Raw genomic sequence first — 108564 nt, 5'->3', positions numbered from 1 at the left:
TACACTTGCAAACACATAGCCGAAATTCCTAGTAACCTTAAGGGCGATTCTAGTTGGTCTAACTTGAGGCGGATCCGGATGTACTGTGGACTATCTACGGAGGGACGACATTTGGAGTCCTAAAGACTTGTTCTTGTTCGGTTCGGGCGCAGCTAGGGAAGGCACGCTACAACATGTATGCATCAATTCTATGCTAAATGATTATGTGTAAATAATATGCTTTCCTAGCTTTATGGTTTTTCCGCATGATTTATGAACTGTCATATGTATCATAACCTAACAGTGGTATCACGAGCCTCTTATTATTTTCATAATCTAAATTGCATAAACATGGTTAAATATTACAAATTTGCAAGAAATAAAAGGGGTGATTAATTTTCGTAATTGTTAATTAATTGCAAATTGCGTTTATTTAATTATACGTACGCAGTTTTTCGGCAGTTTCTTCGTTACTCATCCAAATCGAGTGATTTTTGTGTCAATTCCGCATGTAAAAGGCATTCTAAAATTTTGACAAAACTAGTATTTTTCGGCCGAACCCAGAATTCTCAAATTCGAAGCTTAACTATGACTTTTCGGAGGTTTTAGTTTTTCGAATGCAAAATTTCGTAAATTTAAGATGTTAAATTAAATATTTGCGATTCTTGTTGATAAATCTTGAATTTTTGATTGACCTACTGTATATGTTTAACAAGTTTGAATGCCTAGCCTTGTTAATTATGCAATCTAATTTGTAATTATGATTAATTTATTGAAAATTGGAATAATTTAGAATTAATTTGATTTTCATAATTAGTTATAATTTAATTAAATACCTATGATTAAAAACCACCATAAAAATTGTAAATTTATGTTAAATTTTAAATTTTTATGACCTAGACTTGAATCCATGTTAATCGGAAATCAATTAAATAATAAATTTTCGATTTTTCGCCCTAAAATTATGAAATTAATATTATTTATTAATTTGTCATTAATTTTGAATATAAAATTTTAATTTTTATGCGATTCGCTCATATAACTTGCACGCACAAAGCAATGGACGCTACGTGTTACCCTTAAGGGGTGTTGTATAGTGCGGGCATGCGACGACGAGTAAGGGAGCTCGTCGCCCATGCGGTACGAATGCAGCGAGCAAGGGCATGGTGCACGAGCACAAGGTAGCAACCCTGCCTTATGTCGTGGGCTGTGAGCAATGGGCGCATGGGCAAGGGCGAGAGCAAGGCACGAGTAGTCGCGTGTGGGCAGCAAGCGTGCTGCGCCACAGCGCGCACTGCCTCGCGCAAGCGTGCGGAGCCTCGCGCGCAGCGAGCGCAAGTGCTTGTTGCGACGTGCGACGAGAGCTGCGCCCAGCGATGGCGTGCAGCGTGCTTGTTGCGACGTGCGACGAGCGCTGCGCCCAGCGATGGCGTGCAGCGTGCTTGTTGCGACGTGCGACGAGCGCTGCGCCCAGCGATGGTCAGCAGCATGCTTGTTGCGACGAGCGCTGGCGCGCACCTTGCGATGGGGAGCAGCAGCGATGCGACGCAGCGCATGGGCTGCGCGCACATGGCCAGCGATGGCTGTGTGCGTGTGGCCCATGGGCGTGCGTTGCGTGGGGTTGTTGCGTTGCGATTAGATCGTTTTGAAATTGTAATTTGAAATTTTCAGTTTACGTATTTTAAAATTAATAATTTAAATTATTCTCTTGGATTTTAATTTTGAATATTGTAATTATAATAAATTTATTTATTCTAATTATTTTACTAAAATTAAAATCATGAATTAATTTAAATACGACTGAAATTAAATTAAATTTATGGATTCAATTATAAATTTATATGAGCTTTAAATTTTAATTAAATTTGTATGTTTCCGGTTAGACTAGAAATACATTTTTATGTTTAAAATTAGTAAAGCATATGAATTTATTGGTTTAAGTGGGAGCCCTTTTAGTCATATACTCTTGATTAGGTCTACAAATCCTTAAGGTTAAAACAACTTGATTAGAATTAATAAGGACTGAATAATTTGTAGATTATTGGTGCCCTTGATTAAGTGCTGCAAATGTTTATGTGATGCATAATGTGTTTTACTAACCAGCTATGTGGGCCATTCATGATAATGAATGGGTGAATGGTATATATTGTATATGTACTGTTTTGCAGGTTATGAAGTGACTAGTATGGCCCAAATAGGATAGAAAATATGGTCTGCGTACCATTAATTTGAATGTAATTGGTCTAAAGTACCAAAGTTGTTTTTCAATTCAAATATGGTCTGCGTACCATCAAATAGTTGTAATTATTTTTAATTATAGCTTATTCTATTTGAAGAAAATGGTGCCTCCCACGGAGATTTTCAAGACGGACTTTGAAGTTAAAGCTTCAAGATGAAGTCGGGCCATACTAGATCACATTTATCTTATGCATGTTTTAAGTTATTTATTGCTTTTAAATATGTCTTAAAATGCATGAGATCAAAGCTTGATTATGTTGCATGATTAAGGATTTTAGTTCACTTAAAATCTAACCAACATAATAAGAGCCTTAAGTTCCAAACTTAAAAAATTGAGTTAAAAGGTGCCATACCAAAATATACACTTGCTTGGATATCCTTTACATCAATCTAGTAATAGTTTTCGCTCAGCGAGGTGTTACTTATTGGTCCTAAAGGGGCAAGGTACACAAATAATTGTGAGTACATGTTAGTTTTGGTGAAACTCAACGATATAAGTAAGGAGTCCTTTTATGTCGTGGCAAAATCGATAGGTTTACCTAATAAGTTCTTAGACGTACCTATCAACCAAGAATAGTTTCTAGACTATTAGCAAAAGGCTTTTGCTTACCTAAGATGTTTTAGGATTAAGTCGACAAACTGTGCTTAGTTCTTCAATGATTTTAGGATCTTGGAATCATTTTATTCACACCTGCCGGAACACATAACTTGAATAAAATGCTTAATGAACATTGAATTATGCATGTATGCTAGAATTTAAGTTTATTAAGAGAAACTGTGAATGGTTATTTATTTGTTTATTCTTTTCAATTGTAGTTTTAACTATGGCAAACAACAATCAAAACATCATCATGGGTTCTGAGCTTATGGTCAAGCTGGACCTGTTAAATTTTCTTGAATGGGAAGCTAAGCTAGTTGAAATAGTCAGACTCAATGGACTTGAGTATGTACTATCACATCCCATGCCAAGCTACTATGCCAGAGACATGACCCTTGAGAGATTTTACGCCTGGGATGCGGATCTCAAAAAGGTTATGAGTCTCATGCTGAACAATATCCCTGATGATTGGGCTAGAAGGATTGTAGCCTATGAACCTTTTACGCTCATCAAGAATCTGAGGGATATCTGTCGTGGAAGCACGGAGGACAGGGACCTGAACGTCCATGAATTGATTGAATCAATGTCTGATCTAAAGGTTAGTTCTCCCAACAGGTGTTATAGGATGGAAGTCCAAGAAACACATGTTCAGCTCCTTCGCACTAAACAGAGGGTAGGCGTCCCACTGAGGTTCCATGTGGATCTTATGCGTTCATACTTTGATCGCCTAAGTCTACTAGGAACACCAATAAGCGAAAGGATGGCAGTCTCTATCTTGCTCAATTCACTACACAGTGGGTTTGGTCGCTTCAAGAAACTATACCTAAGTGAACCAAGAGAAGAAACAGTTGCAGAATTTGTTCACCTTGTCAGAAAGGCTGAAATAATACTGGACTGTGAAGCCAAAGATTTACTCAAGGCTAGAAGGAGACTGTTCAAGAAAAGTGGAAAGTCCAAGGGCAATGCTAAATCAAAGCAGGACAAGTCCACATCAAGCTGTCTTTATTGTGATGGAATAGGCCATTACAAAAGAGAATGTCCAAAGCTAAAGGAAGATCAGAAGAACGGAACAGTCGTTCCATCTTCAGGTATTTTCGTTATAGACTGTATACTTGCTAATTCAACTTCTTGGGTATTAGATACAGGTTGTGGCTCACACTTATGTTCCAATCCACAGGGACTAAGAAGAAGTAGAAAGTTAAGCAAGGGAGAAGTCGACCTACGAGTGGGAAATGGAGCACGGATTGCTGCATTAGCTGTAGGAACTTATTATTTGTCGTTGCCCTCCGGGCTAGTTTTGGAACTGGAAGAATGTTTCCATGTTCCAAGTCTTACTAAAAACATCATTTCAGTTTCTTGCTTAGATGCTAAGGGATTTTCCTTTTTAATAAAAGACAATAGTTGTTCGTTTTATTTTAAAGAGATGTTTTATGGATCTGCTAGATTAGTCAATGGACTTTATTTATTAGATCACGACAAACAAGTTTATAACATAAATACCAAAAAGGCCAAAAAGGATGATTCAGATCTCACCTATCTGTGGCATTGTCGATTAGGCCATATAAACTTGAAACGCTTAGAAAGACTTCAAAAGGAAGGAATTCTAGAACCATTTGACTTAGAGGATTATGGTAAATGCAAATCATGTTTACTTGGCAAAATGACAAAGCAACCTTTCTCTAAAGTTGGAGAAAGAGCAAATGAACTATTGGGTTTAATCCATACAGATGTATGTGGACCAATGAGTACAAATGCTAGAGGTGGTTTCAGCTACTTTATCACTTTCACTGATGACTTCAGTAGATATGGTTATGTCTACCTAATGAAGCATAAGTCTGAATCCTTTGACAAATTCAAGGAATTTCAGAGTGAAGTAGAGAATCAATTAGGCAAGAAGATCAAGGCACTGCGGTCTGATAGAGGCGGTGAATATCTGAGCTATGAATTTGATGACCATCTGAAAGAATGTGGAATTCTATCAGAATTGACTCCTCCTGGAACACCACAATGGAACGGTGTGTCGGAACGGAGGAACAGAACCTTGCTAGACATGGTCAGGTCAATGATGGGTCAGGCCGAACTTCCATTAGAATTTTGGGGACATGCACTAAATACAGTTGCACTCACTATAAATAGAGCTCCGTCTAAAGCTGTCGAAAAGACTCCATATGAGTTATGGTTTGGAAAGCCTCCAAAAGTGTCTTTTCTTAAGATTTGGGGATGTGAAGTATACGTCAAACGATTAATTTCAGACAAACTTCATCCAAAATCTGACAAATGTATCCTTGTGGGCTATCCAAAGGAAACAAAGGGGTATTACTTCTACAATACATCTGAGAACAAGGTGTTTGTTGCTCGAGATGGTGTCTTTTTGGAGAAAGATCACATTTCCAAAATGACAAGTGGGAGAAAAGTAGACCTCGAAGAAATTCGAGTCGAACAACAAACTCTAGAGAATGCTCAAGATGACATTCAGGATGAAACTCAGAGATCTTTAGAAGAATCTGGTGAGAATCATGGTCAATCTAGAAATGTTACCCCGCGTAGATCGCAAAGATATAGATCTCAACCGGAAAGGTACTTAGGTATTTTGACGAACGAGAGCTATGACGTTCTATTACTTGAAAGTGATGAACCTGCGACTTACAAACAAGCTATGACGAGCCCTAGCTCCAAGCAATGGAAAGAAGCCATGCAATCTGAATTAGACTCCATGTCTGAAAACCAAGTATGGGATTTGGTCGATTTGCCGGATGGCTACCAAGCCATTGGAAGCAAATGGGTTTTCAAACTGAAAAAGGACAAGGATGGGAAACTTGAAGTTTTCAAAGCTAGATTGGTTGCAAAAGGTTACAGGCAAGTCCACGACGTGGATTACGATGAAACTTTTTCACCAGTTGCAATGCTAAAGTCTATTCGGATAATGTTAGCAATCGCTGCATATTACGATTACGAAATATGGCAGATGGATGTCAAAACTGCTTTCTTAAACGACGTTTTAACAGAAACTGTGTTTATGACACAGCCTGAAGGTTTTGAGGATCCAAAGAATGCTAAAAAGGTATGCAAGCTAAAGAAATCAATCTATGGATTGAAGCAGGCATCCAGGAGCTGGAATATACGTTTTGATGAAGCAGTCAGTGATTTTGGTTTCATCAAGAACGCAGACGAATCTTGTGTATACAAGAAGGTTAGTGGGAGCAAAATTGCTTTCCTAGTATTATATGTCGACGACATATTACTTATCGGAAATGACATTCCTATGTTGAACTCTGTCAAGACTTGGCTTGGGAAATGTTTTTCGATGAAGGATCTAGGAGAAGCACAGTACATATTGGGCATCAAGATTTACAGAGATAGATCTAAAAAGATGATAGGACTTAGTCAAAGCACTTATATCAATAAGGTGCTTGATAGGTTCAAGATGGCAGACTCCAAGCGAGGCTACCTACCCATGTCTCATGGAATAACTCTAAGCAAGACTCAGTGCCCAAAAAAACTTGATGAGCGTAGACGAATGAGTGGGATTCCATATGCATCATTGATTGATTCAATAATGTATGCTATGATATGTACACGCCCGGATGTTGCGTACGCACTCAGTACTACGAGAAGATACCAGTCAGATCCAGGAGAGGCGCATTGGACGGCTGCCAAGAATATTCTGAAGTACCTGAAAAGGCACAAAGATGACTTCCTGGTCTATGGTGGAGATGATGAATTAATTGTTAAAGGCTATACGGACGCAAGTTTCCAAACCGACAAAGATGATTTCAGATCACAGTCTGGGTTTGTCTTCTGCCTCAACAGAGGTGCAGTAAGCTGGAAAAGTGCTAAGCAAAGCACCATTGCGGATTCTACAACTGAAGCGGAGTACATTGCTTCACATGAAGCAGCAAAGGAAGCTATATGTAATCCCCCGTAAATTTATAAATTTTATTAAATAAATTTTAACATATATTATTTATATTTAAATAGAATTTATGAATTTTAGTAATAAATATATAATTAACGTATATTTATTTTATTTATTTTATTTACGTTTTAAATATTTCAACGAATTAGAAAATTAAAAGTAATTTTAGAATTTTACGTTGAAAAGAATTCGAATTATGAAAACGCGTCCGATTGAATTTGGATAAACAATCCTAACTATTTTTGGATTCAAACAACATCAATTCCAATCCTAGCCCAAGTTTGCAAAGCCCAATAAAGAAACCCAAACAAAATTACCCATACCTCTACTCTCCTTCAATTCACGTAAAAGCAAAAACAAGAGAAGTCAAACCCTCCTTCCCTCCTATTCTTTTACGTGAACCAACCAAAACCCTCAAACCTTGCTTCTCTCCTTGCAGCCGCCGCACAGCCACCGCCGGACCGACAACCACCGCGCCGCCGGTCTGCATCCCTGCTGTCACGCCGGTTAACGTAGCTCTTCCTCCCTTCCGTTATTCCATTTTCTCGGCCAACGTTCCTCTTCCTTCTTGCTTCCTGCGCATTCAACCACCGCCATGACCAGCGCGCACAACCACCAACGTTTGTCACCTACGCCCAGCCACGCACCACCGTGTGCGACTCTGCCGCCAGCCCTCTTCCGTCGGGTATCTCCTCCTCTTCTCTCTTTCGTTTATTTTTCTCTTTCTTTCATCTTGCTCACTCGTGCTCTGTTTATTGCGGCAACAACCACCGCTCGCCAGCCGCAGCCACCACTTCACCCAGCCGCGTCGACCCATCAACCACCACTGTCACGCGCCACCTTGTGTCTGCCGGCAGCCCTTATCTATTCTTCTTTTGGTTAATTTCTTAAACCCTAAGCTTATTTAATGTTTTAATTATGTTTTATTAATTTAATTTATGTTTTCTTGAATTAAATTTATAGTTTATGATTTATTTATGAATTTCAAATTTATATGTTGCATAGTTAAATTATTAATTTTCAGATTATATAATTTGATTGAAATAAGAATTTTAATTATTAAAACATGAATTTTTAAGGTTTTAATAGTTTTGAAATCATGGTAGGATGATTATAAGTTATTAAAGATATTGTTTTTTTGATTTCAAACATGTTAATTATGTTTTGGAGCAGTTTGAAAGTAGTTATATTGCTGGAAATTTAAAGTATGATGATTCGAAGAGTTTTCAACGAATTTCAATAACTAATATAATAATTATGATGCTAGGAAACCAAATATTCAAGTTTCGATATTGGGAAATGTTCTAATTATGTTTAGGAGGGGTTTGAAGCTCCCTAATGTTGCTGAAAATTCAATATGAATTGATATGAGTCTATATTGGTTGTTGTTAGGTGGAGAATTCTCCGTAGGCGACTTTTGAATTATTAAAGTGGTCTCGCATTTTGTTTACACAAGGTACGTACATACCTGTGTGCTTGGAATGTGTGCTAATTGTTGAAACCATGTTGAATCTTGTTGTTGAACTTGGTTATGTTGATATTATTGTTGAACTTGGTGATGTTGATATTATGGACGAACTGGGTTATATTGAATGTGCATGTTTAATACTGTTGGACAAACTTATTGAACTTATTTTGCACTATAAAAACTGTAACATGTTAGTATGGATGTTTGATACAAACATGTTGGTTGGGAACACTAGATTATTCTATATGATTGGGTTGGATCAATTGGTTGTTGTTCCCTTTCTATCTTTTCACTACTTTATAAGGGCGGAGGACCTTGTTTAGTAAGTTGAAACTTTATGCCCATATACAGGGTTGCTCATGGTTAAAGGAAAGGTTGGTTAAGTTGGAATGAGTCTTGATTGATGCTTTTATGATCACTTACTTAATTCCAAGATAAAAACAGTTGTGAACAAATGTGAATTGTCTGTCTTATGTAATGGTTGAGTCATAACGGAATCTCAATTTGTAAATCATGTAAAGTGAAACTGAATAGCAATAGCTTTAGACTGTGCACGTCTGAAGTGACGGACAAACAGGAGTTGGGGTTCATGGTGGTAGCCCATGGCCTTTAATTCGGACCGGATTGATCACCGTGTCCTATTTTTATTTAAACGTTCCTCGATATCGCAGGTCACTGAGGTTACGGAGTCGCGCCCGTACCTCGTCTTCCTTAGTGAAGACTTCTGGATGGTCAACTCGGTCCATTGTCTATTTCAACTAAAATAATATTATGGTTATCAAGCCTAGCTTAGTCTAGTCAAGTATAGTCGTCAAATTATTATGTTTTGTCTGTCCTTACTTATATTTATTAGTATCATGTTAGGGTTGTTGGTTTGATAGTATCATGCTAGGATTGTTGTTGTTTTAGTATGTAGTACTCAGCTTTGCTGATTACGTGCTTTGTTTGTGTGTGTTGATCATGGCTATGCCTTATTGATCCTGTGATGACCCATCTTTGGTGAGCAGTCTCTAAGGATCAATAAGCGTTGCCCATCTACAGGTTTGAAGATGATGCATCATTGGGATCGGGATTAGAGAGCTTGTAGTTCTATTTGTTTAATTAAGTGATTTAATTTGTTAACTTGGATTTGAAATTTGTCGTACTATTCGTATTTCCTTAATTCAGTTAATTGGTTTGGACCTAATATGTAATAGATTATTTATGAACCTAAAAGTTAGTTTTATGTTTTCCGCTGCAAAATTCTGAATAAGCCGTAACGTTTTCACACGGGCGATAATGCCTTGATAATTCTCTACGTTTTATATTAAAATGTTGTTTTAGAAAAGAGAGAATTGTCGGGGTGTTACAAAGTGGTATCTAGAAGCTAAGGTTTTACTTTAATAAATTTTTAGGCGCCTAACTATCTAGTTATTTAAAATAAATTTCTTAAAAATCGAGATTCTACGTATTATAGTGTTCAAAAATTGGTACTTTTTTTTGGGGGGGGCAGATCTCCTTTTATCTCGTTTGAAAGTATATAATATTTCTTATTTAAGTTCGAAATCAAATTATTTATTCGAATTAAATTGACTTTCGAAATTTTTATTCTTTTTCTTATTAATTATTATTCAAAAAAAGGAGTACAATTTTTTTTTTAGAAGTTCAATTTTTTTTAAATTGTTTCAAGAGTTAGAATTCGTTATTTAAAAAAAAAAAAAAAAAAAATATATATATATATAAATCTTCTTCGAATTAATAACTTTATTTTCGAATTTATTCGCTACGCATTTCCTTAATTTATTTTACTTTATTTATTTTATATTTTTATTCTATGTTATAATTTTATTATATTATCGTCCTTTTAATTTGTTATTTAAACTATTTCAATGCTTTAGTTTATGAGAGATGGGTAGTATAAGAAGGGCATATAAGATAGAATTATATGTGCATTAGTAGCTAGTCAATGCTAGCATAAGAAATTGATTGTTATGTACGTGCGTATGCTAATTGTTTAATGTTACATTTAAATGTGCATAAAGAATTGTTTGCTTTCACCAAACTTATTGCATTATTGAACTTTGTTTATGATTTGGCTGGAAAATCGTTAGTGAGACCTTGAATTGTTTATTTCAGGAATAAAATGTTTCTTTCCAAGTATACCAACATAGGATCCTTCGAGAAACTTGATATAGAAACCCCTGATATTTACGTGAAGAAAATTGTGTTTGGATGTGAATATTATGCTAAAGTTCAAGGGCAACCTATCTTAATGAGAAAGGATATCATAGCAGCCACTATCATTAATTGTTTACCTAACCAAAAATGCCATACCTAGAACTCAAATATAGGTTTAAAGACATGCATTCTGATGATGGAACACCAAAGTTGATTAAGTATGGGACTAGGGATGGTAGGTAGAGATATGACGTAGAGATCCTGACCACCATTATTGAGGTCGTAGAAAATGGGTTCAAGGAGGGTAGAAACTCATGGAGTCATGCTTGGGATGCAGTTATAGATGAACCTATTAGAGTTGTAAATATCTAGAGGGAAATGATGTAACCGTGGAGAATGAGAATGTAGTGGTTGAGGCAAATAACCCTAACCCAGTGGCCCATGAGCCTACCATTGAGATTCCTAGTGAGTCGGATGTGGAACCTAAAGGTGATGGTGAGGTGGCAAGTGAGTCTCATCAAGATAAAGACATGAAAGAAGACTCATACTCGGAAGAAGAATTCGACGAATATTGAAGATCTAGATCTTACTCCACAAGTTTCCAAGGAAAGAATAGGTAGGCAAGATGCCTTAAACATTTGAAGTTGTAATAGTTAGTTAGTTCTTTTATGTTTTAAAGAATAAGTGGCATATCAGCAACGGTTTAAAGTTAAAGCAATAAGAGTTTGAGTTATTCTTTATTCTCTTCAAGGATATAATAAGCCTTTATAGAGTTAGCAATAGAAGTTAAAGTATTCATTTCCAGTTTGAGAGTTTCGTTATTCAACAACAATAGTTTATGTTTGTGTCGTAGAACCTTTATGTTAATTTGAGGACAAGTGCGTTATTATGGTTTAGAAATTGTTATTAACATTCTTTTGAGGAATAGAGTTAGATTATTGATAATCCAAATGATCAAAAGTTTATTTTGGGCACGCGAATGGGAATATTATTACTTATTTGTTGTGATTGAACTTCCATTCATTGGTTTTCAAATTGTATGTCCTTGATAGGGATATTTTCTTGAATGAGTGACGATGATTGCTCTATTATTGGTGTACATTCTTGAATAAGTGTTTGTTGATGCGATCTCTATGATCAAATCTAAATTTCTTTCGTAGAGGGGACATATGAGTTATGTATCGTAGAGTAATTAATTTTAGGTCGCACACTAGAATGTCAAGCAATAGTGAGTTAGTTGCTACTATTCGCCTTTTGGCGGGAAGACTGGCTGAAGAGAGAACTGAACGTCCTGATTCTACTGGGGACATGTTTGAGAGACTAACCAAAGTTAAGCCACCATACTTTAAGAAGCAAACTGATCTTACTTTTTAGAGAACTAGGTTAGAGAGTTCGAGAAACTGTTTGGGGATTTGAATTGTCTTGAGAACATGAGAGTGGGTCAAGTTGTACTGTACTTGGAAGATGAAGCTGATTTATGGTGGAGAGAAAATGGGGTTAGACTTAGCGCTGTTGAGAGATTCAATTGGGATTCGTTTTTTACTGCCTTAAGGGAAAATTTTACCCTACCTTTTATGAGAAAGCAAAAGGCACAAGAATTCATAAACCTTAGGATGGAATTGACTAAGTTTGTACAAGTCTAAGATAGACGTACTGTGAAATTCAGAAAGTAAATGTAAGGAACCATATTGGAAGATTGACCTCGTATAGATGTTTTGGGTAGTCCAAGAACCTTTGGTTATTTCTGTAATGCGAGTGAGGAAATTGATGAATAGGGAGTACGAACTATTTTCTGTAGTGTGTCAGAGGTGATTAAAGAAGTTAGTGACAATCGAGGATGTTGCCATTGTGAGTGGATTCATTGATGTGTTTTCGAGTGAAATTACAAGTATGTTACCTATTAGAGCTTTTGAGTTCACTATAGACTTAGATCCTGAAACGACACCTATATCCAAGGCACCTTATAGCATGACACCTCCTTAAATGAGCGAATTAAGACACAATTGCAAGAGTTGTTTGTTAAGGAGAAAGATAAGAGTATGGAATCATGCATCGATTTTAGGGAGCTAAACACCATCAAGAACGAGTATCCTTTGCCAAGGATAGATGACATATTTGATCAATTGAATTGGGCGAGTGTGTTCTCAAAGTCTGATTTGTGTTGAAGTACCACCAATTGAGGATAGATGATAGGGGCCTAGACCTCATTAGGACTCGTTATTGTCATTATGGGTTTAAAGTAATGTCTTTTGGGTTAACCAATGCACCTGCCATAAATATGAAATTGATGAATGAGATTTCCCACGAATTCCGAATTAAGTTCGTTATTATATCACTGATGGTATCCTGATTTATTCAAAGAATGCAAAAAGGGCATAACGAAATCTTGATGATTATTTGGAGACGCTTAGAAAGAATCTAGTTTTATTAAATGAAGTATACAAATCTTGAAGTTATGTGTGTATAAGTGACACCGACGGAAAAGTGAAAGATTAAATTGATTGAAAACTACGTTACGTAAGGGAATAAATTTAAGAGAAGATTTGAGTGGTCCAGGATCGTTTGAAATCAATTGTTGTCTTGAAAAGAGGAATGTATGAATTGGTGAAAGTGCTAAGAGTTAAGCTCAAGAGTTATACATCCAGGAAAGGCGTAATGAGGTTCAGTAGAAAAGGAAAGTGGAGCAGAAGGAGTGTCTGTAGATCCTGCTAAGGTTCAAGCTGTGAGTGAGTGACCTACTCCAAAGAACGTGTCTAATGTTTGAAGTTTCCTAGGCCTATTTGACTATTATAGGAGGTTTCCGAGAAATTTTCGAAGATAGCAAGACCAATGACCAATCTGATGAAAAAGGAATCAATGCTTGAGTAAAGGGAGAAATTTGTGAAAACTTTCCAGATTGTAAAAGAGCATTTGACCCCCGCACTCGTTGTCACGTCAGTTGAAACCTTACGAGGCTAATTAACCTACTCATGAACTAAAGCTAGCTGTTATTGTGTTATATGCGAATATTCGGAGACATTACCTTTATAGGGCAACATGTAAGATCCTTACCGAGCACAAAAGTCTGAAATTTTGGCAATAAGGTCCAGTTGAAGCTTGGGGACAACATTGAAATGAGTATTTCTTTCCACCCTGCAACCGATAGACAGACTGAGATTACTATGAAATATATGTTGAGATTTTGTGTTAATTGACTTTAAGGGTAATTGGGAAGACCAACTAGAGTGATTGAATTCCTTGCACCAATAGTTACCATGCGAGCATTACGATGTCACATGTTGAGGCATTGTGAGGGAAAAGTGTAGAAGTCCATTGCTAGAATGATTTGAGTGAAAATATTGTATTGAGGACATAATTCATTGAGAAAGAAATACCCAAAGTTACTCCGTGAGATGAGTTACGAGGGCGTAACTCGTTTTCTTTAAGAGGAGTAGAATGCGATATAAATTCGCGCTTTTTACCTAATTTTATGGTGTTTTCATGCATTTTTATGCTTATTTTAGCAAATTATACATGTTGGTTCAAAGTAAATAGATTCTCCGCATAAGAAAAACGTGTTCATGAGTAACACAAGCAACTTTTAAGTTGGCAAAATGTACATGAGGGGCACAAGTACCTCTCCAGTAAGAAAGTTAAAATCTTTTGGGAAAATGTGGGAACTTTCGTGTCAAGTTTCGGGACGAAACTTCTTTTAAGAGGGGTAGATTGTAATCCCCCGTAAATTTATAAATTTTATTAAATAAATTTTAACATATATTATTTATATTTAAATAGAATTTATGAATTTTAGTAATAAATATATAATTAACGTATATTTATTTTATTTATTTTATTTACGTTTTAAATATTTCAACGAATTAGAAAATTAAAAGTAATTTTAGAATTTTACGTTGAAAAGAATTCGAATTATGAAAACGCGTCCGATTGAATTTGGATAAACAATCCTAACTATTTTTGGATTCAAACAACATCAATTCCAATCCTAGCCCAAGTTTGCAAAGCCCAATAAAGAAACCCAAACAAAATTACCCATACCTCTACTCTCCTTCAATTCACGTAAAAGCAAAAACAAGAGAAGTCAAACCCTCCTTCCCTCCTATTCTTTTACGTGAACCAACCAAAACCCTCAAACCTTGCTTCTCTCCTTGCAGCCGCCGCACAGCCACCGCCGGACCGACAACCACCGCGCCGCCGGTCTGCATCCCTGCTGTCACGCCGGTTAACGTAGCTCTTCCTCCCTTCCGTTATTCCATTTTCTCGGCCAACGTTCCTCTTCCTTCTTGCTTCCTGCGCATTCAACCACCGCCATGACCAGCGCGCACAACCACCAACGTTTGTCACCTACGCCCAGCCACGCACCACCGTGTGCGACTCTGCCGCCAGCCCTCTTCCGTCGGGTATCTCCTCCTCTTCTCTCTTTCGTTTATTTTTCTCTTTCTTTCATCTTGCTCACTCGTGCTCTGTTTATTGCGGCAACAACCACCGCTCGCCAGCCGCAGCCACCACTTCACCCAGCCGCGTCGACCCATCAACCACCACTGTCACGCGCCACCTTGTGTCTGCCGGCAGCCCTTATCTATTCTTCTTTTGGTTAATTTCTTAAACCCTAAGCTTATTTAATGTTTTAATTATGTTTTATTAATTTAATTTATGTTTTCTTGAATTAAATTTATAGTTTATGATTTATTTATGAATTTCAAATTTATATGTTGCATAGTTAAATTATTAATTTTCAGATTATATAATTTGATTGAAATAAGAATTTTAATTATTAAAACATGAATTTTTAAGGTTTTAATAGTTTTGAAATCATGGTAGGATGATTATAAGTTATTAAAGATATTGTTTTTTTGATTTCAAACATGTTAATTATGTTTTGGAGCAGTTTGAAAGTAGTTATATTGCTGGAAATTTAAAGTATGATGATTCGAAGAGTTTTCAACGAATTTCAATAACTAATATAATAATTATGATGCTAGGAAACCAAATATTCAAGTTTCGATATTGGGAAATGTTCTAATTATGTTTAGGAGGGGTTTGAAGCTCCCTAATGTTGCTGAAAATTCAATATGAATTGATATGAGTCTATATTGGTTGTTGTTAGGTGGAGAATTCTCCGTAGGCGACTTTTGAATTATTAAAGTGGTCTCGCATTTTGTTTACACAAGGTACGTACATACCTGTGTGCTTGGAATGTGTGCTAATTGTTGAAACCATGTTGAATCTTGTTGTTGAACTTGGTTATGTTGATATTATTGTTGAACTTGGTGATGTTGATATTATGGACGAACTGGGTTATATTGAATGTGCATGTTTAATACTGTTGGACAAACTTATTGAACTTATTTTGCACTATAAAAACTGTAACATGTTAGTATGGATGTTTGATACAAACATGTTGGTTGGGAACACTAGATTATTCTATATGATTGGGTTGGATCAATTGGTTGTTGTTCCCTTTCTATCTTTTCACTACTTTATAAGGGCGGAGGACCTTGTTTAGTAAGTTGAAACTTTATGCCCATATACAGGGTTGCTCATGGTTAAAGGAAAGGTTGGTTAAGTTGGAATGAGTCTTGATTGATGCTTTTATGATCACTTACTTAATTCCAAGATAAAAACAGTTGTGAACAAATGTGAATTGTCTGTCTTATGTAATGGTTGAGTCATAACGGAATCTCAATTTGTAAATCATGTAAAGTGAAACTGAATAGCAATAGCTTTAGACTGTGCACGTCTGAAGTGACGGACAAACAGGAGTTGGGGTTCATGGTGGTAGCCCATGGCCTTTAATTCGGACCGGATTGATCACCGTGTCCTATTTTTATTTAAACGTTCCTCGATATCGCAGGTCACTGAGGTTACGGAGTCGCGCCCGTACCTCGTCTTCCTTAGTGAAGACTTCTGGATGGTCAACTCGGTCCATTGTCTATTTCAACTAAAATAATATTATGGTTATCAAGCCTAGCTTAGTCTAGTCAAGTATAGTCGTCAAATTATTATGTTTTGTCTGTCCTTACTTATATTTATTAGTATCATGTTAGGGTTGTTGGTTTGATAGTATCATGCTAGGATTGTTGTTGTTTTAGTATGTAGTACTCAGCTTTGCTGATTACGTGCTTTGTTTGTGTGTGTTGATCATGGCTATGCCTTATTGATCCTGTGATGACCCATCTTTGGTGAGCAGTCTCTAAGGATCAATAAGCGTTGCCCATCTACAGGTTTGAAGATGATGCATCATTGGGATCGGGATTAGAGAGCTTGTAGTTCTATTTGTTTAATTAAGTGATTTAATTTGTTAACTTGGATTTGAAATTTGTCGTACTATTCGTATTTCCTTAATTCAGTTAATTGGTTTGGACCTAATATGTAATAGATTATTTATGAACCTAAAAGTTAGTTTTATGTTTTCCGCTGCAAAATTCTGAATAAGCCGTAACGTTTTCACACGGGCGATAATGCCTTGATAATTCTCTACGTTTTATATTAAAATGTTGTTTTAGAAAAGAGAGAATTGTCGGGGTGTTACACTATATGGCTAAGGAAGTTCATAGGTGAACTTGGTGTAGTCCCCTCCATTAAAGGACCAATAGCCCTGTATTGTGATAATAACGGAGCTATTGCACAGGCAAAGGAGCCTAGACACCACCAGAGAGTCAAGCATGTACTTCGTAGATTTCACCTTCTACGAGAGTTCGTTGAAAGAAAAGAAGTCGAGATAAGCAAGATTGGAACTGATGACAACATATTAGATCCATTGATTAAACCTCTGCCACAGGCGAAGCACAACTCGCACACTGCAGCTATGGGAATCAAGCATATTGGAGAATGGCTTTGATATCCTTGTTTAATGTTTTAAAGTTTTAGAGTTTAAATCTTTGTAAAACATTATTGGTTAATCATTCACAATAAATGAAGAGAATTCATTTTTCCATTTAAATTGTGGTTTATTAAATGATGAGTCCCTTCAATTTGACGATATATTCAAGATAGACTGTCAGGACCAGTCCTGTGACTAAGAAATGTCTATCAAGTGAACTTGAATGTCAAAGGTTGAAAATGGTCCCTAGTCGGAGTTTTCTATAAAATTGGACGCATAGAAAACGTTAGACGACTAGAATGCAAGATGACTAGTAGTTCTGTTTCTTGAACTATGTGGACATGGCAATGTCATAATCATTTGTATAGATACTTACTTTGGGAAGACTAGTATCGGACAAGACCTATGAAACTTTACTGTAAGAGATGAAAATCTGTCATAAGTAAATTTCATTAAAAAAATTATTAGACACTAAATCCTCAATACCTGAGTGATTTGAGATTACTTGTTTGAGAACTGGCTGCTTTGACTTTGACCAACCGTCGCACCGTAAAAGGAGGCTATAAAGGCAACGCTCAGGTAATCACCTATCAAACGAAGTTTAATCTCAAGATCGCAAGATTGGGATTGTCCTCCCATAAATCGGGATGAGATGCTTAAAAGTTGTACAAGGCCACTCGGAGAGCTAGAAACTGTGAAATGCATGGTCGTGCTCGGATGAATCATAGGCTATGATTATCTATTTATTTGATCAGTTGAACTCTGAAACCGAGAAACACCTCTGGACATAATAAGGATGACAACTCTTACCTTATGTTCAAGAGCAAGCATCGAGCGACAAAGGAATTAGGAAATGCACACTTGTCCCTAAGGACAAGTGGGAGACTGAAGGAAATAATGCCCTTGGTCCAAGTATGCATTCTATGTTAAAGTCTAATAAGTGCGGTTCAGTATTAATTAACAAGTTAATAATTCAGTGAGATCAAGTGAGCTGAATGCCTAGCTAGAGGCCGCTTCAGTTCAAGTGGAATTAATGATATTAATCCACAGTTCAAGTGGAGGGTCACACAAATAGTATGTAAACGGATCAAGTATTTAATGGCATTAAATACTCTATCTATGGATATTCGAAATCGACGGATCTTGGTTTCAGTGGGAGCTGAGATCGTCACAAGCAAGAAATGAATACTCCGGAAACGATGATATTGCCGGAAACGGAAATATGGATCGTATCGGAAATATAAATATTATCCAATTCGTAGATGTTGCCGTGGAAACGGAAACATGGTACGTATCGGAAAATATTATCGGAAATGGAAATATTGCCGGAATCGGAAATATTGTCGGAAACGGAAATATTGTCAGAATCGGAAATATTATCGGAATCGGAAAATAATTCCGGAAACGGAAATATTAAATATTTGTTCGAAACGGAAATTAATTCCGGAATCGGAAATATTAAATATTGTTCGTATCGGAAATGAATTCCGGAACCGGGAATTTAATCGGAAGCGTATCGGACGAATAAGCATCGGACGAGGCCTGCCGGACGAGGGCCCAGCACGAAGCCAGGCCATCGCCCAACAAGCCAAGCGCGCCACACGAACAGCCAAGGCCACGCCAGACCCAGCGCAAGGCCAGGCCCAGCAGGCCATGGCAGCGCGCGCAGCGAGCGCAGCAATGGGCTGCGAGCTGTGCTGCTGCTCGCGTGGGCTTGCGGCTCGCGTGGGCCGAGCGGCCGTGTAGGCTGTGCGCGGGCATGGCCTGCACGCTCGTGGGTCATGCTCGTGTAGAGTTTGTGTTCACATACGAAACCTAAATTGTATAGGATTTGTTTGATGATTAAATTCCTAATCCTAAAAGGATAAAATTAATTAGTTAGAGTCCTACTAGGATTCTAGTTTAACTAATTAGTATCCTAATAGGATTCCAGTTCCTTTTCCATACCTCTATAAATAAGGGCCTAGGGTCATTATTTGCAGGCACGAAAGTATTCAAAGGGTAAGTTTTTGAAAGAAAAAGCAGCCATACACTTGCAAACACATAGCCGAAATTCCTAGTAACCTTAAGGGCGATTCTAGTTGGTCTAACTTGAGGCGGATCCGGACGTACTGTGGACTATCTACGGAGGGACGACATTTGGAGTCCTAAAGACTTGTTCTTGTTCGGTTCGGGCGCAGCTAGGGAAGGCACGCTACAACATGTATGCATCAATTCTATGCTAAATGATTATGTGTAAATAATATGCTTTCCTGGCTTTATGGTTTTTCCGCATGATATATGAACTGTCATATGTATCATAACCTAACATCATGAACATAACACCTGGATCCATCTACTGCCTGTCCGACCTCATCAACGCCTTCTACCAGCAATTCACCAGTAGTCGCCAGTTGGAGAAACAGACAAGTGACCTCTATCGGTTGGTCCAAGGACCTACCGAGTCGGTACGCGATTATTTTAACCGTTTTAATTGTGAGAAAATTAGTATAAAAAACTGTGATGTCAGGACAGCCATCGAAGCATTCAAGAGAGGTCTCATCCCCAACTCGGAGCTGTACAGAGAAATAACCAAATATCCCTGTGCAACCTTCGAGGAGGTCAGATCAAGAGCCACTGCCCAGATGCGGATTGAAGACGACGAGATTACACGAATGGCTTCTCAGCGACCAGCAGGGGCAGCAGAGACAGGAGGTCGTACACCCCAAGGAACAACAACTGGAGACACCAGCCGTACAACCGCCAGAACCAGGTACAAAATGTCAATCAATATGATGATAATAACAATGTTTACAGGAATGAACGGGTCGTTTATCCCCCCATCTCCGAGTATGGATTCAACGTCGACATCGGAGGCGTGGTGAACGCCCTTCAAAGTGTAGGTGGTACCGTCAGATGGCCTAAGAAGAGCGATAGACCAGATTCCATGAAGGACATGAGCAAGTAGTGCGACTTCCACCGCGACAACGGCCACACAACCGAGGAATACATCTCCCTCAAAAAGGAGGTAGCATATCTGTTAAAAAGGGGACACCTGAAGGAACTGCTGAGCGACAAAGGGAAGGAGACGTACAACAAAGACAGCAACACCCAACCCAGCCCAGCACCAGGCGGCGACCGACCGGCCCCGCCCATGTTCGAAAAAGTGGTAAATGTTATCTCTGGTGGTTCAGATATCTGTGGACTAACTTCTTCTGCAACTAAAAAAATCAACAGGGGCGAATCTGAAGCCGTCAAAGAGGGGAAGACCGAAGACGAAATGGCACTCGAAAAATCATTAGCAGCAATGTCAATCACCTTCGACGACTCAGATTCAACCAACGCACAACAGGAACATCACGACGGGCTAGTCATATCGCTCCCAATAGGCAACGCTCTAATCAAAAGGATATTGATCGACAACGGTAATTCAGCAAACGTACTGTTCTTAGAGGCTCTACAGGAAATGGGACTTGAAGAAAAGAATATAGTCAGAAGGTCGACGGTCTTAGTAGGTTTCAGTGGAGAATCGCTGCGGACAATAGGGGAGATATCGCTGCCCACGTACGCAGAAGGTGTTAATGTGATGACCAAGTTCAACGTCGTCGACTGCCCATCAGCATACAACGTCATCCTAGGACGACCTTGGATCCACAAAATGAAAGCAGTGTCATCAACATACCACCAGTCAATCAAGTTTCCAACCAAATGGGGGGTCATGGAAGTCAAAGGACAACAAAGAGAAGCGAAGAAATGCTACGAAACAGCGCTGAAACCATCAAAGTCATCTATCTAGCAATTACAGTCAGGGTCGACGGTAGACGAGCCCGACGACCAGCAGATCGACGAGGTAATATTATACCAGACAAAGCCATACCGAGTCGTAAAGATTGGAGCGTCGCTACCTGACAACATCAAAAGTCAGATAGTGTCATTCCTAAGAGAAAATTCGGACTGCTTCGCCTGGTTGCACGAAGATATGACAGGAATCAGCCCGGACGTCATCACCCACAAACTCAATGTCGACCCCAACTTTAAGCCAGTGAAACAGAAACGACGAAAGTTTGCACCTGAAAGGAATAAAATTATAGACGAAGAAGTTCAAAAACTGATAGATTCCGGGAAAGTCAGGGAAGTCAAGTATCCAGATTGGTTAGCGAATGTCGTCGTCGTCAGCAAGAAAAACGGAAAACGAAGAGTTTGCATCGACTTCACAGACATCAACAAAGCATGCCCCAAAGATCCGTTCCCCCTGCCGTACATCGACGCCTTGGTCGACGCCACAGCCGGACACGAGCTACTCACATTCATGGATGCCTATTCAGGATATAACCAGATCCTTATGCACCCAGACGACCAGGAGAAAACATCTTTTGTAACAGATAGAGGAATCTATTGTTATAAAGCCATGCCTTTTGGTCTTAAAAATGCAGGTGCGACGTACCAACGATTGGTCAACAAGATGTTCAAAGACCAACTTGGAGACATAATGGAGGTCTACATCGACGATATGCTAGTAAAATCAAAGAAGGCGGACGACCACGTGGAACACCTACGACAATCCTTCGACATATTGAGGAAATACGGTATGAAGCTCAACCCAACTAAATGTTCTTTCGGAGTGTCCGCAGGAAAATTCTTAGGTTACATCGTCACCCAACGAGGAATCGAGGCCAGCCCCGACCAGGTGCGCACAATCATCAACATCCAATCCCCCAGGAATATAAAAGAGGTATAACGCTTGACAGGGAGAGTGGCGGCACTAAACCGTTTCATTTCGCGGTCGTCGGATAAGTGTCGTTTATTCTACGACGTCTTGCGCAAAAACAAGGGTTTTAACTGGTCCGACGACCACGAAACAGCTTTGCAAAACCTCAAAAAATATATGATGTCACCACCCCTCCTGTCCAAGCCCAAAGAAGGCGAAGTCCTACAACTCTATCTAGCCGTTAACTCGACAGCAGTCAGCGCGGTCCTAGCTCGCGAAGACGACACACAACAGCTGCCTATTTACTACATCAGTAAGTCACTGCTAGAAGCAGAAACCAGGTATTCCTCCCTCGAAAAACTCGTTTTAGCACTCGTTACTGCAGCTAAAAAGCTAAGGCATTATTTTGAAACCCACCAAATAGTGGTGATGGCTAATTATCCAATCAAGTCTGTGATGCGTAGACCAGAACTAACAGGTCGAATGGAGAAATGGACAATGGCGCTAGGAAGCTTCGACATCAAATACCAACCGAGGACGACCGTAAAGTCGCAGGCCCTAGCAGATTTTGTGGCAGACTTTAGCCCCAACTTGGAGAAGACAGCAGACGACGAAGTCAAACTCATCAACAACGTAGAAGAAGTATGGACACTCTTCGTCGACGGCTCATCTAACTTTCGTGGTGCAGGTCTAGGCGTCGTACTAAAATCGCCACAAGGGGACATGATAGCACAGGCCATATGCTGCGACTTCAAGGCGACATACAACGAAGCAGAATACGAAGCGCTAATTGTTGGACTGACGTTAGCTGAAGAATTAGGGGCAAGCGGACTCAACATCTTCAGCGACTCACAACTAATCGTCAACCAAATTAACGGCGACTACGAGGCTAAAGACCTAAAAATGACCTTATACCTCGAGAAAGCAAAAAAGCTAACCTCCAGATTTAAACCCTTCTCCATTAAACAAGTGCCACGAGACTTAAACACACAAGCCGACGCCCTTGCCAACCTAGGATCCGCACTCAGAAAATCATCGTTCTCGACCATACCTCTGGTACACCTACTGTCGCCCGCTATTGAAAAAGACATACCACAAGACGCCAGCCTCGTCCTATCAACCACAAATGCGGATAGCTGGACCAAACCCATTCTCGACTACCTAGCACACGAAACCTTACCCGACGACAAGCTCGAAGCCAGGAAGATACTTTTCAAAGCATCACGATATGTTATTTTGCAGGGCATACTATTTAAAAGGTCAGCGAACGGTATGTTGATGCGATGCGCAGAAAAAAAACAGAATGGGAAGGATTACTAAAGCAATACCACGAAGGAGAATGTGGCGGACACGAAGGAGGACAAAGCTTGTCAACCAGGATCAAGAGAAACGGATACTATTGGCCAGAAATGCTCAACGACGCGATGAGGTACATAGCTAAGTGCGACAAATGTCAACGACACGCAGGTATGACACATAAACCATCCGAATTCTTACATCCTACTTTAACCCCGTGGCCTTTCATGAAATGGGGAATGGATATAGTCGGTAAGCTACCCGTCGCCCCAGGACAGAAGGTCTTCATGCTAGCTCTAACGGATTATTTTTAAGTGGATAGAGGCAGGCGCGTTCCAACAAGTAAGAGACAAAGAGGTGTGTTCGTTTATATGGACTAACATTATATGCAGATTCGGAGTGCCATCAGAAATCATATGCGACAACGGATCACAATTCATCAGCGACAAGACCAGAGCTTTCTGCAAGACATGGAACATCGAACTAAAGACGTCGACGCCAAGATATCCCCAAGCAAACGGACAGGCGGAATCCAGCAACAAAACAATCATCTCATCGCTGAAAAAGCGACTGGACGACAAGAAGGGGCGATGGGCAGAAGAACTGCCATCCATCCTATGGGCCAATAGGACGACGCCTAGGACGGCGACGGGAGAGACTCCCTTCTCACTCGTTTACGGGTGCGAAGAAGTACTACCCCCCGAAGTGACACTGCCCAGTGCACGATATGGACTCATGACTCCGGAGCAGAACAACGTGGAGCTTAGTGAAAATCTCGACAACACAGAAGACTTCAGAGAAGCAGCGTTGATAAGGATGGCGTCGCAGCAACAGATCGTGGCAAAATGCTTCAACAAAAACGTCAAAGTGAAAGTGTTCAAGGAAGGCGACTGGGTGCTGCGCAAGGTATTCCAAAATACAAAGGAACTAAACGCAGGTAAGCTCGCACCAGCTTGGGAAGGACCGTACTTGATCCACAAAATCGTCGGAAAGGGGGCATACAGACTCGCCACCAAAGACGGCAAGTCGATCCCCCGAAGCTGGAACGCTACACATCTTAAACACTATCACTTTTAAACATTCGTCGTAGCCAATTTTATCAGTTGTCGTACCATCGTTTTTACCTTTGTAATTTCTTTTTATCGCTTTATTTTTTCATTCGGAACCATTACTGACTTAGGCATCGGAGGGCCGTTGGCATCCCCAACGGCCAATCCTCCTAGCAACCCATGTTTCCTTTTGCAGAAAGGTGACACCCAACGAATATCAACTAGAATCGACGACGTACGACGGAAAGCAAATCCCAAGTAACAAACGATGAACAAACGACACAGGTACTGTTTTACATACATATAGTTCTACCATCTTCAATATCTGTTTTTCGTAAAACACACGCTGCACGACACACGACAAAAACTGCGAAATACAAATGCAAAAGTCACAAGGAACGCACAAGTGAAAAAGGAACACACTTATATAACAGACTGCAAACTGCGCGACCCCTGGGGCCACGGCCTCCAAAATACAAACACACAAATTATCCAAACACTTCGTCGCCGCCACCGACGACGAGTAAAAACATCCGCAGTACGAATACAAACACACAAATTATCCAAGGCACCTCGTCGTCGCCATCGACGACGAGTAAAGAAATTCACAAACAAGACACAAAAACCAACTGAAAAATATTCAAACTACAAACTATTACATCCCTTCTTCTTGGGTAGAAGCCTGAATCTCCGCCTGAATCTCTTGCCTTTGCTCCTGGCCTGGGGGCACGACGACGCCAGTCACGTCCGACGTCTCCGCCAAAGACACCTCCTGAGCAGCAACGACAAGTGCGTCTCCCTCGTGCCACCCCTCTAAAGGTTCCCCCCCTGCTCCAACATAGGAGCGTCCTCGACCAGAGGAGTGACGTCGGTGTCAATCGCGACTGTCGCGGCAGTATCCGCCTCCACCTCGTCCACGTCCACCACCGGAACCGATAACTCCGCCATGGTACCACCGTTAGCCAGAAAGTCATCCACCTCCTTCTGACACGGCCAAATACTGGTCTCTCAATCATGCAAGAGTACATCATTTGCGCCCTTGTCCTCCATATAGCCAAAGCCTCGACATCCTTAGCCTCTTCCTGCAAAGCTTCATATAAACTCCGCAGCCCCTCCATCTCTTCCGAAGTCGAGACCAACTCCTCCTTCACCTTCTTCAACTCATTGGCCGCATCAGAAAGTTGCTCGTCCTTGGTCTTCAGCTGCTCGTTCTTTGTTTTAACCACTGCAGTCAGGTCGACCACTTTCTTCTCAGCAACCATCCATTTAGCCTCCCACGACGCAGCCGCCTTCTTCGTCGCCGCCAACTGCTTTCCAGCGTTGGTCAATTCGTTGCACAGTAGCGAACACTGCCTACGCACAGCCAACGCGGCCTGAGACGCTTGCGCACAACGCACACCCAAAACAAATTCAACACAATGAACATTTCACACACGACAAGAGAAAATAACATAATACTCACCCGCAAGCTAAGGTCAGCAGCGTCCGACGCGACAGGAAGAGGATCCACCTCGTGGTATCGTTGATATGTCGTGGGCAGAATCAAACGATCAGCGTAGGGCCAAATAACGGTCGCCTCACCGTCGCCCAAGAAGTTTGGGGGCAAGGAAATAACCGTGTCCTCGACAGCGCTCTTCTCGGCCGGACACTTCTTGGCCGACCCGACAGACACACCACCAACAACAACAGCGACAGGCGACGGCGCCTTGAACGGTTTGGAGGCGATGACGAAGCAATAGGATGGAAACCTTCACCACCTATGACAACGGGCGTATCAGGTGACGCCCCTATCTTAGAATGGCGAAAGATGACAGACACGGCCCGACTGCCAGACGCAGCAGACGAACCCTGCCCACCAGCGGCAGCCGTCGACCTCAGACGCTTCCTCGCCCTCTCCATCACTTCACTCTGCGACATCCGCGACACTGGCCTACTTGACAACGTGTGCTCTTCAAAAACAAAAACATAACACCATAAAACACAAACCCCCAAACACGTAACCAAAAAGACAAAAACAAAAAATAACACACAAACCTGAAGTGTCAGCCATATCTTCTTCTTCCTCAGCAGACGACGAATTTGCTACCACCTCCTCAGCCAAATCCAATCTCTTGCGACGACGAACCAAGGGAGCTACCTCCTCTTCTACCTCCTCCTCTGCACCTTCGACGTCGTCAAGACCAGCCTCCTCCTGACCGTCTAGGAAACCACCGTCGCGACTAAAAGATCTAGCCTCGACAGGATAACTTAAAAACTTCCGGTACTTGTCGATCGAGTCAGCGTTCAACTCAGTCAGCGACGATGCCTTGACAACTGAAAAACAAAACCAAGTAAGGCAACGTTCAGTAAAATAACGAGAAACAAAAACAAAAAAACCACCTTTACCTTCCATCGTCCACCCTTCAACCAAAAACTGCCCTTTATCCCCCAAAGAATCCTTGCTCACATAGACAAAACGACTTTGCCAACCCCTGTCGTTCACAGCTAAGCCAACGCCTAAATTCTTCTTCCCCTTCTTCGTGACTAATGTATATCTACAACACTCCTTCAGCGCCAGGTCGTAAGAAAACATCAAGTCAGACAAGTCAAAGGGCACTTGCCAATCTGCGGTAACTCCTTGCACCACCGCGAACACCCGCCAGATCTGGGGCATCAACTGACCCGGACTCAAATGAAAAAGTTCAATGAAGGACCTAGCTAACGGAGTGAAAGGAAATTTAAAACCAATCGTGAACGGATACTCGTACATGACGACGTACCCCTCCGGACAGTCAAGATCTTCTTCATCTGAAGCTGGAATCCTCACTTCCGCCGACGGCGGCAAACCAGCAAGCTCGACAAACGCCGCCGGATCCAGCACGGTAGAGTATATCGGATTAAGGGACTTAACCCGAACAGATCCCGACTCCCCCTTCCCTTTAACTACAATGGATTTAGATCTAACCATCTTACTTATGAAATTCTACAGGAAAATCGAAAGAAACAAGTGAACTTTACCTGAATTCGGACGAACTCAGTGCGAAAATCGAATTCTTCTTTCTCCTTTTCTCTCTCTTGTTTTCAAATCTGGAAACTTTTCGAAAACTTTGTGTGAGAAACTTTATTGCATGTCGTAGATTAGTATTTATTGCTCTGGTATTTCGAACGGTTTTTGTCCCACGAACTAAACAGTTATAGACGGTTTATTTTTCAAAATTGAAATTGTTTCTTTTGCTCTGAATGGCTCCGCAAAATCACAATTGGGGGCAAACTGTTATCCCTCTTTTTGGACTGACGACTTAACCGCTCTGACGTTTGATCATGTCGTGTCAACTAGGTTTGATCGTGTCGCAGGTCGAGGTCGAGTCAAGAGGACATGTCAGACGCGACATCGGACAACGAAGGATAAGCGACAGCAGATAGGCGACATAGGACCAACGACGTCGATAATTGGGACAAACAAGGAATAGGGCAAGAGCCAGGCCCAAAGCCCAAGATCCACAGCGCCGTCATAAGGGAAGAAAAGGTCCAAGAGATAATGAGAAGATCACGGAAGTGGTTGAAAGGAGGAGAAGATCATGGACAACGGATAACCCCTATCTTTTAGGGATTCTCCCAACCAACTAAGTGAGCAGACTAGCGTATAAAAGAAGAAGACGGTGACAAGCAAAGGACACGTTAACTCAAGCACTCATACTCTCAAGCTATTAAGTATTCATATTACTTTTGTATTTTCTCTTTAATTTCGTTACATTGATCTTTAGAAAAATACACAAACAATCAGATAGGATACTTAGTGGATTGATAGCCTCATAGCTATCCGCGGGTTTTTACCTTATTCCTGGGTTTTCCGCGTCAACACTTCTCTGTGTCGTGTCTCTCTTGTCTCTCTTTATTTGATTCTTGCTTAGTTAGTGTCGACCCGAGCCAAAGGTCGCCCCTAGACGAAATTTGGCATAAACAACTTGTATGTAGTAGAATAAATGAGTCACTCATCTATTAGTAATAGTGTTATGAAAATGTTGGTGTCCTTATATATTCTACAAAACTTTCCAACATATGTACATTCACCAATGTGGGACTCCAAGTCACAAAATATTTTTAGACTATAAAAAAAGTCGAGCTTGTTCACGAGCTTTCGAGCCGAGCCAAGGATAGCTCGTGCTTGGCTCGTTAAGATCTCGAGCCGAACTCGAACTCGAGTCGAGCCCACTCGAGTCGAGCTTTGACCGAGCTTTGTCGAGCCGAATATCGAGTAGTTCACGTGTAGGCTCAGCTCATTAACACCCCTAGGTTCATGTATGAGTGGAATAAGAGAGACTTAATTATATGCTAGCAGGAAACCCTCTTCCCTGGACTTATCTCTATCTTAGTATAGATTACTCGGTTTGTGAAATTCGTGACAAGTTGTGGAAACCCCAAACCAGCGATTGTTTATTTGAGTAAAGTTTTCTAGCGAATGTGTGTTACGTTTGTAGTTAATATAGAAAACACTTGATCCCCTTCCTTAAAAACAAAAACAAAACGCTTGATCACCGAGCATTCGACTCCTTAATTACCCCTTGTCAACCATATTTATTGTAGTGTCATAAGATTGAGTCAAGTGACCTTGTACATTTATCACTTGTGTGTCACTCTAGGTATTGCAACATACTTGGGGCGCATCACCATGCTCATGGTACTACCGATTTTACATAGAAAATTGATCTAAAATTATTTCAAACCAAATAACTCCTTCATATCCTAGATATTACCACTTAAAGATGTAAATTGACAGCTGTGTGAATTCCAATGGATTGTCTATAGACTATAGTGAACTAGAGGAAGTGTAACATAAATAAATAAAGAAATTATGAAGACAAAAAAAGTACGTTAGTTAGATATGGTAAAAATTAAGGGTGACTAAAAAGTTCGGGTACTCTAAATCGGAATCGAAACTTGTTATGAACCTGCAATTTTGGAGCCGAAACCTGTTGTTCAGGTTTCGGTTCTCAAGTTTTCGGAACGGGTGCCCTATTGGGTACCACATATACACCAGTTCTAATATGGAGTATTCAAAATCATGAACCAAGACCAAATAAAAATTCTTCATATGCCAAATATATAAAATAATTAAAGCTCAATTTTGGACATATAAATATAAAATTTCAATTTAAGCCCAACTATTAAACAATCAAGCAAACCATAAAATACATTTCTTTTTTAATAAATTAGCAATAAATTATTCAAATTTATAAAATAACAAGGTATCATTAACGAGAACCTGTTGCAACAAATTCTGATTCCGTTCTGAGTTTCAAGAATTTATTATAACACTTAGGCCCTGTTTAGTTCACCTTATTTTAGGACCTTATTACTTATTTCAGATTTAATCAGATCAGATCATATCAGATTATTATTATTATTATTATTATTATTTATTATTATTATTATTATTATTATTATTATTATTATTATTATTGGTATATATTTATGTCATTGTTATTATTACTATTATTTTATTACAATTATCGCTTTAATAAAAAAGAATGTTGTTGTTGGTGCAATTAAAATCTATTATTTAAAGGATAAAAAAACATTAACAAAACATTCAAAGTCATCATGTCCAAATTAAAACCATTAAGTCCATATCAAAAACGATATGATCAGATCATATCCATATCAGAACTGAGTTTTACAGATCAGAACCATTATATATCCAGACCAGAACCGGTAAGATCAGATAATATCTAGATCATGTTCAGATCTGCAAAGATCTTTTCTAGATCATAACCGATCCTTACAAATCATGTCTGATCCTTATAGAACCAATATGTTCAAATCATAACCGATTCGTACAGATCATGTCCAAATCAGAATCGATATGTCCAGATTAAAACTGATCTAGATATCGACTCTCTACATATTATGTTCAGATCATATCTGCAAAGATCATGTCCATACAAGAATTGATTTGTATAGAGCATGTCCATATTAGTTTTGGTCTGTAAAGATCATGACTAGATCAGAACTGATATGTATAAATCATGTCCAGATTAGAACAGATCTGTAAAAATTATGTCCAGATCAGAATTGATTTGTATAGATCATGTCCAGATTAGAATTGATATATCCAGATCAAAACTGATCTATTCAGATCAGAACCCATAAGTGTAGATCAGAACCCATATATCCAGATCGATCTATCTAAATCTATATTGATTTGTCAAGATCATATCCATGTCAAAACCCATATGTCTAGATCATGTCCCGTATGTCCAGATCATGTCTAAATTGGAATCAGATCATGTCCAAATCATGTCCAAATCTGTACTGTCATGTCCATATCATAACCGATTTGCCCAGGTCATGTCCAGATCAGAACCAAATTTGTACATATCATCCCCAAATCAGAACCGATCTTTACAGATCATATCCAGATCAGAACTGATATGTCCAGATCATAACCGATCTATCTAAATCATATTCAGGTCTATCTAATACAAGGAATAGTTAAATCATAAGCAAAAGTCAAATAAATAATAAAAATATTATAAATTTGTGTAACATTTATTTTATATGTAAGTTATTTAATATTAATAAATGTAGATATTTGTTTAAACTTAATTATGAAAAATCAGATCAAATCAGATCAAACCAGATCAGATCAGAAGAAATAAGTTCATATCAGATCAGACCAAAAAAATAAGTTCAACTTATATCAGATCAGATAGACCAGATCAGATCAGAGCGATGATCACAACGTGAAACGAAAAATCAAGCTAGAGAAATAAGGTGAATTAAACGGAAACTTAACAAGTAATGGTTTCAGTTTCTAAAAATATAATAGGTACCCTTATGCTTACCCTTAATAAAATCAAACATTATGGCCAACTCAGCACATGAGCTATTCAAAGTGAAAATAAAGTGAAAAGAACAAAACCGAGTTTTTATTTTAAAAAAAAACATAGGGAGAGACTACCTGCCGGCGGGCGAACCCTCCCCTCCCCTCCGCCCAAACACAACCCTAGCCTGTCCCCATCTTTCTCTCTCCCTCTCTTTCTCTTTCACCCTCCATAGCCGTGGTCTTTCAATGACCACGTTGCCAGAGGAGTCCGAACCCCTCTTTTTCTTCACCAACAATTCCCACTTCCCCCTTTATTGATCAATCAAAACTTCGAAGCTTCTTTCATGGCTGACATTTTGTGGGTTCATTCATCTTCAACCGATGACTAAAATGGTAAAGCTCTTCCAAACCCCATCTCCATTTCATCTTCTTAAGATTTATTCTTTGTTGGGTTCTTTTCATTTCAATAGATTCTCATCAAAATCTGGTCTTTCCTCCCTCAAATCTTCTCTTTCTTCATTGCAAATTTCCAATGATACTTTAGTTTCTAGAGTTTGTGAGATTTTATCCGACCATCAATGGAGACGGAGCTCCGAATTGTTTCGGTTGAGCCCCAATTTAACGCCCCATCTTATGGAACGAATTATCCGTACCCACATGGATGTTGGATCACTTTTGCAGTTCTTTTACTGGGTTTCTAAGAGACCCTCTTATGAACATGATTTTAATTGTTATTTTTCTATGTTAGATAGACTTATTGTGGATCATCGTTGCCACGACGATGCCCAGCATTTGATTGTTACGAGTGTTAGAGTTTGTAAGAATGGGGAAGAATTGAAATGGGTTATGGAATTTTTGGTTGATATTAGAAGAAGAGGTTTCAAGATTAGTATGTATAGTTACAATACCTTATTGATTGCATTGGGTAAGTTCGACATGGTCGGAGCTGCCTATAATGTGTATACCGAGATGCTGTCTAGTGGGATTAGCCCTAGTGTTTTCACATTGAATACTTTGATCAATATGTTCTGTAAGAAGGGGAAGGTTGAGAAGGGCGAGCTATTTTTAAGTAAGATTTATCAGTATGGAATGTGTCCTGATGTTTTTACATATACATCTTTGATTCTTGGGCATTGTAGAAACCGTGATGTAGGCAAGGCATTTGGGGTGTTCAATTGGATGTTGAAGAAGGGTTGTCAACCAGACTCGGTTACCTATAATACTCTCATCAATGGGCTCTGTGATGATGGCAAGTTGGATGAGGGTTTGAGGTTACTTGGGGAAATGGTTGAGAAAGGAATTGCACCTACAGTTAATACTTTCACCGTTCCAATTGTCAAACTTTGTGAGTATGGTCAGGTTGAGAAAGCTTCCAGACTTGTGGGGGCCATGTCGAAAAGAGGCTGTCATCCTAATGTTCATACGTACACAGCCCTTATTAGTGGGTTGTCTCGTACAGGGAGTCTGGATGTTGCTATTGGATTATACAACAAAATGATGAAAGATGGTGTTGCTCCAAATACTGCTACATGTAATGCTTTGATCCAGGAATTGTGTGAGGGGGGACGGATTGAACAAGCTTTGAGGATTTTTGGCTGGATGGAAGTCCGTAGGTGTTATCCAAGTACTACTACCTGTAACACATTGATCCGTGAATTGTGTGAGGACGGAAGGATTGAACAAGCTGTGAGGATTTTTGACTGGATGGAAGCCCATGGCTGCCTACGAAATTCTCGTACCTACAATGAAATGATAAGTGGGCTATGTTTAAGAGGTACTTTGCAAGAAGCTATGGTGCTTTTTGGTGATATGACTAGGGATGGTCCTTCACCTACTGTGGAAACATACAATATTCTGATTTATGGTTACATAATGCAAAAGAATCTTGACAATGCTGTGAGATTGTTTGATTTGATGAGGGAGAGTGGATGTGGCCCTGATGAATACACTTACAATGAAATGATACTTGGGTTCTGCAAAGGAGGAAAGTTGGAGCTAGCATCTTCTCTGTTCCATGAAATGTATGGACGAGGTTTGCGTCCAAATGAATATACCTTCACCATTCTCATTGATGGTCATTGCAAGGCAGGAAACATTGATGGAGCACAAGAATTACTTGGTAAGATGGAGGAGTTTGGTTGTTCTCCTACAACTGAGACCTTTAATGCCATTATAAGTGGATTAGCAAAAGACAATAGATTTGCAGATGCAGAGAATATGTGCAGCAGGTTGTCTGAGTATGGATTGTTGCCTAATGTTGTCACCTACACATCACTGTTGGATGGTCTTTGTCAACATGGTGGGACAAATCTTGCATTCAAGGTGATTCATGAGATGGAAAAGAATAACTGCCAACCAAATTTGCGTACTTACAGTGTACTCATATATAGGTTGTGTCAAGAAGGAAAAGTTGATTGTGCAGAAGGTTTGTTTGAAGAAATGCAAAAGAAAGGGATATCCCCTGATGTGGTGGCATTTACCTCTCTTATTGATGGTTTTGTAATGATTGATAGGCTAGAACGTGCCTTTTGCCTTCTCCGCAAGATGTTAAGCTTGAGCTGCCAACCTAATTTTCGCACTTTCTGTGTGCTGCTCAAAGGTTTGCAGAAAGAATGTCAGTTGATCATGAACAAGGCTGCAGTCCAGAATGATGTCTCCTATGGATTCCCTTCTGATGCTAAGGACATTGGATCTGATTTGGTCAGCCAACTATTAGTCAGACTTTCAGAAATTGACGGTGAACCCACAGTTAGTACATACAGTACTCTAATCAGTGGTTTATACAGAGAAGGAAAATACGACGTGGCAGAACAATTGGTAAAAAACATGCAAGAGAAACAATTGCCTCTGAACAATGACATCTTTAATTTGCTATTGCTAATTTATTGTAGAAGCTCAAGAGTGGAACCTGCTCTGGGTATCTTGAAATCATTGTCAAGTAGTGAGTTTGAACCCCCATTATCTACTTATGGATTGCTTATGTCTATGTTGTGCAAGTTGAATCAGGAGGATGAAGCTGTGTCTCTGTTTAAGAACATTCTTGAGAAAAAATGGAACACTGATGAGGTTGTTTGGAGTGTGTTGGTTAATGGATTATTGAAGGAAGGACAAGTGGGTCCATGTGTAAAGCTCCTTCAAGTCCTTCAGTCCAGTAAACAGACCGTCAGCCGATACACTATCAAGTTTTTGGCTGAAGAAATATCAAAAGTGGATGGGTCTTTTGAAACTAATCTACTTGTTGACGAACTGTTAGGCACTAGGAATAGTTTTCCTGGTTGAGATTTTGCATTTCAGTGAGCTTTGGCTTGTGATTAATGAAATGGCTTGTGTTGGTGTTTCTGCAAGTGATTTTGATGGAATGGGAACATTTCGCCTAAGTTTCACCTTTGCAGCTCCATTATCCGGAGGAGGTGAGCCTATTAAGTACTAACTTCTAGATCTGCTTAGTCTTGTGTGTATTTTTGTGGCAGTATTCTTTTTGTCTTCCATTTGAACTATTTTTGGTTGATTTTGCTGATAAATTTTTGAAACTGATTCTATAACTATTCGATTTAAATGGCAGGACCTGGATTTTCTGTCAGAGATTGGTCACTCGTGGCCATTGGCATTTGCAGCCAGAGGCCCATGATTAATTCCAGTTGCATCTTTCTCCATATGATCATATGTGGTTGGTTCGAGGGAATAATTCTCCTTTCGCAATTTTCTTTCGAAGGCATGTCTCTTACCCCTGTTGATGGTGGAGACTGAAGTGCAATTAGTAGAGCTGGCTTTGAGGGCGTCTCTTTTGAGCCTGGAATTCAGAGAAGCTGCCTATAACATGGTGAATTGGTGCTTCACTGCAGGTGGCTAAATCATCAAGACTGGGGCTCTGTGAGGTAAGATCTCCACCTGAAATATCAGTTTCCTGAAACCCTTCAAGACTTACTCAAACATATAGATTGTCAGCTAGGAAAGGAGAGAGAGGGGAAAATCCTCAAGTCTTGTACAGTCTTCAACTGAAGTTTGTTCATGTGATTGTCTACTAATGGATTTAATATGACATTTAGTAAGAAGAATGATGCCAAGTTTCTGACTTTTGGATTATCTAGCAGGAGATATTAATGCCAATGCATTTGTAATTGCAAAGAATCTTTATACTATAAAATACAAGAGAAAGGAACAGTAGGATGAACAGAAAACAAAAAGTACAATTTATCGAATTTATGTCAAATGTGTTTCCCAAATATATTCCCCTTGTATCAGTTATGTACTACATGGTTCTCGAAATGCTTCTTGACTAAATTAATTAGATTAGTCACACTTGAGATTGTTAACATGACATTTCAAATATATCAGCTAATATGTTTGATGATATTTGTTTTTCTAGTTTCTACAAGTGCTAGTTTTGACTCCGTCCTTCTCAAGGTTTTTAAAACCTTTTCTCTCTACTTTTTAATACTCCGTATTATTTACACGCACATACACATGCATGCACTCAATCTTGATGGTAGAGAAATTTTTATCTCTTACTTCGTATATCCCAAGCTCAAGGAACTAAAATGAATTACTGATGACGATGATGTCTTGCCATTTTGGATATTACATATTGGTATATACGGAGTACAATGTCAAGTGCTATGTTTTGATGAAGTTAGAAGTTAACATTTTCCTTTAACACATACTCATGCTAGTAATTCACTAGAAAATAGGGGATGTTTCCCCAGTTCCACAAATATAAAAATATACATTGAATATATCTTAGCTGCATTTTCATGTATGGGTGGGAGTTGGTGGTCACTAGCTATGAAGTATGAACTGTCTTAAGGCTCTAAGACTTCTATGAAATTTCTTTTGACACTACTCTTGGATGCATATGAGGTTATAGATCAGTGGAAATCCTGAAATGGAATATGGACTATGGATGTGGAGCTATGACACCTGAGATGAGTGTTCAAGTAAAGCTCGTTACTGAATACTGACAGATGATCAATGTGCCTGCAATCGTTATGAAAAGGATATAGCAGTTGAGGAAGGTTTTTATGGGCCTGCAGGAGTAATTGTTGATAGGAGGATTAGCTAGTTATGGGGTGGGGGGGGGGGGGGGGTGTGGCCTTGGAGGGGTTTCTTTACTTGCTTGCCGAAATTGCAGCTGTGAAACCTGTTGTTTAAGACATATTTCACCGTTTGTCTTTTCATTTGAACTATTTTTGGCACTGGTTTGAAGGAGTGGATAATGATTTCAGAAGTTTGTGCTGGCAAACTAATTTCAGTGGCTCACTTGTGTTCTCCGATGTCATTTGATGTCAGTATCTCTTATCCTCGTCTCATACTTGCTGTCACCTGTAACACCTTAACTATTAGTGATCCTATCAGCTATTGCCTGTGGCTGTGGATTTATTTTGTCACTAGTAACTGTGTAACGTTGTTGGATACTTGAGTGAGATGTTTATGTGTTACCGTCTCAGTTTGCTTTAAATTCTGCATGTCCTTGGAGGAGTCCTGATTATATTTAGTAGTCAAGATAGTTTGTCCTTTGCCTTTTCCTGGATGCATGATTAATTAAATAAATATATGCAAGAAATAGTGATTTTTGGTGCTACCTTTGTTGCAGGCTCGAGCAAATTACTAGGATGGGGCAATGACATTTATAAAAAAACCTTGAGCAAGTGTACAGAAACAGGATTTGTGACGTGACACTGAGTTGTCCCTTTTTGTTGTATACGTAACCAGATAAGTATTATCAGACTACATTTTGTTTTAGGTGAACCCATTCATTGATCTAGTTTGATTCATATTCTTTTTAACATAAAGCAATAAAAATAGAGTATCTGATATTGCTGACAGAGCTTTTTGTATTCAGTTTTACTTTGCACTGTCAGAATTACTACCGAGAATTACAGTTGTCTCAATTCCATCTTGAACTGCAAGAACATTGCCGAAAAGAGTGATGATTTCATGCTGACAAAGAGTGTCAATATATCTACGTGTTAAGATAGCAACATTTGATTGCTTACATTCTAAAGGATCACGTTTCATGTAAGGTCATCAATCGAGGACCATGTTATGTGTGTAATTTTTCATGGAACAATCTTATGTAAATGACCTTGGTAATGGATCTCCAGTACTAAGCAAATGTGTTTCTTCATACGTTTTGAAAGACATTGAAGAAATATTGGTACTGGAAATGCATTGTCCTGTATTTTATATGTAGGTATTTGATGTAAAAATCATGCACATTTACTTGGTGAATTTATGACTTGTATCAAAGGAGACATCAATATTGTAACGTGTGATTCAATTGTGTTTCATTCATATGCAGCCTCTTAACATTATCAAAGGAGGCCACGATCCATGCCTCTAATGTTATACTATGAAGATATTATTAACTCAAACTAAACCTCTGGGTTTCCTTTCTATGTCCGGAATAGGCAAATGAGCAGGAAGCAGAAAGAATGATAATGATTCACCCATGGACAAAATGTTCACTTGATTAATATTTGATGCTATGGTACATTACCGAAAAGAAAGAGAAGACCGTGGTGCTGCCGCTTGGATGGCCGTCTTATAACGATGCTACCTCCATCACAGTTTGAAGAGAATCAACCCTTAGTTTTAATCTGGCTAAATGAGTTTATTTAGATAGCACATGCCAAACATGGTATTGGTTCATGACACCAAAATGTATCATCATTTTTGTACATTTCCAACAAAGAATCAACCATAGTCAACACATATTTTGCAAACGCCAGAGTAACATCAAACCACGTAATGTAAATTAAGTTTGAAACCTATCTAAATCAGCCAATTCTCATCTCAGCCGGACTCCTACCCGAGTACCCCACACCGAAAAAGGACATTCTTAGTTTGCAGATTTTGATCGCTCTTGGTGCCAGTTTCTCATATTGCTCTTCCATAGTATCAAAGTGAAAAACAGTTTGGCAGACCTTGAAATTTTCCAATTATAGCTCTTCAGATGCAATTCTCATGGCCATGTTCTTCAATCTCCATGCACCCTTATGCCGTGGATAAAGTACTACACAAAAACAAAACGTGCTGTAAAAGAAATCTTTTAATGTAAAAAAATTATCATGATCTTGATCTTGACAGTGGTTTGTTCAAGTGAAGGATGTAACTCCACCTGAAAGATGGGGAGCAATGTCACTGGCTAAATATTTCCACAATCTAATAAGCCATCTTGTTATTTCTATATGTCAAATTGTCAATAGGAACCAGAGAAAGCTCAAATGGCACCCAACAAGCATTCCAGATGAAACACCAGCAATCAGTCCCCGGGATCCCAGATGCTTCATTCCCTGTGAAGTGAGGGCACGCAACTGGGCCATGGGCACAGGTGTATCTGTTTGCAAAGTTAACATCTTTAACAGATAATATAAATTTATCATATGAAAAGAAAGTTAACAGCAATTCAAGATTAGTGCAGTAAGTGTAATATGACCTAAGAGTGGAATACATACCCCGACATCATCTATAGAATATGTACTTGAGTTCCACAAGCAGTAAGCCAGCTGCCAGTAGCATTGATCTTCGAGGGAGGGATGAGCACATGAAAAGGTCTCATATTACCTTAGACATATTTATTATGTGCAATAGCATCAATATCTGCCGGATTAACTTCCACGAGGGTTTCACCCTTTTCCCAAGTCATTAATCTGAGAATGGAGTAAATATCTCTGCCTGTATGTTGTTGCAGCTGTTCTCCTGTAAAGCTGTATACATGATTTTTTATCTCGATCCAACTACATCCAACAACATTCTTCACTACTTTCCTATTCATGGCTTTCTTCACCCGAACTGCATCCTCCCATTGGCCCCTCATCTCATAGACACGACCCATTACCACGTAAGGTAGAGATAACTGCGGCTCCAACTCCATCAGTCTCACTGCTACTTTCGCAGCAAGCCTCACATCTCCATGAAATGTGCATGCCTGAAGTAAAGATTCCCAAATCGTCGAACTTGGTTCATAAGGCAGCATTTCAGTAATTTCCATTGCTTCATAGAGCCTACCACCTTGACACAAGAGTTCTACAAGGCAAGCATAATGCTCATAGCAGGGTCTAACACCATAATATTCCTCCATTTTCGAAAATATAACAATTCCTTCATCAACAAAACCTCCATAGCTACAAGATCGTAGAACTCCTGTTAGTGATATTTGATCTGGCAGTGGACCTTTTCTATGTAGTTCTTTAAAAGTGTCTACAGCATTAAGTAATTTCCCATTCAGAGTCAAACCCATAATCATGGTATTCCAAGATATCAGATCTGGCGAGGTCATGCTTGCAAAAATTCTTATTGCATAATCGATTAACCCAAGTGTTGCATACATTTGAATAAGTGAGCTACAAACAATACAATCAATATCAAAACCTGTCTTAACCACCAAAGAATGAATTTGAGTTCCTTGCACCACCACTTGCATCCCACAAATGGAGGCCAGAATACTGCTAAGGGTAAATTCTGTAGGCCTAATATCTTTCCTCAGCATTAGTATGAGCAGTTGAATAGCACTCTCACCAATGTCATGAGACATATAGCTTGAAATCATAGCATTGCAAACTGCAGAATCGAGTCTTCCAAGTTCTTTGAAGAGCTGAATTGAATGCTCCAATCTGTTGCATTTCGAGAAGAGGTCAATAATGGCACTCGAGATAATGGAATTGCAAAGAAAGCCAACCTTGATACAGAAGGCAAAAACTTGCTTACCCTTTTCCAGGTTTTTCAAATTCGTACAGCAAGTGATAACTGCAGAACATGTGAACTCATCGGGTAAATACCCAAAGTATCTCATCGAAGAAACCTGATCAAGTCCTAATTCACCAAACCCAGCTTTACAAAATCCAATGATCAATGAATTCCAAGAGATCAAGTCCAAATATTCCATACTCATAAACACACCAACGGCATAGCCAATTAGACCCACCTTACCATACATATGGATTAAAGAATTCCCTAGAACCACGTTCGACCTGATTAAACCACTCCTAATCATCTGACCATGAAGCTCCTTGCCCAAGAGGACATCATCAAACACCAAAGACACAACAATTGAGTAAGTATACCCACTTGGCTTCACTCCCACATACAACATTTCCCGGAATCTCTCCCACACACAATCACTACGTTCACACGAGGCGTACCACGAAATCATAGAATTCCAACTAACAACATCTCGTTCAGGCATCTTTTGAAACAAAACTTGACCCATATCCCCGCGTCCACAATTCAACAACCCTTTCAAGCAAACATTCCATGATATAGTATTCTTAATTTTTATGTCATCAAATGCTTTAAGAATGTCATCAACGGACCCACTCCGAGTATAAAGTTCAAGGCAACGATTACCAAAAAATGTGTGAGAATTAAACCCAACTTTTATCAATTGCCCATGTACTATTTTGGTGTAATTCACAGACTTCTTCAGTGAGAGGCAATATTCAATTAAGCTAGAGTAAAAAGTCAGTGTTCTGGGAATGCAAAGTATTTGCTTTACCAAAGGGTACATACAAAACCCCTCTCTTCAATTCGATTAAAGACCCCCCAAATCTTAACAAATTTGAAATCGGAAAAAGAAAATGAGGGATTTACCTAGGACATAGAAAGAGACAGAGCGAGCTAGTGACTATGGAATTCGATTTCTGGAAAACTTTGATCTTCAAATCATCAGAGACGCCTTCTTTGCCGTTGTGTTTGCTGAGGAGTGGGGAAGAAGATACAGAGGATACAGTGATTTTTTTTTTTTTCCTTTTTTTTTTGGCAATATTAGGGGAGAGTTTTCGAGTGGGATATGGAAAATTGAAAATAGGAGGGTTTGCAATAAATTTTTTTGTTTGCAAATGAGCCATAATCGCAATTTGGATTATACACCCGGATGCACAGTGCTCATCGTGCACCCTGTTGAACATTTATTGAAAATCTAATGAACATGGAGAATGATTTCAATGTACATGTACTAGTGAAATATTTAAACTATATGTTCTATGGATTTGAACTATATGTTCATTAGCTATATGTTCTTTGGGTATGAATAATATGTTCTTTGTATTTGAACTATATGTTCATTTAAAAACGGGGTGCACAATGAGCATTGTGCACCCGGGTGCATAAACCATAATGGCGGGGATGAGAAATAGATCACAGTATCATCTGGAATTAGGAGGAAAACTCTAACCAACTGAGTTATCTCCCACTCTCAGCCACAAGAGCAATATGCAAATGAGAAAGAAAATTTTGATTCACAAGTAATTCGTATGATTTTAGATGTGGACCCAACATAATTTGAGATGAATATCACCTGTCGGTAGTGACAAAAAAAATTAAGTTAGGTAGTTGTTTAATTGTTTTATCCAAACAAGTAAACACTTATTTAGTAGTTGTACACATTAATTGTTATGGGTATTTCCTGATCGGGATATTCCATAAACTTCACCATCTTAAGTGTATTTGATATTTTTAAGGTTCGACAAGTTGGGCATGGGGCAGTGTGGTCTCAATACTTATACGAGAGGTGATTGATGACGACGACTTGCGGTGTGTTTATATATAACTTTTTTGTTGGTGATGAAATTGGTGACGTTCGGGTTGAGGTGGTGGCGAAGAGGTGGGTGGTCAAAATGGTGGTCGAGGAGGTAGGTAAGGAAGGGGATAGGCAAAAGGTCGATATCATTATTATACCATTAGGTTGACCGCGAGTAATATATGACAATTTTTAGCAATCGATTGTAGCGAGTAATATAGGACAATCTTTAGCAACTGATTGTAGCAAGTAATATAGGGAGGTGCAATAGGTACATTCTTTAGCAACCAATTGTAGTGAGTAATATAAAGCAGACGTTCTTAGTGGCGGTTTGGTTCGCTTAGGTAGTAACTTTCCACAGGAGTTTCATTTTATGGAAAGTTAATTCCCTTGTTAACTTCTTGTGAAATAGCTTGATGATTTTTGGTCGAATTTTGACATTTGTACTTTACGGGAATTGACATTAATTGTAACTTACCAAGAAAAGGACATGTAAACCACTTCCATGTCCCATGGAAATTTCAACTTCTCATATAACCATTTCATGTTAGACAAACACCTTGTCATATATTCCGTATACTATTCGTATGACGTGCGAAGTCACACTTGCTCCTCTATTTACTTACAACCAACACAACCCCAAAGACTAGGAATCGATCTTTATGAAATGACTAAAGTACCCACCTATGCTCTACTAGGCTACATCGATTTCATGAGTTTGGAGAAATGAAAACCGATAAACAACAACCATCACAAATTCTTTTTTACAAGTGGTGTACAATAAATTGTTAGGTTATGATACATATGACAAAAACATAAATCATGCGGAAAACCTTAATGCCAGGAAACATATTATTTACACATAATCATTCAGCATAATTCAGATGCATACACTTTGTAGCGTGCCCTCCCTAGCTGCGCCCGAACCGAACAAGAACAAGTCTTTAGGACTCCAAGTGTCGTCCCTCCGTAGATAGTCCACAGCACGTCCGGATCCGCCTTAAGGTTGACCAACTAGAATCGCCCTTAAGGTTCTAAGAATTTCGGCTAATATGGGTTGCAAGTGTTTGGCTGATTTTGTTCCAAAATTTTACCTTTGAATACTTCAATTGTGTGTGTAAATATGTGACCCTAGGCACCTATTTATAGAGTTTATGGAAAGGAATTATAATCCTATTAGAATACAAATTTATTTAATTATAATCCTACTAGGACTCTAATTAAATAAACTTTATCTATTAGGATTAGATTTAATCATATGACGAATCTCGGTAGCCTTCGGATTTCGAGTAACAACACGAGTGGCACAATGCACCGCACGCAGGCCTTACGGCCCACGCACAGCGCAAGGCCCACTCGTCGCTGCCCCTTGCTCCGCATGCGCGCCCAAGGCTTCGGCTGGGCCTGGCTTTTGCGCTGGGCCTGGTCGAGGCTTGGCGTGTGTTTGTGCTTTGGCTTGCTGGGCGATGGCCCGGCTTCGTGCTGGGCCTTCGTCTGGCAGGCCTCCTCCGATGCTAATTCGTACGATACGCTTCCGATTAAATTCTCGATTCCGGAATTCATTTCCGATACGAACAATATTTAACATTTCCGATTCCGGAATAAATTTCTGTTTCGAACAAATATTTAATATTTCCGTTTCCGGAAAATTTCCGTTTCGAACAAATATTTAATATTTCCGTTTCCGGAATTATTTTCCGACTTCGATAATATTTCCGATTCTGACAATATTTCCGTTTCCGGCAATATTTCCGATTCCGGAAATATTTCCATTTCCAATAATATTTTCCGATACGTACCATGTTTCCGTTTCCGGCAACATCTACGACTTGGATAATATTTATATTTCCGATACGATCCATATTTCCGTTTCCGGCAATATCATCTTTTCCGGAGTATTCATTTGCTTGCTTTTGACGATCTCATCTCCCACTGAAACCAAGATCCGTCGATTCCGAATATCCATAGATGGAGTATTTAATGCCATTAAATACTTGATCCGTTTACGTACTATTTGTGTGACCCTACGGGTTCATTCAAGAGTAAGCTGTGGATTAATATCATTAATTCCACTTGAACTGAAGCGGCCTCTAGCTAGGCATTCATCTCACTTGATCTCACTGAATTTATTAACTTGTTAATTAATACTGAACCGCATTTATTAGACTTAACATTAAATGCATACTTGGACCAAGGGCATTATTTCCTTCATAAATATTGTAAATCGAAGTAAAAATTAACTCAAAATGCTTACAAGTTACCCTTATATATATAGTAAAAGTTATCTATTTTTTTAGTGATAGTTTTTTTTTAAAAAAAAAATATCTCTTAAAAATCACTAATAATGTAAAAAATTAATCAATTAGCGCTTTAAAATGTTTATCTATCAACATTATTTTAATAACATAAAAGTTCATCAAAACATATTAAAAGTTATAAAAATTAGGTAAAAGTTACACAAACAGGATAAAAGTTTTTTTAAAGGTAAAATTAATTCATTAATAAGATAGTCATACGACATCTACAAATGAAATCAAAACTAACAAATACAGAACAATTTGGATCAAATGAAATTCTAATCCGGCAAAACCACGATCGTTGTGGATGAGATCTGACAATGATGGATACTCTCTTTTACATCGTTGTTTGATACAACCTTCAACGAGTGAGTCTTTCAATCTGCTGTAGTTTTGAGATTGAATTAAATTCGATTCAATTGATTGTAGACGTAGAACCGACATCTGTTGTAACACCATACAAATCTTTATCAATAAATAATTTTTTTTATGAAATTAAACCATACCCTCATACTCTCACAAGAAGAGAGATAAAAACTCAATAAATCGGTAGATAAAACTCAATAAGGAGAATGAAGTTCTTATTCTAAACATGAGATCAAAAACTAAAAACAAAAAAAAAGGCTTAACATTAACTTAATGGTTGGAGCCTTGGAGGTAGCACCTACAAAATTAGGAATTTAAAGGAGGAAAAGAGAGAAGAGAGAGAAAAAAAAAAAAAAAGGAGCTAAAGTCTTATAAACAAGATAAATGTTATCCTGCTCCTCCTCTTTTTTCTCTCCCTTTTCTCTCTTCCTCTTTTAAAACCCTAATTTTCTAGGGGCTACCACCAACCATTAGGTTGATGGTAAGCCCTATTTTTCTTGTTTTTCATAGCTTTTGATTTCATATTCGGAATAAAAACTCCATTCTCTCCCTATTTGAGAGCTTTTTTACCCATTTATTGGGTTATCTGTACCCATTTATTAGGTTTTATCTCTCTCCCTATGAGAGTTTGGGGCCATGAAGATTTGTGCGGGGTTACAACATATGTCATTCTCACGTCTACAATCAATTGAATCATATTTAATTCAATACCAAAACTACAACAGATCACAGACCCCCTCGTTGAAGGCTGTATCAAACAGCGATGTGAAAGAGGGTCGTATGACTATTTTATCAATGAACTAATTTTTACAAACTTTTGTATAAGGCGGTCTTACAGGAAAGACCGCATTGATGGCACATGAAATGCCACGTAGTCGTGCTGACGTCAACAATTATATACCCACTTTATTTTCAGATTTCAAACCCTAATTCATTTTTATCTCTCTCCTAAACTCTGCCCCCCCCCCCCCCCTCTCTCTCTCTCCTAACCCTCTGTGTTAGAATCCAACCTTCCTTTACTTGTATTTCTCCTTTCTATTGCTTTCTAGGATCTTTCTAATAGTTTTCTAGGCTTTAGGAAGAATTATTATGTTACTGTAATTCCAGTGTTCACTGGACAGATTTAGCTAATTCAAAATAAACCTCTATGAGGGGTATGAACCAATACCTCTCATCAGAAGTTGCCTTTGCTTAATTCATGTGTTGTTGCTAGCCTTTATAGATATTGTGTTGTCGCATGCTTTTAAGATTTCCAAGACCCATCAAAATCCCTTGCAAAACAGATACACTCTCGTCGTCGGTCCCGCTTGTGCCTGCTGTGCGCACACAAGCGCCCCGATCGACCCTCGACTCTCGCTCTTGTCGCCAATAGGCAAGAGTGCCCATTCTAAAGCAGACGTCCGCTCGTGCCCCAAGCCTTGAGATTCACTTTCCGCACAAGGCTTGCGCCCTTGCCGCCCCATAGGCAAGAGCGCGCCGCACGGATCCGGTGTCAAAACACTCGGACCGTGACAGTTGGTATCAGAGCCAAGGTTCAAACCTAGGCATCGAGAGACCCAAGCAAGCAATTTGAGATGGAAACGATCGAAGAAAGACTAGCCTGGCTAGAAGGCAAGTCTGAGAGCTGGACCCGACTCGAGGAAATTGTGATTGGCCAAGCCAAAGAGATAGAAAGACTCGAGGGTGCGGTCGATGAGCTCATGCAAGAGAAAGAAGCGCTTCAGGAATAACTCAACTTTGTCCAGAAGCAAGCTGAAGATGCCCAAGACAAATGCGCGACACTGATGCGCGCTGCAAGGACTGACTCGAATGGAGGTGGTGCGATGAAGATCAAACCTCCAAAGCCTCGAGACTATAGTGGGGCTAGAGACTCAAAGGAAGTTGATAACTTCCTCTTCGACATGGAGCAGTATTTCAGAATTTGTCAACTGAGTGACAATCTAAAGGTGGATACCGCGACCATGCACTTGTCGGATGATGCGAAGCTGTGGTGGCGCACCAAGCACGCCGACATCGAAGAAGGGAAAGTAAAGATAGACACCTGGGAAGAGTTCAAGAAGGAACTCAAAGATCAATTCTATCCCGAGAACACCGAGTTTGTTGCAAGAATGAAGCTACAGGAGATCCGCCACAAGGGCTCCATACGCGACTATGTGAAGGAATACTCGGCCTGCATGTTGGACATCCGAGACATGAATGAGAAAGATCGGTTGTTCAACTTTGTTCACGGGCTGCAAGAATGGGCGCAGCGTGAAGTATTGAGGGCGAAAGTGGACACGCTTTCAGCCGCTATGACTGCTGCAGAGCGATTGATGGACTACTCCGCGGGAAGGGGTCATCGCTCGGAAGAAGGAACAAGGGGGACGCCTACAAGCTCGGAGGGCCCGACTCCAAGCTCACCCAAGAGTGCGAGAAGTGACTCAAGGGTGTCGTCCAGCTCAGTCGGGGGATTCAAGAAAGGAAATGGGGGAGGAGATTCACAGAAATCCTGGTCATCACCTTCCGTATCAACAAAGGAATCCAAGATCAGCACGCCCTCGGGAAACATCAGTAGACTCAACTGTTTGCTATGTCGAGGCCCACACAAATGGTGGGAGTGCAAACACAAAGGGGAGATCGACACCCTACAGAGGAAGTTGTCGGCCATGTCCGTGGAGGGAACCCCAAAAAAGACAGAAGAAGAAGCATGCCATGAGGACGAAGAACCCCGCAGAATGAGTTCCGTCTACATGATGTATGCAATGGGGAAAGAGGGCCCGAAGACAAGAGAGGAACCCACAAACATGATGTACGTGGACCTCGTGGTAAATGGGAGGAATGCTCGAGCCATGGTAGACACCGGCGCCTCTCACAACTTTGTGACCGAAGCAGAAGCCCGAAGATTGGGGTTAGTGCTCAAGAAAGGAGGCGGTAGCATGAAATCCGTCAACTCTAAAGCCAAGCCGATCCTCGGTGTGGCAGAACAGGTGGAAGCAAAGTTGGGAGACTGGGAAGGAAAAATGAACTTCACTGCCGTCAACATGGACGACTTCAACCTTGTGCTTGGATTGGAGTTCCTCCGCACCAGCAAAGCAGTTGTAATGCCTCACTTGAATTCTTTGCTTGTAGCAGGTGGACAAACTTGTCTAGTTCGAAGTACAGGTACTCCCACAAAGACAAAAGAGAAGGGCCGATTCCTTTCGGCAATGCGAGTGATGGAGCCACTCAGAAAGGCGACATCTCAGATACCCCCTCGCATCAGAAACAAGAGACAAGATGTAAGCTCAAGCCAAGCCGCTCCGAGCCAGAAACCAAAAACAAGGAAGACTTGGATTCACAAGGCTCACCAGCCTATCAAGACACAACAAGATTCAAGAAGACTCCAACAACCGCCATCGACCAACGGCGCAGAGAAGACTACAGAGTTTAGAATATGAGCTTTTTCTTTCATCTTTTGTAACTCTTGTAAGTCGACGAGGGCGTCGACAGCTTAAGTGGGGGAGGATGTTAGAATCCAACCTTCCTTTACTTGTATTTCTCCTTTCTATTGCTTTCTAGGATCTTTCTAATAGTTTTCTAGGCTTTAGGAAGAATTATTATGTTACTGTAATTCCAGTGTTCACTGGGCAGATTTAGCTAATTCAAAATAAACCTCTATGAGGGGTATGAACCAATACCTCTCATCAGAAGTTGCCTTTGCTTAATTCATGTGTTGTTGCTAGCCTTTATAGATATTGTGTTGTCGCATGCTTTTAAGCTTTCCAAGACCCATCAAAATCCCTTGCAAAACAGATACACTCTCGTCGTCGGTCCCGCTTGTGCCTGTTGTGCGCACACAAGCGCCCCGATCGACCCTCGACTCTCGCTCTTGTCGCCAATAGGCAAGAGTGCCCATTCTAAAGCAGACGTCCGCTCGTGCCCCAAGCCTTGAGATTCACTTTCCGCACAAGGCTTGCGCCCTTGCCGCCCCATAGGCAAGAGCGCGCCGCACGGATCCGGTGTCAAAACACTCGGACCGTGACACTCTGCCTCTCTCTCCTCTCCGATCTCTTCTCCTCCGCCGGCGTAGGTTCGAGAACAACCGACGGTGTTACCTAATCTCAAATTAGGTAATTATTCCATCTCTCTCCTCCCTCCTTCAATTCGTTTAGGTTTTTGAATTTTCAATTGTTTTAGGTTTTTGAATTTTCAATTGTTTTAGGTTTTTGATTTTTCAATTCTTATGAAGAATCGGAGGTTTCAGTGATGGGGGAGGGAGAATCAGAGTTATAGACGAGGCGGAGGAGGATATCGGCGGTGGAAGCATTGTTGAAGTATTTTTATGGCTGCCGCGGGAAGTTAGGGTTCAGGCGAGAGGTTAGGTTTCCGAAGACGAATTTCGGTGGCCGGCGAGCAGCGACAGAAGGAGAAGAGCTGCGAAGGAAGGAGCACAGGTGGCGAGGAAAAAGCAAGATCGGCGGTGGAGATTGAGAGCCGCCGATCTGTTGAGTGCTTGTTGGAGGCGAGGCGGAGGCGAGAGGAGACTGATTTTCGCTGCCGCGAAAAGTTAGGCTTGACGACGGTGGTGGTGGTCGTTGTCGGTGGTGGTGGCCGTTGTCACTCCTCTACTCTGCTGGTGCCGTTATCGGTGGTGGTGGCCCGTTGTGTTTCACAGCCGCGAGGAGAGGAAGCGATGGCTGTTGCTGGGTGCAAAAATAGCAAAGAAATACAATTTAATTTCCAAATTTGTATTGTAAATGTAAATAATTTTATTCATTTATATTAGTTAGGGTTAGATTGGTTTTAGTTGTGAATAATTTCATTTTAGTTACATTTTTGGTATATCTAGTTAAGAGTATTTTCGTTTTAGTTTAAAATAATTTCGTACTAGTTTGAAATAATTAGTTCGGAATTTTGATGTTTTAGTTAAGATTTTTTAAGTTTTAGTTACGATTTTCTTGGTTTTATTTAAGGTTCTTTGAGTTTTAGTTACGTACTTTTTAGTTTCAATTCAGGGCTTTAGTTATAATTTTATGGGGTTTAGTTACGATTTTAGGGGTTTTAGTATAGATTTTTAACTAATAAGTTAAGCAATGTTACAAATTAAAGCAATATAACCTTTAGTTAAGCAATATAACCAATTAGTTAAGCACGAGAACCAATTAGTGAAGCATGGTAATCAATTAGTGAAGCGTCGGAACCAGTTAGTTATGCACTGGAACTAATTAGTTAACCATCGAAATCAATTAGTTAAGTCTAAAAATCAATTAGTTATGCAACGAAACCAATTGTTTAAGCGCTGAACCAATTAGTTAAGCATAGGAACTCATTAGTTAAGATTTTATGAGTTTTAGTTAATAATAAGTTTGTTTAAAAATAATAACTATTCAACTCATAAGTTTAACTACTTGTCTTTATATCTTAACTATTTTGTTATTCAAGTAGTTATGATTTTATGACTTTTAGTTATGTTTTACACTAGTTAGTTAGTACTAAAAAAATAAATTAAAAGATATAATTTTCGAAGAAAAAAGATGTCGAAAATAAATCTTAAGCGTTATATTGAATTAGTTAAGTTTAAAGTCGAATTAGTTAAGCCAGAAGTCCAATTAGTTAAGCTAAAAGGCCAATTAGTTAAGGCCGGAAAAAAAATTTGGAAAAAAATTTTGAAAAAAAAAAGTTGAAAAAAAATTTTTGATAAAAAAAATGTTGAAAAAAAAATGTTGAAAACGATGACGTCAGCATGACGTCAGCGCGCTCCACATGGCTGCCAACAAGGCTGCCAACAAATCTGCCAACAAGGCGGTCTTTTCTGCGAGGCGGTCTCACACAAAAAGTTTCTCACTAATTTTTACCTTTAAAAAAGAAAAAGATAAATATTATCCTAATATACTTAATAAATATATATTGTACAGCCAGTGCACCTTCCTACCATTTTCAAGACCATTTTTCATTTCCACAGTCCACAGTCCACAGCCCACAGCCCATCTCCAGAAGCTTCGACAAAGTCTTGAACCCTACTAAAACCCTTCTAACATTTTCATTTCTACTCCCTTTCTCACATCATCAAAACATCTTTTCCAACCATCGGAAAATATTTGAAATCGTTGATTCTCCACTGAACAACATGCACAGGATTTCACGGCGCTCAGTCTCTGCGATTCTGCGCAACGGTGGTTTCCGCCACCGGAATGCGGTCGCCGCTTCTTCTCTCTCCTCAACTTCTCCCTTAAACCTAAACATTTCTGTAAGTTTTCTGCAATTTTCGCCTCCTTTTTCTTTCCAGGTTATCTATAACTAGTGATTATTGCTTATTTTATTTGTATGATTGATTGATTGTGTAATTATGTGATTATCTACTACTGAATTGTAAAATTTGTAGTTTATGATTATGAAATTTGGCAAATAAAATCAACATTTATTCCTCAAATGTTCGACATTAGTGAACTAATAACCTGTAGACAACAAAGAAAGGTATGATTTGCCGATATACTTTTTGTGAGTATTGAATTTCTGATTAGTGAGTTGGTCGGTCTGTGGATGTTTTTCAGTGTCATTGTACTTTTTGAGAAATGGATTTGTTATTACTGTGTTGTATACTACTTCCTCCGTTCGTTTCACTCAATGTTTTCACTTTCACGCATGCCTTTGATCCCCTTTAAGCAAAAATCATAAAAACTTGTTATTTTCAAAATACACATCGGGACGAATCTAATAAGATTCCACATGACTACGTTTATCTTGCATATATATCACCAACAATAGTCAAAGTGAAATATGTGACTAGTGTAAAATGTCCAAACATTGCCAGTATTAAGAAACCTAGGAATTATATGATTTGTTGATATGAGTTACAATGTAAATAGGATGAATTTTTACCACTGGATTTGTTATTACTGTGTTGTATACTATATGATTTTCTGATATGAGTTACATTATAAATAGGAGGGTGAGGCAAAATCGGAGTGTAGACAATACTCATCGTTGAGTTCGAGTAACTTCCGTGCTCCTGGCTTGCATTTAAGTCAAGTAGGTCGTCGCTATGAGTCCACGGCTGCGGCTGCTGACTCAACTGATGGTGGTTCTCCTGTTGAGAAGTATGAGTATCAGGCAGAGGTTAGCAGACTCATGGATCTTATTGTAAACAGCCTCTACAGTAACCAGGAGGTTTTCTTGAGAGAGCTAGTCAGGTGATTATCTTGATATATTTATGCCTTATGAAAATCTTCGTTGTCATTATATTGCTTGACTGTACATCAGTTTCTGTAATGGTTTGGGGATATGCAAAATATGCAAATTTGTTACTCACTTCGTAGATAGATACGTGTAATCAATTGCGGGTGTAATGTTTTTTTTCTTTTTTGAAGGTAATTGCTTGTGTAATAGAATTTACTTAATCTCGGAGGATTTGTGTTTTTCTCTGTTTTGTTTATATCTAAAGACATTTGTATTTTTTTGTTCTTCAGCAATGCAAGTGATGCTCTAGACAAGCTTCGGTTTCTTAGTGTTACCCAACCAGAGCTTTCGAAGGACTCAGCTGAGCTTGATATTCGCGTCCAAGCTGACAAAGATAATGGGATTATCACAATAACGTATGGTTAACTGTCCGAGATTCATTATTTGGAAATGCATTCTCCAACTGGTTTCTCGCTTATCTTTGTTTTCTTGCTTTTCTCAGTGATACTGGGATTGGTATGACACGTGAGGAACTTGTAGATTGTCTTGGAACTATTGCACAAAGTGGAACAGCTAAGTTTCTTAAGGCATTGAAGGTTAGGATTTGTGCCAAGTTATATTGTTCACACACTAGTTTTCACTCTTTAGAGTTATATATAGTATATTTACTCAAACTTACTTGTTTGGCAGGATAGCAAAGAAGCTGGAGACAACAATCTCATCGGTCAATTTGGTGTTGGGTTTTATTCGGCATTTTTAGTGTCTGATAAGGTGGAATACTATTACCTACAGAAAAACGCTTATTATTATCTTTTATGATTCCAAAAACTATTTATACAATATATATTCATGCATGAAGGTGGCTGTTGCAACAAAGAGTCCTAAGTCTGACAAACAGTATGTGTGGGAGGGGGAAGCTAATGCCAGCACCTATACAATTAGAGAGGAGACAGATCCGGAAAGGCTGTTGCCTAGAGGAACCCGCATAACACTTCATCTGAAGGTGAACAGTGGGTTTATTACTGAAGTTCTGTGTTAGTTTCTGCAATTCCTTCTCACTGATAGCTATACTTTTGCTGTTTGATCATTAATGACAGGGTGATGCCAAACAATTTGCACATCCAGAGAGAGTCCAGAAACTTCTTAAAAATTACTCGCAATTTGTTTCGTTTCCGATATACACATGGGAGGAGAAGGGATTTACAAAGGAGGTATGGATATTCCATTTTTAAGCCCACTGTTATTTAAAATCGTTATTACGTGCGTCCCATCCTGACTGTGTACTTGTAGGGTTTTTTTTACTTGTAGGATACCTTATGAACAAGCTTTGAAATTTTGCAGGTTGAGGTGGAGGAAGATCCTGCTGAAGCTAAAAAGGATGATGAAGAAGTGCAAACTAAGGTAATTTTCTTGGGTCGTTTGTGCTCATGAGTTTATCATGTGAGCTACCTGTTTTATCCCCCTTTTCTGGTGATGGTCATCATTTAACACTTTTCTTATACGATGCTTTCCTAGGAAAAGAAAACCAAAAAGGTGATTGAGAAGTACTGGGATTGGGAGCGCATAAATGAGACTAAACCACTATGGGTGAGCATTTGATGATCATTATGGCTTGTTTATAATACTAAAAGTTCTTGTCTATAGGCTGCTCAACTATTTAATTTATAAACACAGCTCCGGAATCCGAAGGAAGTTGCAACGGAGGAGTACAATGAGTTTTACCGAAATACCTTCAATGAGTATTTAGATCCTCTAGCATCAACACACTTCACAACAGAGGTATGCTTTGGGAAGCCAATGAGCTACAAATGTAGTTATTCTATGTTTGTTGTTTGTTATTTTTGTTTTACCTTGTAGGTCTTGAACTTATTCAGTGTTGATAGCTCTTCTATGGTGTCTCAAATTTTCTGTTGGTTGCAGGGTGAGATCGAATTCAGATCTGTCTTGTATGTTCCAACGATGCCGCCTAACGGACAAGACGATTTAATGAATTCTAAGACCAAAAATATAAGGCTTTATGTTAAACGGGTCTTCATTTCAGATGACTTTGATGGTGAATTGGTGAGCATCATGCTAGAATATGTCAAGTTTGTGTAGTTTTCCTTGTGATAAGTTGCATAAGTGTTGTTCTGTTCTTGTTGCCTCATGACAGTTCCCTCGATATATGGGCTTTATAAGAGGCGTTGTGGATTCGAGTGACCTTCCCCTCAATGTTTCTCGAGAGATTCTTCAAGAGAGCCGAATAGTAAGTGTTTCTAACAATCACAATTTTTTTTTGACTATTTTTTGCTGTTATTCCAGATTTTGATTGTTACCTTTTTTCTCACACATGTGCTCATTGAAGGTGAGAATGATGAGAAAAAGATTGCTTAAGAAGGCCTTTGACATGATCCGTGGCATATCAATGAGTGAGAACAAAGATGTAAGTAAATACTGTTGTGTTAATCCTGCTTTTTCAAGTAATTGTCTCTTATACTGGTCTGTGTACTAATTGTATATTTAACATACAATGATGTAATTTTGTTAACCGGCACTACAGTTTTCCAATCATATCTTGCCTTTCTATTTTTTGAATAATTGAAGCCTCCTCTTTGTTGCTTTGTTTAGGATTATGAGAAGTTCTGGGAGACCTATGGAAAACACCTAAAATTAGGTTGCATTGAAGATGTGGATAATCACAAACATATTGCACCACTGCTACGGTTCTTCTCTTCTCAAAGTGACGAGGAGATGATAAGCCTGGATGAATACGTCGAAAACATGAAACCTGACCAGAAGGATATCTACTTCATCGCTTCTGACAGTGTAACACATGCAAAAAATACACCATTCATTGAGAAGCTTTTGGAAAAAGATCTTGAAGTAGGAATCTTTTCATTTTGCTACTTTTTTTCCCTTTTTAGTGGTTGCTATTTGTTTTGGATGGCATGATTTATTTCAATGTAACACTGCTTGTTTATTCACAGGTGCTCTTCTTAGTTGATCCCATTGATGAGGTTGCCATTCAGAATCTAAAGGCTTACAAGGAGAAGAAATTTGTGGACATTAGCAAGGAAGGCTTAGACTTGGGTAAGTGCATGTGGCATTCTCTTTTCATCCAGTTTCAGTTTTCTACTGTTGCCAAGAGTAGGACTTTAGGTATTAAGGGAAGTGGAAACTCTTTATGGCTTGATATCAGCCGTGTAGACCACCCCTGCTTTTGCCTGATTTTTTCAAAGAGAGAAGGGTGATAATCTGATAGATTGATAGTCATGCCAAACCAGTTGAACTCTAACCAGGAGTTATTTGGATAAAACATTAGAAATTCATAATTTACTGTTTGATGTTGCAGGAGCGGAAAATGAGAATGAAACAGAGGTGAAACAAGAATTTGGAAAAACTTGTGACTGGATAAAAAGACGATTGGGTGATAAAGTTGCTAGCGTCCAAGTTTCTAATCGTTTGAGCTCTTCACCATGTGTTCTTGCAACTGGGCAATTTGGTTTTTCAGCTAATATGGAGAGGTTGGTTTTCTTTTCCCCCCTTCTTTTGGGGGGTGGGGAGTGGGGTTTTACATCTGTTTCACTGTTACCTGGTTCGCTAGTATGAGATTGGGTACGGGTTCGCAATTCGCTACCTAATTTGCTAAATTAGACCAAAAGTTTACCATTTTGATGTTATAATTCGCTTTTTCGGTTCGCGGTTCGTGGGCTGATTGGAGGATTAGGTAACACTGATCTGTTTACATATTCCTCCAACATAGGGCATGCCTCATTTGTTTAGCTATTCATTTTATGTCTATTACCAGTTCTTTTCTTGGAAGATGAACAATGATATTGTTTTTGCAGGCTGATGAAGGCACGGCAGAGTAGTAGTGGTACTTTGGACTTCATGAAAGGCAGAAGAGTGCTTGAGATTAATCCTGATCATCTTGTTATCAAAAGTTTGCATGTACGTAATTTTAGTGACTAGTTAAATGATCTGATTGTATGCAGTATGTATCAGTGTTTAACATTGGTTATTCCTTTCTTTCTTGTTATACAGGCTGCTTACAAGAGTGGTGCCGAGAGTGAAGAAATTTTTAGAGCAGTTGACCTATTATATGATGCTGCACTGCTCTCCAGCGGTTACACTGTAAGTGTTTCTTGTAATCTTGCTTGGATACATGTTTATGTATTTTTTCGGGCAATTTTCGGGTTTGTGGCTTTCTAAGCATCTTAAGTAAAGAGCACAATTTAATGAAAATCTGAAGTCTGTTTACCAGACAACCAGCTCTCATCCGGTTTGGAGCATCTAAATTGAAAAAAACACAATTAAGAACCATGGCATATTGATACTAAAAGACCTCTCTATGGCTGTATATTAGATTTAGGGTTTTTCAATTGAGGTGTAGATAAGGTGTGCTGTTGCGAGTGTGAACTTTAACAAGTGTAGCAGGCAATCAGGCATGTTAGTTATTTTGGAAATTTAATTACAAAACATTACTTCTATCTAAAGTTCTCTTAAAAATTGTGACTACTGCAATTTAAAAGAATGCGGCTATTTCAATTTATATATAAAAGAATGTGGTCATTATTTCCAAATAGAGGAAATGAAATATGTGTAGCTGTTTCTGCGTTAAGTTGCCTCCCCGCGAGGACTGATTAGTTTCATCATGTTATCTTGTATTGTAAATTTATACACTTACAGTTTAATTCAGCTTGTTGAGACTATGCATGTATTTGTGCAGCCTGACAACCCTGCAGAGTTTAGTGGAAAGATATATGAGATGATGGCCACGTCTCTATCAGACAAATTGGCGACACTTGATGCACAACAACCACTTGACCAACAGCCACTGAATCCTGAGATAGTTGAAGCTGAGATAGTCGAGCCAGTTGAAGCTGGTAATCAGAAATGAAGAGGACCGTGCACTGCATATTGTGGTACTCGGATTCAAATGGGGCTTTCAGTAACTATATAATTGATTCAGAGATTTTGTCAGCACTGTGTTTTGGAAGTTCACTATGATGAAGCTATGCTTGTGAATTTGCGTCTGCGTAGTGTGTAGGTGATAGTTGAAAGTTTCCGAGTGTTGTGCGCATATGGCTGACATATAATATCTCCTCATCATAGACATTGAACTGGTTTCCGTCATCATAGATCTAATTGTTTGGGAGTTTCTACCTTGTGTCCCTTTTCATCAAAAAGATATATGCATCTCATTTTACTACCGTTATGAATTTTGGTATATATGAATTTTGGTTAATAATGGCTTGGATACCATTATGAGTCAATCCAACAAATGGTCGCTAGAAACATTATATTTTTGAGATATACTCCCTTCGTTTTGAAATAATGGGAACAATTTACGCTTGTTAATGTAAATGTTTGAATATTAATATCTCTAAATTTGTATTCGTAAAAGTTATAAAAAGTTATATTTTGAAAGTGCATATCGAGACGAATCAAACAAGATCACACACGGCTATATTTTTCCTTATCCATATATCACAATGCTAGTCACATTGAAATTTGAGAATAGTGTCAAAAGTCTTAGAGTTGTATTTGACAAGTCTTCAAGTGAAAGTGTTCCTATTATTTCGAAAAGGGGTAGTATAACTATAAAAGTAACATTTGATAACAATATTGCAAGTAATTTGGCTATCGTTATGTGAGGTCAATCACTCTTAGAGTTGTAGGATTGACTAGACCTCAATTGATTTCAAATGACTAAGATTTCCTTACGTACGAATCACACAAAATGTCTAAAGTCGCTGTGTGAATAGTTTAAAAAGTAAAAACAAATGGTGCGATATTTTCGAAACGAAGGAAGTATAAACATTTTAAATAGTTAAATAATTAATCTTATATCATTAGTGTTGTGGGATCTTTTACGGTGCTGACGTGGCACGCGCTCCTCGGAGGTATCAAGTATGACCTGGCACGAACTTCTGGCAGCCTGCAAAACAAGAATATTCCCGTAGGAATATTCCCTTCGATGCTTAAGTAAGTATAAGCTAGAGAGATAAGTAATTGGTAGAGAGAAGGCAGAGCAAAGATAGGTTTGTTGTTGATGGGCAAGAATTGAATGCCCTTTTACCTTGGGATCTGAGCTATTTATAGTGTTAGGGTTTCTTGGGGACTGCACCCTCAACCCTAGCTGTGGGATGCGTGCCCCTTGGGGATTTAGGACACGTGGCCTTCGGCCTGCAATGATGGACCTTCCATATTTGGACTGGCTTTCAAAGAGAATGGGCTTTGCCAAATGGTGCTCTGTCTTTATTCTGGTGGGTACCAGGATTTTGGGCCTTCTTTCTAGGACTGAGCCCATCTGACCAGCATGAGTCGTAGGCTGCCTCTTTGGGCTTTGTGGGAGATATATTCAAGCCCACATCATTTGCCCCTCATGAGGAGTGAAAACAGACGTTAGTTTTCACTGCTCTTGGAGTATCCAACGAGGTGATGACGTGTGTCAGGGGTAATCATTTCTTACCCCTCTATAAATAAGTGGCCAATTTGAGTGATTTTCCCCCTCATTTCCAGTGATCATTTGAGAGCAATAGGAGAAGGCGATTTCCGGCGTCTTACATCCACCGAAATCCACCGTAGCACCGCCACGATCTTCAAAGTCGTGTTCTTGCAGTTCTTCATCCAAGTTCTTTCACAAACTCTCTTTTGATTTATCAGGTAAATGCTTTCTTTGGAAAAATGTGTTTGTTGATTTTGATTCCTCCGAATTCTCTTCTTAGTCATGCATGGGTCTCGTCAAACTGAGGGCGTCATCTTGTCCCTTTGACGTCTTCTTTTTCAAGTTTGTCCCTGCTCTGAGACAAGTCTTGGCTTGTTGCAGGATTTAATGGCGCGAATAGAAGACGAGGAGCAGTTCGAAGGAGAATCCTCTTCTCCTATAGAGGACGTCCCTGAAAGCACCGATGCTGCGCCGGCTAGTACGTCAGGTGGGGAGGAAGGTCACCTTCATCCCAACGCCATCTTCCCACTTCAGACGTGGCTGAACTTCCTCACCCTCGAGGGGAAGGCCTATGGGGAGTCTCTGAATTTAGGTTCGGAGTACAAATTTCGTATGCCGGCTGGCATGGACTGCACCAGCTTTGGACTGGTGAAAGGAGAGTTCGCCGTTTACGGCTCGTTTTTGAAGCTGGGTATGAGATTCCCCCCTCACCCCTTTGTGGTGGAGTTGCTGGACGGCTTTAATATTGGCCTGAACCAAATGTCCCCGAACTCCTGGGCGGGTGTGTTTGGCTATATTGCTCGCTGCGAACTTGCAGGCATCACCCCTTCTCTTCCGGCGTTCCTAAGAATCGCCTCTATGTCCCAAGTTTCGAGAGCCGCCGCGGGCTGGCTGATTCTTACATACAAGAGGGCCTACAGGACGGTGATGGGGAAGGCGTCTAAGTGGCATCACTGGAGGAAGAAGTGGGTGGTTATCAAAACCACCAATCTGGAGATGTGTGAGAGGATGAGACGCTGGAACGTCAAGCCCAACTTGGTTGGGAAAGGCGCTTCTTTACCTCCTGTCTCCGCCGAGCTCTGGGAACGGATCTCGTCGCTGTTCAAGGTCAAGCCGCTCGTCATCAAGGACAAGACGGCCTACATACCCGAGGGGTGGTTGCCTCATCTGGATCAATTGAGCAATCCCATTTTCCTCTCGGCTGTAGGCTTGTGTCCGTATATGCCGAGAGGTAATGTATCTATACTTCCAACTCTTCATTGTTTAATCAAAACCGCACTAATGTCTTTATTTATTTATTTTATTTTTTTAGACGAGGCCATGGGTAAGCTGGACGATGCCTCCAAAGGCCAAGTGGATAAGCCGTCTTGGTTGGCGAAGGTACGCGACGCCAGTACCTTCAAAGCTTGAAAGCGTCAGCAGGCAGCCGAGCAAGCCATTTCTGAGCAAATGGCTCCCCCTCCTGCTGAGGAGAAGGTATTGATCAAATCTTCCGATGTGATTCTCTTTGTTGTTTACAACTTATGTTTTCATTTCTTCAGAAGACGAGGAAGGCGACCACGGACGTGGCTCCTACTTCTAAACGCAGGGCTGGCGGCACAGGAAAACCCGTCTTCAAGTCAGCGACGTCGAAGGCTTCTAAGGGGTTTGTCGTCCCCAAGGCTGCATCTGCTTCTCCTAGCTTGGAGAAAACTGGAGGGACAGCTGATCCTCTTGCGGGGATTCCTGAAGTCGTCCGCCGCAACATCCCTCTAAGGACGGCGAAGAGAGCTAGGAATTTTGGGGGTAAGTTTTACTCCAACATCGTAACCACCTGCCGTTCCTCGTCTAGCAGTTCTCTAGTTTCCCCCAGGGATTCTAAGGCCATTGTTTTTCCCATAGAAATTCCCGATCCTCAGAAAGACATAGATGCTGAATTGGATCAGATCCCTTCTTCAGGCGGGTTCAATTCTCATGACCGTAGGAAGATAATTGTTAGGTTATGATACATATGACAATTCATAAATCATGCGGAAAAAACCATAAAGCCAGGAAAGTATATTATTTACACATAATCATTTAGCATAGTTTAGATGCATACACTTTGTTGCGTGCCCTCCCTATCTGCGCCCGAACCGAACAAGAACAAGTCTTTAGGACTCCAAGTGTCGTCCCTCCGTAGATAGTCCACAGCACGTCCGGATCCGCCTTAAGATTGACCAACTAGAATCGCCCTTAAGGTACTACTTATTTTCGGCTAAATGGGCAAGAGTTATGGCTGATTTTTCTGCTTAAAAATCCTAGTTTTGAATACTTGAAAACTTGTGTATAAATAATGACCCTAGGCCCTTATTTATAGAGGTATGGAAAAGGAATTGTAATTAGAACTTTATTAGGACTCTAAATAACAAAGCAAATCTAATAAGATTAGGATTTTAATCTTCGCACGAATCCTAATAGAATTAGGATTTCCCGCACACGCATCGTACAAGCCGTGCACCTGCGCAGGCCTTGCGGCCCACGACAAGCGCACAGCCCATGTGCGGTGCTGCGTGCGCGCGCGCCCTTGGCTGGGCCTGGCCTTGCGCTGGGCCTGGTCGAGGCGTGCGTTGCTGCGTGCGGCTCGCTGGGCGATGGCCTGGTTTCGTGCTGGGCCTTCGTCTAGCGGGCCTCGTCCGATGCTAATTCGTACGATACGCTTCCGATTAAATTCCCGATTCCGGAATTCATTTCCGATACGAACAACATTTAATATTTCCGATTCCGAAATTAATTTCCGTTTCGAACAAATATTTAATATTTCCGTTTCCGGAATTATTTTCCGATTCCGATAATATTTCCGATTCTGACAATATTTCCGTTTCCGGCAATATTTCCGATTCCGGCAATATTTCCATTTCCGATAATATTTTCCGATAAGTACCATGTTTCCGTTTCCGGCAACATCTACGACTTGGATAATATCTATATTTCCGATACGATCCATATTTCCGTTTCCGGCAATATCATCGTTTCCGGAGTATTCATTTCTTGCCTGTGACGATCTCAGCTCCCACTGAAACCAAGATCCGTCGATTCCGAATATCCATAGATGGAGTATTTAATGCCATTAAATACTTGATCCGTTTACGTACTATTTGTGTGACCCTACGGGTTCAGTCAAGAGTAAGCTGTGGATTAATATCATTAATTCCACTTGAACTGAAGCGGCCTCTAGCCAGGCATTCAGCTCACTTGATCTCACTGAATTATTAACTTGTTAATTAATACTGAACCGCATTTATTAGACTTAACATAGAATGCATACTTGGACCAAGGGCATTATTTCCTTCAATAATGACGCTGATGCGCAATGCCATTCCTCCCCAATATGCTGAAACTCTTCCTGAGGCGGCCGAGAATATGCTTGCCGCCATGCAGTCCTCGGCGCTGGACGTAAGTTTCGTTGTACCTTTATTTTTAAATACTCGTTTCTTTTTGTTTGACTTTTACTATTTTTGCGCAGATGTTCATTCTGCTGGACTCGCTGAAAAAGTGGCGCACTGCTTTGGTGCATACAGAAGCTCGTCACCGTCTTCTGGCCAGTCAGTGTGGTGACCAGCATTTTGCTGCACTGGAGAAGCTTCGCTTCGACAGGCGGGAACAGATTGACGCTGTGACTACCGCCCTGGCCTCCCAAAATGCTGAGAACACAGCTCGTCTCCTGCATATTGATCAGAAATTTTCTGAAATGGAGGATCTTTCCAAGAAGATCAAGGAGAAAGAGGCTGAGTTTTCTCGTCTGGAGACTCAGTTTAAAGAGTTGGAGGTTCAGCTGGAGGCGGCTAGCAAGGATGTCGCTTCGTCACAGAGCGTTCTCGACCAGTCGGCCATGCTAGGTGAGAAATCGATCTGAAGGGGTATGGAGCTTGCATGGAATGCTGAATTTGCAAGTGAACGTCCCTTCAGCTGGTTTGAGAAGTTTCTCACCTATCAGATTGAGGTGGAGAAGGCTCAAAAGGAAGGACGCACCCCTCCTGAGTTCGTGCCCAGCGAGGATGAGGAATGAGTTCCTACGCGTCTTTGTTTTTATTAATGTTCTTTTGACACCATGCTTGGTGGCTTTGTGCATAATTCTTGTAATTATGACTAATTTTTTGGGAATGACATGATGCCCTTTTGAACGTCTTATTGCTTTTTATGATTACGTCCGACGCCCTCAATTTGAGACGTCAGATGTCTGCCCTGGTCTTTTTCCCAAGGTCTTTTGCTACTTTATATAGCTGTGTTAGGAATGTGTAACCCCTGTGTTCTAGGTGATCAGCCTAGTGAGGGTGCTAATCTGGGCCACTTCTTAGGCCTTTAAACGACTAGTCTTTTGGGAGAGCATTAGTTTGCATTTCTCCGAGAGATTTGATAACATTCTTTTCATAAGGATTTCCCAGCAAGACCGGCTTGCAGTGAATTTTTCATTTAATGTTCAAAACATGCTACATGGTGCGTCTAGGCTCTAGACGTCTTTACAATGCATATAATCTAGATAAGTGTCAATCTAGAAAAAGTACTTCTTTAGGTTATCCGCATTCCATGTACGCAAAATCGGACGTCCCTCCATATCTTGGATCCGGTACGTTCCGTCTCGAACCTCCTCGTAAATCTCATACGGACCTTCCCAAGTAGGGGTGAGTTTCCCTTGTTCATTGGCGCGTCTGACGGCTTCCATTTTCCTAAGTACAAAATCTCCAACTTTAAGTATTCTTCTAGAAACCCTTTTATTGTACTCCCTCGTCATTCGGAGTTTGTATAGCTGCTGTCGTAGAGCCGCATTCCCTCTGGTTTCTGGTAAGAAATCAAAGGCCGCCTTCATCATTTCCCAATTGGCATCTTCATTAAACAACATGACGCGCATGGTGGGTTCGCACATTTCAATGGGTAGGACGGCTTCAGCCCCATAAGCTAACAAGAATGGTGTTTCTCCTGTTGAATTTTTTGCCGTGGTCCGTATAGACCATAAAACATTGGGTAACTCGTCGGCCCATAAACCCTTTGCCTCATCAAGCTTCTTCTTCATCCCTTCAGAGATAATCTTGTTGAATGCCTCTACTTGTCCGTTAGCTTGGGGGCGTCCTACTGATGCAAAACATGCTGTGATACCATGGTCGGCCAACCAATCTTCTAATTTGGGCGTCTTGAATTGTGGCCCATTGTCGAAGACGATAGACGGAGGCACGCCAAATCTTGTGATTATGTTTTTCCAGATGAATGCTCTCACATCCTGTGCTTTAGTGTTCTTTATAGCCTCAGCTTCTACCCATTTAGTGAAGTAGTCGACGGCTACTATTACGTAACGCAGTCCTCCTGGTGCCGTCGTATAGGGGCCTAATAAGTCCATCCCCCATTTGGCAAAAGGTATAGGGCTGGTGATTGGCGTCAGTTTCTGTGCTGGTCGTCGAATTAGGTGAGCAAATCGTTGGCATTTATCACAACGCTTGACCATATTGAGGGCGTCTTCTTTGAGAGTGGGCCAATAGTATCCGGTTCTTAAAGTTTTTTCGGCCAGGGCCCTCCCTCCTATGTGGGAGCTGCATAATCCCTGATGAAGATCTTCCAGTACCTCTTGCCCCTTCTCGGGGGTTACGCAGCGGAGAAGAGGCCGTGAGAAGGCTTTTTTGTATAGTGTTCCATTCCATATCTCAAACCATGTGCATTTCTTTTGTAATCTTTCTGCCTGCTTGGGGTCATCAGGGAGTACTCCATTCATTTTGAAGTTGACAATGTCATCCATCCAGGTGGTTGTTCGGTCCAAGATGTCTGTTCTCGAGGCGTCAATGCTTTTGGACTGTTTTACCTCCCAGAATACATGACGTGGCGTGTCGCAGGATGCTGAGCTTGCCAGTTTAGATAAAGCGTCTGCCTTGTTATTTTCAGACCGGGGTATGTGTTTTACTTCAAAGTTAGACAGCTGTTGAGCTTCTTGGCGGACTTTTTCCAAATATCTTATCATGGCCTCGTCCTTGGCCTCATACTCTCCTTTGACCTGACTGACAATTAACTGCGAGTCAGACAAAACCAGGACGTCTGTTGCCCCTGCGGCTCTGCTCATCTGAATTCCACATATCAGGGCTTCGTATTCAGCCTCGTTGTTTGACGCCTGAAAGTTAAACCGCATTGCATATTCATAGATATCTCCTTCTGGTGATTCACAGATAATGCCGGCTCCTGACCCGTTCTGAGTGGCAGAGCCGTCCACATGTACTATCCACTGGGTTTTTTCATTCTTCAAATAGGGTGGCTTGGTCAGTTCCGCGATGAAGTCAGCAAATGCCTGTCCCTTTATTGCCTTCCTCGGTTCATACGAGATATCAAATGCGTGAAGCTCAATTGCCCAATTGAGCATTCTTCCGGACGCTTCAAGGTTGGTGAAAGGTCGCTTAAGCGGTTGATCCGTGTATACTACCAATCGATGAGCCAGGAAATATGGACGAAGCTTCTTACTAGCCAAGAACAGAGCAAAGCCAAACTTTTCGACTGTTGGATATTTGAGTTCAGCATTCTGCAGCATGTGACTGACAAAGTACACAGGTAGTTGCGTTCCATCCCTCTCTGTAAGCAAGACGGCGCTTAGCGCGTATTCTGAGATGGCAAGGTACAGATACAAAACTTCCCCCAAGAGAGGGCTGACCAGTCGTGGCAAAGTATGCAGATGTTCTTTTAGGCGGAGGAAGGCAGCCTCAGCTTGCGACGTCCACTCAAACTGGGTGCCCTTTTTGATGGTACTGAAAAAGTAGTGACACTTATCTCCAGCTCTAGATAAGAATCGTCCCAAGGCGGCGAGACACCTAGTGAGGCGTTGCACGTCTTTGAGCGTCCTTGGCGACGTCATATTAATGACCGCTTGCACTTTGTCTGGATTTGCTTCAATGCCCCTTTCGTCAATCAGGAAGCCAAGGAACTTGCCAGATGATACCCCAAATATGAACTTCTTGGGATTGAGTCTCATCTGGTATGTCCTGATGGTTTCAAAGGTTTCTCTCAAGTCGTCAAGGTGATCCTTCTTCTGCTTGCTTTTTACAATCATGTCGTCAATATAGGCTTCTATATTCCTCCCCAGCTGCTTTACGAAAACTGTGTTTACCAACCGTTGAAAGGTAGCAGGGGCATTTTTTAAACCGAACGACATTACTTTATAGCAGTACAATCCTTGTTCCGTGACGAAAGACGTCTTCTCCTGATCTTCGGGCCATAATGGAATCTGGTGGAATCCGGAGTAGGCGTCCATGAAGCTCATCATGGCATGTCCGGCGGTGGAGTCGACGAGTCGGTCTATCTTTGGCAGTGGGAAGCTGTCTTTAGGACATGCTTTATTGAGATCAGTGTAATCAACACACATTCTCCACGTCCCATTGGGCTTGGGTACCAGGACTACGTTAGCTACCCAGTCTGGGTACTGGCACAGGCGTATGAAGCCTGCATCCATTAGTTTCTTAACCTCGGCAGCGGCGGCCAAATTTCTTGCTTCTCCATGACTCCTCTTCTTTTGTCGTACGGGCTTCACAGCACTGTCCACATTCAACTTATGCACGGCCACCGCCGGGTCTATACCGGGCATCTCCTCTACCGTGAAGGCAAATATCTCCTTGTATTCTTGGAGTAGTTGCACTAATGCTGCTGACATGGGGTCGTCAGGGTGGATCCCAATGGGGACTGTTCGAGACGGGTCCGCTAAGTCCAGAATTATATCATAAAGTGCTCCCACCGGCTCAGGTCGTCTTTCTGCATTGTGCTCTGTCGGTATTTCCCGGGTTTTACGGCGGCTTGCTGAAGGTTTAGCTTGCTCCTTTCCCTTTGGAGAAGCTCCCCAGGCCGTTGGCTCCAATGTCGATAAGTAACAATCCCTGACCAACTGTTGATTTCCATAGAGAGATCCAACGCGTCCGTTGCTTCCAACAAATTTTACCAACAGTAAATGAGGGACGATCACAGCTTTTAGGTCGTTGAGTGTTGGACGGCCAAGTATGATGTTGAATGTGGTGAGGTTTGCCATTATTATAAACCTGATGACGACTTCTTTGATTACTGGGGGAATTCCAACAGAAGCCGGAAGTAAAATGGAGCCAAGTGGACGAACGATGCTCCCTCCGAATCCTACCAAGGGCCCGTAAACTTTTTCTATGTCTTCTGGATTGTGCCTTAATTTTCGCAGGCATTGCAGACTGATTATGTCGGACGATCTCCCCGTATCCACCAGTACTCTCTTTACCTTAAGATTAGCCACCTTAACCTCTATAACCAGAGGATCATCATCATAAGCTTCTATAGTCGTCTTCGGAAATTTCTACAGAGGGTAGGTTCTTCTACGCTAGGCGAAGATGAGGTGGACCTTTTTGCCGTCCCTCCTTACATGGTTCTCCTGCAGCTATTCCTCCTGATATTACCATAACTCTTTCGTTTGAATACTTAGAGGTGGGGCTCACTTCTTTATGTGCGTCCTCTAGATGGACGTACTGGCGAAGGTGTCCTTCAGCCACGCGATCAGTTAATATCTTCCTCAATATCCGAGAACTTTGGGTGTCATGCCCTTCGTCGTTGTGGAAGGCACAGAAAGGTACTTGTGGGCAGGAGGTGGACAATCGTCGGGGGGACGGTTCTATTCCCAGACTCGGTCCTTCAGCAAGGAGGATCTCGTCAAGAGCCGTGTCGCAACCTAAAGGGACCTCTAGAGGACGTCCTCCTTCGCCCCCTTTTTTCTTCGGAGCCACAACCATTCTTCCTTCGGACGACGCTCTCATGCTGTCTTCTAGGAGCCTCTAGAGAGTAACGGTCCTCATTTTTCTTCTGTAAAATTCGTCTCGTCCTTCTTCCTGGACGAACCTCCTTGACATGCCGACTCGCTTCCTCCAGGGTGCGTCTCTTCATAGGTGAGTCAGGATCTTCTGACAGAAACTCTACCATCCTACCATTATCGCGCTTAAGATTGACTTCGTGAGGACCATCCAGCAAGGGTTGAATAGAAATGACGGCAGCAGGCTGGCTAGCTGCCGTGTCACAATGAGTGTTGGACCCATCCTTAAACACTCCTTTTCTGGCTGGGAGTTCTGATTTACCCTTGGTTTTCCGCAGTCAGTTTGAAGTTCAGCCATGACACTGACGGCGCCAAATGTTGTGGGATCTTTTACGGTGCTGACGTGGCACGCGCTCCTCGGAGGTATTAAGTATGACCTGGCACGAACTTCTGGCAACCTGCAAAACAAGAATATTCCCGTAGGAATATTCCCTCCGATGCTTAAGTAAGTATAAGCTAGAGAGATAAGTAATTGGTAGAGAGAAGGCAGAGCAAAGATAGGTTTGTTGTTGATGGGCAAGAATTGAATGCCCTTTTACCTTGGGATCTGAGCTATTTATAGTGCTAGGGTTTCTTGGGGACTGCACCCTCAACCCTAGCCGTGGGATGCGTGCCCCTTGGGGATTTAGGACACGTGGCCTTCGGCCTGCAATGATGGACCTTCCATATTTGGACTGGCTTTCAAAGAGAATGGGCTTTGCCAAATGGGGCTCTGTCTTTATTCTGGTGGGGTACCAGGATTTTGGGCCTTCTTTCTAGGTCTGAGCCCATCTGACCAGCATGAGTCGTAGGCTGCCTCTTTGGGCTTTGTGGGAGATATATTCAAGCCCACATCATTTAGTAAATTTGAAAAATTTAAGATGTATAAAATTAAATTTTTAACTCTTTAAAATGTTTATATATTAATTTTTTTTATAATATAAAAGTTGATGAAAACATATTAAAAATTACAAAATTAACGTTACAAAACATATTAAAAGTTACAAAACATATTCCACTTTAACATATATATAAAAGTAATGTATAATCATTTTGAGTTAACATTTACCACGTTTAAATAAGAATTTGCGTTTAATTTTTATGTTTTGAGATATGAAAGTTGTAATTATTATGGAAAAGAAATAATATGGCAAAAAGTTTGTCAAAAAAATAAATAAAATTGATTTAATATATATTTTTGGAAATTAGGCACTGAAGAATTAAAATAAATAAATCACTTACTAAATTTTACTTCCTTTTTCATTATTCAAAATAGTTGCAAAACTTTGCTTTTTGCACTATTTACGTAATTTATTTTGTTTATTTTTGTTGATTTATGCTTTAGGAAAAACTTGTTCATTTTGTGAGATTAGTCATAATGTACATTTGTTAACATCAACTTTATAATTTGTTCTTATCGATAATTAAAGATACTAATTGTTTAAGTTATGCATAGATAAGCTTGAGAAACAAAGTTTTGCAACAAAAAAAGAAACGAATAAAATATTATCTTAGTTTATGCATGATTATCTTATATTTTCTCCATTTATTTAACTTTGCACTATTTACATTGGGCACAAATGTTAAAAAAAATTGTAAAACAAAAATTACTCATATGATAACAAATAAAAAAGAGAGAAAATATTACTTCCTCCATTTTTTTATAATTGCACCATCTTGGTTTTAGCACTATTCACATGTTCTTATATAGTTATTTTTTGTGATGTATATGTAAGAAAAAATATATTCATGTGGGATCTTGTTAGATTTGTCTCGAAATATACTTTTAAATTATCAAATTTTTATAATTTTTTAAAATTTATAATGAGAGATATTAGTGGTTAAAATAGAGCATTGGCAAGCGTGAAATCCCAGATGGTGCAATTAAAAAAAATGGAGGAAGTATGAAAGTGTTGTTTATGAATCCTGAGGTAAATGCTGCCAAACAAAAAAAGAATCCTGAGGTAAGTAGGCAACTGGACAACTGGTCAAAGCAGTGGAAAGAAAGAGAGAGAAAGAGAGAGAGTCTTAAAAATTCAACACGCTTACTTTCATAGCAACCGGCAACGGATACTTTTACAGTTTTTACTCACTCCTTAGACTTTCGTCTTTTTTGTCAATGGTTAGCTAGCTTCGCATTCTTTTTCTTCCCTAAAACCGAAAATCTGTCATTCCTAGGGTTTTTATCTCTCCTGGTAACTCTCTATTTCTCTTTCTCCTGCTCTAAATCTGCTGATTTTTTTTAATTAATTGAACAAATTTCCAGAAATTATCTACGGAGTACTTTTGTTTGCTGTTCTTCTCTTTGGATTTTCGATCTGGTGAACTAGTTATGCGTACCAGATTACTAGAACTTTTACTGTTTCTTTTTTTGCTCGAATTCATCTTCGATTCGTAGAAATGTAAGGAGAAACAAATTTGACCTAAATGTTATTTTTTCCTGGAAGTTTTGTTGTTCTTGATTTAGGTAGCTTTCGGATTGATTTCGTTTAATTGATACTCAATTGATCAATTTTTATTTTGTTGTAATTGAGAGAATCATTTGATTTTGAATATTAGCACCACTATTTAAGATTAATCATGCTTATGTCTGCTGATGAATTGGTAATAATTTGATTTAGACTTGCTTTGATGAATAAATGTGATTGATTTTTCAACTGAATACAGGATTACTTCTTGTTCTGGGTGTGTTTTATAAGAATAGATGCTGGCTGAACATCGGATGAGCTCGATTTGAGGGGGATAACTCTCGGTGGTACTCGTTTTTAGACTTTAAGTAGCATTTGTATCTGTTTCATTTCTTGTCATGGATTCTAGATTGGTACAGAATCAGGCGCGGGAATCGCCAACTGAGAGTGCCAGTTCACGTGATACGTCACCTACTGCTGATGGAATCGTGACGAAGAAGCGGGATAATGAGAGGAATGATAACGATTGTTTTGAGCAATCAGTAGTTAGGAGGATCTTTACAGGAGATAAAATTACCCTCCGTACCATAGCTGAGGAAAGAATCGATGTCATCTCTGAGAAAATGCAAATTCTTCCAGATGAACACTTTGAAGAGCTGAAGAATGGCCTGCGTGTTGTTCTTGAAGGGAATGGCGGCTCACAACAGCGGGAAGAATTCTTGGGCTTGCAGAAGCTTGTTCAAAGTAGGTCAGACTTGACCCCTAAGACATTGCTACGAGCTCACCGTGTGCAACTTGAAGTACTTGTTGCTATGAAGATGGGAATCCAGGCTTTCTTACATCCTAATGTCTGCCTTTCTCAAACTTCTCTCATTGAGATTTTTGCCTATAAGAGGTGCAGAAATATTGCGTGCCAAAATCAGCTCCCTGTAGATGACTGTACCTGTGATGTGTGCACAAATAAAAGTGGTTTCTGTAATGTATGCATGTGTGTGATATGTACCAAGTTCGACTTTGAAGTGAATACTTGCCGATGGATTGGCTGTGACTTATGTTCACACTGGACTCATACAGATTGTGCAATTCGTGATGGATTAATTTGTATGGGTACTTCTGCTAGGGTTGGGACTGGACAGGCTGAGATGTTGTTTAGGTGTAGGGCTTGCAACAGGACCTCCGAACTTTTGGGTTGGGTTAAAGATGTGTTCCAGCACTGCGCGCCCACTTGGAGCAGGACAGCTCTTATGACGGAACTTGACATAGTTGGCCGTATTTTCCGTGGAAGTGAAGATGTTAAAGGTAGGAAATTGTTCTGGAAGTGTGAGGAACTTATAGAAAAGATGAAGGGTGGACTAGCTGAGGGAACAGCTAGCAGAGCGATCCTGATGTTCTTCCAAGGTACCAATTCTAAATTGATTCCCATGAGATCTTATCCTCTATTTGAAATTTGAATATGCATGATTGCAAGTTTTGAATCTGCAATAATATTCTGTGATTGAATGCGTGTTAAATCGGACTGGAAAAGGTTTTTGATTGATTTATTCTCAAGGGAATGATAATGCTGCATTATAAGCCTATAATATCCTTTTCTTGCTTTTTCACAATGATCTGCGCCATGCTAAAAAATGATGATTCTCTTCACAAGTCGCTAACAAAAACTAAAGAACATAATCAATGACCAAATCAATTGAACTATTTGTCCCCTGTTTCAAGAGCTCGAGACGGACCCATTGAGAAATGCAGGAATAGGAGAAGGTGGAAGACTGTTAGCACCACAGGAGGCCTGTAAACAAATTGCAGAAGTTGTACAGGAAGCTATAAGGAAAATGGAAATGGTGGCTGATGAAAAGCTGAGGATGTTGAAGAAAGCCCGGCTGGGTCTTGAGACTTGTGACCGTGAGCTTGAAGACAAAGCAAGGGAAGCGTCAGAGCTGAAGCTTGAGAGGCAGAGAAGGAAGCAGCAGATAGATGAGCTTGAAAGCATAGTGAAACTTAAACAGGCAGAAGCAGATATGTTCCAGCTTAAGGCTGATGAGACTAGACGAGAAGCTGAGATGCTCCAGAAAATCGCTCTTGCTAAATCAGAGAAATCAGAAGAAGACTATCGCACTAGATACCTTAAACTTAAGCTGAGTGAAGCAGAAGCGGAAAAGAAACACCTGTTCCAGAAAATGAAGGCTCAAGAGACCTCTCGTTCTCTGCATGGAAATGATACTAATGACTCTTCACAGATGTTTGCTAATGCGCTAAAAAATGTGTACAATGTTTCTTCCAGTGCTGATTGCCAGACTAATGAGAGGAACTCTGGAAGAAAAAATTCGTGAAAGATGATATTGTATCATATCTTTTGAATGGTAGGGAAAAGATGTCGTTTCTAGGACTTATCAAGGTGCAAATGCAGGTACTGGTTCATTCACTTCATTCCTTAAGTTTTTGCTATTTAATTGGCAGTTGTATTGAAGTAGGAAAAGCCGAATGTACGAGGTCTTGTTTGTAGTCGGTTCCTGTGTTTCTTTTCGGCATGAAATGTATTTGCTGGCTGTAATTGACAAACTGGTTTAGTATATATATATATATGAGCATAATTTATATATTATTGATGATGCTGCTGTAATAATACGTGCACTTCCTACAAGTATGTGTAGACACAGAGAGCTATTCCATGATAATACGGAGACTATGGCTGTACTCTAGAGGCCGATGCTTGAAATTTTGTTTAGATCAAATTATACGAAGAATGTTACGCTTGACTTTGTGGATGTTCAAGTTAATTTTTTTACGCATAGCACACCCGGTTCACTGGAGCTTAGCATCCGACCCGTGTCGCACACCTTGCTTATGGTGGGTGAGTCTCCCAACAAGAGTTTCTGCATGTTCAAGTTAATTAGTCATTTGTTTGTGCATTTTCTCCATTGACCTACTTTGTCCTAACATCCGTCCATCCCGAGTAACCACTTTTTATATGATGTCTTTATTTGGACTTGTAATTAACTTGAAAAGATCTAGTATAAGTTAACACCTAACAACGTGTCAAAATCAAAAGATAAAGAGTAGAAAAAGAAACATACGGATTAAACTCTCTAGTCATCAGTCATCTAATACGAAGTATAATGGTAACCATCGTCAACCTACCGCTGTTTATAATATGATTCAGATCTTCTAAGTAGCACGTCACTTAATACACACATTAGCTGTTCATTTTTGTTCTTGGCCTGTTAAGCATAAAACTAAAGAGATTAAATGTATGATTAGAAGCAATAAAACATGAGATTTTTAATAGGATTAGTAAGTGGCAAAGTAATCATGCAAACATTTTAATTAATCATTAGTGTGTGGCCCAGGCGTTGCTCCGAGTGTTTTTATTTTTATTTTTCTGTGTGATAAAAGAGATTATATATATATGAGATCGAAATTCAGGTTTCATCCAGTAAAAAAAATCCCCCTGAATTGTTAAAGTTTTGAGGATGAGGGTAAGATACCTAAAACATGGGATCGAATCTCCTTGACATCATTTGCCCTATATAGCTCTCGATTGCCCTTCGTCCACTTTAAATTGGCTTGAGGGAAATTCATTGAATTCACTCTACATTTGGTTACTGATACAAGAGTACCAGTACGGAGTATTAGAATTCTGGTTTTTGACAATTAGGAAGAAGATTGATAAAGGAAAATTTTCAATTTTTTTATTACACTATTATTATTTAATATATTGCAATTATAACTTAAGGATACAAAATCTTTTAGAATAGGATGTGTATAGTTGACTACGATTTGTTGATTGTTGTAATTTCCTTGCACTATCTATATAATATACTAAAAGAGAGGAAATCAATGTGGTGATGACAAATGTCACTCATTGATTGACCTCTCTTTTAATTTTAAAAAAAAATAGTCTAAATTTATTTTGTCTTATTAAGAAATAACCAGAGAAGATATTTTTGATTTCCATTATAAAACTTAAAGATTATGTTGATAATAGATATCCTAAAATATTACGTACGTAGTAAAATTGCAAACTTCCAAGAATTCTATTTTTAAAGATTCATATATTATGTTAAATATTCTCTCCTAAACCTAAAAAGTTGATTATATGTTATTTAATTAAAAAAAATCCATGTCATTATATTATTTTGACTTAGTTAAGAATATTATGCAAAATATATGGACATATATTTATGTAAGTAATCAGAGGCTTAGCTAATTAATGCACGAATGTTTCGATTATCTACGCTATTATATAATAAATTATGGCAAATTAACATGCAAAGATGAAAATGCTAATATGTTTCTTGATTATTAAGGCATGAAATTGGAAATTATATAATTTATATACTCCTTGTATATATATTATCATGAATGTCACAATCAAAGAGTTTTTATATCGGCGGACAATTTTTTTATTAATGTCGTTTATCATATATTATAAGATAAATGAATTGTCTCCAGTATAATTAATATAAGTCATACAGGTACATGGTGCAACATTCGAAGTATGTCATAGTCATATATACATAGTAGCTTTTCGGTATAGTATTCGTATATGGCGAATTATGATTAAAGTTAATCATCTAGAATAGACCATCTAAGTATGCATATTCAGAAAGGCATTTATACGCGTAAATTTGCAATCACGTCATACATTGCTAATAATTAATATTTTTTTTATATTATCTAAGTGTGTAATTAATATCAAACTATATAAAAAGTAAAATATGTTCTAAAATGATAATTCAAATTGCCGTAAATAATCATGATCATCTTAAAGTATTTGAACGACTATTTTCTAAAATATGCCTAGCTTGCCCATATAACTATCTAAAGATATTTGAATTACTAAATATTACTTAGCTGTATATGACTATCTACATCATTTAACAAAATTACCAAATATGACCTCTATTCTATAAGGGAAGATGGGATGATTTGGTGTCCGTGTAAAAAGATTAAAATGAACTCATTAAGTAATACATATCACATTCAATAAAATATTCATTTCAAACAAAATCATATTGTTAAGAAAGTAATTATTTATTTAAGGAATAGACTTAAATTAAGAAAAGTAAATAAGCTGAGTTAAAAATTTAGAAAAATAGGAAAGTAAGGAAATTATCAATAAATACAACTTATGTTAAAATTTTCTAAAAAAATAAGATTAAAATTAATGTTGAGATTCCTCTGAAACTAAAAGAAAAATTAGTCAAAATTGTGCAACTACTAAAAAACATTGATAGTATTATTATAAAATTATTATATTATTAATATGCTTGCAACAACATAAATATTTTAAATATGTTAATGCAAAGGATTGCCATATAACTTGTATATAAAATTTCGTGCAAATTTAACATTTTGGTATGTAAACTGTGCATCACACTTTATGATTGGGCGAGTTTGGTTTTAGGTTGGGATGACGAAGAAGATAGACATAGATGCATGATTGACTAATATTCACTAATAAATAGAGATTTGGTATTGATGAGCGGGTTTAAGGATATCATGTACCCAACTAGGTGATGGAGCGAGTTTAAATTTACTAGATTTGAAAACACTCACTGAATCCTAATTATGTATGTCACTTTTTAAATAATTTTATCAACATTTCAATTTTAATAACCCATAATAAATTTATGTCAATATATTCTAAAGTTAGCTGAAAAATAAAGTATATTATCTATCAAATATAGGGATGTTAGATTGTTAGCGAGACGAGTTTTTTGGGAGATCCCCTGCGGATCCTTCCCATGGCCGAGCGGGGATGGAAGAAAGTTTGGTGGGTGATGTGATTAAAAAATGTATTCCACGCGGGTAATGAGGCAGTGATGCATTTTAGATTGGACATTTCTTCCTTGATTATCCTTCAACTAATCCATTATAAATATATCAACATTATTTTACTACTCCTTTTTATTCCAATTTAATCGTCACACTTTCTTTTTTCGAGCGCCCAATTTAATTTTCATACTTCTTTTATGACATGAATTCACTAATACATTACATCTCTCTTCTCACTATCAAAAAATAAGGTCTCACTTATTCCCTCATTCAATTAAAATACTTTTGTGTTTAAATATTACAGATAAGCTAAAATCTACTTATCTTATAAAACTCCGTGAAAACTTAATGTGACGGTTAAATTGGGACTGATAGAATACTATCCTACACATTATGTAGAGTAACATTTTGTTTATTTACTCAATAGGAGTCTAGGGGAGGGTTTGAGGCGAGTGTGGATATGTGGATAAGTGGTGGAGCAGGGATGGACGAGATCCGGGGAACAAGTTGGAGCCATGATTTTGTATCATCCGAAGAAACAAAATATACCAAAAAGTTTGATTTTTACCCCTCGAGACCGGGATTGAGAGGGGTGACTATCGTTTCTATCACTGGTGGCTCGGATGAAGTTGGAATTTTTTAGGCGGGCACGATGTAAAGGGCGCGCCCCGCTTCAAAGTCATCTCTAGCTAAATAAAGTAAATGGTGGGGTATTGGGGTTATGTGTTAAGTGGTCGGATAATGAGGCAACTGAGACGAGTATTGAGTAGATATGAAAAAAAAATTGACACAAGTGACAAATGAGGATGAATATAATTTTGTCCACGCACCCTTTTTTGTTTTAATTTTTTAATAAATAAGACACCGAATAAGGGAATAACGAAATTATCCGTCATTAATTAGCAGAATATCTATAACCTCTATTTTAATGATTATTGTCTACCACTATAGTTTATATTTCACATAAATTTATATTTAGATTACAAACCGTGCATCGCACGGGTACTATACTAGTTATAGTCATTAAACAGGAGCTAGGGATATCATGAAGTTGTTCAAATATCATGAAGTGGATTTATTTTTGCTATCAATGAATCATTTTAAATGTTCCACATAAATTTATATTAAAAAATAAGTTTTATTTATATTAAGTAGGTTCAATTGAATACACAAGTAGAAAAAAGCCCCGCCATTGTATTGATTAAACTATCCTACGTTATGTATTCAGCTCAAATTGTATCATTGTGTGGAGTCAACTTTATGAACTACTTTCTCCGTCTCTAAAATATTACCCCATTGTGAATTTTTGGGTTAAAAGTTTTTATTTGAAAATTTTGACCATAAATTTTCATTGCCATATACTCCGTAATTATGTGGGGTTTTGTTAGATTTGTCTCAATGTATACAAAAAGATAGAATTTGACCGGCAAGTAATTTTAGGAGGGTGGGTTGAATTTATTAAAATAATATTTCTTCTGTTTTGAAATACTTGCAACGTTTGTCACTTTTACGCACGCCAATGCACAATTTTGATCGTTAATTTCTTAAATTCTCTTCAAGAAAAAATTATAAAAAGTTGTTATTTTGAAAATACATATTGAGAATAATCTAACAAGATTTCACATGACTATGTTTTATCTGATATATAAATCACCAACAATAATCAAAGTAGAACCTGTAAACAGTGTAAAAATACAAAATGTTGCGAGTATTTATGAACAGAGGAAGTATGAAAATAGAGAATTGAGTTAATATTTATTGTAAGAAGTTGATAGTGGGTGAATTATTTGTTATAATAGTAAAAAGAGTATGTGAGTAAGTGTGGGATCACGAGATGGAAATAAACATTAATATAATTGAAAGTGGGACCATGACATGCACAAAATAGAAAATATATCTTTTAATAAAATACAACGGAATAGGAAAGTGTATCTTTAAATAAATACGGAGAGTATCTATTTTTTTATAATTTTACGCGTGTAAAATTAGAGATATTAACGTTTTAAGTCATGCATTAAAGACCGTGAAAAGTCAAATAAAACAATTTTTTAGAAAATGAGGACGTAATTCATATTCTAATGGTGAGTATTACGATCTTTGTATAGTTTTATTTAATCATTACGTAGAGGTCATTTGTAGGCTCCAATAATAAAACTTATCCTCTCATATCTCAATAGTTTTTCTTTTTATTTTGGTGGTGACAAAAATAATAAAACTTATCCAAAACTAATTTTGATTTGATAGGAAGGGGCTCACGATGAAAATGATGTCATCCAATAAAATAATAAAATGAAGAAGAATCAATTGGTTACTCCCTTTGTTTCAAAATATAGTACATATTTTTCATTTTGAGCCGTATTTAAATGTTGTGTCTACTTTTATAATTTTATATTTAATCAATTGATTTTTTTTCCAAACATATCTTTGTCAAACAACTTAAATACCCCAAGTGTCCTACTTTTACTTACAAAATGTAATCTAATACTTAAGTTTTGCACCATAGAAAATAGTTTGGTCCAATAATTAGTGAAAATGTGGTCTCATAATTTATTGTTTTTTGTCTTTTTGTATAAAGACAAAATAAATTGTGTACTTTTGAAACATTTCATGTATAGTACAACAATACTAATAGTTTATCATATTATTTTCCAAATTTTTTAATTTCGTGAAAAATATGAAACGAACACCATATTATGAGACGGATGGATTAATTGTTAATACTTAATAGTAAAGATGGCTGTGGACCGGGTCGGGCCGTGCTTCGTGCCGAGCCCACGGGCCGTGGGCCTAACCGAGCCGGGCCCACGCCAGGCCCACGTTGTTTTGTGTCGTGCCGTGTCGGGCCGAAAAGTTAAAAATAAGGCCCAGGCCCAGCCCAAGCCCACGTGCTTTCGTGCCGTGTCGGGCCGACCCGTCGTGCCTAAGGCTAATTTGACTAAATTTAACGTGCTTTGTCGTGCCGGGTCGAGTCGTGCTGTGCCTTGTCGTGCTTTTTCCAAAAAAGTAAGGCTCATGCCCGGCCCACGGCCCACGACTTCGTGCCCGTGCCGGGCCGTGCCTTTTGTGTGCTCGTGCCGGGGCGTGCTTTTTTCGTGCCGGGTCGTGGTTCGGGCCGGCCCGGTCCGGCCCACAACCATCTTTACTTAATAGCATTCGAATAGAGAGGTTAGAAATATTGCTTTTTTGTATAAGGTGAGGGAGAGGAGAGGACCCCCTCGTAAAAATAGAGCTTTCAACAAACAATGATTCCATTTCTCAATAAACAACAAAAACATTCCTACTTGGGCACCTACCCTTCTCAACTCTCAACTCTCAACGTCTTTAAACGTCACTACATCATATCTTTCAACTCTTTTCTCTTATTTGTACTCCCACTGCCGTGTCCCTAAACAAAAACTATCTTGAATAAATCCAATCTAATTCAATATATATATATAAAGGAGACATATTTGCTGAATTATTAGAGCACTATATAGAATACTTATTGGTTTTGGCCAATGAAAAATGAGATTTCTAATTTATTTTTAAATTTAAAAAAATAGCTAAGTGTCATGTATATAATTACGGATATTTCATGAAATAACCCCGAGTTTTGTCATAATTCACCAAACGCCCATCAAGTTTCAATAATTCATAAAATACCCCTATCTCAATACTTAATACCCCAACTACCCTAGTGACGTCATCAACCCCAATTTAACCAATTAATCCCTAATTAACCCACCCATTAACCCATTTCTCCCTTTTTCTTTCTCGCTTCCCCTTTCTTCTTCCTTGGCCTTTTCTCCATGGCTGCCCCTTCCACCCTCTTCCCAGATCCCCAATTAACCACCACCACCAATGTTTCCGGCGCTTGCTCCTCAACAGCCCAACAGTCAAATTAACCCCAAATTCTCAATCTTTTTTGAATCAAAATCCAACCCATTTCATTAATTTCTCAGTTCATCAAAACCACTTCCCGACTTCAAATCAATTGCACAATTCGAAAGTTAAGGGTTGAGGTTTTGCGCGATATGTTGGGGAATGCGTTGAAACCGGATTTTTTAGCATACACGACCTTGTTGGAGGAGATGTGTAGGGATGGACAGGGTGTTGATGCATTAGAGCTTCTCGAGGAGTTTAGGAAGACGGATGTATCGATGGGGGAGAAGGCTTATAGAACTTTGTTGGATACATTGCACTTCGTGGATCGGTAGGTAAAGGATGATGTTCGTACTTAGTTTTTGTGTTCCGAATGGAATCATGCTCATCAATTTTGTTCTGGTTGATGAGTTCGGAGTTGATAGAAATTGGCTTTGAGACATGATTGCTATTCAATTAAGTGTGATATATTCAATTAAATCCAATTGCATCAACAACAACATGTTTCATGGAGCTTTCTTCAACTCGTATTATCACAGGTTTCAAGGTACATGGATTAGGAACTGGATGATACAAAATTTGCCCCAAAAGCTTTGTAGAATTGCAGGTGCAAATAGAAGTCCCTTTTGGACGGTGAAGGTGGGAAGAAGAAATGGGCAGCCTAAACTGGAAGAGGAATCGAGGGAGTGGAAGAGGAAACGTGGGAGAGAGAAAAAGAAATGGGTGGGTTAGTGGGTTAATGGGTGGGTTGATTAAGGAGTTAATTAAGGGGTTAATTATGGATTAGTGAGTTAATTAGATGTTAAGTGGTTTATTATAGGGTCGATGACGTCATTTAAAGTATTTGGTGTATTCAGTATTGAAATAGGGGTAGTTAGGGTATAAAGTATTGAAATAGGAGTATTTTATGAATTATTGAAACTTGATGGGCGTTTGGTGAATTATGACAAAACTCGAGGGTATTTCATGAAATTTCCGATATAATTAATTAGGTGGTACGTGGATATTAGGTGCCACGCACATAATTTAAGTATGTTAATCAATAATGAATGCTTTCTATACTTCCTACTTCCTCGAAGTAATTACATAATTACATAGTATAGCCTTTTGTTTAAAGAGCAAAATGCATGTTACAAAAAGATAATCTGTAATAATTAATATTTAATTATTTAGGAGATCCGTAAAGAGCCTTATAAAGATTTAGGAGATCTTTAATTATTTATCCTCTTTTTCAAATTAGACTAACCCAAATCCAAAATCCATAAGAGAACTATTTGGTGATAAAGGTATACTAATTTACAATTTAAATAATAATAATAATAATAATAATAATAATAATAATAATAACTTCATCCGTTCCTTAAATATTGTTCAATGGTTGATTTCTCTTCTTTGGGGAGCTGGATAAGGATGTTGTAACGTTGCTGAAGTGGATCCAGAAGTTTTCTAGGACTCAGGACATTGGGGCTCGTGTTGCTGTTCATATTTTCACCAGGATAGGCTTTGCTATAGCCAGAGGAATGGGGGGCCATATTGTATCTCGGCTTCCCACTAACTATTTGTAAATTATTTGACTTTATTGGCATTTGATTTATAATAATAATAATAATAATAATAATAATAATAATAATAATAATAATAATAATAATAATAATAATAATAATAATAACAAAACCTCTCAAACCGTGCGATCATGGGGCGTTTAGGGCAGGGACGTCCATAATCCGGCAGCTTTGCGGCGGTAGTCTGGTTCGGAGAAGGGTCACGGCGGCGGTCAAGGTGTCAGGTATCTGTTGGGTCCATTTTCAGGCGGTTATTTCGACTTCTTTGGTGCAGTTTTCGTGAGTTTCTAGGGCAGTTTTCAGGCATCTTTTCAGGCAAGTATTCAGGCGACGGTGAGGGGTGGTGGTATTGGGTTAGGTTTGTGACGGAATTAGGACCAGTGTTGGTGGTATTGGTCGGTTCCGGGATCAGTTTCAGGCGGCGATTGCGGGATCAGTTGCGGGTCAGTTTCCTCGATCAATTTCCGGCGGCTCTCAAGCATTTGCGTTTGGTTAGGGTCACGTTGGTGGTGTTCTGGACGGCTTTGATCAGTTTCCGGCGGAAGTGTGGTGGTCCAGTCAGTACGGACGTGTAGGTGTTTGTTGTTCACGTTGGTCATTGTTTCCGGCAGTGTAGGTGTTAGCAGCGACTCAGTTTCCGGCCGTGTAGGTGTTTGTTTTTCACGTTGGTCATTGTTTCCGGCAGTGTAGGTGTTTGTTGTTTACCACGTTGGACTCCGTTTCCGTCCGTGTGGGTGTTTGTTGTTTACCACGTTAGTCATTGTTTCCGGGAGTTTGGCAGTTTCGGTGGGTTCCGTTTCAGATTCAGTGCGGTTGGAGTGCTTTGATATGGCGGCTTCCGTGGAGAAGTTTCATTGCCCTTTTGTGGGTCTTAGCGGGTGCCAGGATGGAGGTGGGCGTGGTTTGGTGAGGAGTTCTCTGATCACTCACTTACGGGATCGTCATTGTTGCTCTGGTGTGCGGGATGTAACCCGTCATTCCCTTACTACCAATTTGCAGGTTTTTTCTACGGCTGAGGTGACCTTTCGTCGTATGGGTATTTGGCTATGTGGAGATTGTTTCAAGACACATACTCAACGTACTAGGTGTCGACATGGCAGTGGTTCTAGTACTGTTTTTGTGGACCCACCTGATTCTGGGGATGGTATTTTTCGTTTTATTCTCTATGGTATTCAAAAACCGCAAGCTCCTGCTTCCGAGCTGTCTTCTTCTGATGCGCCTCGAGAACATCATTTTTCTTTTGATGTTGCTCTTCTAGACACTTTATTTTCTAAGCGATTGCGCTCTGTGAAATCCATCCCTCCCAGATGTCGTTTGGATTTTTCGCGAGTTCTAAAAGGGCGCTTGATAAGGTGATTTGCAGACCTGATGACATCGCTTGTTGGGTTCAGTTGCTTGTGTTACCTCTTTGTGTCCTCACGACTTTTTCACCGCGAAGTAATCGTGAGTGTTCCTCTGGTGTTCGGCGGCGACGACAGGAAGAGTGTATCACCTCTGCCATTCGTTCTTGGGGTGAGCCTGGTGGTTCCGAGCAACTAGTCATAGACACATTGGCTAGTGTGTCTCCATTGGATGTTGACGAAGACCATGATTTGGCGGAGCGTAATATTAAGCAATGCAAGAGAAAGATTTCTGATGGTCACTACACTGCTGCAGTTAGGGTTCTTTCTTCCTCGGGTCTTGCCCCTTACAATGATGCTACCCTTGCAGATTTGCGAGCAAAGCACCCTTCTGTTCCACTCCCTACCTTACCGGATATCCCTGTTGATCATCACCTTACTGTTAGGTTATGATACATATGACAATTCATAAATCATGCGGAAAAACCATTTAGCCAGGAATACATATTATTTACACATAATCATATAGCATAGTTTAGATGCATACTCTTTGTTGCGTGCCTTCCCTAGCTGCGCCCGAACCGAACAAGAACAAGTCTTTAGGACTCCAAGTGTCGTCCCTCCGTAGGTAGTCCACAGCACGTCCGGATCCGCCTTAAGATTGACCAACTAGAATCTCCCTTAAGGTACTAAAAATTTCGGCACTTTTGAGCAAGGAATGTGTCTGAATTTTTCTCTCAAAAACTCACTTTGAATACTTGAAAAACTTTTTTTATAAATTGTGAACCCAGGCCACATATTTATAGGGGTATGGAAAGAGAATTGGAATCCTATTAGGATACGAATTAATTAAATTAGAATCCTAATGAAACTCTTATTTAATTAATTTATCAAATAGAATTAGGAATTTAATCATTAAACGAATCCTGTACGTTTTAGGTTTCGTATGTGAACACAAACACCCATGCACGCACAGCAGCCCACGAGGGGCGCCATGCGCGCGCGCGCACAGCCCGAGCATCGCAGCCCACGACTGCCGCAGCCTTGGGCGCGCGCTGGGCCTGCCTTGCGGTGGGCCTGGCGCAGCCTTGGGCTGGCGTGTTGTGGCGCGCGTTTCCCTTGCTGGACGTGGGCCTGGCTTCGTGCTGGGCCTTCGTCTAGCAAGCTCGTCCGATGCTAATTCGTACGACGCGCTTCCGATTATTTTTCCGATTCCGGAATTCATTTCCGATACGAACAACATTTAACATTTCCGATTCCGGAATTAATTTCCGTTTCGAACAAATATTTAATATTTCCGTTTCCGGAATTATTTTCCGATTCCGATAATATTTCCGATTCAGACAATATTTCCGTTTCCGGCAATATTTCCGATTCCGGCAATATTTCTATTTCCGATAATATTTCCCGATACGTACCATGTTTCCGTTTCCGGCAACATATACGACTTGGATAATATTTATATTTCCGATACGATCCATATTTCCGTTTCCGGCAATATCATCGTTTCCGGAGTATTCATTTCTTGCCTGCGACGATCTCAGCTCCCACTGAAACCAAGATCCGTCGATTCCGAATATCCATAGATGGAGTATTTAATGCCATTAAATACTTGATCCGTTTACGTACTATTTGTGTGACCCTACGGGTTCAGTCAAGAGTAAGCTGTGGATTAATATCATTAATTCCACTTGAACTGAAGCGGCCTCTAGCTAGGCATTCAGCTCACTTGATCTCACTGAATTATTAACTTGTTAATTAATACTGAACCGCATATATTAGACTTTATCATTGAATGCATACTTGGACCAAGGGCATTATTTCCTTCAGTCTCCCACTTGTCCTTAGGGACAAGTGTGCATTTCCTAATTCCTTTGTCGCTCGATGCTTGCTCTTGAACATAAGGTAAGAGTTGTCATCCTTATTATGTCCAGAGGTGTTCCTCGGTTTCAGAGTTCAACTGATCAAATAAACAGATAATCATAGCCTATGATTCATCCGAGCACGGCCATGCATTTCACAGTTTCTAGCTCTCCGAGTGGCCTTGTACAACTTTTAAGCATCTCATCCCGATTTATGGGAGGACAATCCCAATCTTGCGATCTTGAGATTAGACTTCGTTTGATAGGTGATTACCTGAGCGTTGCCTTTATAGCCTCCTTTTACGGTGCGACGGTTGGTCAACGTCAAAGTAACCAGTTCTCAAACAAGTAATCTCAAATCACTCAGGTATTGAGGATTTAGTGTCTAATAATTTTAATGAAATTTACTTATGACAGATTTTCATCTCTTACAGTAAAGTTTCATAGGTCTTGTCCGATACTAGTCTTCCCAAAGTAAGTATCTATGCAAATGATTATGACATTGCCATGTCCACATAGTTCAAGAAACAGAACTACTAGTCATCTTGCATTCTAATCGTCTAACGTTTTCTATGCGTCCAATTTTATAGAAAACTCCGACTAGGGACCATTTTCAACCTTTGACATTCAAGTTCACTTGACGACATTTCTTAGTCACAGGACTGGTCCTGACAGTCTATCTTGAATATATCGTCAAATTGAAGGGACTCATCATTTAATAAACCACAAATTAAATGGAAAAATGAATTCTTTTCATTTATTGTGAATGATTAACCAATAATGTTTTACAAAGATTTAAACTCTAAAACTTTAAAACATTAAACAGAGACATCAAAGCCATTCTCCAATATGCTTGATTCCCATAGCTGCAGTGTGCGAGTTGTGCTTCGCCTGCGGCAGAGGTTTAGTCAATGGATCTGATATGTTGTCATCAGTTCCAATCTTGCTTATCTCGACTTCTTTTCTTTCAACGAACTCTCGTAGAAGGTGAAATCTACGAAGTACATGCTTGACTCTCTGGTGGTGTCTAGGCTCCTTAGCCTGTGCAATAGCTCCGTTATTATCACAATACAGGGCTATTGGTCCTTTAATGGAGGGGACTACACCAAGTTCACCTATGAACTTCCTTAGCCATATAGCTTCCTTTGCTGCTTCATGTGCAGCAATGTACTCCGCTTCAGTTGTAGAATCCGCAATGGTGCTTTGCTTAGCACTTTTCCAGCTTACTGCTCCTCCGTTGAGACAGAAGACAAACCCAGACTGTGATCTGAAATCATCTTTGTCGGTTTGGAAACTTGCGTCCGTATAGACTTTAACAATTAATTCATCATCTCCACCATAGACCAGGAAGTCATCTTTGTGCCTTTTCAGGTACTTCAGAATATTCTTGGCAGCAGTCCAATGCGCCTCCCCTGGGTCTGACTGGTATCTTCTCGTAGCACTGAGTGCATACGCAACATCCGAGCGTGTACATATCATAGCATACATTATTGAACCAATCAATGATGCATATGGAATCCCATTCATTCGTCTACGCTCATCAAGTGTTTTTGGGCACTGAGTCTTGCTTAGAGTCATTCCATGAGACATGGGTAGGTAGCCTCGCTTGGAGTCCGCCATCTTGAACCTATCAAGCACCTTATTGATATAAGTGCTTTGACTAAGTCCAATCATCCTTTTAGATCTATCTCCTGTAAATCTTGATGCCCAATATGTACTGTGCTTCTCCTAGATCTTTCATCGAAAAACATTTCCCAAGCCAAATCTTGACAGAGTTCAACATAGGAATGTCATTTCCGATAAGTAATATGTCGTCGACATATAATACTAGGAAAGCAATTTTGCTCCCACTGACCTTCTTGTATACACAAGATTCGTCTGCGTTCTTGATGAAACCAAAGTCACTGACTGCTTCATCAAAACGTATATTCCAGCTCCTGGATGCCTGCTTCAATCCGTAGATTGACTTCTTTAGCTTGCATACCTTTTTAGCATTCTTCGGATCCTCAAAACCTTCAGGCTGTGTCATAAACACAGTTTCTGTTAAAACGCCGTTTAAGAAAGCAGTTTTGACATCCATCTGCCATATTTCGTAATCGTAATATGCAGCGATTGCTAACATTATCCGAATAGACTTTAGCATTGCAACTGGTGAAAAGGTTTCATCGTAATCCACACCGTGGACTTGCCTGTAACCTTTTGCAACCAATCTAGCTTTGAAATCTTCAAGTTCCCATCCTTGTCCTTTTTCAGTTTGAAAACCCATTTGCTTCCAATGGCTTGGTAGCCATCTGGCAAATCGACCAAATCCCATACTTGGTTTTCAGACATGGAGTCTAATTCAGATTGCATGGCTTCTTTCCATTGCTTGGAGCTAGGGCTCGTCATAGCTTGTTTGTAAGTCGCAGGTTCATCACTTTCAAGTAATAGAACGTCATAGCTCTCGTTCGTCAAAATACCTAAGTACCTTTCCGGTTGAGATCTATATCTTTGCGATCTACGCGGGGTAACATTTCTAGATTGACCATGATTCTCACCAGATTCTTCTAAAGATCTTTGAGTTTCATCCTGAATGTCATCTTGAGCATTCTCTAGAGTTTGTTGTTCGACTCGAATTTCTTCGAGGTCTACTTTTCTCCCACTTGTCATTTTGGAAATGTGATCTTTCTCCAAAAAGACACCATCTCGAGCAACAAACACCTTGTTCTCAGATGTATTGTAGAAGTAATACCCCTTTGTTTCCTTTGGATAGCCCACAAGGATACATTTGTCAGATTTTGGATGAAGTTTGTCTGAAATTAATCGCTTGACGTATACTTCACATCCCCAAATCTTAAGAAAAGACACATTTGGAGGCTTTCCAAACCATAATTCGTATGGAGTCTTTTCGACAGCTTTAGACGGAGCTCTATTTATAGTGAGTGCAGCTGTATTTAGTGCATGTCCCCAAAATTCTAATGGAAGTTTGGCCTGACCCATCATTGACCTGACCATGTCTAGCAAGGTTCTGTTCCTCCGTTCTGACACACCGTTCCATTGTGGTGTTCCAAGAGGAGTCAATTCTGATAGAATTCCACATTCTTTCAGATGGTCATCAAATTCATAGCTCAGATATTCACCGCCTCTATCAGACCGCAGTGCCTTAATCTTCTTGCCTAATTGATTCTCTACTTCACTCTGAAATTCCTTGAATTTGTCAAAGGATTCAGACTTATGCTTCATTAGGTAGACATAACCATATCTACTGAAGTCATCAGTGAAAGTGATAAAGTAGCTGAAACCACCTCTAGCATTTGTACTCATTGGTCCACATACATCTATATGGATTAAACCCAATAGTTCATTTGCTCTTTCTCCAACTTTAGAGAAAGGTTGCTTTGTCATTTTGCCAAGTAAACATGATTCGCATTTACCATAATCCTCTAAGTCAAATGGTTCTAGAATTCCTTCCTTTTGAAGTCTTTCTAAGCGTTTCAAGTTTATATGGCCTAATCGACAATGCCACAGATAGGTGAGATCTGAATCATCCTTTTTGGCCTTTTTTGGTATTTATGTTATATATACTTGTTTGTCGTGATCTAATAAATAAAGTCCATTGACTAATCTAGCAGATCCATAAAACATCTCTTTAAAATAAAACGAACAACTATTGTCTTTTATTAAAAAGGAAAATCCCTTAGCATCTAAGCAAGAAACTGAAATGATGTTTTTAGTAAGACTTGGAACATGGAAACATTCTTCCAGTTCCAAAACTAGCCCAGAGGGCAATGACAAATAGTAAGTTCCTACAGCTAATGCAGCAATCCATGCTCCATTTCCCACTCGTAGGTCGACTTCACCCTTGCTTAATTTTCTACTTCTTCTTAGTCCCTGTGGATTGGAACATAAGTGTGAGCCACAACCTGTATCTAATACCCAAGAAGTTGAATTAGTAAGTATACAGTCTATAACGAAAATACCTGAAGATGGAACGACTGTTCCGTTCTTCTGATCTTCCTTTAGCTTCAAGCAATCTCTCTTCCAATGCCCCTTCTTCTTGCAGTAGAAGCATTCGGATTCAGAAGTGGGTTGACTGACCTTCCTCTTTACAGATTTGGCGCCATTTTGCTTAGTTGGGCTGGCCTTGTTGCCACCTTTCTTAGCATTCCTCTTCTTTCCAGATTTCTTGAACTTGCCCCCACGCACCATAAGCACTGTTAGGTTATGATACATATGACAATTCATAAATCATGCGGAAAAACCATTTAGCCAGGAATACATATTATTTACACATAATCATATAGCATAGTTTAGATGCATACTCTTTGTTGCGTGCCTTCCCTAGCTGCGCCTGAACCTAAAAAGAACAAGTCTTTAGGACTCCAAGTGTCGTCCCTCCGTAGATAGTCCACAGCACGTCCGGATCCGCCTTAAGATTGACCAACTAGAATCTCCCTTAAGGTACTAAAAATTTCGGCACTTTTGAGCAAGGAATGTGTCTGAATTTTTCTCTCAAAAACTCACTTTGAATACTTGAAAAACTTTTTTTATAAATTGTGAACCCAGGCCACATATTTATAGGGGTATGGAAAGAGAATTGGAATCCTATTAGGATACGAATTAATTAAATTAGAATCCTAATGAAACTCTTATTTAATTAATTTATCAAATAGAATTAGGAATTTAATCATTAAACGAATCCTGTACGTTTTAGGTTTCGTATGTGAACACAAACACCCACGCACGCACAGCAGCCCACGAGGGGCGCCATGCGCGCGCGCGCACAGCCCGAGCATCGCAGCCCACGACTGCCGCAGCCTTGGGCGCGCGCTAGGCCTGCCTTGCGGTGGGCCTGGCGCAACCTTGGGCTGGCGTGTTGTGGCGCGCGTTTCCCTTGCTGGACGTGGGCCTGGCTTCGTGCTGGGCCTTCGTCTAGCAAGCTCGTCCGATGCTAATTCGTACGACGCGCTTCCGATTATTTTTCCGATTCCGGAATTCATTTCCGATACGAACAACATTTAACATTTCCGATTCCGGAATTAATTTCCGTTTCGAACAAATATTTAATATTTCCGTTTCCGGAATTATTTTCCGATTCCGATAATATTTCCGATTCAGACAATATTTCCGTTTCCGGCAATATTTCCGATTCCGGCAATATTTCTATTTCCGATAATATTTCCCGATACGTACCATGTTTCCGTTTCCGGCAACATCTACGACTTGGATAATATTTATATTTCCGATACGATCCATATTTCCGTTTCCGACAATATCATCGTTTCTGGAGTATTCATTTCTTGCCTGCGACGATCTCAGCTCCCACTGAAACCAAGATCCGTCGATTCCGAATATCCATAGATGGAGTATTTAATGCCATTAAATACTTGATCCATTTACGTACTATTTGTGTGACCCTACGGGTTCAATCAAGAGTAAGCTGTGGATTAATATCATTAATTCCACTTGAACTGAAGCGGCCTCTAGCTAGGCATTCAGCTCACTTGATCTCACTGAATTATTAACTTGTTAATTAATACTGAACCGCATATATTAGACTTTATCATTGAATGCATACTTGGACCAAGGGCATTATTTCCTTCACTTACTGCTTCCTCCGCTGTTGTTTTGGAGCAGATTAAGGGCTTTCCGCGTGGTACTTCGTGCGGTAGGGATGGCTTGCGTGCCCAACACCTTTTGGATTGCTTGGGTGGTGCTGCTGTAGCTGTTTCTGATGAGTTGGTGGATGCTATCACTCAGGTAGTTAATCTCTTTCTTGCTGGAAAGTGCCCTGCTGTGCTTGGAGGATACATTGCTAGTGCTCCTCTTACGCCACTTGTTAAGCCTGGTGGGGGTATTCGGCCTATTGCTGTGGGCACTATTTGGAGGCGCCTTGTTTCTAAGGTCGGGGCTGCTTTAGTTGGTCCGCGTTTAGGAGCCTACTTTGGAGGTATACAGTTTGGAGTTGGGGTTCCAGCAGGTGGTGAGGCCATTCTCCATGCTGTCAATCGGTTGGTTGAGGCTCGTGGGGCCGATGTTGGCCTCTCTATGTTATTGGTGGATTTTCAGAATGCGTTCAATTTAGTTGATCGGTCGGCTTTGTTGCGTGAGGTTCGGCTTCATTGTCCTGCTCTTTCGCGTTGGGTTGAATTCTGCTACTCTTCTCCAGCGCGGCTGTATTATGGGGAGCATACCTTGTGGTCTTGTCAGGGTGTGGAGCAAGGGGATCCTCTCGGCCCTTTGCTTTTTTCTTTGGTTCTACATCCATTGGTGTGTCGCATCAGAGACTCATTTGATCTATCTCTTCAGGCTTGGTACTTGGACGATGGCACTATCGTTGGTGACACTTTGGTGGTTGGACAGGTCTTGGAGTTGATTTTGGAGGAGGGTCCTCATTTAGGTCTCCATGTTAATGTTGAGAAGACGGAGGTTTTCTGGCCTTCGGAGGACCCTCACAGTCGTCTGGAGGGTGTCTTTCCTACGGATATTGCTCGTCCTGCGCTCGGTGTTAAGTTGCTTGGTGGCCCAGTCAGTACGGATTCTTCTTTTTGCAAGGAGTTGGTTTCGCAGCGTGTGTCGAAGACTGTTGTGTTGATGGATGCTGTAGCCAAGCTTAATGATCCCCAGTGTGAGTTGTTGCTTCTTCGTGCGTGTACTGGAGTTTCTAAACTCTACTTTGCTATGCGCACTTGTCCGCCTCATCTTTTCGAAGCGGCCCAATTATCTTTTGATTTGGCTCTGCAGGCTTCTTTAGAGCGCATCGTGACTGCTTCGGGACCTGGGTTCGGTGACTGGCAATGGCGCCTTGCCACCTTGCCTTACAGTGGCGGATCTAGAAATTGTACTAAGTGGGGTCACTATTACAAAATTACTGAAAAATTAACAAAATCAAGTACTTTTTAATACGAATTAATCAAAAATTGATTACAATTATGCAAAAAATTTCAGCCAAGTGGGGTCAAGTGACCCCACTCAGCAAACATTGCATCCGCCAATGTTGCCTTATTCTTATGGAGGATTGGGTGTTTATTCAGCTGGTGATGTTCGGCATTATGCTTTTCTTGCATCCCGTTTGCAGTCTTCTGCTTTGCAGGATTCGCTTCTTCGGCTTTCAGGTGTTGATGGACCGGGACCGGCCTTTGATGATGCTCTTGGTCTTTTCAATAGGACCGTGGAGTCCGACCTTATGCGTAGCCCTAGTGAGATCGCTGCCCCCACACTCATGAAGAAGTTGGCAGACATATATTTCACGAAGGTTACTGCTGATGCGGAATCCGCCTATTCCTTATCTTCACGTCTTGTTGCCCTATGGAAATCGCAGCAGGGGGATCACTCCTCGGCTTGGTTGCGGGCAGTCCCCATCTCGGGTTTAGGCCAGACTATGAACGGTAAGACTTATCGTTCGGTTCTTTGCTATCGGTTGGGTATTCCGTTGTTCTCTGATTCGACGCCGTGTTCTGCTTGCTCTCGGGTTTTCGACGGGGACATTTATGGGGATCATGCCGTGTCTTGTGCTGGGATTGTGGGTATCAAACATCGGCATAATGTTGTTCGTGATACCCTTTTGGATATTTGCTATCGGTCGGGGATTTCTGCTCGCAAGGAGGTTGATGTTGGGCTGACTAGTGAGAGTGATGGAGCTCTTCGTCCTGCAGATATTTTGCTTTACTCATGGGATGGCGGTCTAGATGTGTGTGTTGACTTGACTGGGTCTTCCCCTATGACGCAATCAGGGTTGTCAGGCTTCGTTCCGGGTCGGGTTGTGGCGGTTGCAGCGCAACGGAAGCAGGATAAGTATGCGGCACGTTGTAGGGCTTTGGGTTACGGTTTCTTTCCTTTTTCCTTCTCTTCTTTTGGGGAATTAGAGAAAGGGGCTGTTTCTTTGCTGAAGCGGGTCCAGACGTACTCCAGGGCTCAGGACATTGGGGCGCGGGCAGCTGCCCACATTTTCAGCAGGATCGGGTTCGCCATAGCTAGAGGAGTGGGGGCCCAGATTGTATCTCGGCTCCCCTCCAACTTCTTGTAGTTCACTTGTTCTTTGTAGCTTGTTAAGCGTGTAACGTTTTGGTGTTTTCTCATAATAATAATAATAATAATAATAATAATAATAATAATAATAATAATAATAATAATAATAATAATAATAATAATAATAAATAGTACTACGTAGATAACTTTTCCATTGATAAGGATAATTTTTAGTCATTCTAAATTACACAGAGTATATAAAAAAAGAGTAACCTATTCAATATACTGGGAAAACATACGAAGTAATTAACAGAGATATTTACAGAAAATTAAATTAATTACAAAAAAGAAAATAAGACAATAAGACAAACTACAAAAAAGGGGCAATATTAAACTCTTACACAGTGCGCCATAAATAATGTACGGAGGGTGTAAAGTTTTCCCAAAATGCTTAAAAATTTACCCAATATAAATGTAAAAATTAATTTTTTCCTTTGATAATTTTTTTCGTTTTAATAAAAAAATATTAATAATGTGTAAAGGTGACCATGTAACCCTTTAAAATTTTATCAATAAGAAGTTACAGAGTACGTTATAATATAAAAAGTTAATCAAGATAAAATAAAAGTGAGAACGTTTCCCCTAGAAATAGCTAAAATTAAAATTTATTCCCAATTTGCGTTGAGCTAAACTAATTCCCTTAGTATTGTCCATGTAAGATCGACACAAACTTCATTATTATTATTATTATTATTATTATTATTATTATTATTATTATTATTATTATTATTATTATTATTATTATTATTATTATTATCAAATGTTAACAAAGTCAAATATTTTACAAATAGTTAGTGGGAAGCCGAGATACAATCTGGGCCCCCACTCCCCTGGCTATAGCAAAGCTTATCCTAGTGAAAATATGAGCAGCAGCACGAGCCCCAATGTCCTGTGTCCTAGCTAGGATGAATGATGTCCTTCATTTTCACATCATAATGACTTGTAGGGTCGAGAGTCAACATCTTGTTTTGAAGAGTTGCCTTGGCAGTTCGCAAGGGTCATTGGATATTGTATTTATAAAAGTGCATGCTACGACAAATAATCAAGTTAATTATACGAAGCGGCGACAGCGATGGGTCAGACGAAGGGGGCATCAACACTCCTCTCTTCGGCGGCATCTCCCCTACCTCAAAGCTCTGCGTTGCCGTTAACGCTTTTTTCCGATCGGTCACAACCCTTTTCTCTGTTGTGATGCTTTTATGCTCTGCTCCTTCGCAAATGATTATCCGTCTTACGCCATCGCAAAACAAGCTTCTCCTTGCTCCTCCTTCTCCCAACTTCTTCTCCTTCACACGAGCTAGTTTGCAGCGACAGAGGACAATTGGTGGTCGAGGCAGAGCAGAGGCAGAGCACAACTTGTGGTGGTAGCAAAGAAGAGGTTAAAGCTCGTTTTTTTTGGAGGGTGGTTGGTCGTCGGTGGTCAGAGTTCTTCTTGGGTGTGAAATGTTATTTTGGTCGGAGTTTGGTCGGCGGTGGTCGAAGGTCGGAAAAACATAGGCAGACAAGGGTGAGGGGTGAAGGAGGAGAGGAGAAGGGAAGATAGGGATGATTTCTTTTAAAGGGCATAAATACGCAGGTGTCGTTTAAAAAACCCCCTTAATTTTTACTCCCTCAATTCCTAAATAAGTGTCCTGTTTATAAAAATAGTGTTTCCTTATAATTGTCCTATTTCTATTTTGGACATATATTTTTCCCACTTTCCCATTCATTTTTCTCACTTTTTCATAAATCATGATTGTTTTTTCTTACACATTTTACACTTTCCCACTTTTCTATCACTACATCCACTTTTATTTGTCTTACACACTTCTCATTTTCTCTTAATTCCATTCATCCAAATACGACACTTATTTAGGAACGGAGGGAGTATCATTTACGTATCCGTCATAAAGAATAACTTTAGGATTAAAAAAATTCAGCAACTTACTGACTTACATAGTACTCCTTGTGTATTATAAATGGTTAATATTGCTACGATATGTTTTAGAAACTTCAATTGTTGTAGTTATGGATTTGCTTACAATTTGCAAAAGGTTCAGTAACTATCCACTACAAAAATTTGTATCTTTAACGACAACCTAATTACGACGGGTCAAAAATCTCATCGCAAAAACCTTTTGCGACGGGGCTAACAACCAAACAAAGACGGGAACAACCGTCATAAATGTCTTTTACGACGGGTTAACGTCGGCCCCCTTTTATGACGGGTTCGCGACTGAAAATTCCGTCATTAATCAACGATTATTGGCCGTTAAAGACAGGATTTCCCGTCGTTAATGGTACAATTTTTTGTAGTGATCGATCTTAACCATTGGAGTCATTTCTATAAATTAACTTGGCAAAGCAAATTAGCTTGGAAAAAAGTGGTCCAACGGGGATTTAATTAATAATTAAATTTAAAAGTTAATTGTAAAAGTGGAGTCATTTAAATATCAAATTAGTTTGGTAAATTGCTTGCCATTGAAATACAAACTACTTAAGTGTTTAGCAATTTTTAGATGACATGATAAGTTAATTGACAATTAGTTTGCCATTAGAGCAACTTCAATAGCAAGCTAATTGTTAAATTAGCTTGTTGTGTCACCTTAGATTTTAAGTTAATTTATTTTTTGCTAGTTTGTGTCCCAATGATAAACTAATTTACCAAACTACTCCGTACTCCGTACTTCGTAGTTTGTTATTTAATTGGGTTCACTTTTTTTTTTTTTTTTTGACGGGGGAAGAACAATTTCTTTAATAATAAGCCATACGGCATCTATAATGATAAAATAGATCTGCATAACACAGATTCAAAGAAAATACATAATTGTTACAATCAAAACAATTACTATTCTGCATCCTAAAGCACATCTCGTACTCCACCGCTTCTAGCTTGACGCGAGCAGTGATTTTCGATGATTTCACATCTTTCCAAGTAGAGCCCTTCGCAATCTGCGCACGAATTGTTCTGATTGACAAGTTGATGATAAACTTTAAACCTATATGAATCCAAATCTCCTTCCCAATTATTGAAACCCTAAAAAAATTCTCATCCATGAATGAGAATCAAGAACCTAGAAAACTCTAGGAAAAACCCAAATAAATTGGGAATAACCCAAAAATAAATTGGGAACAAATCAACGGAAAATAAACCAAAACAAGACAAAAACATGAAAAGAAAACAATGAAAAGCAAGAAAAAGGGTCGAAAATAGACTAATTTCCGAAGAAATTAGACTACTTCCGGCCTAAACGGCCAAGAAAACTGAAACCCTAAAGGAAGAGAGAGAAGAGAGAAAAAGGAGAGAGAGAGAGAGATATTTATAATATTTCTATTTTTTTTTTTTTTTTTTTTTTTGAGGGCAATAATATTTCTAATTGGGTTCACTTTTTAATTAACCATTTAGTTTTAACTTTATTTTATTTATCACTTACATTCTAATTGGGCAATTCTTCCCAAGCAAATTAGCCAATCTAATTTATCGAAATCACTCTAATGATTAAACTAGTAACCTGAAATTTTTATAAATTGCAAGCAAATTTCTAGCTCCAAAGTTGGATTTGCTCCTATAATTGCTCTAAAACTGGTGGTTAATTTAAATAAAATAAAAAATGAAATAAACACACACACAGACACACCTACTGACCTACACAAGGACTTGGGGCTTGGAGGAATAATCGAACATAGAACAAAATAAATGGATTCAGCTTTTGTAAAAATCTTGGGAGGGTGTAAAGATTCATTTATTAAAAGCATACGAAGCATTATTATTAGAATATAGAATATAGAATATAGAATACTCTAAAAAACTAAAAAAAGGCATGCTGTTGTAGCTTTAATTTATTGGTATTATTAATAAACATTATAAGATGCTTAATTAATTACTGCAATTAGTAGCATGCATGTTTTCTACTCAGTTTTGATTAATAAATAATTAAATATGCATCAAAAGTTGCAGTGTTCGAAACTTGGAATGCAGTACTTATTTCTGTTTGACTCAACCTGCTCTTTTTACTAGTTTTGTCTTGGCTGTTGAAATACGGCACTGTATTTTGGAAATTCTTTTTAGAATTTTATTTTAGTTCAAATGATATCATGTTGAATATTTTTTGTTCATTTCAGTTCAAATTAACGCTATGAAATATCCCGTAGTTCATGTCATGTACAAAGGACACAGTGCCTAGGTGTGAGATTAGATATTAGGGGATCTATCTTATGTATAGTATAACTTTGCTAATATCGTTCTTTTCATTGTTATGTTCGTTTTTGTGCATTTTCAAATTATATTTGGAAGGGTACGATGCATTAATCTCATCATTGAGTACAAAAACTAATATATTTGTAATATTTTTTTTTAATAGGTAAGAAGAAGGGACCCTAACTGAACCAGCACCTAGCATAGGTTAACCAGCCCTGCTCCGCAGGTCATCGTTTGAGCCACTCCCAAGCATTTCGCAGTTGATGGACTCGAACTTGTGACCTCCAAGTCACAAGGTGAGTTTCCCACCAACTCCACCAACTTATGTTGGTTACATATTTGTAATATTAATGTGAAGCAAATATGACAACATATTAAACCTGTTTTGGTATTGAGGTCAGTTGCATTTATCTGCGAACCAAAAATCAACAACAAAAAAAGGTCAATTCGGAAAATGAAGCTAAGAAATCAACTAAGGCATTGTTCTTTTGGGTTTTTTTTTTTTTGAAATATTGTTCTTTTGGGTTGAATGAATGTGATATGAACTTAACTTATTGGACCTGAATTAGCTTAACAAAACTGAATTAAACTAAATTAAACTATACTAAACTTATTGAACCTGAACTGGATAGATCTTAATTGAATTGAACACTATAAAAATTTGTATTTTTAATGACAACCTAATAACGACAGGTCAAAAATCTCGTCGCAAAAGCCTTTTGCGGCGGAGCTAACAACCAAAGAAAGACGGGAACAACCGTCGCAAATGTCTTTTGTGACGGGTTAACTACATAATTTTCCATTAATGACGGACCCCTTTTATGACGGATTCGCGGCATGAAATTCTGTCATTAATCAAAGATTATTGGCCTTTAGCGACGGAATTTTTCGTCGTTAATGATACAATTTCTTGTAGTATAACTAGTTAGGCTGAATTTATTAAACCTGACTTGAACTTAACGGAACTGACTCATGATGTTAAAATCAAATCAAACTAAACTAAGCTTGTTAAAATCAAATCGAACTAAACTAAGCTTAAATTGAACTGAATTAAATTTCAATATTTAATTAAACTGAATTGATTACGTACAGTATTAAATTGAATTGAACCGAAAAGCTAAAAACCAATTCGAAAGAACATAGCCTAAATTAATTAAAGTGAAATGGAATGTAATTAATATAAAAAGAATATGCATCAAAGGATTTACTTGATCCAATTTGAACAACAAATAATCCTAGGACAAACGATACACATGAGGGTGGAGCCATGGAGGGGTCAAGCTATTTGATAGTTGAAAATGTAATGATTAAAATCTGATACTTGGCTCATAAATTTCAGTTAAAATTAAAAGTTTGTAACTTGAAAATAAAAAACATGGTCCCAATATCACACCCACACAATCAATGCACATGTGAACAACATTTCATCTGAGATTATTGTTTGTTTGCCAGCCATAATGTTGTATTAGTCAACTTGTTCGACTAATTCATCACAATAATTAAGATTTATTAAGCTAATCATAATTATTTTTTCAAACCATCCTTTTGATAATGTTTTGTTGGGCTTTCGTGAGTTATTTTGTGTGTTTGTTGATTGACTTTGGGGTTCTCTTAAAATTAAAGAAAGTTATATTAATTGAGTTAACTAGTACGGAGTATGTGCACGTGCTGTAGTACGGGTACTTATAAAAAGTATGGAGTATAGAAGAAAAAAAACTCTTAAACAACTATGTTAATTACAATGTTTATTATTTGGCAGTATCAAAACGTTTCTAAATATTGTATGTCCCTTGTTCAAAACATAAAACCAGAAGTAAGAAACTAAAAAAAAAATATCAATTGCTTGTTGGTTCAGTGGTGATTGGGGCTGAACTTGGTAGGGAAGACCCGTGTTCGATCCCCCACAACAACAATTGGGATGGGACTGGAATCTATCCACCCGTAACTCGACCCGAATCCGGATTACCCCTAAGAGTGAACCGGGTGCTAACACCAAAAAAAAAAAACTAAAAAAATATCCAAAAGTAAGTTATAGATTCATGAGAGTCTAAAAAAAGGTGAACATATTGTCTACCTTCTCTAGCCCGAATAATCCTAATCTGCCAATCTCGATATTCACATTGGTCATGCAACATGGTTCGAGCATATTTGAAACATCGCAGCATTTGGATTTACACTGTCAAGCATTTTTGTAATCCTTCTATATAGGATTATGGGGCTTATCATAGAAGATTAGAACCATCTATCACATGCATGCGATTTTGTACTTCGTTATCAATGTCTTAAATGTATAATTACGCAAACTTTAGCAAGTTCCTTGACTCTAGGATTAAAGACTCAATTTTATGGTGATTATTACTACCACGTGGAAGACATAGAGGCCTCTACCATCATTAACAGTGTTGTCGGTTATTTCTACAGCTCATAGATGTGAATGCCAACAAAGAATTGAATGTCCGAACTTTATCTCTGAAATGACGATTCGACAAAAGGGAATTGAATACCTTCATTTTATTTCTCATTACTTTTTACATTATTTGAATACCTTAATACCCCCACTTACCCACTTGTATTTTTATTTTAATAAAATTAACTCACCCTCTTTAAACTTTGTGTCGGTCAAGTGCACCATTTATTATATATGGATGGAGTATGTTATTTTTTTCTAATCATATCAATCAAACGTTACAATAATCCCTTCATCCCAAACTAAGGCAGATTTACTAATGTTTAGCTATGATATTAATGATTATGTTTTAGTTAGGCTTAAATGTTTCTTCGAGAATGATGTAGCTATTTAACAAAATTAAAAATTGAAAAGGAAGCAGAGGAAAGAGTTGCAGTGATTAACAAAGTGACAACTACTTCAAATGCATCTCATATAGTTTTTGGTACGATAGTTAGGAGACCATCCAGGTTTCAAAGGACTCGAATGTGGCAGAGGCTCTTCTTTGAAGGCAAAGACTTTACTCCTTTTGTTGTTAGCAGTTCAACAGTGGGTAGTCTGGTTACCATTGTACGTTGAAATGGAAGATGGAGAAATCACCAACAACTAATTCTCCCAAGTTTCTTATTAGTGTTTCATCTTTTGCCTTGCATAGATAACCAGGACTTTTTGTGGCCTCAAAGTTCATGGATATTTTGTAGAAAGGAGGTATGATCTTATCGTTATTTGCTTCACCAGAAGGGAAGTTGGTTTTGTACCGAACCTACCTTAATGTTTTGTTAATATAATCGTCTCTTCATGTGTTAAAAAATCTATGTGGTATAGTGGTATACCAAGCTTAGTCAAGGGACATCTAACTCAAATTATTAAGCATAAGCTTCATTATTTCTCCTCTTTCTAAGGTTTCTCTTTCAATATTCAACAATGTATACACTATTAATCGTCCTTATGCCAACGAAATTAATAGGTTTTGCTGACTTGTGTAATTGCAAATATTTTATACTTGGTAAACTAAGAGTATTCCCTTAAAAAAGAACTCTAAGGGTATGTTTCAATTCTGCTTAGATGGTTGAAAACATCATTTCTCTAGATTTAATAACTTCTCAGATCTAGTTTCTCTTATTCTGTTTTTCTTTAGTTGTAAATTTATTTTTAATTGGTCTAATTCTCGGTTGATATATTTTTTCTTCAAATTCTTATGTGTTTTTTTTTTCTCTTTTTGTTGGAGTTTGCCGATTTAATTTGATTATAATGACATGATATTTGGTAGAATATAGCATGCATATTACAATAGTAGGGAAATTAAAATGTAGCGATAAGTGGAAAATGCAGAGCTATTGATAATATGTACAATTGTGCATTTAGGCTTAGAAGTAATTTTGTGTAATTTGATTTTCAATGTATAATCCTGCCAAAGTTATGACATTTTTATTTTCGTATTGTGTAACTATGTAGAATTCGATCTTCTATGGCAAAAATACGTTTTTTTTTATATATATATAGAAGCTAAAACATGCAACGTTTTCATTTTGTACCATATATTTGTCATGAAATTTGAAAGTGAATAAATGTTCTAAATTATTTCCTTATTCTTTCATGCCCATTAATTACCCTTTATTATGGTTATTTCCAATTTAGTCTCCCCATTAATTGGTTGAGGGGTGATTTTGCTGATTTATTAATTATTTTATTTACTAAGTTTCCTTAAATAACAAAGCATGAAAGGTGAGGATTGGGGTTTTGGAGCCCTCATATTCCTCACCACTCTGCTTTAATAATATAGATTAGATGTTGATGACGTCATTAAGGGTATCTTGTATTGGCAAATTTGCCAAATAGGACATTTTGTAACACAAAATTTTGCGAGAAACGACCTTATATAATTTTTTTGTGAAATCACACCTTAATGTAAATTTTTTTGCGAAAGACAACCAACGACAAGTTTTCGGCGTTGACTGAGATTTTTCGCCCATTGACTTGCATGTGCATGAGCAGCATGTATGGCTTTATTTTGCTAACCACACCCAATATCTTGGACGATAATCCAAACACTCATAGTTTCAAATTCTCTCTCCTCCCAAATCCATCAAAAAGTCTTCAAAAATGGCGACATCAACCATGGTGCTCGACCCTAAACCAGTCCCACCACCCGTCCAACCTTTAAAGACACCAGCAACTGACTCATTCACTCTCTACGGCCGATTGAAATCCCTAGAAAGGAAAATCTCAGAAACTTCCCTCTTTTCAAACCCTGAACCAAAGAATCCCTTTTTTTATCAAACCAAAATATGTCAGGCGAAGAAAAAGAGAACACATCCGAGCTAAAATTGGGCGAAGATAAATTAGATTTTTCCCAATTGTCAAAACTTCTAGGAAATTTTATTTGTTGTTTGATCAATCGGAATGGTGTTTGATTTAAGAATTGATGAAATCGACCCCTAATTATCTGGAGATTGAGTAGACATTAATTCATTCTTATTTCCATTATTTCATTTTCATTTGCTTATATGCATCACTGTGTGAAATTTGTAGGTGACACTTATTCCAATTCGTTTATCATGAGCTCAACGGTCAAAATACTAGAGAATTTCTTGGAATCACTTGTTAAAAATAACACATCCTTGATGAAAGATGCAATTTCTAGATTACAATTAGTTTCTGAAGACGACGTAGTTTCAATAAAAAAAAATGCAGTTTCTAGAATTCGCTTAGCTTCAGAAGATGACAAAGATAAATTGGGTGTGGTTAGCAAAATAAAGCGACACGTGGTTCTCACGTACAAGTCAATGGCCGAAAAATCTCAGTCAATGCCGAAAAATTGTCTTTGGTTGTCTTTTGCAAAAAAATTTACATTAAAGTGCCATTTAAAAATAAAAAATATTATATAAGGTCATTTCTCGCAAAAAATGGGTTATAAAAGGTCCTTTTATAACAAAATAAAGACCACACATGCAAGTCAATGGACGAAAAAACTCAGTCAATGCCGGAAATTTTCCTTTGGTTGTCTTTCGCAAAAAAAGTTTACATTAAGATGTGATTTCACAAAAAAATTATATAAGGTCCTTTATCGCAAAAATTGAGTTATAAAAGGTCTTTTTTGGCAAATTTGCCTTTTGTATATTAAGTTTTAAAATATAGATATTTAGTTAATTTTGAAACTCAAAGGGTATTTGGTGAATTTTCTCAAAAATTCGGGAAGTCTCATGAAAATACTGTAATTCTTTTTAGGGATTTTTCATGAAATGCCCCCGAGGTTTGCCTTAATGTACCAAATACCCCTAAACTTTCCAGAATGCACCAAATACCCCCGAGGTTTAAAACAATAACACAAAATGCCCTTGATGAGCATTTTCCGTCCATTCTGTTAACTTTTCTGTTAACATTTTTTTTATTCCCCCTTTTTTCCCTTTATCTTTCTCAGTCTCTTTCTCTTTCTCTTTCCTTTTTCAATCTTCATTGTTAACCCCATTATTTCACCTTCATAATCTTTGAGCTTTTTTAAAATCCCCACCCCCAATGCCTCTCCCGATCAAACTACATCTACTGCCTTGAATTATTGAATCCCTGATGTCAGTTTCTTTCTCCAACTCCTCAAACCCTTTCTAATTCTTCTCAGTCAATCTCCGGGGTTCAACCATTTTAATCTCCCAGCTGAACACCACCTCTTCAATCACCACCCAACACAAACCACTGGGGCAAAGTAATTTACCAAAAATCTTCAATCCCCAATTTCTTCAAAATATAAATCAGAATTTAACCAGAAAATCAATTCACAATGTAACCCAAAATCTCACTTTGTCACCAATTACTTCAATTTCTTCGATTTCCCCGACTTTAGGGAGAGAAAGTGGAGATTGAGGGGAGAGAAAACAGAATGAGATGAGAGAGAAAGAGAAAATCAAGAATTGAGAGTGATACATCGTTCATGGATGCGATGGAGCCTTCAAATCTTCAATACCTTGGCACTTTCTTCTCTAAAGTTCTTGTTTCTAGATTTGGGTAGGAGAGTTTAATGGGGCTAGTGGGTTCCTGCGTGGAAGTAAAGAAGAGGTAGAAAAGAAAAGGAAAAGAAAGAGTTTTCTTTTTTTTTTAAAAAAAAAAATTACAAAATTAATTAGGGGATTTCAATCTAGCATTGCTGCTCGTCGCAATAATCTTAACGGTGTTAGTCTTCGTCTTCAATGTCTACCTTCTGATCAACTACCATCCATAATTGTAATGGGTTGTAAATCCACCATTGTTGCAGCTTGAGGAGAGAGAAAATGGTGGGTTTTAATTCGGGTGGGATGAAGGAATTGAAGGAAAGTGACGGTGAGGGAGAGAAAGGACCGACCAAGGGCAAAATGATAGGTTTTAATTGGGGATGATGATGGTGGAAGAAGAACAAAAAGAAGGAGATGATGACGATTAATGGCGTGAAGGGAAGAAGAAAAGCCAACAAAAGTTTTGGATTTTTTTTAATAATAATAGTTAATTAATTTTTTTGGTTTAATTAATATAATTAAGGGTTAATATTAGGATTAGTAGAGAAAATGGTTGAGTAAGGACAAAAAAGTAAACTCACGCTAACGGAGATTTAACGGAATGGACGGAAAATGCTCATTAAGGGCATTTTGTGTTATTATTTTAAACCTCGGAGGTATTTGGTGCATTCTGAAAAGTTTAGGGGTATTTGGTGCATTAAGTCAAACCTCAGGGGCATTTCATGAAAAATCCGTTCTTTTTATTTAACGCAAAGTATTAAGTCATAGCTTCATGGTATTTTGCGCTGCACTTTAAAGCTTTGTTTATATTATGAATGGTCATATATAGTTTATATCCTCATACCTAACATTAATTTATTATTTTAGTTTTGATTCTCATACGGGCTCACACGATGTCCTGAGTCATAATTTTTTAAGGTACATGAGTCATTACTTGGATAGCTAATTATGTATTTTCTAAAAAAGATAATCATAATTAACTCCCAGTTTTATTAAAATAGGCCTCATTTAGTTCACTTTATTTCTCCTGATTTGATCTGGTCTGATCTAATCTCAACTATTTTTTGATCTGGTCTGAACTGATCTGATATTATCTAATATTTTAGAATTAAGATTTAAATAAAAATCTACAACTATTAATATTAAACGGTTTATATGTAAAATAAATGTTATTCAAATTTATAATATTGTAATTATATAATTTACATTATTTGTTTGACTTTACCTATGATTTAACTATTCCTTATATTAGATATATATATGTACATGATCTAGATAGATCGGTTATGGTTTGGACATATCGTTTCTAATCCGAACATATATGGGCTCTGGTCTAGACATGATTTGGGCATATCGGTTCTAATAGAGAAATATGAGCTCTGATCTTGATATATTCTGCACGTATCGGTTATGACCTATGAAGATCAATTCTAATCCGGACATATGAGTTCTGATCTAGACATGGTATGTATAGACCTGTTCTAGAAAGATCGGTTTGATCTGAATATTTATGTTCTACTCTGGATATGATCCAGAGATATCGGTTTTTATTTGAATTATGGGTTATGATCTGGATATATCAGTTTTGATATGTACATATAGATTCTGATCTATACAGATCGACTATGATCTGGACAAATCAATTTTTATTTGGACATATAGGTTATGATCATGACATGATCTTGAAAAATCGATTTTGATTTGGACATATGAGTTCTAATTTGAACATGATCTGGAGACCAAGACATATCAATTATGATCTAGCTAGATAAATCGATTTTGATATGGGCATATGAGTTATGATTTGGACATATCTATCTGGACAAGATCTGGACATATCGGTTTTGATCTGAATATATGGGCTCTGATTTGGACATGATCTGGAAAAATTGGCTAGGTATATCGGTTTTGATCTGGACATATCAGTTCTAATCTGGATGAACTGGACATATCGGTTTCGAGTAGTAGGTATACTTGTAGGGGAATACAGTTAAACATAATAACATGTGCCGAAACAATCCCCAAAGCCAGGAAACATGTATAAAGCACAGATTAAGCAAACTTACATTCGAAGCGTATTTTCCCAAGTAATCTGTCAACGAACACGAACAAAGAACTCCACTTGTCGTTCCTTTACTTGGTTCACCGACACGATCAGATCCGTCTTGATAATCGTAGCTTAGACAATCATTCAAGAGTTTGTGCTTTTGGGAAGAACACATCCATGGAGGCTAGAGAGAATTAGGGTTTCTCTCTCCTCCTTAGGGTTTGATGTGTAATCTGATTTTTGCATTTTGTTATTGGAAAACCTGAGATGGATTAATATTATAACCCTTAGGTTATAATATCAACCGCCCAAGGCACATAGGCCATGCGCCAGCCAGCCCCGTCCGTGCAAGCCCACACGCGCACAGCCACACAGGCGCTGGGCCTTGGGCTGCGCTGTGTGCGCTGCTGCTGCTGTTCCTCGCATGCGCGCGCGCCCAGCGAAGGCTTGGGCCTTGCGCGCCTTGGTTCGTTGGGCTGGCAGCGTTGCCCCTTTCCGTATCCGCGATTAATATATTTCCGATATATTATTTATCGTTTCGTATACGACGAATCACCGTCGTACGATACGATTTATTCGTTTCGCCTAGCTTACGAATATTCGCGATACGATATACGATTCCGATGCAAGTTCGTATCGTGTAATACGTTTTCCAACTAATTCCCGAAAAGCTATTAAATGAATTTCCGATTCATTTAATCCGGTGATCTGTTACGTGTCATTGGTGTGACCTTGTAGGTTCAGTCAAGAGTAAGTTGTGAGTTCAAATATGCATTAGAACTCACTGATCGGAAGCATTGCTCCAGCTAGCTGTTCCGATCACTTGATCTCACTGAATTAATTGTTCGCAAAACCTTGTTATTAGACTTAATGCACCTTGGATGAAGGACATATTTCCTTCAATACTATGACCCGTTCTGATCTAAACTTACTTTTTCTAATTTGATCTGATCTGAACTTTTTTTTTCTTCTAAACATTATGTATTTTATTATCAGTTTGATGTGCCTATTACATATAGAGTTTTACCCCGTCCCTCATTGATTATTAGACTCTTTGGAGCCATTTTTAGTACTACTGTGCTCCTTGTAGTGTGTTTCTACTTTCAAGTTTGTCATTGCAGGAATTAGCATATTTGAGTGCTTCCTACTTATTTGGACCACTACAAGAGATGATGTACCTTTGGGAGCACCAACATTGAGTTGGGAGAGTTTTGAAGCAAAGCGAATAGTGAAAAAAGTACAAAAATGATTAGCGTCCACTATTTTAATCATAACAATTCTACAAATCCAAATGCAATGATTCTAATTGAGTTGGATTCTAGACTTCAAGATCTTTCCAACTAGTCACTTGCCTAATTTCAACGAATAACGAAGGAGTTATGGTGTTTTGAAGATAGAGAATTGTGTAGCTTTGCATGCGCGTGCCCCTGATTAAGAGGAGTTATTCCTAGCACATGAAGCGTCTACTGCTAGTTCGAGCCTGATCGGGAGACGACTCGTTTTTTCTGTGTTTTTAGTTTAATGAGTTCCGTAATTTTTGTTATTACGTATTGATTTATTATATTTCATTTGCAAAATATGATAACATGACAAAGCCTAGCGGATAAGTCATTCATGTTCAAATCACGAGGTCATGAGATCAAATCTTTATGCATATCGGTTATGTATAATCAATTACATACCACCCACTAAACTACGTCCTAATGGAAAGGTGTGATTTGTGAAATACATATCAAATCACACCTTTCTATTAGGACATTAAATTTTTCTTATATTCCCAACAACATAATTTTGATAAAAGTGAAAACGTTATAAATAAACGTAATTTAGAGCAATCTCAACGCACATTAATTAGTCGTTAATAAACGTGCAAAATACCAAACGTAAAGAACATAAAGAGACGGAGGGAGTATTATTTCATAATTGAGGGGCTAAGAGTTACCCTAAGAGCATCTCCAATGGTTGTAGCTAGGGACTAGCTTGAAATTTATAAAAGTTTCAAGCTAATAGCTAGACCATTGGAGTGAAAATAACAAATTAGCTTGGTCAAGCAAATTATCTTATTTAAGCTAATTTGCTTGACAACTAGCTCTCAAAATTGCTAAATAATTAATTGACAAGTGGACAAGTGGGACAAATTTAAATAACAAGCTAGTTGCTTGCCATTGGAGCACAAATTAGTTAGACAATAAAATAGTTTGAAATCTTATGTGGCATAGCAAGCTAATTGTCAAATTAGCTTACAATTAGAGATGCTCTAATTTTACTGTAACTCTTAACTTTACTCTCTCTTTAAGAGTTACTCCCTCCGTATTTTATAAAATGTGAATTTTGACCGCCTCATAGTTTAAAGAAGGTGCGTTGCTTTTATTAAAATAAGAAGTGATGAATAAACAATTATAATAAAAGATAACGGGGGGTTTAAAGTATTCAAAGAATATAAAAGGTAAGGAAGAAGTAATAAAAGAGGTAAGAGTAAGGCCATGAGGTAAGGAGAAAATGATAAAGTAACTAGTTAGAGCCCTGGAGATGCATCAGAGTGTTAGATATAGTTTGAGTTTCTTTTACTTATTTCAAATTCACTTATAAATTTTTCATATATACATTATGATGATACTATGAATTTCATTATATATGTAGTTTACAAATAAAGTTGGGTAACCAACAATCGATAAATTAATTTTTTGAGAAATTTACATTATTAATTTGTGTAAATCTTTAGTTCCTGTACTACTTTATTTATAATTTATAAGAATTTTTATAGGTTACAATATATTGATTTAAAAAGTCGAAATACATGTTGGAGGAAAAAAACACGTTTAATTAGGTAAAAGAAACCGTAACATTATATTTTTCTATTTATTCTCTGTTACTTTAATAGTTTTATGTTTAATATAATGAATAAAATAAAGAAAAAAATGGTTATCGTAAATTGTTACTCAAATACCTAATTTCAGCATTAAAATTTTATACATACATAAGAACACATATTCTCTTTTTTTAATTGTTTTAGAGTCATAAGTTGTTTTATTGGATAAAACTTTGCATTAACATATTAAAGGTCATGAGTTCAAAGATGGATAATAACAGTTTTTATGCGAGGATACAATACACAATAATGTGTGCATATGACATGGCCGGCGTCGCGCGATGTCATTTGTCAAGTCATCGCAACACGTAGAGAGATGACATGGATTGCCCTGTTTTAATAATATATATACTAGTTTGTAGCTCGGGCGATGCCCCGATTGCTACATTGAATAGTTAAAAATTTTGTTTTTCTCGAGCTCAATATTTTTAAAATACATGTATACCATAAAATGAAAAACACCCATCAAGTTCGTCAACAGCACAAACACACTACGTCGTTTATCATAAGAAATAATTTTTCAATTACATCATCTTCCAATTTGTATAATTTGTTTTCTAGTGGAATTTCCAAATTAATAAACACCAAAATATAATATGTAGTTGATGCTTATGAGACTGATGACGTCATGTTTATCCATGGTTGTCTTAATTCTTTAATTATTTATTTCCCCAAAATAGTGAATAGAAAATAAAAAGTCACATAAATATTTAGTTGTTTTAGACTTCATGTTAACATTCATTTATAAGTTAATGTGAAAGGAGAAACCACAATTGGTTGTTGGTTAAGATGGTAATGAGATTTACTATCCACACTCGAGGTATTGAGTTCGAAACTCATCGTATGTATTGATTTTTGGTTGTCTATGATATGAAATATCATTTGGTGAGTGCATGATGTGACGCAAAAGGAAGAGTACTACGTGGCACATATACGTTTTTCTCAACGCCTTTTAATATATTAGTATAGATATACTCCCTCCATATTTAAATAGGAGATATACTTACAATTTCCGGCCGTATTTAAATAGGAGATACACTTGTCATTTTTAGTAACTTTTCAATCCCACCGGCCATCTAATTAAATAATATATCTAATTTACCCTATGACCACTACCACATCAAATAATTAATTTCATAAACCCCCCACCCCACATCCCTCCAAAATTTCATAGTCCCCACTTATTTTACTTGATTAAAATATTTATCCAAACCCTACTTGTTTTATTATTTTATTTTATTCAATTATTCTTTCTTAATACCCGTATCCGACCAAATATATCTCCTATTTAAATATGGAGGAGAACTAAACCAGTTACTCCGTATATTAATAAACTAACGTACAGGATTAGTAAAATAGGGGTCTCACCATGATTAAATAAGTATAATAATCATTGATAATTAAAATATTTGGTGCATTATTTATTTAGTTATTTAATGTGCACAAAGCATAAAACCGACATATATTGTCACGGGTGCTGACATCACCTTCTTGTTAAAGCCCTAAAACAAATCCATGAAGATCTTCTCTAGTCCCCCCATTTTTCCATCCCCATTTATTCCTCTTTCCTTTTTATGTTTTTTCTCTATAAACTAATTATCACTGTTCAATTTAAAGATAATGCTAATTTTATGGCAACATTATTACGAACTACTCCGTCGATATTGCTTTTTTTTAAAAATTTTTTCACCCGAT

At 38.8% G+C, this 108564-nt stretch overlaps 5 protein-coding genes and 2 long non-coding RNA genes across 10 annotated transcripts; 6 read left to right on the top strand and 1 right to left on the bottom strand.

Moving 5' to 3' along the window:
• Positions 1 to 7066: 7066 nt before the first annotated feature.
• Positions 7067 to 9466, top strand: LOC130467098 (uncharacterized). The gene is made up of 4 exons (XR_008927267.1): positions 7067 to 7416; positions 7513 to 7609; positions 8124 to 8187; positions 9207 to 9466. It is a non-coding gene; the product is annotated as an uncharacterized lncRNA (long non-coding RNA).
• A 4937-nt stretch (positions 9467 to 14403) lies between these two features.
• Positions 14404 to 16806, top strand: LOC110791279 (uncharacterized). The gene is made up of 4 exons (XR_002534046.2): positions 14404 to 14753; positions 14850 to 14946; positions 15461 to 15524; positions 16544 to 16806. It is a non-coding gene; the product is annotated as an uncharacterized lncRNA (long non-coding RNA).
• A 3503-nt stretch (positions 16807 to 20309) lies between these two features.
• LOC110805727 (uncharacterized) lies at positions 20310 to 20951 on the top strand. The gene has a single exon (XM_022011349.2). It carries the CDS (start codon positions 20310 to 20312, stop codon positions 20949 to 20951), a length of 642 nt encoding a protein of 213 aa, XP_021867041.2.
• A 10162-nt stretch (positions 20952 to 31113) lies between these two features.
• LOC110805730 (pentatricopeptide repeat-containing protein At1g63150) lies at positions 31114 to 36835 on the top strand. The gene is made up of 3 exons (XM_022011353.2): positions 31114 to 34423; positions 34576 to 34888; positions 36604 to 36835. The coding sequence occupies exon 1, from the start codon at positions 31395 to 31397 to the stop codon at positions 34290 to 34292; it is 2898 nt and encodes a 965-aa protein (XP_021867045.2). The 5' UTR covers positions 31114 to 31394; the 3' UTR covers positions 34293 to 34423; positions 34576 to 34888; positions 36604 to 36835.
• Positions 36836 to 37462: 627 nt separating this feature from the next.
• On the bottom strand, positions 37463 to 40825 carry LOC110805739 (pentatricopeptide repeat-containing protein At1g43980, mitochondrial). 3 transcript variants are annotated; one of them, XM_022011365.2, is made up of 3 exons: positions 38468 to 40824; positions 38131 to 38349; positions 37463 to 38025 (listed from the first exon to the last, which is right to left on the bottom strand). In XM_022011365.2, the coding sequence occupies exon 1, from the start codon at positions 40516 to 40518 to the stop codon at positions 38578 to 38580; it is 1941 nt and encodes a 646-aa protein (XP_021867057.1). In that variant the 5' UTR covers positions 40519 to 40824; the 3' UTR covers positions 37463 to 38025; positions 38131 to 38349; positions 38468 to 38577. The 3 variants fall into 3 exon arrangements, with proteins under 3 accessions (XP_021867057.1, XP_021867058.1, XP_021867056.1); XM_022011366.2 differs by lacking the exon at positions 38131 to 38349 and having other exon boundaries at positions 38468 to 40825; XM_022011364.2 differs by having other exon boundaries at positions 37463 to 38349.
• Positions 40826 to 50119: 9294 nt separating this feature from the next.
• On the top strand, positions 50120 to 56740 carry LOC110805726 (heat shock protein 90-6, mitochondrial). The gene is made up of 19 exons (XM_022011348.2): positions 50120 to 50397; positions 51096 to 51340; positions 51617 to 51742; positions 51829 to 51922; positions 52017 to 52097; positions 52186 to 52329; positions 52424 to 52537; positions 52668 to 52727; positions 52842 to 52913; positions 53001 to 53105; positions 53247 to 53387; positions 53479 to 53571; positions 53671 to 53748; positions 53934 to 54188; positions 54293 to 54395; positions 54658 to 54829; positions 55154 to 55256; positions 55350 to 55439; positions 56035 to 56740. Exons 1-19 carry the CDS (start codon positions 50278 to 50280, stop codon positions 56203 to 56205), a joined length of 2367 nt encoding a protein of 788 aa, XP_021867040.2. The 5' UTR covers positions 50120 to 50277; the 3' UTR covers positions 56206 to 56740.
• An 11796-nt stretch (positions 56741 to 68536) lies between these two features.
• LOC110805729 (OBERON-like protein) lies at positions 68537 to 71539 on the top strand. Of its 2 annotated transcripts, none has more exons than XM_022011351.2 (3): positions 68537 to 68730; positions 69203 to 70341; positions 70657 to 71539. In XM_022011351.2, the coding sequence occupies exons 2-3, from the start codon at positions 69342 to 69344 to the stop codon at positions 71265 to 71267; spliced, it is 1611 nt and encodes a 536-aa protein (XP_021867043.1). In that variant the 5' UTR covers positions 68537 to 68730; positions 69203 to 69341; the 3' UTR covers positions 71268 to 71539. The 2 variants fall into 2 exon arrangements, with proteins under 2 accessions (XP_021867043.1, XP_021867044.1); XM_022011352.2 differs by having other exon boundaries at positions 68721 to 68937.
• Positions 71540 to 108564: the final 37025 nt, after the last annotated feature.

The sequence above is a fragment of the Spinacia oleracea genome, chromosome 2 (assembly GCF_020520425.1).
Source record: "Spinacia oleracea cultivar Varoflay chromosome 2, BTI_SOV_V1, whole genome shotgun sequence".
NCBI classification, from domain to species: Eukaryota; Viridiplantae; Streptophyta; class Magnoliopsida; order Caryophyllales; family Amaranthaceae; genus Spinacia; species Spinacia oleracea.
This window is presented reverse-complemented; position numbering and strand designations above follow the sequence as displayed.

Coding starts and splice junctions, on each gene's coding strand:
- LOC110805727 (XM_022011349.2), top strand. CDS start 20,310: ATGTTCGAAAAAGTGGTAAATGTTATCTCTGGTGGTTCAGATATCTGT.
- LOC110805730 (XM_022011353.2), top strand. CDS start 31,395: ATGACTAAAATGGTAAAGCTCTTCCAAACCCCATCTCCATTTCATCTT.
- LOC110805739 (XM_022011366.2), bottom strand. CDS start 40,518: ATGTACCCTTTGGTAAAGCAAATACTTTGCATTCCCAGAACACTGACT.
- LOC110805726 (XM_022011348.2), top strand. CDS start 50,278: ATGCACAGGATTTCACGGCGCTCAGTCTCTGCGATTCTGCGCAACGGT. Junction 52,098..52,185: donor CATTTTTAGTGTCTGATAAG/GTGGAATACTAT, acceptor TCATGCATGAAG/GTGGCTGTTGCAACAAAGAG. Junction 53,388..53,478: donor ATGACTTTGATGGTGAATTG/GTGAGCATCATG, acceptor GCCTCATGACAG/TTCCCTCGATATATGGGCTT.
- LOC110805729 (XM_022011351.2), top strand. CDS start 69,342: ATGGATTCTAGATTGGTACAGAATCAGGCGCGGGAATCGCCAACTGAG. Junction 70,342..70,656: donor GATCCTGATGTTCTTCCAAG/GTACCAATTCTA, acceptor CCCTGTTTCAAG/AGCTCGAGACGGACCCATTG.